This window comes from Fundulus heteroclitus, chromosome 21 (assembly GCF_011125445.2).
Source record: "Fundulus heteroclitus isolate FHET01 chromosome 21, MU-UCD_Fhet_4.1, whole genome shotgun sequence".
Classification (NCBI taxonomy): Eukaryota; Metazoa; Chordata; class Actinopteri; order Cyprinodontiformes; family Fundulidae; genus Fundulus; species Fundulus heteroclitus.
Window position 1 is genome coordinate 16304743 of NC_046381.1, and position 144179 is coordinate 16448921.

Consider the following 144179-nt stretch of genomic DNA (forward strand, 5'->3'; position numbering starts at 1 on the left):
GTAGTAACCCGTCCTCCACCCCTTTCTAATGTGCCACCCTGGGCAACTGCCCTCATGGCTCAAATCAGAAACCACCACTGATCCTTTTACAGTTAAAAACTTTATATATATTTTATATTAAGAGCATCTCCATTTCAGCTGCACCGGTGTTTCAGATCTGTGGTTTGGTTAAATGAATGCACGCTGCAGTCTGTTGTAAATATCTGGACAAACATCAGAATATGAAACTATTTGGCGCTACAAAGCCATAGCTGGTTTATTTAAAGAATAGTGGATGTTTGGTTTAATGCGTCCTTCAAAAATCACTTGAGACCAAGATTAGTGGAGAAGATTCATGTGGCAGTGCAATTCTCAGTCTCATCAGATGCAATATTCCCATCAGAAACAACGCACAGAGATAAATTCTTGCTGCCCTGTGCAGTTTTCTAATCATTAAAAGCACTTTGTCAAAGATATAGAGCGGTTCTTACCGTATCCTGAGCCATTTTCTGTGACTTCTATTACCCCTGTCAATAACCGCATCATCAATAGCCTGAGATGTATCGTTTATGTCTCAACGATTTCTTTTCTTTCTTTTTTTTTTTTGTCCAAGGAAAACAAAAGGTCCAATATTACCAAACAGTAATTATGGAGTTGCATTACTGAAATGTCTATCGCTATGAGGGAATGGATTGTGCCTTAATAAAAACTTTTTGGCCCCCCTCTAATTAATTGTTCTGGTGTTACCGGATGAATCAATGACCATCAGGAGATTGTCTGTGGCCAAGATGAATCTCATGTGTTGGAGATTGTTAGAAAAGCATAAACAGATCAATGGCGCTCCACTTTATATGCTTGGATAAAGCCTAGATATCCGTTCTGACCGATGCCAGAGTGTGTGTGGGGCCGACGGTTCGTCATGAAACCAGAGCCGTAACAAAAGCCCATTTAGCATATGGCATTTTTTTTTTTTCTTTTTTTACCACGGAGAGGTAAACACAGTGGGGAGGCCAGGAGAGTAGTAAAACACACTGTTCTGGACAGATCTCCCTGTGGACCCACACACAGGGCGGACACACACAGAGGACATGGAACAATGACACGGGGTCATTTTTGCTCAATAACAACCATTCTCTTTCTGAAACCGGTCTGGTTAAACTGGGAATGATGGTCCAGGTCATATTTTCTCCCTTCTTTCTTCAAAACACAGGATTTTGCTTCGCTCTCTGGGTCGCACTGATGCATTTAGTTCTGTCACAACACTGAAGGGTGTTGATATCCGCTGTCAAACCTTTAACCCTAATGGGGCTTTTTTTTTTCAAAGTGACAATCTTAACAGATCAATAAAGTCACCCCCCACACCCCACACCCAGAATCGGATTACAAAGACGGTCTATGGCCACATGTGAAGGGGAATGCAACGACGCAAACCTTGAAGACTGGGAATAGGTGAGTTAAAACAAGAACAATGCAAAGTAGTGCATATTCGTGGAGTAGAGAAAAAAGGATGGATGTTTTTTTCCCATTCTTTACAAGTTTTACCAAAAATAAATAACTGCATTTGAAAAGTGCAACACACATACGGATTCAAGCCCATAAGTCAGTGGAATTACAGTCTTGATGGGTATGTCTCCACCAGCTCAGACCCTCTCAGACTGGATGGAGAGCATCTGTGAACAGAAATGTTCAATAGTTGCCACAGATCCTCAATTAGACTTAGGTCTGGACTTTGACTGGGCCATTCTAACGCATAGCCATACTCTGATTTTTACTCCGTTTACACTACCCTTTTTTAACCGTGTTGAGACCGGTCCGAGCTCGGTAACTGAGATAACTATCGAGTGTAAATGGATCGCAAACTGAACTGAACCGTTCGATAGGCCCGGTTTTTCCCTGGCTCGGTTCTCAGATAACAAAGAGCGCATGAGCGGACCGCGTCATCTTCTTACAGTCAGCTGACTACTTTTGCGGTTTCAGACATTCATAAAAATAAAAGCTTCCTTACCGTACCACACGGTTTCCAGTGATGATTCTGCTTAGCAGTGTGATGAACCTCAGCGTCTGTCGTTGTTTACTGTGTCTGTAAATCCCTATTGGACATTCATTTGTCTTATCCACTTCCCAAAAGCTGACTCGGTCAAGTAAAATCACCAAAGGTTGCCTTCTTCGCCTGACTCTCCGCAATGAAATATCATAATTATAACCAAACAACTTCCTGAATGTTATGGGCGCCGCCATTTTTATTTGCTTGATTCCCTCCTTCAATCCTAGAGAGCAGTAGTACCGTAGATCGTCACTAGGAGGCGAGGAACCGTGCTAGCGTGATGTGTAAACGGTCGTAAGAACCAAGCTCGCCACGGTTAACTGATCCAAGCTCGGTCCGAGCTCGGCATGGATCGGCTTAACAAGGGTAGTGTAAATAGGGCTATGGTCTATGCCCCTCTAGCTGTGTGTTTAAGGTTGATCTTTTGCAGCCACCTACAGAATTTGTTTTTCTTGCTGAATTGCCATACACTGCGCTCTGTCTATCTCCCCATCGACCGTGATCAGCCTCCCTGTCCCTGTTGAAGAAACGCATCCCCACAGCATGATCCTGACACCACCATGTGTTGCTGAGGAAACAGTGTAAATCCTATCGCTTCCTTCTTGGTGCTCTTTCATAATGGGCAACTAATCATTGTTTTTTTTAATGCTCCCACCTGAGCTGTTGATCAAGGCAATTCCTACCAAGTAACCATGGGCCTTTTGGCTGTTTTTCTGATTATTGAGCTTTGTGCCTGACATGTGTGTTTACTGAGGGTGTAAATACTTCTGTGAGGCCCTGAATTTACTGCTGGATTTAGTGGATGCTAAATCTCTCTGCAGTAGTTCTGTGTTTTTAGCGGAGAACTTACGGGATGTAAGGACGTATAAGAGCGGTACTGGCGGGGTGTTAAGGACTTAGATGCCGGGAAGCAGCACTAAGGTGATGCTAGGCTAGGAAGAAGCCATAAAGGCCTGTTAGGGTACATTAGGTGGAGGAGAGGGTCATAAGGGTTCATGAATGTTTCAACAGGACGGGGGCATTTGTCTTCCTGTACTGCTGTCAAAAAGCCATCATGACTCAGTGCCAGGGGTGGAGCGAACAGCTGCGGTTGAACTGCCAGTGAGCAATCAAAGTGCACATACAGCACCTCACATGAACGCAAGTCCTCCTAACTGTGGCCGAGCATTCTGTGCTCATGTCTTCCTTCGGTTTTTCTCTCCATAATTCTTCGAAGGACGTTCTGTTCAGATGATCTAAGCTTTACTGATGTTGGGGGCCACACCAAGCATCAAGTGCTGTAACAGTCTTTCAGTCTCAAGGTATCACTGCAGAAACATCTGCAGTGATATTTCTTTGACCCCACGGACTCCTTTGACTCCTTTGACTCCACTGCCCTTTGGAAACTCATTGGGGTCACGGACAGTTGTCCAGTAAAGAATAGAGGTAAAGTTGGGGTGGCAATACTGACTATAGAAACTTTTTCATAAATAAATAAGGTAATAAACCATGAATCAAGAAAATGTCAAACTCTTTTCACCTTCAAATTTCCACATATTTTCCCCCTGGACACCACTTTTTGATCTCCACTACTGTTTCACACAGGCTACAGTATATGATAATAAAATAAAAAAGGATGTCTTTTGTACACACAGATTTCCACCTACTGTACAGACTGGCTGAAAAAAAACGAATGCACAAACAAAGACTTTCTACAAAAAGAAAGTATTATTTTATTTCATATTTATTGGTACACTGTGTGTATCCTGAAAAAAAAACAATGATGAATCCATTTTTAGAACGTTTTCGATTTTAAAGGAGCGTAGCACAAGTTCCAGAGTTTTTGCAGAAGTCTGTCCCCTCTGGCGAAAACTTAAAATGACACCAGGGGGACGAGGAGAAGCATCTGCTGCTGTAACTGCACAGCGCTTAATAGCAGAGGCTGAATGTGTATGAACATGCCAATTTTCAATTATTTTTTAAGTGTATTTTTGTTGATTGACTTCCAACTTAGACTATTTTGTGCAGATCCATCCTATGAAATAAAATTTCAAAACATTACAGTTTGGAATGTAACAAAATAGGTAAAAGGCCAAGGGGGGTGAATACTTTTGCAAGGCACTTTTGAGTTTTGTGAGATTAAACTAAACAAGGCATTTCCTACAAATGCTTTCAGAAGGGAATCGGTGATGGCCTGTCAAGTGTAGGAAGAGACTACTCTCAACAGGAAGAAACAAATAGAGGAAAGGAGAAGAGGAAAAGACAAGAGTGCTGGTAGATAATTCACTTCCAGAGGAACGAGCTCTAGTATTTTTATTTATTTATTTATTTTTGTTTCTTGTCACTTAATATCTGCAAACAACATGGAACAAATGCAAAAACAAGCTCCCAAACGGTAGTAGAAATCTTCTCTTTCTCTGGAAGGTGAAAACATATATTTAAATTTTCTGAGCGTTCTCAGTATCCCTCCCTAGAGCAGAGAAACCCTCCGAGTGTTCACCTAAATGGAGAGCTTAGTTCGGATTAACTGGACAAACAGCAAACATCTTTAGAGGCAGCGAGGTCACCTTGTGTGTGCATGGATGTGCATGTGGCAGGACTACAGTCAGTGTCCATATGTTGTAAATCCTTCCCTCTGGAGCAAAAGAAGATTTGCTACAGCAACAAAGTCGGCCTCCGCCTCCTTATGCTGTCTCACAACCGTTCTCAGTCTTAAGAAGTCTAGAAAAGTATGGAATGTGTTTTAGCTATTTTTCTAGATAAGTATGCAAAGAGAGAAAAGTGTGTGCGGAAAAATATTTGACTTTTAAAACTATTCGCAATTAAATTATATATATAAAAAGAAGGCCTTCTTTACATTAAGCTATATTCAAACAGCTTCCTTTATCTTTGATTGATTTTATCACATCCTACTTTTTTGTCATCAATTAAGACTAACCTTCAAAAATAGAAAATAGCTATTTCAGATTAGATTTTGGTTTATTGGATTTTAAAATGAATCTGACTTAAATGAATCCTGGTGTCCAAAAATTTGCAAAATCCATCAGAAACCGAACTTCAACGCTGCATTGTTTCATGATTCGAGGAAGATCTGAAAATAAAAATTTTTGTTCTCAAATGTCTACAATAATGTTGAAAATACAGAACATTATGAGACAGAGAAACCTTGATTTCAAGTCTTCCTGACGGCTATTTATTATTTTCCAGTGTAAACTATTGGTGAGAACCAAAGATGATATTTAATCTGGCAAAACAAAAACTTCTTTATATTTCACTTCCATTGAGCCTGAGTTTATCATTAAACCCCAAATCATTTGCTGAAATTGCTCCTTGGTAGCAAAACATAACGATATTAGGTGAGGCTCAAAACCTTATCACACTATTATAAATACCCTCTCGGCGGTACATAAAGATGCAGTTAATCATCTGGAAACATCAGAGGCTTCCGACGCCGGCATTTGACAGAGGCGAACATTCACAGGAGAGCAGAGAGCCGCTCTCTCCACTACCCTACCGCCAGGAATAACAGTTGGGTCCATACAAAAGCCTTTGCGCATAAAGACACAAACAACACACGGGGAACCATTGTAAAGCGTGAGGCACGGGGAGCAGAAGCCTATAACACTTTCTAACACCTCGAATGACAATGCCAGATGTCAGCCTACAAGCAGATTTATTCCTCTGAGCTCCGTCGCCTGTGAATAGGTCTGAAGAGAAACCCCGCAGTCCCTCAAAGGTGAAACGCCTCATGACACGGATGAAGTGTACAGGTACAGTGTCGATTTTTTGAAACGGGCTGCTGTGGGGGGGCTGTTTAGGGGTGCTGGTGGTGGTGTGAGGTTTGGGGGGGGGGGGGAATGAATGTGGCCACGTGTGTGTCTGCAAATATGTTGCCCCTTGGGAGCACCCAGCAACCTCACACCACCCCCCACTGAGAAGGATAGGGCCATCTGCCCACCTCTCCCGTCAATCCCACCTAGCAGATCCACACACTCCGGAGCAGTATGGAGAGGCTTTGTGGGCCGTGTTTGATCTGCCTTTCATTCTGCCGCTGAGCCTCTCCGCAGGCCTTCTGCCGTACTGTCCCCAACCCCAACACCGCCGGGCGGCCTGACGCGTGCTTCGCAGGACGCAATCCAATAAGCCTTGTTTTCCCTCACTCAAAGGGAGAGGGGGTTATGGGATCCATTCAAACACAAACGACTTCACTCAAACGTTTCTTTTTTTTTTTTCGAGGCAAAAAGTCACACGGATGAAGTGTCTCCTTTTGTAAGGGTCGGCAGAGTTCCAGAACAATAACAGGATTAAAAATGCTTTGAGATAAACTAAATCGAGGTTTCTGCTAAGATATTGTCAGAAAGAAAAGCGGCACAAAATCTTAAAAGCACCTTGACTGGGTTCTTTTGCTACTGTGGAGGTGATGTTATGAGCTGGCTTGATGTTGGGGGTCAGTTGGAGGAGCACTTTCACTGAAAATACCATGCTGGGGTTTTATCACATTAGTCCACCACCCTGTAGTTGTGATTAATCCAAGTATAAACCCATTCAGAGGTTTGTTAGATAACATTGTTGAGCAAACATCATCATGAAGGCTAAGGAACATAGCAGGAAGATCAGGGGAAAAGCAGGGTTAAGCTCTAAAATAATATCACCAGCTTTGAACATCTCACAGAGCTCAGTTCAGTCCTCCACCCAGAAGCAGAAAGAGTATGAAGCAGCTGCAGACCTACCAAGACATGGACATCCAAATAAACTGAGAGGCCAGGTAAGGACTGTGGTAACTCTGGTTGAGCTCCAGAAATCTTCAGCTTAGAGAAGTGGTTGGCTGGACAAATATTATTTGTCATCTAGTATACCTTGGGTTTTTTTTTTTTTTTTTTTGCAATATACCTTGAGCCATTCGCAGATAACTACAACACAAAAAGCTGCTCCTAGGTTTCTGGCCAACCTGAAAGAGGGCAATATGAGGGGGAAACCAGTACTTCACCTTATCTTCAACAAACCCTTGAGCTTCTTTTCCACTGAAAGTCCCAAGATTGAAATGCCTGGGATGTTTTTTACTCAGGTAAAAGGAATCCTGGGTAATTCGGGTGCTTTGTGTTTCCACTGCTCAAAATGGCTGCAGAAAATATTTTAAATTAGCCTATTGTCCCATTGGGAAGTTGTGAAGAAAACTGCACTACACCTCCAGTCCAGCAGGTGGCGGAAGTATGAAACCAAAGGCCAAACAAGCAAAGGTCTAACAAGAAGCCTGTATCCCACCATTTGTTGCCAAACAAGATAGAAAACGCATAACTGAAATGTATGTATGCTTAAACATGATTATTGTAAAAAAAAAAAAAAAAAAAAAAAACAACAACAACACCCAGATATCGTAAATATGGTGGGTGAGGCTGATCACATTTGAGTAATAAAATATGATAAAAGGCTGGCAGCAAAAGATGAGACTAGGTCACAGGTTCACCATCCAGTAGGACAACAACACTAAGTACAATAGTTTAGATCAAATCATGTTCTTGTGTTAGAATTTCATATCTCCATAAATCAAAGAATCTTCACAAAGAGAGTCGGGGAGTTTTGCTTTGTCTCTAACGGCACGACGTTTTTATGTTGTTTTGAATCCGACTGAGGCACACATACTGACAGAAAGTGGTGGTCATAGTAAGTCCACTCAGCTGAAAGTCTGATCGCTGTCTGGAGAACGCACACAAACACATACGCACACAAACACATACGCACACACGCACACACACGCTGACAGCTATTAGGCAATCAATAGACACTAATACATCAGAGCCGTGGACTACTCAGCCCAGACTATCTAAATGTACAAGGTGACTCCATCTGTAAGAATGTTTCAGCACCAGACCCCCCCCCCCCCTCCCCCTTTATATCAGTGGACATTATTAATTAATCACAGCGGTGCATTTAGTTGTGACCACATTTGTGGGCCGTGCCTGAGTGGTATAAAGTATCAAAGTGCTACACTTGTTTGGTAAAGAGTTATGCTTGCTCTAAGTCTCGGAGGGAATTAGCTTCTGCAAACATGTTAACCATGGAGCTCAGCTATTATTAATATTACATTAATGCAGAGATGAATCTGATAGATGGCCCCAAAGAGGCCCTGCTGGCTTGCCTGGGAGGTTAAATGTGAAATCAATCCGTATAAACGACCAAGATAAAAAAAATAAAAAAAAAACACAACAAAAAAACAATCTCCCATGCCAGAGTCCTAAATCAGCCAATCAGAGGAGGCGCTATAAAACCGCTCTTTTACCACAGAGTGCTAACAATCTCAGTATTTCAGTCATGGCAGCTCATTCTCCCCTTACTCCTTCTGTCTCTCTTTTTGTCTTTTCCTTCCTTCTCCCCCACCCCTCTGATCCTGGGAAACCACAAAGGGGAGGATACCCTATTTTTACACAGTGAAGACCCCATCATGGTGGTTTAGTGGTGTGGGTTGTAGACCCACTCATGGGAGGGGCAGGTCCAGTGGAGGTTGATCTGCACTTGTTCAAGCAGCCATATTTAGGCTATTTGAGGGGATATAAAGACTGTTGAACACTCAGGGAGGTGCTGACCTCTCAACCCTTTTCAGAGGAAACATCTATCTATCTATCTATCTATCTATCTATCTATCTATCTATCTATCTATCTATCTATCTATCTATCTATCTATCTATCTGATCTCAGGCGAACATGTGTGGGACAGTTGGACTTAGTGTGAGGACAGATGTCAGTCACAGCCATTTTCTTTGTGTGAGAGGCAATAGGCCAGTTTACAACATCACTCCATTGTCATTCATTTGCTCCAAGTAACATCTCTTCATTTTACTGAGAGCATCCAGGTTACGACACTATTGCGCAAGTGACTGTGGCTGGATTATCATTCGATTTGTGTTCAAATCTGCTTTTCATTTGAAATCCATCTGTGTCCTGATGCCATTTTCACTACAAACCTTCCAAACAATATATGTTTGCTTTTTCTTTGCTTGTTCTTTAGCTGTAATTAAATTACAAGTTTGGATATAAGAATAACCTGTGTACTTCAGGTGTTTGATCTGTAATATTCACAATTAAAATCCTTAAAGTATGTATTTCTTAAATCAACCAAGAGTCATATTTTTTTCATGCAGTCATTTATTTTTACTGATGAAGAAACCAGTGCTCTTGGTTTGCTTTGCAAAAAAAAAAAAAAAAAGAACAGAAATTGTGACTTTTTAAATTAAAAGGGAAATGCACTTTACATTGGATCCATAAGTAAACAATCATGTATGACAAAAATCCTTGATAATAAAGTAATAATAATGATATTATTAATAATAATAATAATGCATGGCTGCTGTAAAGAGATAGCTTCAAGTCACATAATAACATACAACATAGTTACATAAATAGATGTCGAACCATTTAAATAATCGTGTTTGGTTTTAAATAAAGCTATACAACGGTAATAATCCCCCTTGTTTCCCTTTTTTTGGCCTGTCTAGTTCCAGGGCCGATAATCAGAATTTAAAACCTTTAACCCGGGGTAATTTGGAAACCTTTGCTCTGGGTTCTTCTGTGCTTTTTCTTTTTCCTTCAATGGGAGCCCAGAGTCATCCTCCCGTCCAATTCCTGAAGAGGACGGAACAGTGAGCGGGTCCATTTGTCTCCCTGAAGGAGAAGACAACAATAAAAAAGACTTTAGAAAATGTTATTCTCTATCATTTTGCACTGGTTTTGTATTATTATTATTATTATTATTATTATTATTATTATTATTATTATTATTATTATTATTATTATTATTATTATGGGCTGGACAATGACATTTAAGGAAAATAAATAAATAAGTAAAAAAATATTTTTCTATTCTTGCAACATAGGCTGCACCTTTGATGGAAATTTAATTCAGCTCTTTGAATAAAAGGTATTTTATAGTTTATTTTCTATTGACCCAAATTTATTTATCAGTGTGAACGAAAAAAAAAAACAGTAAATAAATGAAGTTAACATGAATGTAAATTTGAAAAGTGGTTCTCACGTTTGTGGATTGTCTCGTGATATTTCAGCTCCTTCTCCTCCTGAAAAGCGGCCCCGCACAGCTCGCACGGGAACGGCTTGTCTCTGGCATGAGTCCGGCGGACGTGGCTGTCGTGAGCGGCGTGCGAGGCGAAGGCCTTCCCGCAGTGCTTGCACTTGAAGGGCCTCTCTCCGGAGTGCTGGCGGATGTGCGTGCGCAGGATGCTGGAGGCAGTGAAGGCCTAAAAGAGAGATTTTTTTTTAATAATATAAATAATACATTTTGCTTGAAATTATGTAAGAAAAATAAAAACGTTTTTTGAAGGCGTTTGCGTTGATTTTAATGCAGTGTGTTGTTGTTTTTTTCTAAATAGTTCAAGAGAAAAGAAAGAAAGAAGAAGCGAAAAGAAACGACGCATTTAAAACAAAGTGCGAAGCAACTTCGCTCATCCGGGAGCCGTGAATAAAAGCTTAGACCGTGGCAGGACAAACGTCTGAGTAGAACATCTGGCGATAATTAGCACGGAAGTAGCTCCGAGGAGCGTGCCTGCCGCGAGGAACAATAAACACCGCCTCGTGCCAAAAGTGCCGTGAAAGGTTTCAAACATTGGAGCGCGCGCGCGCGAGGGACTCGAATACAGCTGGAAATACTTGGGGGTTGTCCACCGTCCCTTTTGTCCTAAAAAACGAAAACTTATTGCTGAAGAAATAAAATGAAAGGCAACTTGGCCCCTTCATTTTTCAATTATTTGTTTAAAAGATGCAGCTTAAGCGTGAACAAATGTCTAATTATTTTTGTTTGAACAAAACACTACATCTAATTTCTAGACGTTATTGTTGGTTAAATATCAACCACATTATATCATTTTAGGGTCAAAATGAATTTGATGGTGTTAGCTATTTGTTGCTATGTTATTATAATAAACCCACACACGAGCTTGTATTTTTGGACGGCCTAAGATGATCTTATCTAACTACTTTAAAATTGTTTAGTGTGTCACCATTAGTCCTCATGCTAACTGTCGCAAACTCAGTCACCCAGTGTTTATCTTTAAACACAAAGATGGCAAAACAAAGTGCTTTCCATTGGTAACTATAGAAAATCTTAGAAAACAAACAATGAAAAGACTTTGAAAAATTAAATGAAATAAAATAAAATGTTGGTGAAAAAAATGAGAGAAACATGTAACAAAGAGGTGAAGGTGGTTTGTGTAACTGAGGAAATACAACCGTGATTATAATGGGGAGAAACCAGTAGATCTACTAAAAACTAAAGACAACAAATAATGAAAAAGTAGGATCCAAACTAATTAGATTTAGTCCAACCAAAAATCTTCTTCTGTTTTAAAAAAATAATGAATGTTCACTTATTACAAACAAAATAATTAAGGATAGTAATTTAGTTTGCTTACATATAGTTTCGAGGAAGTCATACACAAACATCATAACAATTATTTTCAACACACCTGTAGGCCTATTCAATTTTTTTTGTTCCTTTTTGCCTTTTGTACAATTTTACATGACTTTGCATTTACTTGTTCATTTAAGCCAATCCTTTGAAAATGCTCTTTTTGGCCTGTGGTCTTTTGTAGAAAACCCATGGTTGCTACCTGAGAGAGCGCTTAACCATAAACTCCTTGTAATTTCTGGGTCTCTACTAGTTTTTTTGTTTTTTCTTTATCATGTTGATTCGTTTTTCACCCTCGCCCTAAGCCACGAAAACTTAGGCAGCTCCCCCTACCTTGTTGCAGTAGACGCACTTGTACGGTCGCTCTCCAGAGTGGACCCGCATGTGTTTGTTAAGACTGGAGGACTGGGAGAAACTCTTCCCACACACGGAGCACTGCACATGAGACATTTAAAACATAATTATTGCAACTTGTCACAATTAACAGAATATTCTTTAAGAGAGACAGAGAGAGAGAGAGAGAGAGAGAGAGAGAGAGAGAGTGAAAGAAGCAAATTAATTTAGTGCATATTACATATCGTTTTCAGAAATAGTTTCTCTTTGCTGCTTTGTTTAATACCACCAACCATCCTAATGTCATAGTTTGGTTATTTTGTGCTAATTAAAACCAAGTGAATGCTCTTTATTTGGCAAAATGAGACTATATTTACTCACTGCCCGACTAATCCACCTTTCAATAAACCTAACAAAATCTGACGTGTGCAGCCTTATTTACTTGTGGGAGCTGTCCTTTCAGCACCAGGTGCACTTTAACGTCCACATAACAACGACGTTTTAAAAACTGTCTCTAAGCGCATGCCTGCAGTGATGTCATTATATTTACCTTGTGAGGTCTGTGTTTTTCATGCACATGCAGTATGTGGATCCTCAGCCTGTCCCTCTTCTCGAAGGATCTGTTGCATAGGTGACAGGGAAACTTCCTGTCCCCCTGGTCAACACAGCGCGTGTACTTCAGATGTTTGTCCCTGTAGTATTTGTATGCAAACACCTTCCCGCATCTGTCGCACTTGAAGCCTTCCCCTGAATCTGCGGGAAACAGAAATGACTTCAGTGGTTCGCAGCGCCAACCAAATGAACACCGTTGGGCTCGGGGAAGCAGTCGATTCAGACCTTCGGATGGGGAAACGCTGTTGTTGTCCTCTCTGGGGTCCCTCAGTGTGAGTGGGATCCCAAGAAACTGCGTGTAGCAGTCTCCGTACCACACCAGTAGCTCCTGGCCCGGTGTGATCTCCTTGCAGGCCTCGTAGAAGATCCGACCCTGGACCTGCACCGTGATCAGGTTCTGCTCCTCCGGAAACCGAGCGCACTTCACCAGAGACATCCAGTTTCCAGAAGCGCCCCTGCCGTCCACAAAATGACTCAGTCGCCCATTCTCAAACACCTGGAGGGGAGCAGATGATGTTGATGTCAGAGGTGATGCAGCGATTTGTGAAACACATCGTATCGTATTTGAAAGTATAGCATCACCTCCCACATCAGGGTGTTGTCATCGTATGTTTTTATCTCGCTGGTGTTCACAAGTTTTCCTTGGAAAGGTCCGAAGCGCGTGCCTTTAGGTATGCTGACCTTATCTGTGAAGACCCCACAGTGGTAAATGCTCCCCCACGCAGCCTGGAGGACGACTAGACCTGCAACACAGAATCATAGTTCAAAACCCCTTAAAAATGCAAATGTTTTGTCAAATCCATCGTCAGAAAAGATAAAAGACGGCATTATCTTACCCTCTGGAAGCTCGTGGGTTTCTCTGTCCAGAAGGGAATGAGAAGCTAAAAAGATAAAAAAATAAAAGGACAAACGGGTATAGACAATGGATGAATGGATGGACAGCCAAACATTAAGGGCATTTAGAAATGAGAAAATAACAATATCTTTTTCCGTTATATTTTTAAAGTATTGAGATTTTTTACCCCATTTTTATTCAAACTACCACATATGAACCACAAAGTATATAAACATATTGGCCTACTTGGCAGATTAGTTGTTGCAACGGGGCATGAATTAATGAAATGGTCACTGAAATCACTGTATATGTGTCAACACAGCGAATACTTAATGTCATAAATCATTGGTTCATATGAATAAGGATAGTTTATTTAATATATTTATTAGAGTTATTTTTTTTAAATCACATTCACAGATATGTGTATGGAAATTCCTTATTTGTTGGATTGCGGCACTTTTGGGCATCAATACAGGAAATATAGTAAAATAAATGTTACATGATTTTAACACAATTCAGTTCGACTTTTTACTATTAGCTGGTTTAAAAAAATCTTTTACTGTGTATTAAAGGAATAACAACATTCTAAAAGTAATGATTGGCTCATTCTTATTTTTGTTGTATTTCGTTATATATATATTTTTTGTTGTCACCCACATAAACATTTGGCGAATGTATTTATTGGAATTGGGCACCTTTGTGAAGTATGGGTAACAGAACTTTATTAATAATCTTTTGCGGTGCATAAAATTATAATTATAAAACTCCCAATCCACAGCGCCTCACCTGAGTTTTCCTGCAGGGTCAGTCCTGACATAGCGTGGCCCCCGCTGCTCTCCTGGCCCCCAGAGTAACCGTAGAGCACCATGGACAAGTCCTCCTCGCTGAAGTTAAAGGATGCCGCCCTTTTCTCCGGAGGCAGATCCACCGCGTTCGGCCGACACAAGCTCTCCTTTGGCGGCGTGTTGCCGGAGGAGGAGGCGGACGGAGACCTGACGCTGTGCGGGCTGCTGAAGTCCGAGGACAGCGGACCGGCGGCGTGCTCCGTCACCACCGCCGCCAGCTCCTCCGGCCTGGAGCAAAAAGCGTGCCCGGGAAACATCGGACTCGCGAAGGGCAAGCCCGACGCGCCGTGGCCGAGGAACGGAGCCGCGCCTCCGTGGGCCCCGAGGGGCAGGGAAGCCCGGGCGTCCGACACAAGTCGACCGAGCGACTCGAGCGGGTGGAGGAGGCTGTGCGTCCGAGGGAAGACGTCCATGTAGGGATAGGGGCTGGGGAAGAATCCCCGGAGGGGGCTGCTCTTCAGCATCTCGGCTTGGTAACTCTTCTCCTTCAGCATGTCGGGGGCGCAGGAGAAGGACACCGACGCGAACGCACTGAGCGTGGAGGTCCGAGCAGGGATGGGTTCTTTAGGGGGATGTGGAGAAGGAAAGGAGAGGGGGAGAGGAAGAGGGGAGAGCGATAAAGTTTATTGAATTTATTAATATGTCGAAAAAGGTGTGAGCACGTCTGCAAGCTTGCGTTGCATTTGTTGATATAAAGCAAATCTTATGTCCTCGTTTCCTTACTTTTCTTATTCTAAAACAACTGCACGGTCATGTTTTTGTAATAAATTGGTATCTAGGTGTGAAGGGGTATGGAAAAAGAAAGCCGTTCACCTTCTTCTCCATATCAGCTAATTTCAAGTCTGGCCACTGCGAAATTACTACCATAAATGTACATGCTATTTTGGTTATGATTTGGATAAAACCGGCCAGAAAAAGGGCCAAGAAAGCTGAGGATTTGGAATTTGATTTATAATCCAGATATTTAAAAAAATGAGGCATGAGAAAAAAATTTTTTTTTTGTTATCTATCCTTTTGTCTGAAAGCTGTATCAATCCATGCTCTTTTTTGTCTGTTGATTTTCCAGTTTATGTTTAAAGCTTTCCCATCGTCTTCTCACAAAATCAAGTCAAGCACTCACACCTTTTTAATGAGCAGAAATAGGACACAGAACTCTGGGAATTTTCGCGGGGTGCCTTGAAAACATGCGAAGAAAGCCATAGGAAGAGGAAGAAAGAGGTCACCCACAGTAGAAATAAAAAAAAAAGACGATTTTGCAATATTTCCAGCTGAGAGGTCACACACCTCACACGGCTGAGCTATAGTGAGGGGGCTATGAAGGAACCAGTCCCCCCGGCCTGCCAGTAAATAGAGAGACAAACCAGGGTCACGACACCAATCAGAGAACAGTCGGTAGGAGCAGAGGTCAGCATTAATGAAGCATTTAATGGACCTTTACGATTCCCGAACAATAATTTACTGAACTGTGGGAAGGCAGATCTGGAAAAGCGGCGAAGGTGGTGTGCGTCATGCTCTGTGCGTGACTCTTAATTGGGGAAAACAGCAATTATTGATTTCTTTTTGAGGGGGAATTAAGAGAAAGACAAACATGCACGAAACACACTGTAATAAAAAAAAACAGAACAAGCATTTGACCTCAAATATTGTAAAAGCTTACCGACTTCAGTCAATCCAAGAGTTTTACTTCGTCACGGCATCAGAGCTGCGCTTTGCAAACCCAAATCTGGATGCGTCGCTGGTCATCTGAGGGCACCTAACGTGCCCAGGTCTGCTGAAGATGCTTCCCAGCGCCGTCCTCCTCCCCATTGGCCGAGGGATCCACGCAACCTCATGCATCTCAATTAAATCTGCCTGGGACAGCCCACCGGGTTGACCTATCCACGGTTGCGCCTTAATTCCACTACTGGAGAGATTTCCCCCAAACATTTCCTCAAATACGCTCGTGTCAGGATGGCGTTAGAAGCATTTAGAATAGATATTCCAGTTTAACAAATAAAATAAAATGATTGCAAACCACCAGGGGATCGCTTTCTGCCCCCAATGCCACACGTTTTTATTTTTCCACACTCATGGTGTGATTAGAGGGAAGGACACCCTGCGCCCAGTTTTACCCCCAGGTCGTCAGTATTTCCCTGAGCACTCAAAGCAATAAAACAGTTTAAATTATTTAGCCGGCCTGCTGTGGGATTGCGCCTTGTGTTTCTTTGACGTTGCGCCAAACTGGGCGATGGTCTCTTCGGCCATTTCGTTTCCAGCTTGGCTCCAAATCGTATCCACCAGACAAGGGGTCGTTTCGTGCTCGCTTTGACGGCCGACGATTTAAATAATATGAAGTATTATCTGGACCCTGTCCATGGTGCTGAAAGAGAAGTACAGTTTTTAGGATTCAACTCTACCAGCAGGAAGTCTCCAAGAGTTATTTTAGTCTAGTCAGTTAAGATATATATATATATCAAACCGATAAGAGTGGGAAAGCTATCCACAATTTCGTTATTTAAAGTGATGTATTGCAACATTAGGTAAAAAGGGGGACCCATACTGCTCCTATGTGTTTATTAATTTCAACAAATTTTCTTAATAAGCTGTAGACGACCTTGCCTCCAAATATAATCAGACTGTGAAACCCCACGAACAATGGACCTCAAGTAACTTGGAATATCCACTTTTTCTGGAAATGTATGTTCATCTGAAAAGTGGACTTTGGATAATAGTCCAGAACTTTTATTTTTCTTTAGACATTGCAAGTTGCTGCCTCTGTGTCAGTAATGATGACATCTTTAGCTCATGTCCTGGATGTCTGAGGGAACAGGCGCCTGCCAGAGTCCACACACTTTGAAAATCGCCTAAAAAACTCTCCAACCGGCATTTCTTTACAATTTCTCTCAAGGATGTGATCTATTCTGCTTATGCGCTTTCATCTACCACAATTTTTTTCCTTCCACTCAACTTCCAATAATATGCTTGCCTAGAGCGATGTCGGTTTCTTTAGCAGTGACCTTTTGTGTCTTATCCTCCTTGTAGAGAAAGTCACTACCTTTTTGGCTGGAGATGATCTTCCCCATGAAGATGAAGGACATATGTATTTAAAATCATTTTTTGTTAAACTATCAAAGGATCAAATACAAATTTGAGTTGCACCTAAATATACATTAGTTTTTTTTAATATAAATTTGATTTAAAACATTAATTTATGACAGTGAAATTCCAGATGGCATTGCTAACTGACTGTTAAAACTTTCTGGAGAAAACACACTACACAATCGTTTCAGTGTTTAGGTACGAAAGAGGGCTAGGCTATTTAACCAGAATTTATATTTTAATCTGCTGAGATAGCATAAGTAAAAAAACAAAAAACAAATATGCAGATATGTTAATGGAAATGTGTGTGTTATCATTAAACTGCTTAGAGAGTATGTACTGGAAAACTGAAATATGTACGTATTTTATTGCATTCAAATCAAAACCTGTTTAATTGCAACACATCCTTTGAATTACCCTTTAAACCCTGCTATAATTCTTAAAAAATATAAAATGTGCTTCATAGAAAAAACAAACTGAAGAGTCTAATATTCCGACATGTAATAAAAGAGGTGAACAGTTAAATTATGCATTAACAGAACTCTTTATTTACAAGGCAAATAGCATCAGCGAAGCCATATTAGTTCACAATTTGCATAACTGTGGTTTTACCTTCTCTTATATATCTAATTTTGCATAAAACGCTCACTCACACTTACACACGCGCGCGTGCTCACACACATCCGAGGGGGGTAACAAAGGTCAGATGGATACAGGTATACAGTGCGACTCCTGTGGACAACGCAGAACGAAAAAACAAAACAAAACCCCGGTGATCTTTCTTCAGAAGAGTCCAGTATAATACATATTGCTTCTGTTATCTGTGTGCATCATCTTTTCCATACAACAGTGAGGAGAGGGTGGACCCATCCCAACATAGAAGAGCAATGATTGTGGTTGTGAGGGGAGGAGAGGAGAGTACACTTGGGAGTCTTCAGCAGCGGAGAAGAGGTGAATAGTGGTGCACCCATTCAATACTGTACAACCAGTCATTTATACAAATTTATACAGACAGCAGTGGAACTTACAAGAACAGGACAAAATCTAAGGCAATATGCTAGGGTGTTTAGCATTTCAAAGGTTTGCATCTTAGCTCTAAGAAACCAGCAGACGATACAAAAAGGGCATTTAAAGTTCTGCAAAAGCAAACGTTAACGAGAAGAAAATATAGTGTATAGTTAAGTGGGTCCAAAGTCTGAATACGTGCACTTCCTCTGCACCTGTCGTTAGAAATTCTTTTTTTAAAAAATGCACTGCTACCACATGGCTTTAAGTTGTTGTTTTTTTTTGTTTTGTTTTTTTCAAAATGCTGAAAATCTTTGGGAATTTGCAAAGGGCTCTGAATCCTTCTAAAGGCCAATTTGAGAAATGGCTCTAAAGGCTTTATTCTGTATGGGTGGATTTTACAATCAAAAAAACATTTATAGGGGAGGGGGGGGGGGGGGGGGGGGGGTGAAACATGGTCTCCCATAGACCCTTGGCAAAACTCCTGCAGGGCAAGCAAAGTGTGCGCGCAGCCTTCTTCCACACCTTCGAATTTCATCTCAAAACGAAAAGCAAAGCAAAAAAGAAAAGCGGGAAAAGAGCATGGCGTGACCGCAACATGTTAGGAAAGAAAGAACAGTAGGCCTTTAATGAGGATACATTCAGAGTGAATCTGTTTTTATCATGTAGACCCTGCTCATTGACATCTTCAGACTTTTTTTTTTTTTCCCCTGTGTGGGCCTGCTAACCAAGAAGTGAAAGAAATCCAATTGAAATGTGAAGAATCATTTGGCTTGATCAAAGATTTTCCTGGGTAAAATAGTTAATATAAAAGCTTTTTTTTTTTTCTTTTTGAGGTTAGAGAGGATGACTTGCTTTGGATCTCGAGTCCCTTTTGGGGAAATAGATCTGCACGTCATCAGCGAACGCTTTTATCCTTGAATTGCCTGAGGTCATAAAATATGGCTAAGTGTCTGTCAGAGCAGGTGTAGTCTTAACTCTGACCTCTGCGATAGAAGGCTGGAGGAAGAGAGGGCTAGTTTTGATCACGAGGGGGGGGGGGGGGGGGGGTGTAAGCTACCTCCCCTCTTCAGGCACCCCCACCCCTCTCAGATGGCTGCATAATTTATCAAGAACGCTGTGTGTGGATGTAGACTTTTTTTTTTTTCTTGGTACAAACTGCAATAGAAAACCGTGTTTAATACTGCATCCAAACGCAGAGCAAAAACGTGTCTCTCTTTTTTTTTTTTTCCTCTTTCAATTCAGGAAACTGTACAAAAATTACAAAACAAAGAAACAGAAAAGGATTCTCAAGTAGTTATTGCTTGTTTACATCACACCCGAACAGTTTGCACCTAGCAGCTTGTACGAAGCAGTTTTCACTCCAGACGACAAAGAAAGCACACTTTTTTAATATAGTTTTGAGTTAATGTATGGCTGTGAGGATTTCTTTTTTTTTTTTTACACTTTTTTTTGTGTTCTATGCTAAAAGGCAGAGAAGCAAGCCGTAATCTGTACACTGTATACACAGCACACCCCCTAACCACCAACCTGCACCACCTGTCCGAGTCGTACCAGAACATCAAGATTTTAGAGAACAACAACAAGGGAAAAAAAAAAAAAAAAAAAAAAAAAAGCAAATATATCTGCTCTGCTTTAAGAGAGACAGTAGTGACCAGTAGGGAATAAAATAAATAGGAAAGAAAAAGGTTCTTTACTCATCGGTATGTACAATACATTTTTTTTTAAACCATATTTGATTTTGACATCTTTTGAAACACCTGGACCAAGATTATAATCCATAATTCAGGCGATTAGAAGAATCTTCTTGACCATTACTGTTAACAACGATTAAAAGTGCCTCTTTCACACTTTTAAGAATCTTCTTGCTACGAGGATAAAGAATCATCTACAATAATTAAAATGAATCTATACAGAAAAATAAAACTTAATTTAATACACTATATAAACCTCTTGACTAAATTATTCTAATAATAGAATTCCACTCAAATCAATCTTCTGCAGTGTTTATCGAGATCAGTTTTGTTCACCGTGTCTTTCATCTACATATTAATTCTCATTAACAAGAAATAAAATCAACAATAATTAAAAATAAAAATACAGCAAACAGCAACAAGGCAATAAAAACCCAGACTGAGCTCCTCTTTGTACTTGTGACCGTGACCCGGGAGTCTCTGCTGCCGTTTGGAACCCATGAGGAAAAACGTCCCAAATGAGTGGAGAGAGAGAGAGAGAACGACTCGGTTCTTCTCTGAGATGAGATTGTAGATGGCCGCTGTCCGCTGAGAGGAATACATTCATCACACCCACTGATGCCCCCTCTGCTCCCTGAAGTCAGTGTCTCCCACCAGGAGGGCCCTACAGTAAGTCACACTACGGTGAATGCAGCTGGACGGGCAGGTAGGCTGGCCTTCTGCTCACTCCTGTGTCAGTCCGGGCCCCCGACGGGTCAATAGGTGGGGGTGGGGGGGGCTCAGGATATGGCCCGGCTGGTCCGAGGGGCAGCCAGTTAGTTACCAGTTTGTGTTTTTTGATTCTTAAAGGGCCGACGCGCTCCCTGCACCAGCTGATCGCTGAGGTTCGAGTTTAAGAAGCTTCGTGGGGGTCAACAGTACTTCTGTGGAGGAAAAGCAAAGATGAGCGAAGGCATTCAACAGAGTAACCGTTCAGAGTTCCTGCAAGTTACAGTAAGTTCAGCTTCAGACTTTTTAGGACCGCTGGGATGTTTGGGTGCTCATATTATATATATAGGTTCCTTACAAACAAAGTATTATATTTCAAGAGAGTTTATTAACGTCAGTTCTCATAGAAATCTAAATTCAGTTAGAAAAGTTGAATGTTACCCAAGACCAACACAAATGTTTTCCTTATTAATATATAAATTACGACCCAACAGTCTGTTTACTTGACACAGGGTTCCTACAGCATAAGGCAAGTTAAATTCAAGACTTTTTAAGGCTTTTTAATGCCACTTGAAATAAAAAGTTAAGACCAACTTCACGATAAACAAGATGAACCTGGTTGCGACATAAACATAAACCATTACTTTCTGGCCCAGTAGACATGTTTAAAATTTTGAAAAACATTCCATATAGGAAGAAATCTAAAAACACACAAATTACAGATATATTTTTAACAACTACTGAACTGAATTCACAAACTTTGTTTTGTTCCCTACTAAAATAAACTATAAATCAGTTTTAAAAACCACAACATAACCAGTGCCAACTCTTTTTCGCAGCTATGGTCCGGCCGCAACACTTTTTATTGGTTCCGCTATCGGGACGGAACCAATAATGGTTACATTGAGCCGTTTGGCAAATTAAAAAAAATATAATTGTGTCAATTATTTTACTGTTTGGTAAGGATTACAAAAATAAAATCCAATTTATGACCTGGTAACAATTTTAAGACCTAAGAAAGACTGATTTAAGACAATTTAATGCCAATTAATGCCTTAGTTTTATATTACAGAATTCAATGCCTTTTAATACTTTTTAAGGTTTCGCAGGAACCCTGTGACAGTTCTCCAGTAGACAGCGGGGTGAGACACCAAAGGCATTGCTATAGAGTCTGCCTGTTCACAAAGTCTCAACGTAAAATTGAGTGGAAGAAAAAAAAGGCAGAGGCAGCAGGGAAAACCGCAGCCTAGAGAGGATTGTGGAGAAAAGACTATCAGATAGTTTGTGGGAGATTTTAACACATAAAATCAGTCAGTAAGCACAACGGTAACCATATATAAAGCCGCACCATCAATTTTTGTGAAAATATAAGGATTTTAAGTATGGAAAATATGGATGCATTTAAGACTGCCACATTTAGAGGAATCCATTTAAATCATTGGAGAGCAAAACTTACTGATAAACTTGAACTTTATCAGACTATATCAGAAATTACAAACCCTGCTGGAGCATACCATCAAGCATAAAACCCACAGGGAAACAACACAAATGCATGCACTAATGGCCCAACAGTAAATAATTGAAATAATCTAAGTGCCAATATTTTCCCCCTATAAACCTGGAGGGAAGGTAGGCGCGGTGACGGACATGCTGCTGTGTTACAACAGTCTGGACAGCAGGCAATCAAACAGGAGCGCTGTAGTTAAATATTCATGGATCTTTACTGGCTTTAAAAGCATTACGGTCAACAACAGCGCATCGCAGATACCAGCCTAACGATACCAGCGAGACGCGCGGAGACAAATTAACTTGGTGGGCATTAAATGAGCGAGGCGGTGCCGACGTCGAGTGATGTTGATGTGAAACATGCGAGTCAGTGAGTATGTAGGCAAGCCTGCATAAAAGTGTAACTGAATGGTCTGGCTTTAAAGTGCTCAGTTACGTCACCGTCCGAAAAGTTGAAGACAAGCAGCAGAACTTTAGAGGAGTTACGTAAACCGCTCGGTAAATTATTCACCAGCAGAGCGATTCAAAACACAGGCCTTAGAATAACTCAAACAGAAACACACCCACTCATCTGGGGCGTGGATGTCGGATTCATTTGGGGCTTTTAATGAGTCCTCTGAACTGCTTTTTGCCCCATGATACAACAAACAACTTTAGTGGATTTAAAAAAAAAAAAAAAAAAAAAAAAAAAGAACTCGGTGCAAAACTTTGAAACTTCTGCAGATTTTCTCAAATCCACCAAGAGTCAAAATTACTGCGTCCTACCTAAACTTACCTACCTATAACCCCTTTTGAAGGTGCATAGCCACTTTATTTGACTTTTAATTTTTACATCACTAGCTCACTCTGGTTGCATGCAAAGTTTTTATGAAAGATTATCACATCCGGCTGGCGTATTACTTGTTATTTTTGCGCTTTACGCTTTGTTTTGCCTCAGTTTGCTAGTAAATAAAGCCTGTTGTGTTTATTTTTAATAACAGAGAAAGTACAACACAGCGCATGTGCAGCAGGGGATAGAACAAGGAAGTGGCTAACGGCTATTAGCATCCAAGTTCCAGTGGGAAAAAAAAAAAAAAAAAAGATTCCAAAAGGGAAAAGACTGGAATGTCGCTGGGAATACAGTATGAACGTCGGTGTTCACTGAGGCGGACGCTAAACCTGCCGAGGCTCAGATGTGACCGCAGAGTTGATTGACGTGAGTAAATGTTCTGATTGAGGCTCTTAAAGTTGCTGTAGATCGGTATATTTAATTAATAACGGTTAGTCTTTGATCACAGCGAGCTGCCGCTTTACTGTGAGGCATTTCAGAGGGTCAGTCTGGCAAAATTTAATAATGTTTTATTAATTGAGCAAACCGGCAGTATGATAGTTCTGCGATACTGCCGTTAGATGGCGCCACGTCTGCTTATATCTGGTCATGTGCCCAGTGCAGAGGCTATTAGTATCCACAAAAAGGACCATCAAAACATTATTAGGATAGAGGTTTGTGTATATAACCTAATTGTATCATGATCAAATGGTTTTTGGTCCTTTTTTATAAGCATATAATATGGCTAAATACCTTTAAAACATGCCTAAAAAGTCCCTTAGCCATTATTTTTTACCATCAAAAAGCTTGGCTCAGCGTCAGCGGTATAATTTGGGGTGGATATTTGACCAATTAGTGTCAACTATGTAGTTTCCAGTTGACATTTAGGTATAGTACTAACATTTTCAATAGGGCTGAGATCCAGCTCACTCCAGAAGCAGTTTGGATGTGCATCTGGGATGATGTCTCAGTAGGAAAGTTCAAATGGGTTTAGGTTTCCTCCATCCGACCCAAACTCAGATGAAGGGAAATTGGTGAGGATGGAAAAAATAAATTTGGACCCAGGACTGGGGCTCCACAAAATAACTACACATTTACTGCATGAGATCAATATCCCTGGGAACTGCCTGGACTGCAATAAATATTACATAATTATCAAACCACTATGTATGCAGCCGCTTGATGCAATACTCAAGCAGGCTTGTGGTATAATATAAGGTAAGGTGGTAGATGTAACTGCACAATACACCCATTAACCCTGTTACAGACTTATTGATTACAAGCCCTGCCGTTACCATAAGGTTATCGCATATTACATGCTTTCCTTGCATTGTCGCCCTGCAGCGCACTGCCTTTATATCAGTTCTTCCTTTTCTGCCAAGAAAAGTGGTCAAAGATGCCTGCTGATGGCTACAGAAGTGTGTCGTGTCCCTGCGACGTGCTAAGGAACACATTTCAAAATATGAGCAAGAACATATGTGTATTTTAGAGGCTGGATGTACATTTCTGACCCTGAATGTATGGGAGAAAGCCACAATCAATTCAAACTTATGCACCTAGTGCTTGATCTCAAAAATCATGGAAAGTGTGTTACATCTTAACTAGGGCTGCACAATTAATCGCATTTTCAATATAATCGCAATTTAAAAAAAACGCAATTCCCAAACTGCAGAGGTCTGCAATTTTTGGTTATGTAGCAATTAGTGAATCAGACGCGTCCTTTAGTGTCAGTAATGTGTTTAAAGTGGGTTTGCCTCCACATGGAAGGGTAGAGAGCTGCAGCAGTGAGATAATCTAATTTTATTACTTGTTTTAGAGTTTGTATAATCAAACTGTTTTACCAGAAACTCTCAGGAATCTCACCATAGAATTACGTTCTGGTCAATCAGTTTAATGCATAGACTGGTTTGTTGGTTGCACTTTATGTTCAACAAGGGTTGATGCCCAACTCAATTAAAAGCTGTTCTATTGGATAATATTCTGATTAATAAAAAAAATTAAGTTCTTGATTTAAATAGTCCATGTTTACAAACATCTTTATCTAGAGGCTATTTTTGTTACTTGTGGTTAATGCAGAGAAAAGTCTAAATCAAATCGCAATTTTGGTTGAAATATATACGCAATCATTTCTGCTCTGAGTTGAGACGCAGTGGCTCTTTTAGCACCTGATCTGCACAACGATAAAACAGATTGATTTGTTGTTTGTATATGTTTAAAAAGACATGATAAATTAAACTGAAAAAAAAAAAAATAATCGCATTAAATTGAAATATTACGATAGAAAAATCGCAATTATTATTTTCCAAAATCCTTCAGTCCTAATCTTAACCATCAAAAAGAAAAATGAATAGCTCAAATAAACTGTTGAGAGTAAAACTATAACAGAATTCATTCCCATGATGAGTGCATGTAAATATCTGACTGGCTTTGTAAGTTGGGAGTCCAGACAAAATGTTCTGGTGAGGATTTACCTGTTCCTGCCCCATGGAGGGCAAGCCGGGCGAGGACCCCGACGGCATGGATGTGACGCTCATCTGGCCGCTCATCTGGCCCATGCTGCTGGTCGCCATGTTGGTGGTCATGGAGACGCTGTTGAGGCCCATGCTGTTCCCGTTGTACATGTTGCTGCTGTTCTGCTGGGTGAACTGCGGCGACGCCTGCTGTTGCTGCTGCTGCTGTGAGAACATACTGGGGAGAGGAAACAACGGACGCCGTCAGACACGTCCTGCATGTCTGAATTTTCACAGGATGCTTGACAGCTACGGTCTATCGTCTCCTATAGAGGTGGAAGTTCAAACGACGTCTGTGATTGTTTGTTTTTAATTATGTAGCTGCAGTCAGTGTAAAAGAAAGTACACCCTTTGTCATGTTTAAAGCTTTAACGCGTCCTTCTTTACCAACTTTTAAATCATTTGGACAAAAACTCCCGCAATGTCATTATTTAGTAAATAAATATGATTTTTTTTTGTGAAAAATTAAGTACACCCCCAAACCTGAGATGCACAGTAAAGCTTTTTACTAATGCAGCTGATTTAAGTTTGTCGCTGCTATTGTATTGAATTTGAATACCAATAATTACTTGGATGAATAAATACTACTAATGCTACCAGCAGCATCTATTCAACTATTTTAGTAATTGTTTATTAGCGCCTCTTGATTACATAACGATGGTTTCCGCATTGTGATTAAAATAATGAGGCTAATTCCAGGTGCCCACGCATGCACAAATGTTTCAATATCGCTGCGAGAGTGAAGAAAAATATAATAAAAGACACAAAAATTGATTTGCAAGTCACATTTTTAAAACAGGTTTTACAGCAATCTGAGGAGATTCAACAATGAGGGAAAGGAACTAATTTATTCATCTAGACCTTTCATTTAGGGAGCTGCCAATACTAACTTACTATTCTTTGTTTTTGAGATCATTTACATGTAGATCAACTAAAAATACAAATGTATGTTCATCTGAAACACACAATCATGAAGTTCAGCTTCTTTTACTCCTCGGATGACTGTAAAAATCCATGACTTCACAATCTTTAAGTGCCCAGGTCCGCCAACATCAACTCGGTCTTTACGTTTCTGTTAATGCAGTTAATTCAGCCTTGTTCTGGTCTCCCTTACCTGTTGCCTCCAATGTTACCCTGTGGCCATCCATTTATGTCAGGGGAACCCTGGAAAGCGGCGTTTGGTTGGCCCTGTTGCATCATGGGGGACTGTGTGTGCGCCATGCGTGGAGAAAGCAGGGGGCTCTGTGGCGTGCTGGCGCCTGCAAAACTCCCGTCTGCCTGTTGGCTCATACCTGCGGTGGACAAATTGAAATATGTCAACCACACTGAAGCGGGAGAAACCTGCTAAATGAAAGATATTTAGAACAAATGCAAAGAGGAAAAGAGTGTTTGGTGATAAAGCAGATGTGTACATAAAAGAAAGCCTCCATGCTTTTTTTAAGGGTGGAAAAAGGGTCCACATTCAGGGTCACTTGCAAGCACTTGACCTTTTTTTTTTTTTTTTTTTAACATGCATCACAGCAACAAATTAAGGAACACGAAGAGAGACGGAGGAGGTGATAATTTGTGAAAAAGATGAAATCTAAAGTTTTCTACAAAGTTCAAAGCTCAAAAAGATGTAAACCATACTTCAAATGCCATTAGGTAAAGAACGCATGGTTGCAACTGGGCTGATTTATTGTGCTCTCGCTCCCTCTAGTGGACTACAAAGGTATAACCAGGAACTGATTTATAAGTTCAACATTACGGAGCACAAAATGCAGCTTAATTTGTATCAGTTCAAAGTGACTGAGACCATTAATGCATGAAATTAAACAATGACATCAATTGGAAGGGACAAACTAAAAGTGACGCTTTGCAACTACATTCACATCAACACACACACACACACACACACACACACACACACACACACACACAGGGGATCTCAGGTGAAGTGCGCTGTTGCTTGCCGGGGGAGGGGGAGCAGTACCTGAGTTGGGAAACTGAAAGGCACTGTGCTGCATTTGGGGGCTGAGTACGGCCCCATACTGTCCGCCCATCATGTTTGTGTTTCCCATCATCATCTGTGAGGAGGAGGAGGAGGAGGTGGAGGAAGAGGAGGTACCATGCAGGTGGAGCTGAGGGTTGGGGGGCAGAGAGGGGAGGCTGGGGGAGAGAGGGGAGGAGAAGGGGCTGGTGGGGGGAGGTGACGAGGCCAGGCCTGTACTGGTACCGTAGCTGGGCGGGTAGGGGAACTGCTGGGGGGCGGCCTGGGGGTTCCTGGGGTTGCTCATGCCTCCGGCCATGTTAGGAGGCAGGTTGAGGCCCTGGGCCCTCATGGCTATGCTCCGCTGCTGAACCTGCTGGGCCTGTTGAACATGCTGCTGCTGCTGCTGCTGCTGCTGCTGCTGCTGCCGCTGCCTCAGGTGATTAGTGAGCATCTCCCGCTGACGCTGAGCCAACATGTGAGCGTTGATGTTTCCCTGGAAGAAGCAGGAAGAGGAAGTGTTTGAAAAGGAAAAAAAAAGAGACAGAGAAAGGTCGTCAGATCTAAAACGTTAACCCACAGCGCCTTGAAAAAAAAAGGAACAATGTCACAACCATGACTTTATTTTGTGAATTTTATGTAAAGGACCAAAACAAAGGGCTTCAATTTAGATCATTATTCAAAGAAGCAGCCATGAGGCCCCATGGTGACTGTGGAAGAGCCGCTGATGCAGGTGGGAGAATCAGAGCTGTTTCGCACCACAAACATCAGGCCTGATAAAAGCTGGTCCACATGACCTGAACACACCTTTGCTATAATGTGCTGTGGTGGTGGATGCATCATGCTGTGGGGATGTTATTAATATGTTAACCCAAAACATGGCGGCAAGCTTTCACTTTCCAATTATGCACCAATTTGTATTAACAATAGAAATAAAACACGTTTATGTGAGGTGTAAAACAGTTCAAGGCGAACGAATAGTTCTGAAATGCACCGTGGTGCCTTCGAGCCTTCGGCTTCTTGCAAATGATCAGGAAAAGAAACCTGTAGTCAGAACATGTTTGAGCAGGAATGCTCCGTGGCGGCGGCGGTACCTGGTTCGAAGCATTGGATCTTAGAGGTAGGTTCACATTTGAGACGCCACTCATCTGGGTCATCATTGGCTGACTTTTCTGCTGGGAGCAAAACACAGAAACACATTTAAATACATTAACAGTACAATTTAAATACATTAAGTTAACAATTTAACTTTCTTAAGTCCTTCTTAGTTTCTCAGAGTTTAGCTTTAAAAAAAAAAAAACACTAGATTTTTGTGTCAAACAGTTTGGAGTAAAATGCAGAAAGACCTCAAAGAGCTTTGGGTCTAAAGGTGCAGTCAGGGGCTTCCAATTTGTCAGCCTCAAGGCCAATTACACAACTAGAATCTGTGTATTCAGTCGCTCCACAGAGGATTAAAAAACCCCCCTAAAGTTCAGAGTCAATCAATAAGCTGCATGTCACTGTCAGACATGTCAGGGCGCGCAGCAGCACAGCGTACCTGCTGGGACTGAAGCCGGTGCTGGAGCTGCAGCCGTAGAGCGTTGGGCTGGTTCGGGGCGACCACGCCCGGCCTGAGTCCGGCCCGCGGCGGCATCCTCATCATGGGGTAGCCCGGCCGCGGGCCCATCTGGCCGGCCATCGGGTGGAAGCCGGGCTCCTGCATGGGAGGGCCGGGGAAGCCCCTCGGCACCATGTGGGAGGCCGGGGGGGCGAACTGCTGCGCGTACATGGGTGGCTTCTGGTCCAGCATGATGGCGGGGTCCTGGGGGAACTGGTCCGGTTCTAGTGACTGACTCTGTAGCAGGAAACAATCGACATGGTCAAGATATCGAAGAAATTAAGGCAACAAATTACAGCTAGAGTATTCAGTTACCTCGACGTTTTCACAAATTACCACTACTAAGTGTATTGTATTTTTTAAGGATTTCATCTTTTTTTGGGTGGGGTGGAATAAGCAATTAACATAGTGCTGTTTTTTGTTTGTTTTTTTTGGGGGGGGGGGGTTATAATACAGCTTTATATAATCTCTTATTTATCCATCTTTCTGTCTCTCGTTCTCTGTTTCTGTCTCTAACGTGTCTCTTTATACATGGTTATATTTTGAAGGCCTCTCTTCCTTTCTACTTCTTGATTGAATGAAAATCTCTTTAAATCTAGAGCTGCCAGAGTTTAGAATTTTTTTTTCCTATTAAATTTTATTTTTATTACATTTGGTATCCGTTTCTGATCCATTCATGGGGTCCATCTAGCAACAAAAATGCATTTTCCAAGAATAAAGCAGCCATTTCATTTCATAGACGGACTCAGGAAGGTGGATTTTTGTTTCCAGCTGACAGACATTTGGTGATGAGCGACAATCAAAGAAAACTGTATTTTTGTAGGACATCTTTAAATGACCATAGAGCCATTTACTTGTTGAGAACGTGCTGAATTGAGCATTAATGCTTATAATAATCGACTTTCAACAGACGTGATCATCCTCATACTTGCGTCAGGCAAACGTTCTCAGCATACTGGAGTAATCGGGGCACCATGTGAAATACACAAATGTGTCCTTTTTCTGTTTCTGCACATTTATCCCGTTGAATCCCGCTCTCCCCATACAAATTCTGTTGGGGATAATTTAAGCATGTATTATTTTAACGAACACCTCATCAGAACAGAGTACGACGACGTCTGCGCGGCTAGTAGACGCTCCGTGCGCGCGACTCTGTGGAAGCCTTTAGCTTAGCCGTCCTCAGAAACTGGGTGCGTTTACAAACGCAGATATGTTGACCAAGGCAGGTAGAAATATTTTGCGACTCTGCGCACCTAGACACAGAAATAGCTCAGGATGTGATCTGGCACTATTTAAAAAGGCAATTTAACCAAGGAAAGCCCTGCAGACCAACACAAAGTAGAGCGCAATTGTCAACCTTTGGTTTAAAAAGTCAAATGTGCATTGCAGTCAATCCTCAGTAGAACCACCTGTCGCAGTAATTGCACCTTCAGAAAAATCGAGTGTTTTTTCTTTCTTTCAGACTTTAACCTTTTGTTTTATTTAATTCGTAAATGCTCGGTGTTTAGCTCCAAAAATCCCGCTGCCAGCATCATATTTACAGGTGTGGATGTTGTCATATCAGGTGGTATCATTACCCTTGCAAGGCGCTGTGTGTTAGAAACACTCGCCTGTTCTACCAGGGCGGGGATGCCGAGCGCTCGATCGATCTCTTCTAGACCGTCAAAGTCTTTTAGCGCCGTGTACAGCTGGGACATCAAAGCCCCCTCGTCCACGGCGCCACTATCGGCGCCAAGACTCGGGTTGCAGAGGTCGTCTTGCTGCGCCGGCCTGTGGGGCGAGAAGCAAAAATACTTCAATTTCGTCCGGATCACGGTAGCTTCAGGAAAAGTGTTTCGATTTGAGATATCAGCAGATATCGGCACACAGAAAGGTCATTTGGTGTTTATAAACTTACCGGTTCTGGTTTACAAAAGCTGTCGGATCGATTTGCATTATGCTGTCCGGCCAAGGGGCTGTCTGGTTGGGCGGAGCCTGCTGCTGGGAGAAATGGTGGCCGACCATACCGATGTCCATATCAGCTTGGGCTACAAAAGAATGGGAGAAATACAGAGGTCAATATAAATTAGTGGAAAGATACCCAGAGATTAAATTATTTCTGAAACGTTTATATTTTCTCATCCACAAGAGCAACAAAGATAAAAAAAAAAGGTTGAGTGTAAATATTTCTCAGCCTGCTATGCTGTGACCAGCCACAAGATGGCGGCCTTTACAACTTTGATAAGCTAGTAAACCCTAGATAGGAGTGAGCCGGGGTCTTCCTCACTGTGCTCCGCCGGCTTTAAATGGTGCGACGCCAAGAACCACAGATCTAAGGTCTCTGTGATGCCTGCTCTTATTTCTGCGCTTTAATGGCTGAAAATCATTTCTTATTTAAGGCTGCGCTCACCGTTGGCCATTATCGGAGACTGGAGCATCGGCCGGGGTCCTGGCTGGCTGTTGGGCCTCATGGGAGCAGTGCCGGGCACCATCCTGCCCTGTATGGCGCCCTGTTGTCCTGGTGCAGGCGCTCCAATGGGAGGAGCAGAGGCTGAAGCGGTCCAGCCCTCCTGCTGCTGCTGCTGCTGCTGCATGCCGGGCCGTGGACCTCCTGGAGCCATCAGCCCTGGACACGGACACAGAGATGGGAAAGCGGTGAGAAAACATTTCCGAGGACGTCGCCTGCAGCCGCGGCGCAGGGCTGGAAGTCGCTCGAGGAGCATCGATACGCGGGAGACAGAAACTTCGCTGGTTGTGTGGGCGACCGTTTCCTGTCACAGGAAGTGAGTCAGTGTGTCATGATGTTGACAGGTTGGGGTGAGAGACGCACACGCTGAAGGAAAGGAGTCTCCTCAGAATTCGGGCGCAGCCACAATTGTCGGTAGGCGCCCTAGTTCTCCCACGCCGTGAAGTCTGGCGCCGCTTTCACGAAGACGGCCGGCCTTAACAACGAACCGCGACAACGCCATATGATTGGAGAAGCTCTCCGTTAGACCTACCTGCGTTGCCCATGCCGGTCTGGTTGAGCATCATGCCGTGCTGCTGCTGCATTAGAGTGTACGGGCTGCTGGCCCGGATAGGGTACTGCAAAGATGGCTGCTGCGTGGGCACATTCATGTCCAGAGAGACGCTCCTCACTGGCAAACCCCTGCCTGGCTGCCCCGGTCGGACGGCGCCGAAGTCTGGAAGCCAGAATAAACGGGGTTAATCCTCTGGACGCGCGCACAGAAACCAACCTTTAAGCTGAGCTGGACTTACTAGTCTGACCCATGCCGGGTCCGAGGCCTCTTGGCTGCTGCTGTGCCGACATGGCCGGGTTGTTCTCGGAGATCTGCAGGATGTCGTTGAAGATGTTCTGCTTGTCCATGGGACTGGGCAACGACACCGGCCGCTGCTCGCAGAAGAGCTGCGGCTGAGCATTCTGCAGGTCGTTCAGGATGTCGTCCAGCTCCGACGGCTACCACACCGAGAGAGAGAGAGAGAGAGAGAGAGAGGCGAGTGTTAGAAAGTAGAAAAGAAATGACCAACCGCATCGAGGTGCTGACACACAAACGTTGTAGTGAGCGCCGCCTAAGAAAGTCCGCAGCTTTTGCGGACAAGCCGAACGGCGTCGGCTGAAACGTTTAAACGTCTGACGACACAAAGAATGGAGAAGGGTGGTGGTGGTGGCGTCATGCTGTGGGGTTGAACACAATCCCACAGTTCAAACTAATAGAAACGGCTTCGGACACAAGCAGAAGGCTTGACCGTTACTTTTTATACCTGAGCTCCCCCCCCCAAGTCTGGCTGCAGAGTTTAGTTTCCTGATAAATGTAACGTTGGCCTAGAACGGGGGTCCTGAAAGCTAGATTTAGGACTTTATAGGACTATATAATGTAGTCATCTATATAATGCAATGCACTTTATTGGAAACTTACTGCATATCTGTTTACATTTGTTTACATTTTTTTACATTTCAACTGCCTACTGTTCACTGCTGCACTTTATCCAAAAGTAAATTGAAACTTATCCTGTAACTGACTGTGATTTATTACTGCATTTTTATCCTATACTGTAATTCACTGCAAGGCATCCTGTAGAGTTACTGCAATTTTTCTGAGCTGTATGAAAACGAAATTTCGTTCTGTATACACTCTGTGCATACAAAATGACAATAAAGAAAGTCTAAGTCTAAGATTTAAGATCTAAGACCTACCTGGTTTACTTAACAGCTTCAGCTACTCTTACTTACCTAATAACTTATATTTACTTGCTTAGCAGCTCAAGTGCAACTTTGTCAACCTAAGTGTGTGTTTTTAGGATCTGACATTTGACTCTGGAGCTTTTGTACTATTGGCTAAATTCATTAAGCTTCAACCAAAGTCTTAACCAAAGGCTCAAATGGCCGTTTTCAAACCAAACTGGGTTAAACAGAGACTTTTATAAGGCAAAAGAGCCGGCAGAGGACAACTACCAACATTTTAACTACTTCTTAACTACTTCAACAACAAAGGCAAGTCTTTAGCTGAGAAGTTTTAAGACAACCGTGAAATAAACAAATTTAGGGAAAATGTAATTTTCACACTTATGCAACAATGGGGGTGTTTTTGAGACATTTTAGGCGTCAATGGTGAGACAACACCATAACAACGTCTAATTTTTCAACCGGAATAGCCAACATTAAGCTTGGGAAGACGTTTGATGAAGGAGCCAAACACCCTCCAGTGGCTGCGTTTCAATGAAACAGGCAATGTCTTCAGATGTGACAACTTGTTGTGCGTTTCATAAACTTTTATCTCCAGCAAGGACAAGGCCGAGGTGGGAGAGAGCTTCAGGGAAGGGAGTTAAAGATCAGGGAAACAGTTGCTGTTTTGCGAAAATAGAAGCCGCCTCCAACAGATACTTGGGTTTTCTGAGAGACAAGGCGTGCGCTTCCAGATAGCGACGGCCTCGCTGATAAACAAGCTCTCGTCATTCCTTGGATTTTCGGAAATTTTTAAACGACCTTCGCTATGCGAGCGTTATTTCCTGACGCCTTTTGGCACCTTTAGTCATCCCAAATTCAAACTGAATAAAGCCAGCAGGGTGTTTGCTTCACATGAAGGAGCAGCTGCTTTCTAACGGCCTCCTGCAAATGTGTAGCGGGAGCAAAACAGAGATGACAACCGTCGTCCTTTACCAACAACAAGATATGCCAAATCACGTCAAATAAATGAGATAAGGTTGGGGCGCCAACAAGGCCGCATGGATACTGTAAATGCAGACAGAGCTGCAGGAACATAATCTAGCCGGTTTCCAGACTGTGTAGGCCTCCTGACAAACCAGTTCCTGATGACCTTTCCTCTGCTGCAGTTTAATATACGGCAGAGTACTTTCACTTTGCAGTAACATTGGACGCAACAACTACATCTACTTCTGGAAAACAAAAGAAGCCATAAATATAGACGATAAATGAATCAAATTGAACTACAGCTATTGTATAAATGACCATTGAGTCATCCATAAATAACGACAGAGTTGTAGGCAGAGCTGCAAAAACAAAACAAAAACAGGAGCAAGATATTTTTATGGTTATAACAAATAGTCCTAAAAACCGTAAAATTCATTATTCAATAGTAATTTTCTGTCAGGCATTGGCACCATCATGAGCGCCTGATGACACGGGCTAAAAAGTCTTTCTGTTTTTGACCATGGAGGGATTGTTGAGCTCAGGGCTGGACAACATATCGAGATTTCAGATATTTTTAAAAGAGATAACATGAGACTATATCTTTTATATCGAGCTGGTCTATGTTGCGTTATAATTACACTGGGACATGTATTCCAGTAGATTATTTTTAAGCTGTTTCTCATATTTATCTACCGCTGCTTGTTAAAAAAGCTTTGATTCAGAGATGCCTTTTTATAACTACTTTGTGAAAAGATAAACATACTGAGATAAATACTGTATATCAGCATTCAGCCTACAAACATCAGCCCTAGTTGAGCTGCACAACAAAGGCGTCCATCTCAGTCAGGTCTGAACTCAGCAAAGCAGTTGTTCAAACATTCTTACAACATCCAGAAAGTTGATAAACCAGTGGCGGCTGGCCCATAGGGGGCGCTCGGGCGCTGCCCTCCCTAGATGTGGAGGGGAGAAGTCAAAATATATATAGATTTTAAAAGTATTATTAATGTCAGTTTTTACTTACATGTAATAAGAATTATTAAAACACTTCTACTGATTTACTCTATCATTTAACAGTGCATTTCCACCAACAGAACGTATCATTTCTCTTCTTCTACACTTTTGGGGCTGTGACTGAAGTAGCCCTACAAGTGTAGCGAAATAACCAATCGTATACTGTTGCTAGGGAAGATTTATAAATATTTGGCCAATCAGCATCGCCAAAATGAATGGCTTTGGGGCTCCTGGAGTAGTAGCCCTAGCTGCACAGTGATAGGTGCACTTCACGCGTGACATCACGAGCTACATCCGCGCTACATCCGGGTAACGTTGGTCGGCAAACACAGCACTATTTTCGCTTACCAGCGTGACAAAACGGGTGAATTAGAGCGTACTTTTAGTTTATTTTTGGAATCTAAACAATGCCTACGACTTGTTGGGCTCCCGGTTGCACACAGAAGCATTCCAAATCGTCGGATGTACGTTTGTTTCGTTTACCGAAGGACAAAGAAATAAGAAAGAAATGGATCATTTCAATGAAAAGGATGCAGGATGCCAATGGACTGTGGCAGCCATCATACCAGTGGCGGCTGGCCCATAGGGGGCGCTCGGGCGCTGCCCTCCCTAGATGTGGAGGGGAGAAGTCAAAATATATATAGATTTTAAAAGTATTATTAATGTCGGTTTTTACTTAATAGTACGTGGCTACATGTAATAAGAATTATTAAAACACTTCTACTCATTTACTCTATCATTTAACAGTGCATTTCCACCAACAGAACGTATCATTTCTCTTCTTCTACATTTTTGGGGCTGTGACTGAAGTAGCCCTACAAGTGTAGCGAAATAACCAATCGTATACTGTTGCTAGGGAAGATTTATAAATATTTGGCCAATCAGCATCGCCAAAATGAATGGCTTTGGGGCTCCTGGAGTAGTAGCCCTAGCTGCACAGTGATAGGTGCACCACACGCGTGACATCACGAGCTACGTCCGCGCTACATCCGGGTAACGTTGGTCGGCAAACACAGCACTATTTTCGCTTACCAGCGTGACAAAACGGGTGAATTAGAGCGTACTTTTAGTTTATTTTTGGAATCTAAACAATGCCTACGACTTGTTGTGCTTCCGGTTGCACACAGAAGCATTCCAAATCGTCGGATGTACGTTTGTTTCGTTTACCGAAGGACAAAGAAATAAGAAAGAAATGGATCATTTCAATGAAAAGGATGCAGGATGCCAATGGACTGTGGGAGCCATCATACTAAGACAGAATTTGCAGTCTACACTTCATCTCCGGTAAATACAACTTAATTTTGCACTAGTCATTGTTCTACTACTTAAATCATTATATAATTAAAAAATTAGGATACATATATTAAAGTCAAGACGTAAACGTTTGTTTTGTAATAATATACGTACATGTACAATGTATGCAAACCCTCTGGCATGAGTCTGTGAAAAGGATTATTAAGACAAAAACACCAAAAAAAAAATCCTTTGTGAACAATGTTTTTTTTTTTTATTTTTTTTTATTAATTAAATGCTTATTGTGGAATCGTAGTAATTTTCCGACTTTTAATTTAAATGCATGTACTGGGTTAGGCAGGGAAATCTATTGGCCAGCCCCACCAAGATTTTTTTTCACCAGCCGCCACTGCATCATACTAAGACAGAATTTGCAGTCTACACTTCATCTCCGGTAAATACAACTTAATTTTGCACTAGTCATTGTTCTACTACTTAAATCATTATATAATTAAAAAATTAGGATACATATATTAAAGTCAAGACGTAAACGTTTGTTTTGTAATAATATACGTACATGTACAATGTATGCATGTACCCTCTGGCATGAGTCTGTGAAAAGGATTAATAAGACAAAAACACCAAAATAATCCTTTGTGAACAATGTTTTTTTTTTTTTTATTAATTAAATGCTTATTGTGGAATCGTAGTAATTTTCCGACTTTTAATTTAAATGCATGTACTGGGTTAGGCAGGGAAATCTATTGGCCAGCCCCACCAAGATTTTTTTTCACCAGCCGCCACTGTGATAAACCATACTAAGTTGTAGCAACACAAACAATTGATCCACTGCATGGAAGCAGAGGATCCGTGTCTGTGAAAACCCAAATTAGGGCCCTTAATGATGCCGACTGCAGCCCAGTAACCATAAGAAAGCCTCTATCTGAGAACGGCCTAAAAAAAATACAAACTTCTTCCAATGCCATTTCTTCCCCTCACATGCAACAAACTTGCCCCTTCTGGATTTTGCAAGAGAGCACGCTACACTGAACGATGAAAAAGGGTTTTATTTTCAGTTCCCATTTGTTCTTTTCACAATTTGAATCTAAACTTTGCAATCGGCGGCACGAAATCTGAGCACTCGACTTGCTTTTCAGCCTTAAAAAGATTTTGCTCAGGATGTCTAGTAAGCAAAAAAACACAGCAAAATTCAGAGTCAATAAAAATTCAATTTAAACAAAGTGTTTAAAAAGAGAGAGAAAAAAATACCCGTCAGATAATCAATTATATTTAATGATTTCAAGGCAGCCATTGGGACTTTCAGTAAATAAGTTGCAGTGGCCGTAACTGTCCAGCAGAGGGCAGCGCGCATGGACTAATATTTACAGATCGTGACACGCTGTACAACACAGCAGTACACCACTGTATGGCTCAGTGTTGGCTCTCCACACAGTGACATTTAACTGTCAGGTATGTTACCGCTCCTGCAGATAACAGGGTTAGCCAAAAAAATAAAAAAATACAAATGTCTGATACGACATTTATCTGGAGAGCTCAAGGTCCACGGCTCTCACCACGCCGTCAGGAAGTACGTCCTCATATAAACGGGATAAAAATGATTAGCCACGCAATGCTGATAATACAGAGAAAGGACAAGCAGAGTGGATCTATAGGAGACCTGGAGAGAGTAGCCGAGCGAGGATGGAGTGGTGGGAGAGAGAGAGAGAGAGAGAGAGAGAGAGAGAGAGAGAGAGAAAAGCCCTAATGAGGTCAGGAATGATGTAATGCCTCTGTACACTCCACTTGCTCTCCTCCTCCTCCATTCTCTCTCCTCCCACCTTCAATTCTCTCCATTTCTAGTTGCTTTTACTCTTAATGGGTTCTGTTGCTATCAATCCTTTTAACTGGCTGGCCTTCAGTGCATGTCTGTGTATGTAATTCAATCCACGTTCTCCTTTTCTCAGCGTAGCAACCTATAACCGTACGGACCCGGGCAACGTGTAAGTCTTCTGAGGCAGGAAGGAGAAGAAAATATATATATATATATAAAATCCAGTCTCACAGCGTTCACATTTCGGACATTTATCACCCAATTAAGTCTCAGGATGCACTGTAAAGGCACTTAAGAAAAAGCATAAAAGATCCACCTTATTTAAGGCACTTCCATCTTTTATTTCTTGCTATAAACAATCAGGCTCTGGACATCGATTATGGACGCAAACGTTGGATTTCTTATGGGGAAAATAAAATTCAAGCGTGGATCTGGATGTAAACGTGTCTCCGTGCTGCAGAAATGAACCGTCAGCAGCTGAGGCGTCCTTCATTTCTGCACGTTTGATACCAAAGGAACTCAGAGGCACGGGCATGCCTAGCAACAGCAGGCTGCCGTTTCCCCCCACAGCGAGGCGGAGATGAGGCGCCGACCAACATCTACTCATACAAACCAAACCGGGCTCCTCCGGACTAACACCTCTGCGTGAGCAGACGCTTTACTCTTCACCGTGTTCCACGTACACCAGCGGGCCACCTCAACAGGGACACCTTGCTAGTCAGAACTGCCTGGATTCTCCATGGCAAAGATTTAATTGGCATGTTCAACAAACCAGTTGAACTGCTTAGACCGGTATCCTGGTCTCAGCAATTACCTTAAGATTGTGGTGATAAAAGGATGGAACCGTTTTGAACAATGTTCAGAGGTACTAAGAAGAAAATGGGCCCAAGAATGCCCAAATAAAATATCCTCCACACTATTACACTACCACAACCAGCCTGAACCATTGTTACAGGTCAGTGTTCATTCATGGTTTGATATTAATTTTAATGTACTAAAGTATTGGGCCCCGCCAGAAACCGTGCAGCCGATCACGATATCTACAAGTGCCGGTCTTTATTCAGAATACAACCACTGTGGCATGCGCAGAGTCCTCATGTTTTCCTAGAAACCACAGAAGAAGAAGAAGAAGTTGCGAGTGTTCTCCATCTGCGCTGGAGAAAAATCACAGGTTTGTTTATTTTTTAAACTTCATGTGCAAACAAACGTGGACAAGAGACATAGGGTTTACAAGCTCAGTCAGGGCAGTATAACTCAATCCGAATGACATGTTTGGAACAAGATGTTGTGATTAATGATCGGCGTTATCCACCCGCCTCATTCGGAATACAATTCCCCTCCGATTGAGCTTAATCGGATCATAATATTCTGATTTCAGTGTTTACACGACACATTTTCTCCTGATCTGCCATTTATACTTATGTAGAGTTTCCTCAAGGAAATTGGTCTGGGGAAGGGGGAGACAAACGTTGCTAAAGGGAAAAAAAAAACTCTATTCATCTGCTATGTACTGCAGTTGTCATTTTATCGGTCTCTATCAATCTTTCTGTCTCCCTCCATTATTTGTCATTTTTTTCTGTCTCTCTCCACCTTTCAACCTATAATCTACTGTACTGCTGTGTACCAGGGCCATGGCATGAAGGGCATTCTTTTAAAAACACGCAGATATTCTTCCCTGCTCAGTCGGTCTTGCAGACCATTTCCTGATCTCTCTCACGTATTTTCGTCCAGCTTTTGTCAGATTTGTTGCTTCAAAGGCTGTGACATATTTTTTTGCCCGCTCTCAGTCTGCTGGAGTGTGTTCACTCACGTGCTCATGCGACAAAAAACGAAAAACTAATTTCATAAGTAAGCTTTGTCCGTACATGCTAGCAATAGCCCAGCGCTTGAGCAAAGCGCTCAGCATAAAAACATCAATAGTCAGACCTGAACTCATTGACTGTGGTGTTTCAAGCTGACATCTTTAGAATCAAATAGTCATGCATGTTCCAGGTGGTAAATCATTTTTAACTAAGTTTACCTCGTGTTACAGCTGCATACTACAGTTGTTCTACAAAGTCCTTATGCCATATGCAAAATATCTATTGCCATCAAAAGAAATAAACCGGAGGGACAGAAGCATACAGATCATTAGGTAATACTGATCAAATGTAGGCGTTAAATTACTTTGTTTTAAATCTACCTAGGTTTTAAGCATGTCCTTTTTTTGGACTGTGCATCAGTAAATGCCTATTCCTAAACAGAAAGGTTTAGGTGCAAAAAGAAATCCTCATCAGGTCCTTTATGAAAACACAAACAGGAGCATTTTCAATGTTATCACCTTAAAAGGAAGCAAGCCTGAAAATAGCTATATATGGGTTACTCAGATATGGACTGCATTATTTTACACTGACCACACATTCGTTAGACACAGATTGGGATGTAAAAAAAAAAAAAAAAAGGTTTTATTTGTGGAAAGCAAAAAAAAATATGTTTGGTTTTCTAAAAATATTGTTTTGAAGCTGTCTTGTTTTTGCTAACTCAATGTTGTCACTTCTTTCCTAGAGCTGACCGGATGCTGCCGAGGACTAGAAGGCAGATGGGTGAACGCGGTTTCTTTTTGTAACTTAGCTCACGGCATCAGACAGGATAGGGGAACTTAGAAACAGATGGAGGAAAGCAGAAGTGCAACTGTCAAGTAGGGAAATAAAAGACTAAATCCCCTTACCCCTACAAGAATGTCATTGTCAAAAAATACTAGAAGTACAAAACATGGCAGATAGATACACAACAACGTTACCAATATTTAACAACCGATGGTCAACCAAAGAATTAAAAAAAGTCAACTTGGTGAACTTTATGGAGTTATCCAGCTTGGCTATTTTAGAAAAAAGGTGGAAAATTAACTTCCTCTTTAAAGCCTTTTAACATCTTTCAAAGGTAACTGAACAAAGAAAAGAAATAGTGTGCGTAGCTCAAAGAATGCTCTGGAATACAAAAAACTATATACTTTTGGCATTATTTTTGATCTAAATTAAAGTCCCATTATTAATTTTCCTTTGAAACCAACATCTACCTGTGTATTAAAATAACATACGTAAAAGCACTAAACAACCTGTGCTGCCTTTGGATATTTTATTCATGCAAGCTACTTTTGTACCTGCAAATTTAAAATCTACACCTCTCCGTCAAATGCAGCTAACCCAAACCCCAGCTGCTTTCCTCAAGCCGTATTTATTTATTTATTCATCTTGTCTGGTAATTGGCGAGTATAGAATTGCATTTCTTTCTTCAGGGCACCAACTTGGTAATGGCTGCTGCTGAAGAAAAACTATTTAAGACAGGGGACCAACTTACGCAGCGCATCTTATGTCACCTGAAACCGGCGAATGTTGAGAACCCTGCATCATGAGGCTGGCTAAGTGGCGACAGAAGCGGTGAGCCGTCTCGCTCGTTAACCTTTAAGCTTTAAATTGATGCCATATTTAGAGTTAATAGTTAAAAACATGCAAACAACAAACTGAGCAGCAATGCCAACTCCCCCATGTTTAAAGAAGCAGAGACCCTGACAACCGGCAGCCTTCAGTCACACAGACACTGAGGGTATCTGCAGCCGGGGACTGTGGCCACTGTGGCTTCAGTGCTTACAGATGCAGGATAAAGGCTTTCAGCTGGATTTCACTTTTCTGGCAGCCAGATGGCTACGGTTCCCAACTAAACGGAGCGGAGGAGTTAAAGCGTCTTGGTGACGTCTTGACGAACGATGGTAGGATGGATAGAGACCTTGTTCTGTTGTGGGAAAGAAAAAGCTGAGCTAGAAAGCGAAGCTTTGAAATCGTCAGTGTTTGCTGGCCTTTATGGAATAGATGGATGGATCTGTTAGTCACTGGAGAAGTAGTGAAGAGAAGAACTGATTGAACTATTAAAGGACTGAGTCCATGGCTGGATGGATAAACTAATGCAAAGTGATGGGCGGACAGAAGGATGGATTCTGGACAAAAGGGTGGATGGATAAACAAATGGATGGACCGATACAACATTTAGACAACGGGGTATGAAAACAAGTCTGGAAACAAGAGATATTCTTCCATCCTCCATTTCCTGTTTACACACTTCAACACCTGGAAAACCCTTAAGAAGTCAAACTCTAACCCTTCCCAGGCCGTGTTTGGATGCAACACTGTGAGTGCGTGTGATATGTTCTCATTCATTTGTACCAGTTTTGTAGTGAAAGAACAAAAAAAAGGTGGGACAACACCCCTGATTTAGTCCCCTAAACCATCCACTGACTGCTCAGTCGACAGGATAGGACGGTTGATCAAATCACAACCTTCAGCTGCCATACAGTGAACCGCAGCCATGACTGGGATTTGATTTCTCATTTAGCTCTGCCCCGCACATCAATAATTCAGCCCTCAAATGGTGATGATGATGAGGAGGAGGAGCAGCAGCAGCAGCAGCAAGGCAGGGGAAGGTGAGGAGTCAGCGAGGAAGCAGTGGGTGAGGTTAGTGGGGAGGATGACGAGGACTCTCTTTAGCTAGTTCAGTCAGCTTTCACACGCGGCCAAGCAGCGATTCACCAGAAAAGCACCGAAAACCACACACACACACACACTCTCTAAGTGACTAATGAAGTCACAGATTAGTGCGTGTCTAACAAATGTGTCTCTTTTCTCATTAATGAAATCCGTGGGACTGGAATGAGCCATCACTGATGGAGGAATGACGGCTTTAATAATAATCTAATTTCACTCTTGCAGTTAAAAACCATTGAATCCATTTCATTGTGCTGGTTTACTTTATTGCTTTGCACCGGCACAAAAAAAAAAAAAAATCACCCCCCCCCCCACCTCCCCGTTCGTGTACGTCCTAGAAACACACACCGCGATCGCTCTGCCCGCCATCTCCATGGCAGCAGAGAGAACATGCAGGAGCATATGGCTCATCATTTTCACTCTGCATGCCGAGGCTGGGCTCTCCTGGGGGTATCTACACCTTTCTCATCTCCCTCTTCTTTGTTCAGCACAACGGCCTTTCATTATCTGGCAAATCACGCTCGCTGCCGTTCTATGTACATACCCGGGCGACGGCGCCACGCAGAAACACGACCGCCGTGTAAAGACGTTCACCCTTGAACGGGAAAATAAGAGAAACGGGGTCGATGGGAGGAAGGGGTTTAGCGGGCATCGGCGGGTCGGTCTGAAATCTCGGGCCCTGTTGCGTCGGGTTGAGTTTTAGTCTCGCTATTCGCTCCTTTTTCTCCCCCCTTTTTTTTAAAGCCTGCCTCGAGCTCTGCCAAACCCGACGGACTCTGGCCAAATGCAACTGGGATCAAATGGCTGAAGAGAACCACAGGGAGCTCCCTCCAAATGTCACAGTTGTTTGAAGCTGGCAGACAGATTCCCTTGGCGCCTGCTGCCAACACAAAGGCGGTGAAAGCCCCAGATGTGTTTATATACCTTAATAAAGCCCAGGCACAGAGAATTCACAGGAAGAGACAAAACTGTAAATATGACCGCATACAGTGGCTGGTAAATATCAAGCACACACACACACACACATCCTAGAAGTAGAGCTTTCTACAAACACTGACCTGCTCGGCACGATCGTATCCTGCGTCCGGCTTCTCCACCTTGACCTGGGTGGGGTCCTTGACCTTCACCTCTCCAGGCTCCAGCTTAGAGACCTTGTCCTTCATTACAGTGTCGTCCTTATCCAGTAGATAGCGCAGCAGTGCATTGTCCTTCTTCTTGGGGCTCAGCGGCTCCTGCTTGGGAGTGATGTCTGCCCCAGACGCCGTGCCTCCGGCACCCTGTGATTGGTCCTGGCCCAGCTCTTTGCCTGTAGCCTCAGCAGTGAGCTTGGCGAGATCTACAGGGGATGTACTGTTCTGAAGCAGTTGGTGGAGGATTTTGTGTTTTTCTTTCAGGGAGGTGGCGTGGGTGCTCCCGACGGCGTGGCCGCCTCGAGCTGCAGAGCCGGCCTGGTCCTTTCCCTCCCCTCCGGCCCCCGGGGACAGAGGCGTCTCCAGGGGTTCTGGCTTGGTGGTGAGCAGCTGCAGTAACTTCGTGTTCCCCTTGTTGTCGTGCATGCGGCTGTGAGCGTCGTGGCCTTCGAGGGAACCCTCCTTCTCCTCCTTGGGCTCAGCTTGGTTGCTCTCGGCCTGGCCGTGTCCCTGATTCACCTCCGAGTGAGGTCCGAAGTCTCCTGCTCCGCCGGCGGTAATCGAGCTTCCTCCGAGCTTTGACATCATGTGAGGGTTTACCCCCGACCCGGGCGTGATCCCAGCTGGGGAGCCCATCTTCCGGTCGGGGGAGCCCAGGGTGTGTGCATGAGAGGGCCCGTGTCCGTGCCCCACGCCGTGGCACTCGCTGAGGGCCTGCAGAGCGGACAGAGAGCTGCTAGTGTAGCTGTTAGAAAGGCTGCTACCTGTGCTGCCACCCGCGCTTCCGGGGCCGCTGCCACACATGCCGACGGGGGAGGGCGACTGCAGGCCCCCGGCTACACGGGGGCTGCCCGCGCCCCCCGGACTGCCCCGGTGGCGGGGGGACAGCATAGAGTTCTGTTGAGGCGGATGGGGACCCCCGGCCGGGCTGGGGCTGGCCCGAGAGGGGCTGTTCATCCTCCAGTTGGGGCCCTGCTGCGGTGGCTGCATGCCTCCAGTGTAGTTAGGGTGTGGAGGTGGACAGCCGAAGCGGTAGCTCTGCATGTGGCAGCCCATGGCCGCCGGTTCCCTGGGTCCGGCCGGGCCCGGAGGGGAGAAAGGCGTGCTGTTGCTGCTGATCGTAGTGTCTTGGCCCTGAAGCCCTGAGCTGGGCAAACTGCCTGGGGTCGGTGGGGTCATAGAGGGGGTGGAGGGGTTCATGGGTTTGGGGGCCATCCCCGTTTCCTGACTGCCCATGTCGTGACCCATCCCACACACTGGCTGCTCCCTACATAAACACACACACAGTTACAGATCAGCGTGTGAAAAGTCTTCATTATTGAACTTCATCACATACAAAAAAAAAAAAAAAAAAAAAAAAGTAAAACACTGCAGACTTTTCTCCCCACATATCTATTACTACAGCAGCTATTGTTGATGCAAGCTAAAAAAAGACGGATCTGAGTAGGAACATTTCTCTGACTCACCAGGTAAACTCGGCTCCCACTTCTAATTTCAAAATCAACTTCATAACAGATATGAGCCTTAATGTTTCACTCTTATCATTAAACATCACGGAAGAGTAATTATATACTGCGCTGCTCTTGCATCTAGCCGTGCGTCTTTCCTGGAAGAAGCCACAGAGCTACAGGTGTAATTAACTTTTTGTGTACACTCCTGTTCCAGTGAGTCTGTGTTAATCTGTATCTCTTATTTCTCGATAGAGTAACCGATGGAGCTCGTTTTGGTTTTCTATCCCATAAAAACAACGCTGGCTTGGTGCTGTGTTTCTTTCCTGCATAGAGCCATCGATGGAGCTTTTGCAGTGATCAGCTGCTATAAGCTAAAGGTAGGCTGATTTAAAATGGAACCGTTCATATGTAAGGTAATCCGAAGTGCTTCACAGGGAATCAATTTGGTTTGGCAATTTTAGCTAGCCTAAATTGCCAAACCAGTTTCAAGCATTGCATTAAAGCACACACATGTTAAACACAAAGTATTTCTGGCTCTGTGTTCGTGTTAAGCTGTATGTCATTTTTTACTAGATTAAGTCACAGAATAAGATAGGATAAACTATGCAGTGTTTACTGCCATTCACGCTACCGCCACGCCAACATTCAAAAAAAAAAAAAAAAAAAAAAAAAAAAAAAAAAAAAAAAAAAAAAAAAAAAGGCACGTTAAGACGCGCGTGCGTGAATGGCATGGAAAAAACACATGGATACCCCCGCTCCGCGAATCTGTCCGCGGAAAACGTGTCGCCAGCCCCGCCCCGCTCGACGAGTCGGTCCGCCTCGCATAAGCTAATTCCTGCGGGAAACACTGCTATGTATACTCCCTATGTTTTTCTTCATAGAAAGTTCTCCTGGCTCAGTACGTTTGTATTTTGCTGTGTCTCTTTCCTGGAGGACATCAGCGCCAGAGCTATTGGTGTCATCAACGATGTTTTTACAGAAAATACTCGTGGCTTGGTAATTTGCTGATACTACTAGGAAGTTGCCCCAACCAGACTGTACATGGGTCTGAATGTGACCACGTGAGTAAATCGTAATGGACTGAATTAGGCCGAGTAAAATTTGGATAGGGGTGCACCAATATGAAAATTCGAGCCAATAACAATATCTGATATTAATATTGCAGTTAGGTTAGATATTTACTAATGTGTGTGTATATATACATATATTTACACACACATGTACATACATACATTTACACATGAGTGAACTAAAAATGCATGACCAACCCCCTCCCCCTCTTTAAACACAGGTACAAAGGGGAGCTAGATGGAAATAAACATTGGTTGATAATATCGGTCCAGTTTAACGTATTGAACCGACACGATAAAAATAACTAACACCGGCCGATACCGATACTAATGCAGATATATTGTGCATCCCTAAATTTTGACCCAATCAGCTTCTATACAAACTGATACGAAACGTCTGATAAAGCGTCAACTGTTGCGAATTGGAGCTATTGAACAGAATAAAACACAATCTTTCATTTGAGAAAGTGAAACCAACTGAATTACATTGAATTCAGTTCATCCAGGATGTTAACCACCAAGTTATGCAGCGCTTATGGTTGAGGTGAGACTCACAGGTTCAAGCAGCTGTGTGTCTAATAGCAATACGGAGATTGTAAGCTACTGGTGGCTAAAGTTCAAAGATAAGGACAGTCAAATATATTTTATTTATAAGACAAAGGTTGGGGGAGAGGAAAAAAAAAAAAAAATCGACCTAGTTCACTGACAAGCCTGTTCACATATAAATGAAACAGAATGGGGTGCAGGACATCCACAGGCTAAAGTACGGCATTAAGGTAAAGATGCAGATTAGAGTTTTTTCTGACAAATGTGTAGCTCTAGAGACTTACCTCTGCAGGAGGTGCAGGGACATGTAGAGCTGGGGTTCGTTGGTGGCAGGCGAGCGCAGCAGCTTGCTCTTGGTGTGGGCAGAAACTATGGTGCCATCAGACAGGGAGAACCGGTAGATGGGACTGAACGCTTGACCATGGCGGAGAACTGAGGACACAGCAGGCTTTATGTCAGCGAGTGGACCAAAAATACTCTCAAATAAAGCTGGGATTGTGAGGGAGAAAGAAAATGGCAGCGCACACATTTTTTCTAGATTTAGGCCTGGCTTTTACATGTTTTTTCTATACAAATGCATTCCAGCTTAGGTTGTATGTTTAGGGCCATTGCCTCGCTTGAAACGTTTGCTGACTAACAGCTTTTCATCCGGGATTGCTCTGTATTTAGTTCCATCCCATCTTCCAATTATTTCTGATTACCATCCCTGGCTCTGGATCCTCACAGCATGATGCGAAACACACAGTGGAGATGGTGTGTTCAGAGAGATGAGCACTGCTTTGTTGTTCTACACTGGGTCTTGCATGTAAGCCAAAAGTTTAAATTTGCTCCGTTTGTACAGACTACCTTCTTACGATATATTTGCAGTTTCCTCTACATGTACTGTGGCAAACTATAATGGCTGGCTGTCTTTTTACCACTCTACCATAAGGGCTGCATTTGTGGACAGATAATATTTGCCTTGGCGACAGGTTTCCCCACCTGAGCAGTGAATCTCTGCAGCTCCCCTAAAGTCACCATGGGCCTTTCAGCTGTTTGGCCCATCAGTCTAAATGAATGGGGGCCGTTTCCTCCCTAATCTCATCTAACAAACCATCACTAATCAGGTGACTGGTTGCACTCGAACACATTGATGTAAAGGGGGAGAATTTCAAACTGATGTGGCAATTTTCAGATTTATTCATTAATTCTAGCAAGAAACCATTGGAAAATTACATATTTTTATTCAACTTCCCAAATATGCTCTACTTTAAGTTGGTCGATCACATGAGATCCATTAATGTTTGAGGCTATAATGTGACGGACTGTAAAAAAGGCTTAAAATAATGACCTTCTTGCTGGTGTCTCTTGGCGAAAGATATCTCCCCATCGTTCTGTAGATGGAACCTCTGGATGCAGCGCCTTACCAGATCCTCCCAGCCCGGCTTCATGGACGCTCGCAGTAAACTCGTGTCCAGGGACGTAATTTTGCCTGATCAAAAAAAAGAGAGAGAACTCGAGAAAGTTACCAACATGTGGATCTATACATTCCCATTCCCTAAACCAAACAGGCTGCTTCTAGGTTTTAAGGTTTTAACATGTTAAAAGCAGGATCAATCAAAGTCACAGTTCTGCCACCTGGTTTAAAAAACAGCTACATCCTGGATAGTTGTGCTGACACAGGCAATCACTCCTAGTGGTGTATCACTTGTCCGTCGTGTAAGTGCGGTTTAAAATGGAAGCAACAGACCGTTTAAAGGGCTGACAAACTCCCTCCTGTTTGACTGACAGCGACAGGGACCAACCTGTCACACCAACATCCATAACAGGCGCCATTTCCAGCAATACATCACATTTAACAATCACTAAGGGGACAAAAAGAAACTACAGAGGCCGTATAATCACTAATTCTAAGGGCAAAAAAAAAAAAGTCAAACTATACGTCTTGAATGCCACAAATGATGGTAATTGTCACGCTCTGCGTGGCGGCGACGGACCGCTCGGTAAGCAGAGGCCTCCATTCATACGCATCTACTGAAGGCTGGCTGGGAAACTACAGGAAATTACAACATGTCGCTGACTAACCATGAGCGTGGGTTTTTTTGTGATGTGGTTGTGGGTGTCCATATCGCAAAAACGGCATTAGTGCATCATGGGCCAGGTGACGAGCAGACAGCTGTGCGCGTGTAAGCAGCAGTTTTATTTCTTTACCTCCCAGAGTGCAGACGAGGGTCGGGTGCAACTAATCTGTATAACCCTAAGGGGTCTTTTACCAACGATGGTATGGTCTTTAAATACTCGATTTATGCAGAGAATTGATGCTAGAGGCTCTGGGGACCAGGAATTTATTTCAACACAAACTAAAGTTTATTTTTTTTCCCCCAATATAGCCTAAAGTGTAAAAGAATCTATTAGATAAGGTGCAAATTAAGACCCCGTAGCTGCCCTCTGTCTGAATGCTTCTTGTACCTTGCAGGTCCTGTCGAGTAGTGAAGCTCTCGTGCGTGGGAAGCATGGGCCTCTCCTTGGTGGGCACCCTCCGAGCCACGCAGATCAGGCACGACTGGAAGTCTGAGCAGGAAGAGGAGAGAGCGAATGAGCGGCGGGAACAAAAGACGGTGGAGGATGGAACAAAGAGGACGAGGATAAGACAGGAGAGACCAAGAGGGAGGAAGAGGGGAGGGCAGGGGGACGTAAAGGATAGAGACGGAGGGAGGGAGTGATAATGAAATGCATGTTATTCCCAGGCAGCATAATTAATACAGTTATTAATGAGCATGGGGATCAGGGCTGCGCTGCTTTAGCGAGGAGCAGCTATTGCTGGCGAGGGAAATGATGTAGTGTGACCTTTTGAAGGTGCGTGCGTGCGTTTTATTAAATGTTTGCGTCCGTCTGGTTTCGACAAACGCGTAATCACGCCTCCCCCCCGGCCAGACGTGGCTCGGTAAACACGCTCGTCTTCAGCATGCAGGAAAATAACTTTGCCGATTGGACCACTTGGGTGACCCCCAAAAAAAACTCCTGCCAATAATACCCACAATCCCACATGTTCCTCGCTGAGAGGGAGATATGCGCCACAGGCCATCACATGCAGTTGTATCTAGAGAGCATCATGGGAGGTCTGGCCATCAAAAATGCTAATCGCCATTAACGTCACCCGGTTCCCTTTCCTTCCTCGCCGTTTCCGTCTGCGGTCGGACAAATTCCCGCAGCTATGACCGCCGATCGTGATCTGGGTGCTCTAACACACAAAATCCCTCACACACCTCCGACGAGAGGCGTGCTCGGTCCGTTTGTCAGAAAGCAGCCGGCAACGAACTGCTGATTGAAGGGCCTGACGGTGTATCATTAGCATTTTCACTTCAAGTTTGAGCGTTTTCACTTCAGGTTTGACAGAAGCGTTTCTGGTTGCAGGTCCTGTAAAGAACTGCAGTCTGGTGCAATAGAAACAAAGGGGACACATCTAACAACATGAAGTTTATCCACTCTGTTATCTTAGCCTGGTTTTGAAAGCTTTTAAGCTTCTCCACTCTGCTGTTGTACACCGCTTGCTCCGGGTGTGTAAAGGATGGACATAAATCTCTTGTCGCTTCAGTTTTTAAAGGAGGCTTTTTTTTTTTTTATCAGCCAGAACTAAACCGTGCTCGACGGATGTAGGCGTTGGGTTTGAAACCTCAATCCACTCGCAGCAGGATTCATCACAGTGCGATGGAGCTTATGACCGCCTTAGGGTGGCAACATTCACAAAACAACTGGGGATGAAGCCTCGACACCAACCATCAGCTGAGTTCACGAGCGTAGCCATTGATCCAATTAAAGCGGTTTCATGACAACAGACAGCAGACACTGATTCATTACCGTTATCCGTTCGTGAGTAGTGGCATTTTAATCTGATGTAACATTTATACCCTAATAAACAATCATCCTTCATCTCATCTTCATCTTTATTTTTATGTCTACGTTTTGTCGTTATCGCCTGTTTCTATGCAAATACCTTTCTCAATTACAAAACGAGTTTAAAAAAATATCAATGGCAGGAATGTCATTTAGAAATGTGCTCGTCTCCAAATTGGCACCAAATTAATCTAAATCCAACCTTTGGATTTGACCGAATTCCTTAATTGGAGGAAAAACGGTTCATTTCAAGAAATTATTGTTTTCAGCCATTAAACTAATTTTACACTCCACTATAAGGTGACCAGTTTCTATAAACTTTGCTTCTCCTTAGTCTAAATCCGACTTATTTTAGCCAGTGTTCATCAGGCAAAGAAAATGATCCATGTTTATGTTGCCCCCACATACAACGGGGAGCTGAAGCAACGAGCCACATGTTGGATCTCTATAACAACCATTAGGTGGGTCTCAGGTTGCAGCCACTGAGCGATGCTGTGCTGCAACTTCTACATGCATCCGTGCTCCACCAAAACCTGAGTCAAATGAAAAGCTGCGCAGGACATGACGACGTGCTGAGGAGGTTCATTCCGCCTGTTTACAGGTGTTCGAGCAGAGATGCATCATAGTTGCAGGACAGCAGCTCTTGAATACTGCAGTTTGGGACGTCTGCATCAAGTCAAACTCCAAGTATGTCAGATAAAACATCTCTTTATGTCCAATCGCAAACATAAACTTGTGGAGCTCACAAGGCTCAATGGAGACTAACTGGAGCAATGTGCTTTGGACAGATAAGATAAAATGGACCAAAGTTTAAGAGCATATCACCAGATTTCTACAGGGAATTTGGAGGTTAAGAACGTCACTTTGACTTGTCCACCCTCACCTGTATTCACTACAGTTCATCCAAAATTGGACTGTAATCGGACTGTAATCAACATATGGTAGCAGATGAAAAATCTAAATAGGAAGTGAACTTACCATGCAAATATAACTTCAAGAAATATCGCCTTGTAAATCTCTTGTCATTTTCAGAGGGATTTCTAGCATTTTGCAGGAAATATTCCCTCCGTTTATGTTCTAGTGTTCCCTACCTTGTAAAAAAACAAACGTGCTTTCAGAGCCTATCGAGCTGCTCTTTCTGTTTGGACCACCTCCATCGCGGAAAGGTACAAAGATATGGATGTGGATGAAACTACAGAGCACGGCACGTCCAAGCAGGACCCACGCCGTTGCTTTTCTCATAAGACGCTGGGCTGGATATGAAGACGGGAATAGCGGCTATAAACCAGCTTTTCAGCAAGAAAACACACCAGTTGGGAAAAAGACCCGATGCTCACTGATCAGTACCAGAGGAAGGTCTGTGATGCTGCGGGCCTGCTTATATTACAAAGGCGCTTAGAAATATGTCGGCGTGAAAGACATCGTTAACGTTTCAAATATTTGGACTTTAAGCTTAAATCTGGTGAGCTCTGCTAAAAATCTGAAATGGATCTTCAAAATAATCCAAAACAAATGACCATATCAAAACAGAAATGCAAGAAAATACCAAAGGTAAACAGAGATTAGACTCTGGATGATCTAAAGACATTGTGCAAAAAAGAGTCATAGGTCATTCTCTCTATTTGCTCCAACTTTATAAAAGAGGATAAGATCAAGGGCCGTTCTATTTGCAAGCAGAAATACCAACAACCATACAACCAGTAATTTTGTTAAAAAGATTCCTTAAATTAAAATATTTCTCTAACTTTTAAAGTTTCTCAAATGAAAATGTACAATTTTTAACACGTTAACTGGGTGATTTTGCTACTAGAATTAAAAAAAATATAATTAAACATCTTTGTATCAGGCTTATCAACTTGTTACCTGGGGTAAAAACATTTCCCAACAATGTAAGTTAGCTGATTCATTTGCTAACCTCTGCAGCAGGCTTGGGCGACAAACCGAAAATTTACAGACACCAAATTTTACAACAATAACCGACATCATTTTGTCCATTTCCATATTTAAAAAAAATGAAAGCAAAAGTCGTTTTTATAGGTTTAGATAGGCCATGGTCATGTCCCTTTAAGACACTGTGCTACGTATACAGTCAGTACACAGAGTTATAGAGCATTTATGAGTAGGTTGGACATCATTAAGTGAAGGTGGAGTGTCTGTGTTTTGGTTGAGGGTTAACTCAGATTGGTTTTTAATGTTTTATTCCACTTTTATTATGCTGTTTGGGATAATATACCTGTTTTACATTGTGATTTTTATGGCCGCTAACTTGTTCTTGTCTCCTGAATAAAATAGATTATAATCTCAATGGGACTTCCTGTTTAAATAAAGGTACATAAAACTAAAAGTTCAAAACAAGTAAGCATTACTATTGTCTATTTATTAATGTCAACCTGAAAATGTATATGAAATATGGATACCCAAGTTCCAATGTAACAAGGTTGTTTAATAAGGTCACTACTTTAGTGTCAACTGATCCTCCAACCCGTCTACCCCCCCCTCCGTGCTTCCATACCGTCTCCTTCCTCCTTGATGGACTTGGGTTCTGACACTGCAAAACACTGCATGGTCTCGTATTTCTGCTGCTGGGGCTCGTGCTCGTGCGAATCGTCCTGGTTCTCGCTGTGCAGGTTCACCAGCATCCGGCAGTTGAACGTGTGGCTGTTCCTCCTCGGACCCTCGCTGGACCACGGGACGCCGTTGACTGCGGGAGAGAGGGGAGCGCAGGAGATTATATACAATCAGGATGGGGGGGCCACACTTCCCCTTGCGACTGCAAGTGAACAGTAAGACGTAGCGCGGGCAAAAGAGCGAGCCAAGAGGAGGCGAGCGCGCGGCATGTGGAAGACATAATGAGAGCAGCGTAGGGAGAAAGAAGGCAGAGGAAGTGCAAAAAGAGGAGAGCTGTTGCTGGGTAGAGATCAGTTTTAATGAGCAGTTGGAACCCTGAGCCATCCACCCAAAGCCATGCATCACAGCCAGGCCTCCATATGCATGTCCTCCCAAAACATCACTGCCCGTCTTTCTTCCTCTGTCCAACACGTACACGGGCGCGACATAACTCACACGGACACACACACACATGAGAAGTAAGATAAAAAGACACGTATGGCCAACTCATTTCTTTCTCGCAAACTCCCATCACACTCCATCTGGTTTGTGATCTCATTCAGTGCATTGATAATCTCCCAGTAACTGGGACACGGCCCAGTGATCATTTCCAGGGTACTCTGCTCTGCACAGCTCTCCCACTCAGATGGCTGGGTACTCAGACCTCAATCTGGAGCACCAGCAGCGGAGAACTCAGAGCTCCTGATGGGACGCAGTGACACACACCTCACCTTATGGGAAGCAAAGCTGTAGTGGTTAATCTGAAGGGGAGGAAACAAAGCTGGGAAACTGTCTAAAACTAAGTTTAGGAGTCCAAGAACAGTTGTGATGTTTACATTTGAGGAGTAAGAAGCGTGATTTTAATGGGTGGACTGGAGAATGGGAACGCGACAACAAGAAAATAGGAACTGGATAGGGGTGTGTGGTAGAGAACGAGAGAAAGGCATGAAAAAAATTGTGAAGAGAAGGGGAAGGAAGGGCACGAAATGAGAATGTAGGAAGAACATGATGCTGCTGACAGGAGAGAGAAGCCAAAAAAAGGAAGTTAATTAGCTGAAAAGCGAGGGAGGATGAGGAGAAGAGTGAGAGGAAAAAGTCTGGGCTGAGCATCAGCAAAAGAGAAAAGGAAGAACCTTTAAGATCTTTGCACACTGCAAAGTCGTTTTTTTTTTTTTTTTTTAAACAAGGCAATTTCTGACATGGAAAAACCTCCATCAACGTTTTAATTAGAATGACATCGCTATCACAAGGTGATGCAAGGTAGAAGGAGCATACACAGAATTCGTTGGCAAGGAAAATAAGCCGAGGGCTAACCGAGGGATTTAGGCAGCAGGTTCTTGATGAACTCGGCGTGATCTCCGACGTGCAGCACGCTGTACACGCTGGTGTTCATCAGCTCCTCCTGGTTGTACCGCAGGTACTGGGTCACGTTCTCAGAGACAAACACGATGTTGCCCTCCATGTTCACCACGAAGAAGAAGCCGTCAAGGGCCTGAAAGGGGGGAAAAAAATATGGTTTAGAGTTTGTTTACAAAGCTCCTCCACATATAAACACAAATTATGAATAACGATAAACCTGTTTGAAATGCAATCGCCCTTATTTAGCTCTCTGTTAATAACCCTGTAGTGGATTGCCTAAAAGGGGAATAGCTTCGATTAATATGATTTCTTTTACTCAGTTCAGGGCAAACAGTAAATGTAATTTATAGGTGTAACAAAATTAAATGTTTTCAGATATATCAATTTAGAAGTTTACAAAAACAGCAGACACTATGTTAATACTGCCTGAAATCTGAGTAATCTGTTTATAATGGGGGCAGGAAGGTGAGTTTATTTGTATGGCAGTTTATGCACAGGAAAACAAGTAAACACGTAAAAATTTTAAAGACAAGACATATATTAAAGAAATATATCACAATGTAAAGATTGCAATACATACAGTAACAATGAATAAATGTAATCTTTGCCTTTTATGGAGAAGTTGCAGGGAAAAAAACGTGTTTTCAGTCCTAATTTAAAGAAACCAACAGTTTCTGCTCATCTCAGGTTTCCGTGGAATTAGTTTCAGAGTTGAGGAGCATAGAAACCAAGCATCGCTTCCCCTCTGAGTGAGTAGATCTCTGATCCCCTAATGGGCCTAGATAGAGACAAGCAACTCTGAAATATGGGTCCAAGACCATTCTGAATACTGTAGACAAATACAATTTTAAAAATTATTTTCTTTTTTTCTTTTTTTTACAGAGAGCCAGGGCAGTAATAAAAGGAATGGATCCAATATGGCAGCTCCTTGTATCAACAACAGTAAGCTGTGATGAAACATGTTTATTTTACAAGACACAGTTGCAAGAGTGCGTCTAAATCAATGTTGCACGTAGCGGCTGCAACTCTGATCCGAACAAATTAAAACTGGTTGTTTGCATGTGGAAAGTACAGCTTTAAAAGGACGTTTATGAGAGGTACTATGAACAAAGCAAAAGGTTTCCTGACCGTTGGCATATTGGAATCCGAACCTTTTAACGTTTTATTTGTTTTAATTTTAGAATCCCAAATTCTTTGATTGCATCAACAGGAACACTCTTTACTCTTTGCAAGCTCCTATTTCCAAGGCAAATGGAATGCATCATCATTTGCTGGTTTTGGTCGAGACCATAGACATTATATAGGTAGACGCCCCATGGACTGGCGCTGCTTGTTGGAGCTGACTTTTCAGCACTTCCGCCATCTTGGATGGGTCTCTCACGTGCCCCGAGTGCATTTATTTGTACTGAGGTAGCTGATTGCCCAACTAAAATAAATCACAACTCCCTGAATTTTTACCCAATTTTCACACGGTTTGGTTTGTTACAAATGGCAGAGATGTGGTTATGATAGAGGACGCTGTCATGCATAATAAAATATGTTTTAATGCTGAATTATGTTGTTTAAACAACATATTTCATAAACGCATGCTCTTAGACAGACATATGGCATATTGACGTATAACTACGCGATTTCATACTGAAATACTTTTTTATGCTCTTAAACAATGAGAAATGTGGTATTATAAATTAATACATGTATAAATTAATACATTTAATATCTTAATAGAGAAAGAAATTGGATTCCTCATTTAAATGTATTTCACTCTCTTACACATGTACAAGCCTGAGCCTTCTTCTTTCTTCATATTTCTGCATGGTGTCCAAGTACACGCGCATACGCACTTATTTTTCAAGGCTTGGAAAAGTGTTCATTAAAATTTCCAGGTCATTCCAGAGGCTTACACTAACCTGCTTGCAAATGGGCTGGAACTTAAGACACTTAAAAAAGAACTGTTTGCACAATGTCTTGCATGTGATGGCACTCTGTAACTTCAGGGTACTTAATTTGGCAACATCATTCAGCCTTAGTTTGTGAAATACAGAGATAACAAAATAATAAACATAAAATCATTGTCCATCTGTTAGGTTTCTGCATTGTTCAGACATTGCAAAAACTCATCCTCAGAACCAATATCAGCACCATGTCATCTACTTTCAGTGATTATCGCTGGCTATAGCAATCGCAAGCTGCAAAAAATACGGGCAAAGTTGCTCCCTCTGCATTTACTCCTGTTGGCTACTATGCCAGCCTTGAGTAGGAGAGACTCATCCAATATGGCGCCGACACAGAATGCGCTCCAGCATGTAATGAGGCGTCTACGTATATAATGTCTATGGTCAAGACTTTATGCCCAAATACGATTTTTTGACACTTAGATAAAAGATTGTAATAACAGAGAAAGTAGTTCTAGTCTGCCAAATAAGACTTGAACCAGAACAGAACCAGACGATCCTGAGCTTTTTTAGTTCAATGGGGAGAAGGAGAAGAAAACACACTGACCACCGCTGCAGTGTATGTATATTATTTTATGTAAATGTACATGCTGTATGGAAAATTTACATGCTGTATGTATAGTGATTGGTAATTACTTTTATGTGGATACACAATTCTCCATGGGAACAAACACACGCACAGCAGTGGCAGCTCGCCAGCTGGCGATCAGAAGTGGGTTTTTAGATAAAGAAACTGACAGACACCGCTGTTTCCTCCTGCTCATACTGAGAAAGCGACAGACTTTCAAAGGCCAGATACAGCTAAATTAGACAGAACTACATCAAAAGTTTAAAATGTACCCTTGTTATTGGCGCACAGTATTAAAAAATTACCAGCCACTTTCTGCCCGGGATGGAGTGGCTATGTATGCACTTCACGTGATCTCAAGGCATGGCTGCTGAATAGACTCATTTATCAGTATCAGCCAATACGCATGCACATATCGGCCGATACCGATACAGGAACACAAATATCGGCCAAAAATATCGGCCAGCCGACATTGGTCGACCTCTACCACCCATATCTCCAGTTTATCGCTCAGTGTGTCACAATCAGCTTATAAATACAGCTCTGAGATTTAGAAGTACAAACACAGAATTTTTAAATGAATCGCTGTTGAATCTATGTTAAAACGCAAGCAGTTCAAAACAAAACACGGATCAGGTTCAGCTGCACATGATGTGACAAAGTGCTGCAACAGCAAGTATTCATCTGGCTACCATCTTAAGCGCGCCATACCAAACTAATGCAAGAATTGCAGCTAATCGGAGAGAAAGGAGGAAATCAGGTGTGCAAAGACTTTGGGTTATTGGTTTTAGGGCCGTACAGGGGAATGGCAAGACAAATGGTCACATAAATCAGCTGTAGCAAGTTGTTTGCATATTTAATTTATATCTGTGATTTCAACCATCCCACCACCTGAGACCAGATACTTATTAAACAGCACCAAGTTCTTAACAAGTGGCACCTAGTGCTCAGTGTTTCACAAGGCAAGTGATTTACTTTTAAAACTGATTGTAGCTTGTAAATTTGGAGACGACTGTGGCTCAATGGGTAGAGTAGTCGTCTTGGGATTGGAGGTTTAACATGTCGATGTGACCCTGGGCAACTCCTGGTTGCCTACTGATCGCTGCATTAATGCGTGTATAGTGTAGAACGCTTTGAGTGGTCGACATGACAGGAAAGCACTCTATAAATTCAGTCCATTTACCAATTTTGTTTAGTATTGCCTCTCAATTTGCACGAAGGACCACTTATTGAAACTTGTTTCTGTCTTATACTGAATAAAATACCCATTAGTTTAGGCCTAAATATTCAGTTTGACATCATTTGGCATTTTGCATCATTTGTGACTAAAATCTTTATAAATGTGTTGCAAAATAACATCCTGCAACCAAAGAGACTTCCTTCTAATATGGGAGATTTTTTTATTTTTATTGTGTGAAATGAAAACCAGCACTTGAATTATTTTCTATTTGCTGTTCTACTGTATCCGTACCAACCTTTAACCTAAAAGCTGGAGTACATATCTAAGCCTGATCTATGTTAGACGCCTAATGTGTTAATTGGACGTCATTAAACTATGCTTACAGAGAAACCACTGGTACAATTAGTGTTTCGCTCCTAATAAAAAAGCCCAAACATCAGTGCAGCTGATAAAAGCGGAATAAACTTGTGGCTGATTAAAGCACGAGAAGGAGGATAAGCACTTAATTGAAAGAGCACAGCCCCAGGTCAGTCATTACACACAAGATGGTGTCAATTAGGCCATCAGATCAGCTACAGCCTTTAGGAAATGAACATTGGTGCTTGTAAAGCTGGGAAACCTGATACTAAAGATTTTTTTAATCAAATTTTTGGAGCTACATACAACATATTTATTTTCTGTCACTCCTGACACAGTGACAAAAATACACAAACACTTTCACAGACAAAACGCTAAGGTTCCGCAAGTCCTGCCGTTCGATCCCAGCTTACAGCATCATGGAGGTTCTCCCTCGCCTGCTCTGTCACGTCTTTATCTAAAAACAAACTCAAAACCACCTCGTCCATCAGTGCATTAACTGGGGCTGTTCCAAACTGCAACGCGGTTGTGCAAGTCCATCCTGTGTGAGGAAAGAACATGGACCGGACAGGATAAACATTGCATAGTGCCAACGCTAATGCTCCTCCAGACACTATTGCTCAACGCCGTTAGCCAATGCTTTTAATTTACAGTGCCCTCCTTAAATATACACCGGAGAGACAGCTCAGCCAAAACGAGTCAATGTGTTCCAAACAGCATCACTGGGAATAATTGTTCCTTCCTGTGCTCTATTTAGTTGTGCACCAATATATATATATATATATATATATATATATATATATATATATATATATATATATATATATATATATATATATATATATATATATTTATGGAGATATATATATATATATATATATATAATAAAATTATATATATATATAATATATATATATATATATATATATATATATATAACATTGTGTCAATACATTTTAGTGATGACTGAACAAACTTGCTCCTTTTGTGCAAACCAACATCAGGCATATAGAGCAATCTGAAGATGCACAAACCTAGCAAAAGTATTCAAACCCCTTAAAATTTTGGACATTTTGCCACGTTAGAACCAAAAACTTTGTTTTATTGGGAAATCAACACAAAGTAGTACATAGTTGTAAAGTGAAAGTGGCATTTTCTAAAAAAAAAAAAAACATGAGGGGGAAATAACTAAAACTGGTGCGCATTTGTGTTCCGGTCCACAGAGTTAACATTTTGCAGAACCACCTCCCTGACAAATAAATCTAAAAGTCATTTTGGAGACATTTCCAGCTGATTTGCAAGCCAAGGACATAAAATTGTTTCCTATTCTTGGTTGGTTGGAAAGCATCTGACCAGTAATGTTCAACCCTTTTCCTGCAGGACTACTCTCTATTCTGTCCCATCTATCAACAGATGCAAACAAAACGTCCCCACATCATGATGCATTCCCCGCCATGCTTCCCTATGGATGCTTTAATCTAGGAGATGTGCGGCGATGTTTTCCTGGCACGCATCAGACTTTCCAGGTTGAAGAAAAGCAAAAATATTGCTCTTAACATGTTTAGTACATATTAAAGATATAAAAGAAAAAAAACAACCTTCATAGTTATGCCCTAGTTGTGTTTGTGTGTCTGATCAAATCCCAATAAAATACATAGAAGTTTGCAGTCGTCACATAAAATCTGGGAAACAAGACAGGAATACTTTCTAGGACACTGTATACGTAACAGAGACGTGACGTAATGAAACTGTCCGCGGAAGGTTAAAAGAGCAGCGCGACAATGTTTCCCCACACTCCTCTCCATCTCTGCGTTTGGCGAGCAAAGACTCTCGGAGAGGGGTGGGGGTCGCGGGGGGGGCGTGTGGATGAGTTTTCCTGCCGCCGGGCCCTTCTCTTCTGAGCGGGCTGTAATGAGCCCGGGCTCGCGGAAGGGAACGTGGCTCGGAGTGGAGCTGGTGTGAATGGGCTATCGCCGTGTTTTGGGGACTGCTGACAGATGGGAAAGCTCGCAGGCTACACTGGGCTATATTTAGCCGCAAGTTAGTGTGTCGATTCAGTGACGCTGGACCAGGAGAGCTATAAATATTCCATGACAGGACGGATCTAGAGGCGAGCGAAGGGAGGATGGGCAGGGGAAGGAGATCTGAGGGAGCTGGGGAGGGCGGAAATGGGTGAGAGGAGAGACTCAATGGACTGATTCATTGGACGGGCTGTTGCTTTCTTTCTTGTTATACGTAAGCACTTCAGTGGCTCTCCGTTGTACAACGAGGCCATTGCTCTGCTCGGTGATTTACAGCCAATCAGGGGCGGATGCAAGATGCTGGCAGCTTTCACTTCAACCAGCTACACTCTGACATAACCACTACTGGCACAGTTGTGATTGTTCTTTGTGAATGGCACTCCACAAATAGACATCTATCATGATTTCAGGAGGTGAGTTTATCCTGTGGCGGAGGATTTCATTAAATGTGAACAATTATAGTATTTTTGAGTATGGCAGATTATATTATACATTAGATTATGATATCTAAAAAATCCTTCCAAAAGTATTCACACTCATTTAACTGTGCAGTGGAAGGAAAGCGATACATGGCTTTCAAAAATCAGCAAGGGGGGAATTTACACTGCAAAAAGGGAACTAAAAGTAATTGCAGTTTTCTTGAAATTTGTATATTTTTCCTTGATTTGAACAGCTAAATAAGACCATTCGCCAATGGAATGAGCATTTTTACCCCTAAAACAAGATAATTAGATACCCTGCACTTGAAATAAGATGATGAAGATGAATTGTTCTTATTTTAAGTGCAAAAATCTTATTCCATTGGCAAATAGTCTTACTTACCTGCTCAAATCAAGGAAAAATACACAAATTTCAAGAAAAATTTACTTACTTTGAGTTCCCTTTTTGCAGTGTAGCATCTATTACAACGAAGCTCCTGAATAAAAAACACTGCAACAAATTGCTTTCAGATGTCACCTACCATATTTTTCGGACTATAAGTCACTTCTTTTCCATAGTTCAGCCGATCCTGCGATTTGCAGTCAGGTGCGACTTATATATCAATTTTAAATGGTAACTCATACTGACCAACATGAACTAAGTAGTAAACATTACCATCTACATATTGGGAGACCAAAAAAAAGAGTTCAGTTTATTAATGTTAAATTATTCAAAATAATTTGCAACTTGATGACCATCTTTTAATACAACATATGAGCAAAAACCCTTTTTTAATTTTGGATCTACAATGATTTACACATTCATTTCCTACAATAAATCTGTCTAGTTTATTTATTTAAATTGATCATATTTTGTAGAGCAGGTAAAAATGTAATTTCTTCGGTAAAAAAAAAAAGTAGAATCTGAATAAAAATATTAGGACATTTATGGTTGTAATGTGAAGAAAATGTTAAAAGGGAAAGGCTATAAATACTTACTGCAAGATGCCCTGCAGATGACAAAATGCAGAATACAAACACAATCCACCCACCTCCAGCATCATTGGTCCCAAGGCATCTTTGTCAATCACACTTTGGCCTGTTGATGAGACATCAGCCTTCTGCACCTCCTCCTCGTTTGCTGCCGCAGCCTTTTCTGTTAACAGAAAAGTTGACAACGCAAACTTCAAAACCACATACGGGAGATATAATAATTCAACAAGTTTATAACTCTCGGGGGCAAAAACAGAAAACACAAAGGCAAAACATAGAGGTCATGGAGAAGGAGCACAAGCAAACGACTCTGCTTTTCCCCCTGCAGTCGACCCACATACTTTAAAGAGGTCGCTGGCTGACGGGGATTTTAACAAGTATCCATCTGGTAACAAAGCAAACACATTCGGTCCCTTTGTGAAAACATGCGGCCGTGGCTCCCAGCCCAAGCACGCAGCAACAAATAGAGTGAAAGGTTGCTGTAAACGAGCGTGTCGCAGCGCACGGCTGGCACACTGGTGACAGACAGTAGATGGATTACAGTCATGTGGAAAAAAAAAAAAAAAAAAAAAAAAGAAGTGGGGCTAATATGGAACGAGGATAATGTGTAAACAACCCAGGTACAAAATAGGAGAACAAATTGTTCCCAGGGACTCAAGTAGGAAAAGGCAGAATGCTTAAATTATCACCATAAACAGACTTAATCGCGTTTATCATCAATGATATTGTGAAATTACAGAAAGTTATCTAAAGCTCAAAAGTTAGGTAGCTTTTCAAAATAACTTGTCATTAATAAATTTAGGAAATTTACCAAATGTGAAAAAAAAATGTGTTATGTTAGGAGACAGGTTCCTCTATTATAAAGTACTGTATTTACACTACGTATAAAACTATAATTTACCAGTTACTAGAATAAAACGAAACGTGACGTTTAGAGATGCAGAGAGAAATGCGCTGGCGACCAGAATTTGCTGATTGTAAGCCTCATCAGTCCTGACTGCTGACCAGCCAGCGGAGCGTTCTGATTAATCAACACATCAAAACTAAAGCGCTACAGGTCTGCAGCACCAACAAAACTCAAAAGTGCAGAAGGTGCAAAGCTATTCACCTCATCAGTGGGGGGGTTTAAATGAAGTCAGAGGAAGAACAAAGATGCATGAATCAAGGTTTAAAAAAGAAACATTTGTGATATCAGTGAATGTGTTCTTTTCACTCGGGCTACGACAGTGAGAGAGAGCAAGACTTGCAGCAGAAAACAAGAAGGCTAGAAAGTGAACCAAAGCGGCTTCATTTCATCTTAATTTGCTTTCAACCACTGCCTGCTTTTGGAACGTGCTGGATTAGGAAAGGTTTAAGGTCCATTCATACCCTACGAATGGCCTACACGTCCGTATTTCTGTCTGTAAGTTCTATCCGTTGACTCCTTCGTACCTCCGTCCGTTGAGGTGCGCAATAACCAATATTTCCTCTAGGTGGCAGTGCTGGGCGCCAATAATTCGTCATTGATCAAACATGGCGACGGTCCAAGACGTGATTTTGTTGTATTTGCTCCGTAAGTAAACTTTTTGTTTGTCCCTGTGCCCCGGACACGACACATCATATACATGTGGGTAGTTGCGGACAAGCTCTGCCATGTTTAAAGCCCAGAATTCTAACCTTCTTTGTGATTTTGTTGCCATATTGTACTACAAACTCAATAGCGCCTGCACCTTTTCTGGTAGTATTACTCCGTATTGATCCGTTTCGTCCGTAATCGTAAGCTCCCAATTTTCGTGTCAAAATACGGACGAAATCGATGGTTAGAACGTATGAAACACTCCACACGTATCCGTCTTTTACGTGAGGTATGAATGGGCCTTTTGGGGGAGATGAGTTAATGTAAGGAAGTAAATTCTCTAATTTATTGCTTCCTCACAACGTTGTGGTCAGGTTCACTACTGTGAAAACAGATATTTGCAGAAAAACAAAAGCAATATACATTCTTTTAATTCTTTATATTTGATTTATATTCAAGGCCCCAGTTGAACGGTTCGGGAACCTTTGCTCTAGGCAATACATGTGGAGACTGCTGTTTCAGTAAAGGTTGGTTCACACGGCAGGATTTTCTAAGCCTGAGAGACACCAAATTTAACGATAAAAAAACGTAGATAAAACAGGTTAGCTCGTACAGCGTGTGGTTTCCGGTCTGATGGCGAGCACAGTACACCACACGGTAACAGATTTCACTCAGGATCATTCAGGTGTCAGACGGGAAATCTTGCAAATCCTCTCAAGATCAAAGGTGAGTTCAGAGTAAATAAACATAGAGGACCAGGAAGAACAATGGTGATAGTCTGTGGACTGATTTTACCAGAGAAAAAAACATAAAAAGAAAAGCCGTTGGTTAAACGAATGGAGACGACATAAGTGGGGGGGGGCTCCACGTTTGCTGCACTATGATATGGAGGTTAACTGGGTTTTTCTCTTGGCGTTTCCCCTCACCGTCACATTCAACAGGCTGCCCGTTCGTTTGTCCTTGAAGGACACCGCGCACGGTAGGATATCAGGCCAAGACGATCCAACACGTTATCCAGCTTTTATCCCCGATTTCAGGTTGGAGCGATCCAGACGTTCCACCGAGTGCACCCGATCACTCTTAACACACCACACACGGTAAGATTACCTCTTAAGATTATCTTAAAAACCACGCCAATAGTCGGGGCCTGTCAGAAGGGCAAGATCGGGCTAAAAATCCTGCCGTGTGAACCAGCCTTAATGCTAACCTAGCTAATCTCAAACGGAAGACGCTAAAGCTGGTTCAAAATGTGATGTAAACGGGTTCAAATTCAGACTTGCAGATTAAAAGCAAACTCAAATAATCGGCCACTCTTTTTTTTTTTTTGAAAGAGTGAGTGAGTGGTACAGCAAAGGTTCACAGGCCAGAAGTCGAATCAGAGTCGGCCTTGTCGAGGACTGAGGCCTCTGTACCAGGGTCGCGCGAACTACTCATGCGCCACAAACGCGCCCCAGACACATTAGTGGATCTCTGGTGACTTTCTAATGTAAAATGGTAATATTTACACATCTATTAAAAGAACAAAACCTTAAAAACAAACATTCAGATACATTAATCCTGCCTGCTCCATTTAGAAGTGATCAATTAGTCTCTTATTAGCTGCTGTAACTAAAATAAGGAGCTATGCAATTATCCACGCGACTGGGTTAATAAACACGCAGAGAGGCCTTATGTTCAGAGCGTAGGCTGCCCTACTTTCCCAGTCAACGATGGGAGGCGGAATATGAGTGGGCTGATTTTTTTTGAGGGGGAAGGAGGGGGGGGGGGGGCATTTAACGGGTGCACCATGCCAAGGAGAGAGCTGACCATATGGTGACAAAAGATTGTGGTGCGAACCAAACAGAATCGCGCTCTTCCTTTTTATGGCTATAGATGTGTGAAAGTTGACACGAATGCAGGTTTCCCTCTGCGCTGTGGGTTCGTGCAACAGCCCACAGACGAGTATTCATCTCTTTCAGCATTAATGATCTGTGCAGCAGCAGGACCTCTCCAGGCCCAGCGGGGTCCTGCGGACCAACACAGCTGCCCTGAGTGCAGACCCATCACTCAGTGTCATGGCCGCCTTCGCTGGCTTTCTGTCTCTCTCTGCGGAAGTGTGGCACTGCGCCACAGAAAGCAGGAGCAAGTAATCAATTAAACGGATTGTGTAACAAATTAATAACTATATAATAGGCAACTGCCGAGACAGGCTGCAATATATGCACTACTAGCTCATTAATTCAATGAATAGTAGTGTGGTTTTTATTTATTTATTTACATAATGCCAAGCTAGTATATAAAAAGTACCAGCTGCTTATTAGCAGCTATTATAAGCTTGTATTTCTTTGTAGGTTCTGCGTGGATATTACTACATAAACCTGTGTGAAAAGGTATTTGCCCTCCTACAGTTTCTTATCTTTTGGCTTTTTGGTCACACTTAAATGTTTCAGATCCAACTAATTGTAATAATGAAGGTATCCTGGTTAAACAATACAAAAAGCAGTTTTCAAACAATTCAATTTATTAAGAAAAAAAACTGTCCAGGGCCCCAAAACAAAGTTAACACCTCCCCTTGGTAAATAAGGTTTAGTTGTGATTAACCTCAACTAAAACTTATTTTAGTTGTGGTTAATCACATCAAAAAGTTGATGTTTCATAATTTGAAACGTACACTTTTAATTGAGTTTGATGGCGCCAGACAACATGAAGTAGACAAAAAGACCCCAAAACCCAATGCGTCATCCCACAGTTTGAAGAAATGTAAAAACAGATGACAAGTTGGGTGTCCATCATTCTGTAAAGGCCATTTCTAAGGCTCTGGAACTCCAGTTAACTATAGTAAGCGCCATAGTCCATCAATGGAGAAAACTGGACAAAGCAAGGAACAGGGGTAAACCTTCCCAGGACTGTTTGCCTGAACAGAATACCTAAGAGCGGTTCTACGGCTCATCCAGGAGATCACGAAACAACATCTTCAGCTCTGCAAGGCCTCACTTGCCTCGGTTAAGATCGATGTTCATGATTTAACTATAATATGGAGAGAGAATGGGCAAAATGGCATCTATGGGAGAGTTAAAATGGTGAAAGCCACTGCTGACCAAAAAAACCAAAAAAAAAAATGATGGCGAGTTTAATTGTCTCCAAAAAAATTCTTGATAACTCTTATGAATATTGGAAAAATATCCCTGCGATTGATATATGAAATGTGGCTGTTTTAAGGTGCGAGTCCCAAAACCGCTGGGGAAAACCAACAGCATTTCAGTAACAGAGCATCATACCAACAGTGGTTGTGGTGTGATGGTCTGGGGCTGCTTTGCTGCTGCAGCATCTTCTCAGCTAGCTGTCATTGATGGTACCATGAAGTTTGCCCTCCAGTAGAAAAAGCCCAACCATCAGTTGGACCTTAAGCTCGGGATGCACTTGAGTAAGGCAGGAGGACAATGATCCAAAGCACACCGGCAAGTTCATCTCTGAACGACTCAAAAATGAAAATACATGAGAAGAATTACACTAAATCAAGGTTTTGGAGTGGCCTAATTTAGAGGATTTTTGTATGACCTTTAACAAGCTGTTCTGGACTGAAACCCCTCCGGCGTTGCTGAATTTAAAAATATATAAATAAATTCTGCCAAGCGGTGTCAGCCAACGACGACGATTTTCAGCTACTGCAAATACTTGGCGGCTACCAAAGATGAAACAATCTTTTGTCAGTTTTTCTGCGTAACTATTTTTTGCCATTGGACAAGCCTTTTTTTCAATAGGGTTTTTTTCTCTTAATAGATCAAATCATCATTTGAAATTTACATTTTATTTGAGTTTGATTTTCTTTGACAAATTTGTTTGAGAATCTGAAAAGTCTGAGAAACAAAAGGAAATACAATCTGGGCTTTCATTTTAGCTTCTGTTTTATCACGTAGCACTTTGAGATTTACTTAATAACGTACAGAGCAAACTTATTATTATTATTAACTATTATTATTAAAGCAAATACTTTTCCACACCACTTTTTGTATCATGTAACAGCATAACAAGCCAGAGGAAAACCAAGAAAGGCTACCAGACATATCTTTATTCTGATTTCAATTACGAAGAAACAAGCAGGTTTTCATTTACAGCTCAAGGTAGGAGGAGAATTATTTGAGCGTATAAAACCTTAAAACCCCAGTGAGACTCATTCAATCCCAAAAATGAGACTTCACATATTCAGAATTTGTTCTGGTGCCTTTTAGCTCAAAAGCAAGACTCCTAAATTGCTTTGAGTTATAGCTGATCTGCAATCTAATTGTCTTTCTTTTAATCTAATGTCAGTAGAAAGTTTTGAGTTTCATGTGAGAATATTTATTTCTTACATAGACTCATGTAAGGAAAATAATTCCTGTGTTAAGCATAACACTGAAGAGGGAACAGTTTATCTACTAATGACTATGAGCTCTTAACATTGTGGCTGGATGTAACCCCAACTTCCTCCTTGGTTGACCTTATTTGGCTCATATCCTCAAACCTCAGAGCCAAATACTATAAATAAGCAATAGGAAATAGTTTAGATAACAATTATAAAATATATATACTTTAAAAGGTCCCTGAAGCTTATTTATTTACCTTTTCCTAAGTATCAATGCATTTTTGAAATCTTTGAAATATAAAGTTATATACTTAAAAAAACGGGGAATCATTGTTTTGTAGCAATGAACCTGCCACACAGTTGGAGAATGGCCAAAAGAGAATCCCTGTTTAAATCAGTCTGGAAGAGAAAGAGACCCACAGCATGACAGATCCCCCGCTATTTAAGACAGTGTGCATGACGTGCTTCTCCACATGTTCCTCCGTCATTTCCCATGAGACCTGCATGGAGTGTTTGTTGTCTGACAGCTCAGTTTTAGTCTCACCAAAGCAAAGCACACCGTTCTAACTAAGGTGCGTTTAGAGTTTAGAAAACGCCACATGTTTACGCTTGCGACGGTAGGACAGAAAAGCTTTTTCCTAGAACAACTCACAGCTTATAAATAAGGATTCAGTACTTGTTACAAGGACATAAAACAAGCCCTGAACAGGCCACCTTAGCTGTAGATCTCCAGTTATGAGCTTGGAAATTTATTTTACCTCCTTTATCATCTTCCACACTATGTGTGGGATAGTAAGTTAGAATTGAGCCCTTGTCCAGTCTATTCTAGTCTTACAGCCAGTTTCATAAAGTTCAAATTAACACCTTTTAATCCAACTACGACTGAATTTAACATAACTTACAGGTACATAAAAAAATTTAAATTATGAAAAAGACCAATATGTCTGTCACTCATTTCAGAAAGCGAAACTTCTATATTATATTTATTAATTAGAAACTAAGAGATATTTCAAGCCTTTGTTTCTTGTAATTTTGATGATTATTACACAGATAATAAATACCCAAAAATCACAAGATGAATAAAAAAGGTCATCCTTATCAACGGTAAAAGATAAAATACAAATGCTTCAGCTTCCTGTATAAATTTATAGGAATTGTTAGGGATGTGGTACCTGTGGCAAGAATGCTTTTGTTATAACCAGGGTTATTTTTCCCTACTGAACCACGCAGCTGAATTAAAGTGTTTTTTTTTTATTGCTTGCAGTTTTTAAAACATCAATTTGTCGACAGAAACAGATGTAGCATAAACACCAACACCACCCTTATATGTATATAATAAGAACTGAAGTGCAATTAAAAGCTCAGGCACCCCATCAGAGCACAACGTTCTGCATCTCTGAGCAGCTATAAAAAGATTTCTCTGCCTGACCACTGGCCTATGGAGGGCAGAGAAGAAAAGGATGATCGAGCCTTTAGTTCACGTTGCTTTGTATGAATGCATTGGAGGGGGGTGGGGGAAGGGGGGTGTGTCAGAGGTAGCAACAGCAGGAGTATGGGGGTAGGCTGACGGCAGCTTGATTTCTGCATCGCTTTAGTCACTTTTACATAACACTTAGCTCTATGAGTCAAACAAAACACAGTGACATCATCAACTGGTTTGATTCATGCGGCTTAAAAAGGCCTGCCTGTTTTTTTTTTTCTTTTTCGTTTTTTTTTTTTTTTTAAGGAACACCTTCAGGCAGCATATCTTGAAGGCAAGAGTCGAGCTTATCGGTCTCTAAATATGCAAATGGAGAATGTTTTAACTTTGTTATGACCTTCGAGGAAGAAAACACGTCTCCAGTGATCTTTGTTGGATTGAAATGAACATTTAAAAAAAAAACAAAAAAAACCACAAAGAGACCACGGCCAATAGAATGAGACGGGAGGCAAAATAAGGAGACCTAAGTTCACCAAGCTCTGAATGGCTGTGGAAACCATTTGCACCAAAGAAATAACATTGATAGTTCTTGATGGAGCGACTATGCAGAGAAATGTTGAGATTTGCCAAAACACAGAGAAACTTCTTCTATACAAGGTTCTTAAAACCCCCCCGAATCCCTTTGTTACACTTTAACAAGTTGCTTAATCTTCTCGCAACATAACTTTCCGATATAGGCTGTTAACGTCTTTAATAATCAACACTATCATGAGCACACTTTTGCTTTTGTTAATTGGGACCAATTTCCTCAGCATGAATGCGTCAGAAACATTCGACTGTCACTCGTACCTTGCTCCTTTATTTGCCGGATCTGTTTCACAGTTTCCTTCAGGATTGCACATTTGTCAGGTTTGACGTTGAAGTTGTCGATGTCGTTGAAGTTGGCGAAGATCAGCTCGGCGAGCTCCTCGATGTATTTGTTCTCGTGCTCGCGGTTGCGCTTCTCGTTGCTCCGCTTGGGACTGCGGAAACACAACAAGAGGGGAATGAGCCACAAGCTGTCGAGGAAAATCAGGCGGTATGGGATGTGAGAAAAGTTTGGACGGTCTTTTGTTAAGAAATGTTAACATGTTTAAATAGACATTTTAAACCACTAGAAAAAGAATAAAGATCTAGGATCGTCACGTTGCAGGGTCTGTTCTGCTCCAGTGGTCATTTTTTTTTTACAGATGGTTTCACATTTTATTCAAGCGCCCCCTGATAAACTGTTATTTATGACGGTGAGCTGGCCAGGTCCTGTTATAGCGAAGCGTCCCCAGACCATACTTCAGTTCAATTTTATTTTATTTAAATAGTGCCAATTCATGAAACATGTCATCTCAAGGCACTTTACAAAGTCAAATTCAATCAGATTATACAGATTGGTCAAAAATGTCCTATGTAAGGGAACCCAGTTGATTGCATCAAAGTCCTGACAAGTAGCATTCACTCGTGGAGAAGCTACAGGGAGAGTCGTCTACATTGTCCATCGCTTTACAGCAATCCCTCATATCGAGCAAGCATGAAGCGACAGTGGAAAGAAAAACTCCCCATTAACGGGAAGGAAAACCTCCAGCAGAACCAGTTGTCTTCAGAATAATCCAAATGCTACATCATCTTTTCTGGAGTCTAGATACATCAGTGTTGGACTTGCCTGTCCAAAGGACAATATTCCAGAACTCATGGTCTTTCACTACATTGGCTCCATTCTTCTTGGAGAATAAATATTACCTTGCATGCCCAGCAGAAAGGTTAAAATAGTGCGGCCTCTGATTGATTTTACAGGAATTTACTTTCATATCAACAGTAGCATGAGCTGCAGTCAGCCCCACGATGACGTTTTAGTCCAAAAGCTGAGATCTTGGAGGATAGAGTTCAGTCCTTAAGAGTTGACTTATGGGACCGACACAAATTGCGAAATCTCATCCCGATATTCCCGCTGTGTGGAGATCTTCTCCAAAGACGAGCAGCGTTGTTGTTCCAGTGAGGGAGATTCGGCCCCGCACCATCACACTGCCTCTACCAAAAACCTGTGCTGGCATCAGCAGGGAGGAACTGGCCCACACTCAACTCTGCCGTCCAACCCGCAAATGCCTTTTTGTTGTTACAACTCTGGCACAATTTAAAGGGGAATAAAACAGCTTTCCAACAGTTTAACATTCATTGTCAAGAAGCATTACTCTAACAAAGAGGAAATTGATTGAACACTTTTTGTGCCAACTTTCTTACACACGTTACCATGGCACCATCTCTATTATTGTTCCTTGACCGTTGGATAACCTGCCTCGGCACATTAGAGAGGCTCCTTCTCAGACTACTTTCTAAACTTGTTTTTAAAAAACTTATTTTTATTCCTTGGCTGTCAACATCAGCAAAGCTAAGTTTCACCTGGTTGGTTTTATTGTGTTTATTCCTTTATGATTGTTGTGTCATATTTCTATATTGTTTCTTTTTATGTACGTTTATACACTAGTCAAAACAATTTAAGGAACGCTTTGAAAACACATTAGATCTCAAATAGGGGAAAATAAAAAATCCTGCAGGATATCCTTGGTGATATAGAAAGGTTGATGTGTTAGGAACTAAAGGATGCCACATCTTTTGATAAAAAGAAAAATTACCAACCCACAGAAGGATTAATCCAAAGTCAACCAGGAAGTTAAGCTGAAAAGTCTAATTCGGCAGCCTGGTCCAATTTGCTGAAATATTGCAACATTTCAAAATGGTCCTCAGTAGCTGGTATAGACCCCATATGCTTCTACGCACGTCTGACGACGTTGGGGGGCCATACTCCGTACCAGATGAAGGATGGAGTCCTGGAGAATCTCCTCCCAGGTCCTGACCAGAGCATCACTGAACTTCTGGACAGTCTTTAGGCGCAACCTTAACTGCACCCCCTTTACTGATTAGATCAATGATCCAGAGGTTTAAGAGAATCGATATTAAACTCTGATTAAAAAGTGTAATTTTTTTAGCTGTGTTGTTTGTAGGCATGTGTGGCACAGTTTCTGCTGTGGTTATACTTAGTGCTTTATGAAGAAAGCTGGTACGGTATCATCAACCACCTTCCTAAAAAAACAGCTGTAGGCCATATAGTGGGAAGAACACTAGAAATGCTTACAGATGATGTTGGAACTGGTGTAAAAATCCCTGATGTCTGTTTGTGTGAAAGGAATTGATAAGAATTGATCATGTTCAGGCCTTTTGCTGGTTCTAGATTACTTGGCTGCTTAGCAAATTTCTGCCCTTAGTTTAGATGCAAACATTGCTCTGTCATTTCACACCTGGAAACAAACTGTTGCTGTTAAAATGAATGTGTAGATAAATAATCATAAAGACTCTCTAATGTCATGTACCATTGAATTGATTTGTTTAAGATTTTATCTAGTGACTTTTGGGTCTGGTACCCAAGAAGAGATTTTAACCCTCATCAAAACTGAATATTGAGAGCCTAACTGTGGAATATGAGAGTACAGAAAAGAAAATTATACTTGACGTTTTCTTCTTTTCTTGCCTTAAAGTGTGAAATGTAAAATAAACAAAACTGCGAGAATCTGAAATTGCAAAGGAGTGCACCCCTTCTTGCTGGACCATATTTTGCTTTGAAATGATTAAACTGTACCGTGGCTTAGAGGCTAAACTTTATAAGAGGAAGGAAAACCTCAAATCAGGACACAGGGGGTGTGAGAGAGAAGATATGATCGGTCTTGAAGCTTACCTGGGTCCTATGAGTTCGGCAGGGCATTCTTTGCGTTTTCGTGCTTCTGCCCTCGCAGGGTCAGACGAGTTTTCCCCGACTCCACTCATCATCAATGCATATCAGCGTCTGCAAACGAAACACACAGAGGAAAACACGGTTTCATATACGGAACAACGAATTCTCTGCCTAACTGACTGAGCAAAAACTAACACAACAAAGGTATGGGAAAGGATGACAATGCAGGGCTGAGGGAGGGCCCATATGGTTATCTGCATACAGCACACACACACACACACACACACACACACACACACACACACACACACACACACACACACAAAACCAGAAAGTCTGTGCTGGAAGCACAAGTTGATCCAGTCCAGGAGAAATGAGTGAAAATGGAGCAGAGGTAGAGATTCAATCATTTCTCTCCGATGGCACAGTTCTCCCTAGAGAGACTGAAATGAGAGCACCGCGCTTTGCCTGCAGCAACAGACTGTGCGCTCAAGCGTGTATTGAGAAAAACCCATTCGCTACGGCTCACATTAAGGACAGGGAGAGTTTACAGTGACAACTGCGTCACTGTACGAGCAAAATCCACCTGGAAAGATTTGAGGTCAATCAAAAAAACAACAACAAATAAAAACCTAATGCAGCAATCAGAACCGGTCCTGTTTTCAGGCTGCCTAATTAAAAACGCCTCGTCTCTGTTGGGCAGGTATTTTTGCTGAATGCATTTTTAAGTCTGTCCGAAGTGGACGACTTATAGATGAAGCTTTAGCGTGTATCTGTGTCTCTCTGGGATCTTGAGGGAACCAAACGGCTAAAGCACGAAGAGTGTAAACACGTCAGAGAGCCAGCGGAAAGTGGAACAGTGTTGCGAGTTGGAGGTACAGACTACTTACTTGTTTATTTTGGGAGAAAAGGGACAACAATGAGTTTGCTCAAAAATAGGGATTGGTCCGAAATAAACAGCTCGAACACCGCAACCGGCCGTCCGTCCCTAGATAATGTTTTTACCAGATTGATCAAAATTTCACCGCTAAATGTGAGATTGAATGTTTCAGACACAGTCGTGGAAAAAAAAACAGGACACCTGTGTGTTGTCTAACACTAGTTTGGTGGTCTCTCGTTAATTTTAGATCAACCGTGTTGGTGTACGGAAAATACACACAACATTCAAACCCACCGCCAACACATTTAGCCATCCAAGGAAGTTCCCTCTAAATGCAGACCACAACATGCTAAAAGAAGTCTCTAAACACCATTAAATGTAATTGTGTGACCTAAAGCAGCCCATTGCTACTGCTGATATAAATGTGGGTCCTTTGCCAATGGGAAACCATTAAAAAAGACAAAAGAAACATGATATCCAGATCAAAGTTAACCAAAGGGAACGTGGACAAAGACCATGAATACAGAACAACGTTCTTTAGGCAGATGAGTCCAACACTAAAGTATATGGACACCAGAACAGAGGACATATTTGGCCTAAACCAAACCCAGTATTTTAGAAAAAGAGCTTCATACCAACTGCGAAGTATGGGGGTGGAGGTATCATGGTCTGGAGATGCTTTGCTGCAGCAGGACCTGGCCAGCTCGCCATCATAGAATCTACCGTTACTTAGAGGACGTTTGAGGAACAGTGGAAAAAAATTTACAGTTTGAGCAGAACTGGACCCCGCATCATGACAGCGGCCCAAAACATGTCCTGTATAATTCCCCGAGGACTGGCTAAGAATTGAGAAACGGAAAGTCCCGGACCATGACAAGCTCCAGACGTTGATCGCACTGAGACATTGAGGGACAAGAAACCGGCTGGACATTCAAGAAAACCCCGCAAACAGATCGCACCTGAAAGTGAGGAGCGCGGCGATCTTCTTCCCCGGAACTGATCAATTTAGCCGTGGATGTATGAACATTCAATTAAAAATTCAATTAGAATTCATGGGGTGTCCTAATTTTATTTTATTCTTTTACATGATTGTGATTAGTAAAGTGCCTCGAGAGGACTTGTGGTGTATTGGTGCTACAGTATATAAACAAAGTGATTTTAATGTAATATTCAATGAGTTCTGACATAAATAATCGCCACACGTTGCCAATAAAAGCTGGATCCAACCCATTGAAACGAATCCCACGTATGATACCCTTTAGTTTTTGAGTTTGATGCAAAGATTTTAGGTTTTCCCTGACAACCGAACAGGTTTTACCACTTCCACGGACGCTCACATAGAAAGTCCGACCCTATTGGCTGATGCTCCCTTCTGCTGACGCGCTCAGCTGATCCTGATCAGCACAGTGTGGGAGAGACCTGAGTGCAGAGTTACATGTTGGATAACAGTCAATAACTACTTTTCTTTTTCCGGACCTGACAGATCAGGGTGGTTGCATAAAGCAAAGGCTTGTAATGACACGGACGACTGTCCCTTGGAAAACAATGCAGCAGCTTTTCCTGCCACCGCTGGAGAAAAATAGATTCTTACACATGAACTCAGATGGCTTCAAACAAAAGCTTTAAGGTTTGTATCTTGAAATGCACATAAACACGTCTCAGAAACTGCTCCTTCTCTTACTCTCGAGTCACCACAGGCAGAATTTTAGGCCACCGAATGAAAAACTATCAATTATTAATCAAAGTGCAGTAATGTCTTATTAATTACCACCGTCCTCTGAAAATCTGTCAGCAGCTAATGGACTCAGGTTTAAATATATAGGATATAGACGGTACACTGGAAAGTAAAACCTCAATGCCTTAAAATATATAAGAACTTCTCATTGGTTAAAGCAATCTTGATCATACAATGTGTGGCAAAAGCATTTAGATCCTTAGAATAATTCTGCGTGTGGCCTTGGGGCGCAGTTCAAGAACGGTACAAATTTGCCCCTCCATCAAATGGACCTGACGCAGATGAATATATTTTGCAACTTTTATATACCATATTTTTTGGACTATAAAAGGCACACCTAAAATCCTTACATTTTCTCAAAGATTGATTGTGTGTCTTATAATCCTGTGCGCCTTATATACGATTACCATACTTGTGCATACTGGCCGATTTTATGTGGTACAATGCGCTCAAGAATCTGTCAAAATGTGCAAGTACGCTCCGCTCAATGGATATTCGGAGCATTACGGTACACTGTGTCACCATTTGATTGGCCCGTAACAGGACCCCTGAGCTGTCTACAAGACTGCCTGACTGTAATGTCGAAACTAGAAGTGCATTCATGTAAGGCAGCTAGCACCCGAAGTACATGCGAGCAAAAATGGACCAAGAAAGTTAATTCAATAAAAACTCAAGTTTATTTTGGCCTCATGTTAGAAACAGGGCAGTGTAGTCCAACTACTCTGTCCTCCCGACAGAGACAGATAGCTCTCTCTCAGGAGAGAGCCGTATACGCGGAGGGGCAGAGTGATACTACACATTTTGGAAGAATATTTAATGTGCCTTATTATCAGGTGCTCGTTATGTGTGGACAAAGAGACACATACACACATTAATTCACAGTACGCCTTATAATCCGACGCGCCTTATGGTCCGAACAATATAGCAATGAGATTTTCACTGAAAAATTTATATCTTGACACGCGTTTACCTTATATCTCCCAAGGCGCACTTTGGACCCCGCTGATCTAAGGCGTTCCACAGTAACTCTGGTTGTATGTTTAGGGTCCTTTTCTTGCTGGAAGGTGACCCTACAGCCCCGGTCTCAAGTCTTTTGCAGCTTCAAACAGGTTTTCTTCCAGTATTACACCGTATTTAGCTCCATCTATTCATATTCCTTGACCCAGGTGAAGAAAAGCATCCCCACAGAATCATGCTGCCACCAACATGTTTTGCCGTGGGGAGGGTGTGTTCAGGTTAAAAGTGCGGCATTAGTTTCCTCCCACACAGCGTTTTACATATAGACCAGAAAGTTCAGATTTATCCTCATCTAAAAAGAGCACCTTTTTTTTATTTTAGTTAGTCACACTGAAAGTTGTAGTCATAATGTACAAAAAAAGTTCAAGGGGTTTGAATACTTTTACAAGTACACTCTCTGGTTTGAGCTTGTAAAAGAATCTTAACAGAGAGACCCTTAAAAGAGAAAGTGTGAGTCTTTTCCAGCGTAGGTACCACAGCTGGCGCATGCTGTGTTGTGATACAGTCTCGGCTACTCTTACCATGGAAACGGCTATGACACACTGCTTGCTGCTCTGCCATTACATAAGGAGGGAACAGAGGGGAGAACAACAGCGTTTAGTGGAGAGCAGAGTAGCATTGCCAGGCAGAAGCTGGCTAAAATAATCAGTGAGGTAGTGACCATGCAAAGCTGAGCCTAACTCCCTGCTGCCATGGAGTGAACCGCCTTACGCCAACGGTAGCGCTTGGGCTACAATTGATGGGAGTCAAAGCTACGGTGATGTAGGGTAAAGGGCAAAACGTGTTCCTTTGACAAGTGCTACGAGAGCCATTTGTGACTTGTGCAGTCACAAATGAGTGCACAAATACTAGTACAGAAACATCAGAGGCCGTGTGTTCTGGAGTTTTGCTCTTTTGACCATCACCAGCTTTGTGTAGAACGAGAGTGCTGGCTGAAAACATAAAACTCAATAGCAGAGGTTACCATTTTATTAATGGCAGCAGGCCATTAAACTCTAATAGCCATGCACTATTCTCCATTTTTATTGGCTGGACCAGGGCTTTCAAGCACAAGTTACTATGGGGATCCTGGTCCTGATTGGCTCTGCGTGCCTCACTGAGCCAGATATGATTGGTTACCTCCATCTCCTTGACATAACAGCAATGATGGGTCACTCTACATTGAGACAAATAAGAGAGACTTGAAGTACCGAGCACGTCTCAATGACACCAACACAGACAGCCAGACGGCCTGGCAAGAAGGATGACCGGCTGCCTTTGTAACTGGGAGAGGGAAGTGGGGGGTCCGGTCTCAACACAGGCAGAGGGGGGTTTCTCATCTCAAAAAAAAAAAAAAGTCTGGACTGCTGGCAAACTAAAAACCACTGAGAAAACATTAGCACACGGATATAGCGTGATAATATTTTTAAACATCCAGGACATCTCCAATAGATGCTACTAGCTTGAGGATGAAACACCAACTTTGAGTAGGTAGAACAGTAGTTCTCAAATAGTGAGGCGCACCCCCCCTAGAGGGCGTGAAGGAATGACAGGAGGGGCCCCAAGAATAGCTTTGCCCTTTTCCTTTTTGTTCCAGACCGTTTGGTCTGATCCTGCAGTCAGTATGAATATTAGGGGATTTTCATTAATCCTCAGAGCAACGCGTAGGATTATCTCCTTTCACTCCACTAGGAGGCTTTATTATTTGTTAAATTACATTATTCAGGCATATCGGGAGAAACAGAAGTGGTTCGGTAAACGCTGGAAGTGACCTTTCCGCTATTAAAAGCCACTAGAAAAGAAGTAAACTAAATCCATTGGATTACTTCTCACTTACGTTTCGATACATAACCCAACATGGTGAGTTGAACATTGTAAACCGATACGAAACGTGTTGCTTCTGCAAATCATTCTGTGGTTTCACGGTTATTCTGAACATTAGCACCTAGTTAGCGCTATGTTAGCTGTGTTTAACAGTATTAACAGTATAGTTTGAAACTGATGCGTTATATACTACCCTTCGCAAACAGTAGCATATGTGAAGTAAATTTTACTAATTATACTTAAGTATAAGCTTAAGTCTTAGTATTAATGTACTTAGTCTTAGATTTCTGTTTATACCTTTCAGTAAAAGTCAAGTATACTTCACTATAGCCTACTTTAGTTAAGTATATGAAATATAGTTTATAAACAGTAAAGTTGAAGTACACCGACTCATTTTAAGTATGAAATAAGTATACTTGTAGTATACTTAGATTACTTTTTGATAGGGGTCAAGAAACAAACCATTTGTGATTAAAATGTCTGATTTAAATCCAGTATAACTTTGGTTATGTGTTCATATGATTTACTGTGAAGGTCTAACTTTGTGGTTTGAATTTGTGTTTATTGAGGCTTATCAAATACTAAAGTTTGATGACGTGTGAAATTACTTGCCAATAAATAATCACTAAAAATGTGACATTGTCAAAAAGTTCTAGTTGTTGTAAATTGCTATAGAATGTATTTAAAAGTAAAAATTATTCTGGGTGATCTTGAGAGCGACGGTTTCAATGTATTAAGAGAGAAAACAATAAAAGTTACATTTGACACATTTTGTTGGGCTGTTCATTAGCCGATATCAACATGAGCCCTGCGTTGAAAACTGCACAAAGCTTCAATGACCCTGCGGGAGGAATTAAAAGTTAATAGAGACTATTAAGGTAAGTAAATGATAGCATGTTTCCCTGACCGGCCAGTATCATCTTAAAAAGAATTGTCATTGTTGTCCCTCAGCCTTATAGAAATACATGAAAAGTCATCTTCAACAATCAGGATCAGTTTTCACGGCCTCCCAATCTGGTTCTTTATGTTTTCTGCTGTCATAAACGTTTGACACTCCTATCACTGCTTTGAAGCCAACGCTTAAGAGCTTCCCTGCCCAACAACAACAAATAAATATCTAAGGACAGCTCCTATCATTAGCCTGTGCTGACTGGACAAACAGGTTGATTTCTCGGCTGTCGCTTTTTTTATTCATTGCATTCTTGCTTGCACCCCCTGGAAATGTCCACCTCCCACTCTATGCAACTCATTTCAGATTAGGCATTTGTCAATCCAGAGTTCCTATCTGATACTGTTACACCATAAAAAACTATATCATCTGTGATTTAAAAATGTTGAATTGCAGCAAGCTAACAAATGGCATTTGATCAGTATTACCATTTAGAAATCTTTGCCATTGCAACTGTACATTCCAATTAAATTTGTCTTCTGCATGTAACCCATCCCTTGGGGAGCAGTGGGCAGCTTACAGGGCCTGGGGGGTTATCTGGGACTATGGGTGTTGTTTAGGGACCCATAGCGGCAGGCCTGCGGGGATCGAATTGGGTTCCTGCAGCCTTCTCAGAACGCAAGCAACTCTTCTAACCCCCACCCCCAATTTAACGTTTGTCCATCCTTTGCAGCTATTACAGCTTCAACTCTTCTGGGAAATGTTGTCCACACGGTTTTGGAGTGTGTTTATGGGGATTTTTGACCAATCTTCTACAAGCACATTTATGAGGTCAGACAATGATGTTGGATGAGAAGGTGTTTTATCGCATTAAGGTCAGGAATCAGTTCAATTCTGTTCAATGACATCCACAGATTGCCAGATGGAGAGGCACAATTTGTTACTTCAGAGAACGTGTCTCCACTGCTCAAGGGTCCAGTGACAGTGAGCTTTACACCACTGCATGCAATGCTTAACATTGCACTTGGCGATGCACCGCTTGGATGTAGCTGTATTTATTCTAGCAAAATCCAGAATGGAAATCTTTTTTTTAAACTTTCTGCAAAGTCAAAAGTTTAGGTTTATTTCCTTAATATTTGGGGAAATTACCTTTTAATCTTTTTAACCTTAGTGTAATGTTCATACTATTCTTAAATAAGCTTCTTACAATGATTTGCTAGATTTTTTTTTATCCATTCCTCATGACAGAAAGGGGTTTAACTGAGTCAGATTTATAGGCTGCCTTGCTGACATTTTTCTCCACAAATTTTCCATTGTGCTGAAATCAGGGCTTTGTAATGGTTAAAAAAAAACATTGACTTTTTTTTGGTTATAAAGCTTTTTTAGAACCAATTTGACAGATGACCAGGGTCATTGTCTGTTGGGAAGACCCATTTGTGTCCCAGCCTCAACATTCAGGCCAATATCTTAATTTGTTGTATTAATATTTCCAAATTTTGTTCTTCCTCATGATTCCATCTAATCTGCGAAGTGCGTACTTGCCTCCTGCAGTAACCCCCCCCAACACAACCTAATTCTGCTATCGCCCTACGTCCTGACTAGCAAATGTCCCCCCCAAGTTTTCCCCTAAACATAATATTCATTGTTAGCACACACTTAAATTTCTGTTTCATAAGACTAAAAGGAAAAGCTTTCAAAAACTGAGGTATGTATTCCTGGGTTCTAAACTGTAATCTGGCCTTTTTGGGGGGTTGCTTTTGGGGTCAGAATGACTTCTTCCTCTCAGAGTGGCTTTTCAGCCCATGCGGTATAGGACCCATTTCTCTCTTATCAGCTTCAGCAGGCCTCTTTTGCTTTTGTGCTTTGGGTTGATATCTCCAGGTCACAGATCTCGTCTCCTTCCTGAACGATATGATGGCTGGACATTCCCATGTTGTTTGTACTTGAATACACCAGTTTAAGCAGATGAACACAGCATCTTCAGGCATCTGGATATTGTTCTCAAGGATGAACCAAACATGTGGAGGTCCACAGTTGTCCTCCTAATGTTTCGGCTGCTTTCCTTAAGATTTTTTTTCATGGTGTCCTGCAAGGAAGTGGTGTGTTTGAGTTGTTGCCTCACGGTGAGAGGAGACAGGTTTAGATGTTTGTTTATTCCGCGCATGTCTAAAGTAGTTAGCTAAATACAGCAAGTGTTTTCAAAAGAAATAGTGACCCAACTCCTGTTCTTAGATAGCAAGACCAAAAAGAATCCAGTTTTTATCAACCAAGCCGACATCATTTGCAAAACTGAGTGACCATTATGAATAAAGCAATGAGCAAAACTGTTTTTAAGCTTTGGATCTACCGTGATTTAAGCATCTCTTTTCTACAATCAGACTATCAGACTATGACCATATTTTCTAGAGCAAAAAAAAAAGCCCTGCAGTAGTTTTGACTTGACAATTTCGGCCCATATGCATAAACGTTTGGACACCTGTGGTTTATACTGTAAATGTAAATATCTGGCTTCAACTTTACCGTTATTGTGTATGTATAAACCAGCCAAGGTCCTAGTTAACAATGACAGCTTCCTAATTAAAAGTCTAATTTATTTTATACAATAAAAAGATTAATTGTAATAAATGACAGGAGAGGAAAAAGCAATTCATTGTTACTCCTGTCCCGGGCATGACTGACAGCAATAAATAGGTTATAGATGGGTAGGGTAAGTAACCTCATTATGTTCCTGAATGATTGGCATATTCTAGGAAGCATCTATTAAATCTGCAGCTCATCAAGCCGTCAGCTCATCTAATTCATTATTACACCAAGTAGGGACATATGGTCCATCAGTCATTAGCGCAAGTCATTTTTGCAGACTGGAAACCAGCTAAATAACTCTTCCTCAAAACCCAGCAGCCACGTAAAGAGAAGTGCTTGAGCAGCTATGACCCTTTTTTTATTCAGTAGTAAAGAAATTGAAAAGGCAAAACATTACAAGGAAACAAGTGATATTAACTTTTATTTAGACTAATGCACTCCAGGAAGGTTGTGTCAGTAGAAGAGAATGATTCTAATATCCTCAAAAGATTTTAAAACGCAGCATTTTAGAGAAAATACTATGTAACCAACAGCTCACCACCGTTAGCTGGATATGATTTACAAGTGTTAAAATTGAAGTGTGTTTTTACCCTTTAGGTATAATATGCTGTTATCTTCTGTGTGTTCCTGGCAGAGCAGCAGCTTTGACTGGGAAAGCACAGGCTGAAGGACTGAGTGCGAAAAGGATGCTGGGGTCACGAGGTTTATTTGAGCAGCGCCCTTCGGTACAGCCGTCACTTTGAAACTGAGCTTGGATCTCACACAAGTGTAGTAGCCGTCTCTGCTTGGACTACTCTCCCGTCTCTCTTGCATAAACACAGACGGGTGAACGTTTGCGAGCTGACAGGTCGCGTCCGACGGTGTGAACGACTCTCACGTCGTTACAAGTTTTCATCTTTATCATATCTGTGACCGACTCCCAAGGCTGCATGGTGGGGCGGGTTATTAAACAACTACAACAGCCACAACACCTCCTCAAGAAAAACGACACTGGGAATTTTCCACAAGCTAAAGCCATGCGTCAGACAGAATGACATTTCAGGCAAAATATAACAAATCCAACTTCACGGCGCAACAAAAACTGAGGAAAATTCAGCTGACATTGGGAGTGCTCTTGAGACACTGGCCATAGGTGTGTGTATGGTTGCTTATAACTTAGGTGTCACACGAGCAGACCCTCCAGGACTGAGCTGGAGCCAACCAGTCTGGCGAGGGAGGAGCGCAGGGACGACGAGCGGCTTGATGTGGGATAAAGTGCAGGAGGCAACCGTGCTTCCTCCTGTCAAAACTCAGCTGGTGCGACTTGCTTGTTTGTAACCTGCTCCAGCAGATGGCCGCCAGCCACAGAAACCAAACCCAAGACCATTCAGCAGCATCTGCAGCCAAGAAAACAACACATTGGGTCTAGAGGACAGAGCCAGAAAGTGCTACCCTAAAACAGCACTTTTGAGGACTCCTTCATCTTTGCGTAGTCCTGAAACCAGTTGTAACGACATTGATGTAAAGATTGTAAAAATAATTTAAAGAAAAACGGATTTGCCCTTTCAACTCACAACATAATGGAGGAAAGAAATGTCTCGTGTTGCCAAATGGAGACTGCATCTGCCAGTGTGCTGTTCCTATAATTTTGTGGTTTATCATGGCTTTGCTTAGAGACACACCTAGTGTTTCTGGAGCTCACTGGGCACCGGGTAAGACTATTCATCAAACTGAATCAGAAGCTATCGGGCCAGCGTTTGAAGTCTTATTCACTACTATAACGAGGGCCCTTCCAGAGAGCGCAAGAACCTGTGTCGGGCTGAACGATGTCTTGCTGGTGTGTAATTTGTCCTCGCTCGACGTCTCGGCACAACGAGCCCCAGGAGGGACACGGCGAACAAGAGGGCACAGACAAAGAGTGCTTCTAGGGGTCTGCAACATGGGGAATTTATTTTCCCGCGAACTGACGAGGAAATCATGACAGGAGGAGGACCCGGAGGATGCCCGTCTTCTCATTTTACACCCTCGGTATTTGTGCAGGGGGTGAAAAGAGGTGTCGCGAGAGCCAACGTACACAAAAACTTGTTCGACTCGTGCAAGAGGGTTCCTCGAGGCAAACATGCATTTAAACAATACAAATTTGAACAGAATTCAATACAAGTGGAGGTTGCGGTGAACTCTGGCCTCGCCGACAGCCGCTGTTACCTTGAACCAGATGTTGGGCTATCGGGTTTGGGTCAATAGAAAAGGAAAGATAGGAAGGAGAGGGAGGGGAAAAACAATCAAAGTCATAAACCTAAGGTCTAACGTGTATTGTGACTTCTTCAAGGTGATGCCAGAGGCTCAAATAGATCGATCCAATTTAGGTTGTCATGTAGTCGAACTCTGCTTACCAACGGTTCTGTGGAGCTCACTTTCCCTGCCTTTTGTGTCCACATCTAATGTAGACGACCAACATGCTGAATCTGCAGTGGTTAGATTCACTCTGATAATGGCAGGGAGAAAAACGACTGAAGAAAATGCTGCTTTGTTGCCATCTGTATCGCTTTCCCACTATTCAACAATGATCATAATTCCATGTTTTCTTAACATTGTGCCGCTCTCATCAGAATGCCTTCTAGCTGAGCACAGAAGAGGTCAAAGTCTTTGTTTTTAGCCTGAACAATGCTAGGTTGGAGATCCGCTCTCTTCTAGACTCAACCGACAAGAGCCGGCAAGAAACCTAAATCTTAACGTCCGCATAAAGACAGTCTCCGTGTTAGCCTCCTACCGTCAGACTGAATGGTTTCCAGTCCAGTCGGGACAGAGAAAAACTTTATTTTTAGTAAGATTACTGAAATGGTATCTTTATAATCAGTAAACGATCAGACAGCTGCAGCTCATTCTAAATGCTGTTGCTAGCACCCTGGCCAACACCAGCAACCTGGATCATATCACGCCACTCTTTAAATTAATGCGCTGAACATTGTTTGTAAAAGCAGATAATCTAGCAAACCAACGTCCTGTGCACAAAGTACTGGCTCCTTTAAATCAAGAGTGAAAAAGTCTTGTAATGTGTACATTGTTTAAATGCAATATTCTTTGCTGTTGTACTTTTCTGTTAATAGACATAAAAATAAATTGTTTCCCTGTCTTGCTGAGAATCTCCAAGTTAGTCGAGTTTCTCCAACAGCTGTGCTTACAGTGTTAAAAAAAAGAAGAAGAAAAAATCAAAGGCAATTTTTCAAACCTTTCCTGATGGGTAAAATAATACAAACTGTTCCAGTTGTATACGACCTAGTTCCACTCAAGATCTTCTCCTCTCTGGAATCACTGCAAGGTAATGGCCCTAAAGTGGCAGAGAGCAACAACAAGCCAGGCCCCCCCATTTACTGAAAGCTGATCATTCTCATCAATCTTTAATGGCGGCAGTAACTTCAGGATGTTGCAGGATGAGAAGCAGACGGTTCGGCATCTGCCTGTCAGAGGAATGCTGGAAAGTACATTGGTGGAATATACAAAGTAGAGCCCCAATTTGCCCACTTAGCATGACGAGATGACAAAAATGACGACTATTATGAGTAAGCATCTTCAAACAACAATGTAGACCAAATTTATTACTGATGATTACTGAGGAGATTTCGATGACACTGAGGAATTCAAACAAATATAAAGGCAGTATAATCTTCGTGCGTGATATTCACACAGAAATATTCATCCCCTATCCAAATAATTGAAATCAGATTTTCCAATCACTCCCATGGCCACAGGTGAATAAAATAAAGCACCTATGGGCAATGCAGACTGTTTCTACACTGCAAAAATGGAACTAAAAGTAAGTAAAAATTTTCATGAAATGGGTGTATTTGTCCCTGATTTGAGCAGGTATATACAATTATAGGCCAAAGGAATAAAATGTTTGCACTTGAAAAAGAAACAACTCATCTCCAGCATTTTATTTCAAGTGCAGTATATCTAAGTATCTTATTTTAGGGGTCAAAATACTCATTCCATTGGCAGATAATCTTATTTACCTGCTCAAATTAAGGACAAATGCACCAATTTTACTTAGTTTTAGTTCTGTTTATGCAGTGTGCAAACATTTGTGAAAGAATGGGACACTCACAGGAGCTTAGTGAGTTCCAACATGGTTCTGGGATAAGATGCCACCTGTGCAACTAGTCCAGTGGTGAAATGTTGCTGCTCTTACATATTATACAGTCAGTGGCATTACAACAAAGTGGAAGCGATTAGGAAGGAAACAACTCAGCGGAGACTGAGAGCCAGACCTTCTCGTCCAGCATCAGTGTTTGACCTCATAAATGTGCTTCTGGACGAATGGTCAAAAATTCCCATAAACGTACTCCAGAACCTTGAGGACAACCTTCCCAGAGGAGAAGAAGCTGTTTTAGCTGCAAACGGTGGACCAACATCACATTGAACCTCCCGGGTTAAGAATGGGAAGGGGAAATTGTTTTGGTAAAAGCTTGCAATGTTGAATATATGTTTAAGAAAATCTATTGCGCAAATACTCTGAAGAGGCAACATTTCACAGAGTATTTCCACCACATGTGTTTGATCAGGGTAAACTGCCACAACATTAGAATCAATTCAAAAATATGTTAGAACAATGTAAATCATATGATATAGCATAACTACTGTATATTTGAGCAGTTATTCTAATAATAAGAGTTTAAAATCAATTCAAATATCGTGAAATGTTACAATTTACTTTTGAAAAACCAACTCCTCCGCCTCCTGTCTGCCTTGCTGCAAAGCTGCGAGTGAATGAAGCTGCTGGTGGTTACTGGCCGCTGCTCTGCTGTCGGTAGAGAAGAAGACAGGAGACGACGGTCCATCGTTTCCTACATAGCGACTCATATTTGGGGACTTTTCAGACCCCTTTCTGTGTTTTTGCCGATTTAGCAGCTTCAATTGAAAGCAGTAATCTGTCTACTATTACTGTCTCACGACAACTGCTAGAGCTGCGTGAGGTCCTTCTATTCCCTCAGCGCTGTCTCAAAGGCACAGGCAGCTGCTGTGTGAGTTTTGTGAAAGGCAAGTTATTGCACTATTAATCACATTAGGGATGCTCATCTTTGTTCAAGTGGAACCTTTTATTTATTATGCCTTATTTTAAAGGTTTGCACTTCAAGCCCAATAGGGAAATTCATTTTGGTTTGTTAATTTTTTTTGTGTCAAATAAATACAAAGTTTATTTGAATGATTTCTTTGTTTCTAGTTTTTTTTTAAAGAAAAAAAATCTATTAAAATTATAAATCTAATTTATTGTGGAAAAAAGTCAGAGACTATATTTTTAGGCCATATTGCCCAGTCCTACTTTGACCTGTCCAATACCCCAGTTTTATCTCCATGGCTCAACAGGAAAAGTTGCTTTTTAACATGGGAAAAGGAAAAACTAATTTGGTCGGGTGACCGAGGGAAAATACACACAGTTGCACAGGTTTAACAAAAGACTGTAGCAGTAAAAAACAAAACAAAAAAAACTTTGATTTTATACATCCTAGGACACAATTGAGTTTTTTTGTTTATTTAGGAGAAAAATACATTAAAAAAAACAGTGTCACCAGGTAACACAGGTAAACCAGTCGCTTCATTTCAGTGGTGTAAAGTTAATCCTTGGCATTACATCATCTGCTGGTAACAAGCGCTGGAACACCTCCACCTAAAATCCTGCTCAGCCAGTAAAATCTGGAAGCCAGAGACACGAACCTGGGCAGCTAACTCAAGGTGAAACATCACACCGTGTCTGGGTATTCACTGTGACCTCAGCAGGACTGTGAGCTTGTCCATTTGTCCGGCAGTCTTCCGGTTGCCAAAATTCCCTGTTACGATTGAGGGGAAAGTCCTTCTGACCCATGCCGGGAAGCCATGGGTTGGAGCCGGTCTTGATTTACAGTAAGGCTTTAAAACGATACTGCTAGAGTTTTTTGTCACACCGGTTTTGTGTTTTAGAGTACTCTGATTAGTGCCGGCGTCACGTGACTGGAATTTGGCCATGCAGCGTGGCATATGTTGCTCCAACCTGCTAGTCAGCTGGCTGAAAGAAGGCTTTCCCCCTTTTTTGGCAACAATAAAACTAAACCATGGCGAAAAACACAAGGTAAGCACTTAACCCTTAAACCAACTACTATATTTAGCCTTTTTTTGTGGACTATGTCTATGCATAAAAATCAAAGCAGCATGTGACGATCAAGATGTTTTGGTATATTAGCAGCTGGAGGACTAATTGCTACTTTAAAAAAAATTATTTCAAAGATTTTTGTTTTAAATTGTGGGGAAAATACTTTCAAACTGTGGTCTTTTTATTCAAGGTTATCATATTGCAAGAGCCTAACCCGGGCATTACTGTCCAGATGGCGTGATTACTCCCGACATCATATGTTAAACGATGGACGGATTTAACAGCACAAGACAAAGGGTTTAAAACGCCATTGTTCTGCCAGATGAAGAGCGAAACAGGAAGAAGCGAAACACTGTGACAACCACATCTGAGCTCCTAAAACAACGTACTCTGCAATGCGCCTTCTGATTTGCTGTCAAAAATCAGAAACCCGACAAGCACAGAGACGCACATCAATCCAAGCTGTGAAAGCAACAGATCGGCCTGAAATCTTTCAGTAACCTCAGGATCTGTAAAGCAGATTAACGAGCAAAAATACTCAAAGAAACACTTGATCGCGAAGATCGTTTACAAAGAGCGCTCCTCTGCGTTACCCACAATATAAACTAAGGCTGCAGGACAAAAAGCCACAGAAACATCATCTCCACAGGCTCCCTTGGCTGCATAACATTTTTTTTAAAATGATGCAAACTCGTACAGCCTCATGAGTTCGTAGCTTGACTTGCTTCATGTCAACGGTTCATGCTTTTGCGTTTGACAGGACTGTATTTATCATATTGTGCAACGGCGTTTGCACCAGCAGAGTTGGCTGTTGGCTTCTTACCTTGGTCTTAGTCCAGAGAGTCCCTCAGGCCATTGCTGCAAGACGATAATGCCTGGAAACCTTTACACATCGTCCACTTCTCCCTGCTGGGAGAAACAACAGCGACACTTGGAATCAGCCCTCGGCAGAGCGAATCAACCGGTGTCACACCGAAGCATTTGCAGGAGCGCATGTTCGAGCGCCGCGGCTACAGGGCAGGACTAAATGCGGCGTTTGTTCTGCGAGCGAGGCTTCTTCTGTTTCATGATCTATCGTAATGAAATCCAGGCAACAGCCAAAGTGTTTCCGAAGCCCTCGGGAGAGGACGGCACAACATTGTTTTGGTTGCAGCCGTTATAAAAACAGTGTCGGAAAACATAAAGCTGCAAACCCTTCAAAGCATTCTTTTTTCTTTCTTTTTTTTTTTTTTTTTTTGCTCACACACACACTGCCGAGCCTCTTTCAGGGCCGAACACAACATGTGCAGCTCATTCAGCAGTTTGCAGCTGTCTGACAGTTCAACTCAGAGTTCAAATGGAGAAATGCGCTGTTCTGGAGGGAGGGTGGGGGTTTATTCTGTTATAGCAATGCAGTTCTAGCAATAGTTGTCCCGTGAAATTTGATAGAGGTGACGTAAACAAGAGCACAACAAAAAAAAAAAAAAAACATGCGGATGACAAGTGACAAACAAATAGTTAATGGCTATTATGCTAATTATGTTCTAGTTTATCCACTTAAATATTCTTAATCCTTCAGGTACTTTCAGTACGTACCCATTTGAATTAACTCAGTTCTTTGGATGGCTCTAATAGAGGAAAAGTAATATGTGCCTTATTACCGTATTTGTTTAGACCATGAGGTGCACCGGATTATAAGGCGCACCAAATATTCTTCCCAAGTGTGAAATATCACTCCGCCCCTTCACGTACACAGGTCTCTGTCGGGAGGACAGAGTAGTCGGACTACACTGCCCTGTTTCTAACATAAGGTCAAAATAAACTTTTAGATTGAATTAACTTACTAGGTTTATTGTTGCTAGTGCATACTCTGCACACTTTGAGCTCGGCGGACTCCGCTCTGACTCTCCGCAGACGTTTAACCCTTCATAGTCGAGCGTACCATTGCCTACATTTTTTGTGGTAAATTCCTACAATTCCCACACTATTGCCACTAGATCAAAGCGGTTGAACAGGTGGTAAAATGTGTGATTAGCTAGCTGAGCATCTAGAGCCGTTTCTTTTCCAGCAGACTCCCACCTGTCAGTGAGAACAGAGAGGGACTGTGATGCCGCGCGTCCTTACGACCGCATGCTTGGAGCAGCTCAGTGTATCAAGCTCAGTGTCACATATAACAGTTTGATGTAAAGACTTCTTGTGGCTGAGAAGTCGTAAAAATTGAGCTGTGCGGAGTGAACTACGGCCGATTATATGGGAGCCGTTACATGAATGCACTTCTAGTTTCGACATTACAATCAGGCAGTCTTGTAGACAGCTCAGGGGTCCGATCATGTAGTGACACAGTGTGCCGTAATGCTCCGAATATCCATTGAGCGGAGCGGCTTCATTGCTTACCTAAGTCGCATTTACACATTTTAACAGATTTCTGAGCGCTTTGCACCACATAGAAATCGGTCAGTAAGTACTACGCTAATCATATATAAAAAGGTGCACTGGATTATAAGGTGACCATCGATTTTTGAGAAAATTGAAGGATTTTAAGTGTGCTTTATAATCCGAAAAATACGGTAATCACAGCATTCAATTAATCGGGCCATTCGAAAAGTTTCAAGGACAATTATGCAAACTATCTTGCCAACGGTGCGCAAAAATTGGAATGCCTTCACAAATCTGGGCAACTTCCTCCAACAAAACGGGCCGCCGTTTCTGTTCGGCTGCATGCCTTAAACCGTACGCTCCACATATACAGATCTCGCTGCACAGAGAGAGAAATATGCTAACACAAAAGGGAAACCATGGGAAATTCATGGGAAAACCCCACAGCTGAAATATATTATTGCGGGGTTCACACGGCATTGTTTTCAGGTGAAATCGAACACTTTGGTTGCATTTCTAATATTCATTTACACACAGGCGAATGTTTTTCTGACAACAGCACAATGTGAAAAACGGTTCCAGGGTGCAATGGTTCGAAAACGTCACGTCAAACAGGAACTGAACTTTTCTTCAAGGGAATCCCTGGCTCACGCGCAGTATGACAGAAATCAGCAATTAATGCAAACAGGAACAACATTGCAGCTGCCAACCAATCTAAAAACCACAGAAGAAGAAAAATAGCATAGGGCACACCGTTTTAGCTGCTGACTCTTCTGAATATAATCACAGGTAGATTCGGATATAATTCAAAACCAGAAAAAAAAAAAAAAGCCTGCATAAATGTTTGTGGGAAAGCCCCGCTTCCCTTTTCTCCAGATAGAGCTTCTGGGGCAGCATGACAACGATACCACGCATGTTAGTGCAGCTATGTTTAAAGTGCTACTTAAACATAGCACTTCTAAATGTCACCAAATCGACTTAGTCAAAGGTCAAAGAAGAACCCAATTACAAATCTGTGCATCTTTTAGAGATTGCAGACAGTGCACAAACAAGTTAAAACAGCTTAAAGCTGATTTGTCTTTCAGAATCCTTTTGGGCAGACGTGTTGAGCCAATAAAGACAAACGAAAGACTTTGAGCAGGAATAACTGCAAGGGCTGCAAAACGACATTTGCAAACAAATAGTTTTGCCTTTTTTTTTGTTTTTTGCCTGTGTCATAAACATGCATTTATCTATATCTATTGCAGAAACCCCTGTTTCCAAAATTCAAAGTGAAAAAAAAAAAAAAAAAGCAAACGAGAAGCAGCAGGGATCAATACTTCTGCTTTATACTGCACATAACCAAATGAGCCGGCTGGGGAAACCACTTACATGATGTGATGTGCTGACATTACATGAGCGTAAACAGATTCTCCCTGTGAAGCAAACCGGGTAAAAGATAGAAACCCACAAGGGAAGAAGAAAATAACAACTATTTATATATTTTGGAGTACACCACAGAAGTTGCAAAAAAAAAAAAAAATCAGTGACAAGTTACAGAAGGTTTGAAACTGAAGTTTGACTAACATATAAATGCTTATTTAAAAATGTGACTTGTTCAACACTTCATTCGTTAATTGGTTTCCCTCCTATGAAGAAATTTCCTCCAAGACTGAACTCAGTCACATGCTCAGTCACAGTCCAAACTTGATCTTTGGACTTTGTCACAAGCTAAACTGGAAGCTCTCTATTGATCTAGTATTACAGTAAAAAAAAGGAAAAAAAATGAATAACAAAAAAAAAACAAAAAAAAACAGTGGGTCAGAGAGCATGAAACATAAAGTCATTGCATGGTGACCTTTTGATTTTTAATCAGTTATGGGCAGTTACTTGTAACGATTCAATAAAAACAAAAATAGAAACATTCTTACAAAAGAAACATTCAGAAGAGCTTCAAAGGGAGCCAAAAAAAATCTATATGAAGGCCCGTGTTCTTTTTTTCCTGGTGGAAAACTGCTGGACTTCAAAGAGAGAAATTAAGAGAAGAAATCGCAGAAATCAATTAGCATTGACATGGAGCTAATTAACTAAAAATAAAAAAATGTAATTAAATTAACTTATTTTCCTAGTCATTACACAAATGAAAACTATGATTTCCCATTATGTTTGGTCTATAAATGCCTCAACAAGAAGCTTTTACTATAAATCTTTGACGCATAAATAAGGGGCAAACTAGTAACTCCGCAACTTTCATTTGGATTTAAACCACCTTCAGCCAAGAGCATACTAGTTTGCATTTTTTTCCTCTTATGCGTTACAATTTCTGCGAAAAATAAAAATCTCAATCCATTAGGACTGAAGTCCTTAGAACAGTCCTTAAAGAAAATTTGAAATTATGATTCAGTTCCTGGCAGAAAACACCTAAACTAAAGCATTTCTACAGACGGGGGCCACAAACAGTCCGCTGTGACACTTTCAAGGCGTTTTTACACGTGTAGGTAACAGTGTCAGAAAGTTTACAAGTTGAGAAAGTTGGAAATAATTTCAAGAAATGGAATAAAAACTTGTCCAGGAGATGAAACAAAACTACGTGTGTAAAGATCTGCCAACTGAATTAGAAGAGTATCTACTTTTCCCAGTTAGCTCACTTTTCAAACAATTGCTGGTTATAAGGAAGTCAAAAGGGTCATTTAAGGGTCAAGCCCACTTTATAACTAATTTCAGCACTATTTTTATGCAGAGCCACATTTTTTATTATCTTTAGTGTCTCTGCGCAAGCTCAAAGATGCAATGAAACTAAAACTACAAAAAATAAATAAAAAGAAATAAAAAGAAACCAAGCTCATCCAGCTTTCACTGGTCACAGTAATCAGCAAACAGAGTGATCAAAACAGGAAAAAATACGCCTCCTATATCTTCTTTTTTCCCTTTTAATGACTTTTGTATAAAATGCTCTTAAACCAACCAAACCAAAGGTGGCCGCTACTGAATCAGGAAATCAGGGTCGCATCAAACTGGAGACAGAACAGAAAAGGAGGCGGTTGGCCAGGGTCACCGAGGGGCTAAACACCAATGGAGCTCTCTGCGAGGGCCTTTCAAATGGCTCACTAATGGCTGTCAATGGCATAAGAATCAAGACTGATGTCTACCCAAATGAAAAATAATTGGCATTAGGCTCTAAAAATCGAAAAAGGTTTGGTTGACATCGGTTTCCTTAGCTGTAATCAATAAAGTTCGCTCCGTCGGGGGAGGTGAGAGAATCTGCAAGATGCAGGCAAAAAAAAACAAACACCAAAACGCAGCCACTGATTTTTCAAACACGTACGCTTGACCAAAAATAGAGCTGGCATAAGCCGAAAGGTTAAGAAAACAAGCAGCGTTTGTTGACTTGCAGCAAGTAAAACCTCGGCCAACTACGGCACGAGAAAAAAAAAAAAAAAAACGTGAACCAGAGAGAGAGGCTTCCAGACGATTTCATCTGGGTTAAAAACCCAAAGCGCCGTTAACCACGTCCACACCTCTGCACTCGTGCAGAATCAGCAGATTTCTTTTTGTTGGCGCTTTAAATTCCTCCTTTCTGCTGAGAGGAGCCTGTATGTGTGCGGCGCAGACAAGTGTAAACAGACAGCGGAGAGGGGAGAGAGAGCAGGGAGGGGACGGGGATTTGCACTGATCACTACACTTTCGTGGTCCTCACACCCACCGGCGGTCATAGGCTGGCGACTACACACCCACCGGCCCGACGCCACGGCCCAACACGTCCCCAAGGACGGCGTGACGACGAGCCGCGTTTAACTTTCCCTGAAACTTCATAGTTTCTCTGCTGCTGTGTGTTCAGCTCGGTCTGCCTTTAAAAAAAAAAAAAAAAAACAAGCAGCTCCAACGTTTAAAACTTCGCCTACCTGCAGGGACGCCCGAGTCTGAAGCCATTTACTACACCCGCATACTTTAACAGAGGAATGTAGGCGAACTGGATTTCTCCAAGCTAAGGAGGGGTTAACCGTAAAGCCAGAGAAGCACACTGCACCTCTAGCAAAGTGTTTCAATGCTCAGTTTCAGTTTGCACAGGGAAAAAAAAAAGAGAAGGAGCCTAAAACACAGCGAGTAAAGAAAAGGCTCTTAGAAAGCCCAGAAGCCTTCCTCGTGTATTTATCGTTTCTCGACTCTTTGGTGTCCAATCGTGAAAAAGATTTGTCTTACTTGGCTGTTAAGAACGGGGCGTAGCAGGATCTTGCCGAGCGATACCAAAAAAAAAAAAAAAAATCAAACGATCTTTCTTGCAGGTTTCTCTGACTGGATATTCAGGCTTTTCTCAGACACGTAGATTGTGTTAAAGCTTTATTAGGAGGAGGCAAATAAAACAGGCAGACTTTAATCCAACTGCTTTCACGCAGGTTTTAATCGCAGAACTGAAATCCCCGTTTATGGAGCCAATTCTCAGTAAATATTCACCTTCGCCGAGTCAAGTGGCTGCTAGTGGAAAAAGTGGAACGCACATTTGGATTTTGGTTTGCTAAGGAAAACCACAATAGGCCCGGTTCTTCCAGATTTCCCTCAAGGCATCATGGGGGAGGAGTAATCTCGCCATAATTCCTCCGTCAGAACTACAACACACAAATGAACGCCATGGGGGCATGTTGCAAAGTACAACAAACAAAACCCACTTGTCTCTTAACGAGTGAAATCTGATAAATAGACGGATTTGGACACATTTAGGCCTTTTTAAAGAGGGCTGGAGTGGAAAGGATCAAATTTTATGACTGTTTGGGACTCCCTCGGTAATGCCGCACACCGTGACCTGCTAATGTCGCTAAACCTAGCATCCGATTCGTAGATCTCCTATCTGGGCCACAGTAAGAGACATTTTGTTTTATTTGCAAAAACAACGCTGATTACAGCTGCTTTAAACACAGTTTGAAACACTACTCTAATTTTTAACAACCTGTTGCATCGTATTCGTCTCAGAATCTGAGTAAATATATGCCATGGCTGCTAACCCAATAAATTTGGTCAAGTTCAGGAATCTTTTATCTGGAAGATCTGTTATCATGAATAAAGCTTTAGATTTAAATCAGTCAGTAATTGGGAGTTTTTCCAGTATGCTGGTCTTTAACATTACAGGAAGGAAAGCAGGAGCAGCGACTCCGAGCTTTAACCCTGTGAGCGTATTTAGCATAAAACGTTTAAGAACACAGCTGGTAAAAAAAAAGAAAAAAAAGAAAGGGGAACCTCTGCGTTCACATCAACACTTTCCTTTGAACTTAGTCTGTTTCACTTTCTCTCTGCCACATAATCTACACAAACTCCTGGCTTGAAATGTTGCACTATAAAACTCTTATCTTCGCCACAATCTTTCATTTCACGTTGATGGAAACTGAAGAAGAAGAAAAAAAAAAAAAAGGATTTTCTTTAGAGTTTACATCACATTTAAAGTTGTGTAGGAGGGGCCGAGGAACGAGAGAGCGGCCAACATGGAGCCCCTGACGAATAACATTTACTCAGCTGATGCCGGAGCTACATGTGTGGCTTAGGTAGCTCTCTTATCTCAGCCCGGCGGCAGTAAAAAAAAAACACAAATGTTTGAGAGCACAATAACGAGACTGATAAGATGAGTTGTAAAATACGTGCTTGCAGAAGCTGAGTCACAGCGAGAGGTGAGCGTGTGGGTGGCTGAGACAACCATGAAAATAGGAAGGCGAGGGAGCCGAATTAACAGAGCGGGGATATTTTAAGAACGGCTAGGCCCTTGTGTCGCTTATCTGTTGTGTTTGGGAAGGGGAGGGGGGGGGGGGGGGGGGGGCCTGTCTACTTTTCAGTTGCCGAGGGACGAGAGTCTGTGGATCAGCGCTTTACCGGCGTAACCCACCGACAGGCGTACAGACGTTTAAACGCCAAATTAAAAAAGGACCCATTAGGGACAGGAGATGGGTTTGAATTGTCCTAAATGTGAGTGAGCACAGAAAGCGCGCGGAGGTTTTCTCCTCCGCTGGGCTGGACGGCGAGCGCCGTCGATGACCGTAAAGCCTGGCATTACCTGAGTGAGAGCGCTGCTGCTCTGACCGTGCAACGTGTGATTAGACCAGACGGAGGAAGGAGACGGAGGAAGGAGACGGAGGAAGGAGACGGAGGAAGGAGACGGAGAGAAGGAGCCAAGTGAAGCGCCCGTCCTCCTTTCCTGAGACACACAGCAACAGTCGGATCAAGACCTTCCGTTGCTGAAGACTTTCTTCGTTTTTATGATCGATGAATCCAAGCGGCTGCTTTAAACACTGAATGTAAAAGCAACAAAAAGGTGAACAGAACCTGCTGTGCAACAAGACCCAGCATTGACCAGTTCCCCCTATACAAAAAAAGGTAGCCTATAGCAACCTTTGAAACCTGCGAAAACTCCTATACCGTTCCTACAGTCCTTTTAGTAGTGTCCAAGGAAGTGCCAGAGAGGAAATCCCTGGCTATGGCTGAGCAGAGAGTAGTGCTGCCCCGCCCTGTTGCTGCGCACCGCCAGTCAGCTGGCTGAACGAAGGCCGTCACACTTTTCCCAAATGCTTCTGCTCATGAGAAACGAGGATGGTCCAGGGTTGCGACTAGGAAAGCGCTGCTCAAACCTTTTACTGGGCCGCACAAAATGATTGTTGATTTTCTATTTTTAATACATAACAAGAGCGTTTCCACGTTTGAAAGTCCCTTTGTGCGTTATATAAATCACACGTCAACCATTTAAGTGAAACGGTAATATACAAGTTGAGTGGCACCGAACGAGTCGATTTATTCCCCTGGTGTGATCTCCATCAATGTGCTCCTGCCTGGTCATAAAAGGAAACCCAAAATAAAAAAGCCACACCACTGTACCATCTGGGGGGAGACATGTATTTGTCCATTAAAATCAACACAGCAGGTCCCGTCTATTCTTTGCCACCAGTCAGCCTCGCACAGCGAACTAACAAGTGATGTCGGAAAAATCTGCATAAATGGTCCAACTCGTGTGAAGTGCATTCTGCTTTTATGCTTATTTTAGTTTTTAGTTTTGTGTTTGCAAAGTGGAATAAGCATTTAGTAGCTGTGTATATAGATCTTTTTTTTTCCAGTTTTGAGGCCATCTTTCCAGGAAGTACAGTGTTACCTTGGATTGATTTTAAGGAAAATAAAATGTCTTTTAACAGTTAATTATCGAATCAGTCTGGGGATATAAAAATGGTAAATCTGTCTTTAGCATTTATCTCTGTTTTTCTTTTTTTTCTAAATAAAAGATTCATCAGTTCTCAAAGTTTTGGGACCGATAAAGTAAACTGTTTTTAGTAGGGGTGTAAATGATACACAAAAATCATGGATTGGCACGCTTTAGTCAAAAAATAAAGAGAAAAATGTGCATTCTATGACTTCCGTTAGTTTAAACAAAGACTCGTTTTCATATTCTGATTTTAATTTGATTTAATTAATTAAAAACCTGAACAAGCGGAAAGTTTCAAACTGCCAGAATTTGTCGTTTGTACATAGCACAAGCAGGTGTATGCGATGCCTTAATAGATTATAGAACACTTGAAATAATAATGTTTAGACATTTTAAATAAAACTATGCACTTATTTAAGAATAAAATTTGTTCAAATCACCTCGGAGTTGCTTTGACACTTTGACGACCAAGAATCCCAGGTGTACCTGAATGCAGCATGCACAGTTGTTGCTTGAAACTCAAGATGCATCAATCCGATACCCGGATCGGATATCGGCTCAGATATTGACTAATTCAGATGATTGATGCCGATTCAGCATTTCGACCCAGTCATTTCTTTTTTTATTGATACACAGCAATACAGTTTGGGTGATCCAGCCACTTCTATTCTATGTTTGCAACGCAGGTGACGCAGAGCACGCACAGCAGCTAGCGATGAGCAAACATGGAGCAAGTACCGGACCCAGCTGAGCCTGCAATGAGAAAAAATTTCAAACTTGATACGCCAACAAGTCCGACTGCAACATGCAGCGTCTGCAGGGCGTAAGTTGCGAGGGGGGGTGATAAGGTTGGGATATTCAACACCACAAACCTAAATAAACACCTCCAAAAGCATCATGCAGAAGAAGATGCAGAACTTTTTTTTAACAATGTTTATTTCAAGCCTGATAACTTCACTCACATGGCAAGGTAAACTCATTCAACCGTAATGTCGGATCAGAACTGCTCCCTTGAAGCTGCGCGCAATCTTGCACGGCATCTGGATTCAGCGCGCACAGCAAATCTATGCTGCGCGCCAAGTAAAATCCAAGCTGAACTGTAAACAAAATAATAGTAAATCAAGTTATTTGTACCATTTTGCAACTCTAGTAGACGGTGTTCCACGGTCCCGCTCAGTGTGGGCCAAGTGCTGATCAGAGAGCACCACTGATGGATGGGGCAGACGCCTTTATAGTTGGGCAGGTTGTGGTGTGTGTCCTTGTTACTACTGCTGCATGTCTGCCGTTTGTGTGGCTGTGTTTTTGGAAACCAATTTGGTTGGTTTTTTTAGTGCTACACCTGCCCTTTGTTCCTGGAGCGCTGCTGCTCTGCTGGCGTTACCAGCTGCAGATGGAGTCCTTTGCAGTGACGGCTTCTGCTGGTTTCTGACCAGCCTTCTTGTTCTCCCTCCCTTTATGAAAAGCAACTCTGTTTAAAAGTTAATTTTATGAATGCACGACTGAGGACTATAGCAATATATATAAATTGCTTGTACTTGTATAGCGCTTTATGCTATACAAACATGTAAAATTTACATTTAGCCTGATCTTGTTGCAGGTTCATTATTATTATTATTATTATTATTATTATTATTATTATTATTATTATTATTATTATTATTATTATTATTGGATATTTTCAGTATGAATACGTCCAAGTTACGTCCCTAGTTGTTAGTTGTAATATGAAATTGGAGATGTGCTCATTCATTAGTAAGAGCCAATTGCATTCATCTGCTGATCTGATTGGCTAAATACTAAAAAATTCTCTCACTTCCTGTTGATTAAATTGTTATTAAATGTATCAAATCCATCTACTACTTCTGGAGTACATGTTTTCCATTTTATGCGTAAAAGTCCTAAGGAGGGGGGGTAAGGTAGACCCTTCACAGAAAACAGAGGAGAGAAAACAGCTAATTGGTAAACGAGCAGGACAGGCTTGATCAATGCATGTGGAATAAAAACAAACCGCACACGCAGCAAATTCGGTGCGGATTGAAATGCACGCAACGTTTACATGTTTCTGAGGCATGTTAACGTTACCTGCAGGAGTTGAGGACGAGGCTCATTAGGATGGATCTTTGTGGTAAATAAAAGAAAGGGAGAGAGACGCGGAAGCGCACTGCTTCATGAATAATTTACTTTAAAACATAAGCCTAATAAAATATACGTTAACTAAATAGCACGGATACGCGTCCAGATTGCATAAGTAGAATCACTTCCCCTTTAAAAGACAGCGAGAATAGAAACCGTGCAGTTGACAGATGAAAACAGTGAGTCATCAGAGTGAAAGAGATGGGGGGGGGGGGAATCATAGGATCCTCGTCGCTCAGAGTGTGACCCTCACCATGCATGAGAAGTACCGGTGCGTAGCGCACGTCACCCTATCCCATAATAAGACTGTAGACGGGTGTTTTTAATTCTAGGGGCGGGTTGCTGCTGCATACTGGTGGACCACCCAGTCAAACTACAGCAGGCGGGTTCCTCAATCCAAGCCTCCGCTTCCTCCCCGAGTTACCCAGGATTCCTCTCTGGCCAGCTGGAACGGTGCCAGGCTCGCACTAACACCCGGTGGCACGGGTTCACTGTTTACAAAGTGGGGGGTGGGGGTCCACCCACGCCCCACTGACATTAAATAAACGCGTCTCCTGGTATGCATATCGCCGTTGTTTGACTGGAGTGCGCCCGGTTTTAACTTTAGCGGATGAAGACATTTGCTCCGCAGCACCGAGCTCCTAACGTGAGGGACAACGGCTGCGGAAGCGGCGCTGCACGGTCACGTGACCTCTGCTGTCTCCTCTGGTCAAAGCAAACGGGCTGAGGGGCTCCTCTGGAGCGAAGGAGGAGCAGAAAACAATATCGTCTGGCTTTAGAGATCAATATGCACTTTGCAGCGGCTCTCCCGCACAAGTGGAGGAGAGCGCTCTCGCTCGTCTCCAGATTCCTGGAGCCTTTGTGAGGGTCTGATGTACTAAGGACAGTTTTTGAAATAATTCCCCAGGTACGTACAAGCCCACGTTTACGTCAGTGGGCCAGTTTCCTAATTAATATGCCTGCTTGGATGGACGTCCTGCAGGAAAAGAAGCAAACAGGGAGAGCCTAAGGTGGATCAGTCATAACCGAAGGAGCCATCGCGATATTCAGCAGTGGTCTGGAAACTATAAATTATCCGTCCTGTTGATGCCGCGCAGCGTCAGCTCTGATGTGTAAAAACGGACCGAACTTAATTACTGCATTAATAAATGGAAAAGCTTAAAGGAATTTTTTTCCCAGCTTCCTCGTCCACGCTGGGAGGAACAAAACCGGCCCACAGAATGCCGCTGCCACCCCCATGTTTCGCAGCAAGAAGGGCGACGCGCAAGTTTGGATGTAAAATGAAATCCAAGCAAAATAAAGTGGGGGAAAAAAATTAAAAAGGAGTATGAAAACTTTTGCAAGGCACACGAATTGAAGTCACGTTTTATTGCTTTACCTCAAATTTAATAATAAAAAAAAAAAAATGCAAGTTCCTCCTTAAAACTGAATCAGCTAACTCGGCGAGATGAGTCTTCGTGTTCAAAGCAACAGATCACAGCAAAAAGGGAACAAACTTTCCTTCAGCTGTGGGAGTGAAGCCGCACATTTCAGCCAATGATTCAATAATTCGGCCGTCTACACGTCACACCGCGTCAACTTCAGGACAAAATTTTTCAATCCCTGACTGCTTTCTTAGAGTACAACAAAAAGCTGCTATACTACCACTAAACTGAGTTATATCTTCCTATCTGCGTAAAATTAAAGCTGTGTAGCTGCAGGATTCTGTATTCTGTTGTTGCAGAAACACGGTTATTTCTGTCGATAGCTTCTGTAATCAGAGGCCGCTTCTGCAGCTCATCCTCCCAAACGTCCACCTATGAGGAGACTGGTGTGAAGATATTATGCTGTTTAAGCTGGAAAAAGTTGATGTTCTCACCAATTGGGTTTGGTCTTCAGAGATTTCTGCTTTACGAGCAAGAATGCCGGTCTGCTCCAAAGGCAAAACATTGTCCCCAGGAAACATGCAAAGCATCATGGGTTGTAAACAGACAAACCCTACTTGTGTTGTGATGATTTAGGACAATTTCAACCCTGATCTGGTGAAACCTGGAAGGTGCCTCTGCTGTGGCCCACGCAGGTCCAGATGCAGCCTCCGTTCGAAATGTCTAACTGCAAGGAAACGAGCGGCGCTACAGATCACGCACCTCTGAATCACACGTACGATGTGGGGAAAGACGTTCTATATATATAATATCTCTACATTTTACAGAACAGGGCTTTTCTTCTGTATAGCCCGACACCTCCTCTGTGTCGTCCTTGTATTCTCAAACACAGCTTGCAGAGCTCTGGACAGGGATGCTACTTCTCTGTGCACCCCCACCTGAAAATACTTGGTTCTAAATTCATTGAGGGATTTTTTTTTTATATTTTTTAGATATTTTGTATTATGCCTCAATCCCCTTCCTCTACTGTCTGACTCCAAGAAACATACACACAACTTGAAGAAATTCTAAAATGACAGCGTCATTAAACGGCGCTCCCCACCGCCAGACAGAGAAGGATCATTCTGCGCTGCGTTCACTTGCACTCGGACATCTGACATTTAAACAATTCCCGAGGCCTGGGGTGTTTCCGTAACACAGTGCGGATTAAATGCGTTATTTTTCTTTACTGGAGTTAATTAATTGGGGTTAACGGTTTAAGTCCCAGCCCTCGTTAAATGAATCGTGACAGCTCATGATTCAATGAGCCGCTGACAGAAGCTCTGTTGAAATGAAACGGAGAACATTATGGACAACCCGGAGCATCCTCTTCTCTAACCCCCAGTCGGTCGAGGCAGATGACCGTTCATACTGAGCCCGGTTCTGCTGGAGGTTTTCCTTCCCGTTAATGGGGAGTTTTTCTTCCCACTGTCGCTTCATGCTTGCTCAGTATGAGGGATTGCAGCAAAGCCATCGATAATTCAGACGACTCTCCCTGTGGCTCTACGCATCTCCAGGAGTGAATGCTGCTTGTCGGGACTTTGATGCAATCAACTGGTTCCCTTATGTAGGAACATTTTGGCCAATCTGTATAATCTGATTTTGTAAAGTGCCTTGAGATGACATGTTTTATATAAGTAAATGTATATAAATAAAATTGAATTGAATCCTCTTCATCAGACTGTTGTACAACAGTGTCTTCAGTCAGACTTAGACTTAGACAACTTTATTTGTCATTTTGTATGCACAGAGTACGTACAGAACAAAATTCCGTTGCATACAGCTTGTAGATTGCAGTAAAATTAAATTACAGTATAAGGTGCAGCAGTGATTTAAAAGTAAACAATTTAAATGTAGACAATGCAAGAGAAGTCACAGTGTACAGGTGAGTATTTTTTAAAAAACATTTGTATGTGCACAATTGATTGTGCAAAGGGCATTATTGCAAGAATACACATTGTAATTTACAGTAGATTTAAAATACAGTATAAGGTGCAGCAGTGTTTTAAAAGTAAAATAGCTGAAATGTAAACAATGCAGGAGAAAGTCACAGTGTACAGGTGAGTATTTTTTAAAAAAAAACCATTTTTATGTGCAGAATTTGATTGTGCAAAGGGCATTTGTGCAAGAATGCATTTAAAAACTAAGAGTTCGGCAGCATTTGTACTGCTAGATGGAACTGCAGTGATGCAAAATGTGCAAATATGCGAATGTTGTGCAGAGTTTATGGGTTATAGTGCAGCAGCAGTTCAACAGTCTGATGGCAGAGGCTTCAGACAGAACACTACAGGAGACCCTTCCTGTCAGCATCCACAACTGGTTGAAGAAACCCCATAATGTGAGTTATAACAGCATTTAATTTCCCTTTGGGGTTAACAAACTACTTTTGAATTAAACTGAATTGGAAAAAAAACAGAAAGAGAGCTGACGTTCAGACAGTCCCGTCATTTTCTGGCACAGACAGCTAGGGGACCTGATCTGCAGTCTGCTAATAACACAGTGACAACAACCGCTGAAGCAGAGACGGAGTTAATAATCCGCACTCCTTCCCTTCCACGTCCAGGCCCGCTCCGCCATCCATCAACCATCTCTGCCTCGCTTTAAGTGGTCTCTTCCCTGCCGTCGCAGCATCTCCTCCACTCCTCTGCGCTGTGAAAACCTGGCCATTACCCCCACAGCTCATCCCTCACGCCCACCCAAGACCTGTCACACGCCTGTTTCCATGACGACACAAACGCAGAGACGGCGAGGGTGTGATGCCCTGCGAGACCGAGGCAGCAGATGACACGGGGAGAGGGCCGTCGTGTCAACAACGCGGCTGCGACCTCATAGAGCGTGTGATGGAGGGGGGAAGAAGAAAGATCGCTGCTGTTTTTATGCGAAGTCGGCGAAAACAGAGAGAAGAGTCACTAGATTTGTTTCTAGTTGCTGTTCTGAATAAAAGTCGCAAGGCGGGTCTGAAAAGTCCCCAGATAGAGCGGCAGAGTCGCTAAATTGGCAACACTGGACTGTCGGCTGTAGTTTTCAGTCACTAGAGAGCAGCGCAGTACTCTGTAGCCACCAGCAGGGAAACAAGACAGGAAGCCGCGGCGGTGGTGGCTTTTCAAAATAAATGTTTACAACTCCTGATATTTAAACTTTCATTATGATTAGAATAAGTGCGAAAATATACAATAGCATACTTTTTATTCATTCTGAAGGTATGGCGGGTTTTATTTTGGCGGGGCGGAGCGCTACGATCGCATAAATGCAGCTGAAACCCTGAAACATCAGATTTCATCCTCTTTAGAAAGAGCCTGGAAGGAAATACAATACGTCCCTGAATGGAATCGCTCACCTGCCTCGCACGTATATGAAATATCCCATCCTTAATCCAAAGGGCTCAATATGATGTTGGTCCACCCTTTGCGGCTATAAAAGCTTCACCTCTTCTGGGAAAGGCTGCCCACAAGGTTCTGGTGTGTTAATGGGGACTTTTGACCATTCTGGCAGAAGTGCATTTGTGAGGTCAGACACCGATGTTGGACGAGAGGGCCTGGCTCTCGGTCTCCGCTCTAACCCATCCCAAAGGTGTTCCACTGAGTCGAGGTCGGAGCTCGGTTCAGGCAACCACCAAACCCAGACTCAATCTGGTTACCAGACGTAGAAACAAGAGTCGTCACTCTGGAGAACACGCCTCCACTGCTCCAGAGTGCAGAGGCTTTACACCATTGCCTCTGGCGCCTTGCATCACACAACAGTGATGTTGGGTTGTTCGGTATACCGGCACTAACTTGGTACCGGGGTACTGCGGCATTTAAAACGGCACTGTACTGCATTTGGATGGTACCGGTCCTTGCAGAGCCGCTGACAGTGCCCGTAACAGCGGGGCGGCATCTCCTAATTAAAAATGTTCAACGCATGGCCCGGTCCATGCACTTTGGACCCAGTAATGATATTTTTTGTGCTCTCTTTTCATTTGAAAAAGCATCGAAGTGCATGTTGGTACCGATACCAAAATATTGGTATCATGGCTCCATTCTGAGCTAATCTGAAGGCCAAATGAAGTTTGGAGGTTTGGAAGTTTGGAGGCGATTGAGACTACAGAAAGTTGGTGAGCTCTGCGCCTCAGCGTCTGCTGCTCCGGCTCTTTAGTTGCTGTTGCTCCCAATCGCTTCCACTCTGTTCTGCAGTATTTTAATCACCCCTTCAGGCAAAACCGATATGTAGCACTAGCTTAGCGCAGGGTTCCTACAGCATAAGGCAAGTTAAATTCAACACTTAAGACTTTTTAATGCCACTTAAAATAAAAAGTTAAGACCAACTTCACGATAAACAAGATAAACCTGGTTGCGACAACTTCACCCAAATGTTTATTTTAACATAAACCATTACTTTCTGGCCCAGTAGACATGTTTAAATTTTTGAAAAACATTCCATATAGGAAGAAAGCTAAAAAAACACACAAATTACAGATATATTTTTAACAACTACTGAACTGAATTCACAAACTTTGTTTTGTTCCCCACTAAAATAAACTATAAATCAGTTTTAAAAACCACAACATAACCAGTGCCAACTCTTTTTCGCATCTATGGTCCGAACGCAACAGTTTTTATTGGTTCCGCTATCGGGACGGAACCAATAATGGTTCCATTGAGCCGTTCTGTAAATAAAAAAATATATAATTGTGTCAATTATTTTACTGTTTGGTAAGGATTGCAAAAATAAAATCCTATTTATGACTTGGTAACAATTTTAAGACCTATGAAAGACTGATTTAGGACGTTTTAATGCCAAATAAGGCCTTAGTTTTATATTACAGAATTCAATGCCTATTAAGACTTTTTAAGGATCCGCGGGAACCCTGTTAGCGTGACCTTTTAGTGTCATACAATGTGGGAAAAATTGCAGAAAGCGCTCAGAGTTTGAGTGGCATGCCGTCCGCACCATCAACAGGATGATGGTAAATGGACTAATGTATTGATATCTACATAGCTGCAGTCCAGGTAAACCCCTCATGAGATAAACATGAAGTGAATATGTGTAGAAAGGTGAGCCTTGCACAACTACTACATGGCTCCACAGAGCGAAGGTTGTCCTGGTGCAGTTAGGAGGATCGTGCTGAAGCCCATCGGAGTTTTGTAAGTCTCCATGGTCCTGTTCTCAAAACAACATGAATATCATGAAACAGATGAATAAGTCATGTTACATAGATTTATTAGGCGCAGGGTGGATTATTTCAAGGCTTTTTTTGTCTTGTAATTCTGATGTATCAGGCTTACAGACAATGAAGCCCTTAAGTTAAACTCAGTGTCTCAGAAAACTGTAACGTTACAGAAGATAAAAGAACTAGCACACATCTTTTGGTGTGAGCTGTTTTACAGACTAAACTGCGGCACAATTGTTTAAGCAAACCAATCGCTGCACTATTAGAGCGGCGTCTGAAACGGAACGAAGGTCAAACCACTGGCCAGATGTTTCACTCAGGTGGTGCAACGGAGCACTGAACAAAAGTCACTGCATGGTTCTTTCATGTCAGCCATGTACAAAAAAAAAAGAAAAGAAAAAAAACGCAGCTTAATACAAATACGAACTAAATATTTAGCAGAAAGCAAATGGGACCAATCCTTATGTAATAGAGATGGTGCTGTGAACCCATTTAAAGACTCCATAAAACCCAGAGTGGAGAAGCAAAGCGCCAAATAAGCAAGAGAGCATTTAAATCATGTGACCTGATGGGCTTGATCTTACCCCCCCCCACCCCAAACCGGTTGACAATTTGCTCAGTCAGAGAACGACTTTGAGGAAACACCCACTGCAGTGTGCCAAGTGAGTGTGAGAAAACTTCCAGCTAGTTCTTTTTTTTTTCTTGTGTAAACATCCAAATATCTCTGGAAGCTCTTACGAGGACTCCGTCATCACCCCACTGACATTCTTCAGTAGAAAAGGATATCTATTTATTTTTCTTCACATTACCATTATTCGTTAAGTAAACGATCGTGTCCCAACTTTGAAGCAGAAATGAGCTCAGCTATGCTGGACACCGGAGGAATGCGGACTTGAATGTGAACAGGACTGCATTCTTTTTTTTTCTTTTTTTGAGTTACTGCGAGATGTGGCAGATCTCATAAGCTTGCTCTAAGAGCCGTATTTAAACGAGCTTCAGGTGAGGCTTGGAGAGGAAACGCCTTCCTGAGATTAAATGTTGCCTCAGTCTGATCTGTGAAGTCAATAACTTGAGGTAATTTGAGTTAAAGATGGTTCTCACATATACCTACAGTAACCTGTACAGGTACTGACCCCGCTGGCAAAGATGTGTTTAAAAAAAAAAAAAAAGCACCAAAAACAAACCTACCTGGAAATTTGGGAAAAGTTGAACATCTAACTCGCTTACGTTGAGTACATTTATTCAGTAAAAAAGTAAATGGCCATGCTTCGTCCTTAACAAGTCCTACAAAGTAAATGTAAGGGAAATATGTTATACTATTTTGGAATTGATCGTGCATCTCCATGATTCCTGGGGGATAAATATTTAGCGACACTAGCTATGTTTACATGCATAAAATTTCCTAAATCGGATTAAAATGTATTAAGATTAAATAATCAGATTGTACCGTTATTATGGGCACACAATCAATTAATCTGGGCATAATGTGCATGTAGATGCACATGGTTTTATTCAGAATAGAACCACTCTGACATGCACAGTTATCAACCCCCCCCCCCCAAAAAAACAGAAGAAATACTTCCTTCTTTGCTAAACAACAACAACAAAAAAGTAAACAAACCAGTATTGTATGAGTTCGTTTGCCTTCTGAGCGCCCAGGCTGGACTTGCACGATGTTCTAATTACGGTTGAAACGTTAATGATTAAGCGGCAATTTTGAGCTCTTATTTTTTATTTCGGCCGTTTATTCCGATTACTTTTGTCCACGTAAACGTAGCTATTGAGGTCCGTTTCCCTTAGCCTCTCTTCAAAATGGGAAACACGGGAGAACATACCATTCAAGTTAGACTTAAAGAGGTCGTCAGATGGCTAGAAAAAAAAAAAAGGTTACCGTTCACATAAATGTGGCCATATTTACACCCAAAGCAATAACTTTTTTTCCTCTTTCTCACAACACCTGAAGTCGACAAGTCCAAAACGGACCAGGGTAGTGGAGATTAAAAAAATAAGATCTCCAAAGCTCATTCTTAAGGGCTGAGACCAAAGAGTGGCATATTGGGGTTGCCAATGCCAAGTCTCCACATCAGCCATTACCTGCCATCTGTCGGTCAGCGTGGAATACAAGGAGAGAAAAAGATTTCTTGTTCTACCATAAGAAACACCTACAGCTGCTCAGCTGTAACTTTAAACTTGTGCTTTGGGCCAATAGGATTAAGACTGAGCTCTATGCTAACAAACACAGTGGGTGAGGGTTGCGTAAAATAATGCTGCACGATATTAGGAAACGTTGTGGCGTGCGATAATATTGGGAAATGCTGAGATAACAGTAGCGCTTGCCATAAATACAGAATCATTTTAAACTTTTTGTGCTGCATTAAGCACTTTTTGCACCCCAAGCGGTTCCTTTGCCATAAATGCACATTTAGATCTGAGATGTTGCGATAACGATACATTTGCCATATATTGTGAAGCCCTGGTGAGAAACAAAGGCTGAATTTCTGCAGAACCACCTCATGCCCACTGTTAAGCACAGTGAAGCATGTATATATTTTTCTTCTAAAAGATCCTGAGAACCTTGATAGAACCCATGGCTTTATGAAAATACCACGACGCCCTAAATAAAGCTCTGGCGGTATCTGCCCAGAAGACAGAACCATCACCGGGTCTTTCAGCAGAATAATGAAGCCATAACGGTTGAGGACCCCTTCGTCTATATAATCCAACCATGTGAAATGTAGAGGACTGACGCTAATTTATGGTCCCAGCTGTCATCATCAGCAGCGTCTCGTGCAGCAGAAGAAAAAGCCGACGCTGTCGCTGGTCATGTTGATGCGGGGGCGTGTTCGAGCACAGCCGCGGCTAAAAGGGCTAGTCCTGTGGGCGAGTGGAAGTTACCGCGGTCAGGTGAGCGAAAGCGACCTCCAAATTTAAAAAGGATCGCCATGCCCTGCAGACAACATCGGTTTGTCTTATAAAAATCCTGTTTGCCCAATGCATCACCATCTTTGCTCGTTTAGGACAGATGACCTGTGGATGTCCTTGTCAAACCAGGGCAGTCGATCTACTTTATTCTCCAAATGAACCTATTTAATATTAGCTCGCGCATCGGCTTGTCAAAACACACAGAGCGTCTGGTTTATCTCGCTGCCAGGCAGTAAACCGATGTATCTGCTCTGACCGAGGCCGAGGTGCTCCTAAAGGAGAAGCAGGAACCTCGCGCCAGCTGTGCTTGCGCTTAAAACTTCTCGAAACTTGTCCTTTGTAATGGCTTGTGGCAGATGTGACTGAAATCCATCACATCCAGTTTTCGCGGCGGCTGACGCGACAACCGCCGAGACGCCGTCAGGTGGGCAGAGTGATGCGACGGAGGCTGCTCAACCGGTTCCACAGGGAGGCGTTCCAGCGGAGAAGTGCCGACACTCATTGAAATGACACCGGCTGTCTGCCTGTGCAGCTCTGTGTCAGTCAAGCAGGAGGGCCCCTTTAGGAGAGAGCGCTGCGCCTGAGACGCAACGACACAACCGATACCAGCACCCCCCCACGCTGCATTAGTGGCTTACAGTTTCACAACGCAACCTTTCCATTCACTTGCAGGTCCGAGTGAAGCCGCACGGTACAGAGCGCACCAGCGTCGGCAGAGCGGCACGCGTGTGGAAAATAGCAGGACGGCCGTATGCAGCTACAAAAAAAGCAGAACAATAGCAAGTTTCGTTTATTGGGAATAGATGGGAAGGTGGGGGAAACTGACTGGCTAAAAGGTCCAGCACTTTGGGATCTGAGCATTGGCCTACATGGTGGCTACTGACACGCTGAGGGAAGACAGTGAGAAGTTTAGAGCGGCAGAAATCCACCAGTCAGCCGTCATCTGACTGGAAGGACGATTACGGAAAAATCTGAATTTTTCTCTCTCAAACTCCAACAATTATCAGTCTACAAAATGTATCATCTAACCGTGTGTATTCTGATGCCGTTGTGTTGAATGTAGACAAAAAAAAAATAATTAACGGCGGGAAGGCACAGGCTTTGATGCAAAAACTTGCATAATCTTGTAATTCCTTCATCTTCCATTGGACTCCAAACTACGACCTCTCATAAAAGTGGCCTGCTGTGTGTGTGTGTGTGTGTATATATATATATATATATATATATATATATATATATATATATTCCAAAGCTTAGAAAATAACTTACTTGTATAACAGACTTTATATTGATAGCTTTAGCTGCATTGCCTTGCAAAAGCATTCGCACTGAAACCAGATACATATAATCCCTGCTGTGATCTTATATGTTTCTCCCCCCCCGTTATTGAATCGTGCTGTAAAGGGGATCTTTCTCCCTACCCCATACAGATATGTAATTGTAGTCTTTATTCATTAGTGATGATTTTTTATTTTATTTTTTAAATCGAATGCTGATCGCCACCTCATCCCTATGGGAGGTCTAAACCACCGGCGCGTTCTTTCGCTGTTCAATTATTGACCCGATGACGATCCAGGTTGCCCCGGAGCGCCGTCAGCATATAAATTATTCTCACTGTAAAAAAATAAAATAAAAATGTAGCATGCAGACATTTCTCCCAGCCTCTGCTGTCCTGTAACTTCCTGTTCCCACGTGCGTGAGTGATTCTCCCTTTTATTTAAATTTTTTTTATACATGTATTCGTATTAAGGCCCATTTCCTCTAATACCCCTAAATAAAGTCCAGTGCAACCAAATCCTATTCACGAATCCCCTAACTAGTGTGTGCAATGTCACCTCAGATGATCTACAAAATCAATTATTTATTTATTTTTTTAGACAAACTAATTTCTGAAACGTCTAAAGAGCATTTGTGTTCAACCCCCCCCCCCTCTTTTTTTTTACTCTGAGACACCTAAATAAACCCCCAGAAACCAGCCTCCTTCAATGGTCCCCTTGTTGGTAAATAGACCTGTGTGATGTAATCTGGCTTTAACTCCAGCTGTTCTGCTCAGGCCTCAGCCGTGGGCTCTCTTAGAACAACATCAGTGATCCACGGGAACACCGAGGAACACACACACGGTACAGGGCAGGAAAGTTGTAGACGAGTTTGAAGCACGGTTAGGTTCTTTAAGAACATCCAAAAAAAAAAAAAAAAAAAAAAAAGAGGGGGCTGCACATTTAAAAAAAAAAAAAAAGGCCCAGGAACACGCTGGAAGCTTGCTTTTAGTAGCAGAGAACCCTGCCGATGAATCGTGACGCTTACAGAAAAGGAAAACACACGCTAGTATTTAGCTAACAAAAAAAGAGAGAGGGGGGGTTCAAAGAGTCCTCCGAAGCACCGGGAACAATTTCATCAACTTTATCCGACGTGGCAAGCAGCAAAGAGGGCCACAAGCAGAGGACGGAGGAGGGGGGGGGGGTGTCCGCTACAACACATGGCGACGGGAACCCGTCCTCACTTCGCTCCCTTTCTCTCCCCCCTCTCTCCGTCCTCTGCCAAAGCAGCGAGACTAGCCCGCAGCTAACGCCGTTAGCATGCTAACCACGTCCCCCCCCCCACCACCACCACCACCACCTCTCTCCCTCTCTCTCTATCCGACAAACTGGCGAACTTCGTCCCGGTGTCGGAGGAACGGCCACCCGCTAACTCAGCACTAAAACAATGACACACCGAAGGGGTTGTGCACGTTGGACGTCGGGCTTTCGGTGGCAACACGCGTTTGGCCGTGCCAGCGTATAGGATACATAGTGAAATAATATTATTTAATAATAAAAACTCACAAGCATATGATAAAAGATGCAAGGATTTATTATTTGCAAGCACTCGCCGTCTAGTTTTAGTTTGCTGCAGAAAAGCCCCGACCGCCACACGCAGGAGGAGGAGGAGGAGGAGGGGGGGAACCTAGCCAACAAGCTAGCGCCAGCCAGGGCTAACAGGCTAGCGCCGAGAGCGAGAGAGCCTCTCTCTTGTCAAGACACAGCCGCACAGCCGAGATTGGAGAGCCGTCGCACCGAGGCGGCGGATTTCGCAACGAAAAAAAAAAAAACAACACACACACACACAACACAAACACAACAAAAAACAAACAACAACAACCCGACTGTTCGCTGACAGACGCACGGAGACGTGCGGCTACTTACGTTTTTTTTTTAAACTTTCCGCCGAGTCCTCGCCGTTAAATCCCGTTCATCCCGGCCAGCTCTGACCTTCGCGGTAGTGAAACAACATTTCTGCTGGCTAACCGTGCCGCCATGTTACTCCTGCTTCTCTGCAAAACCAATGCTGACTGTTTATCTGGCTGCCTTGGCTGGCTGGTAGCTGCTGCTGCTGGCTGCTGCTGCTTGCTTGCTGCTGCTATCCTCCCCCACACACACACGCACCAAACCACATCACGGGGCTCCGAGCACAAATCGACTCAGTTACCGCCGGGGGTGGGGGGGCTCCTGCGCAGTCCCCGAGGCGGTTTACCTGTTAGGATTTACGGTACTTGGCGTGGATTTGATTAATCAGCATCGCCGCTCTGACGACATTTAATCTGCCAAGCCGCCCGACAGGTTCTTAAAGAGTCGCCACTGGGCAATGTCAACAATGTTTATTTTTTTTTTTTTTTTTTATTAGTGGATGTTTTGGTTGAAATTATACACTTTAAATATAAAACGCTCCCTCCCAGAATAATAATAATAAAAAAGTCAATTGTTTACAGAGGATTACCACCCGATTTACCCAGGCTCGCTACATTTCAGATCGTAAACATTTATGTGACGTCGTAAAAATGGGAGCCGTGTCAAACTAAAACGACGATACTTATATTGGAGGAATTTCTTTTTATTCTAATGATGTCACTAAAATGTAACATTTCTGCGGCACATTACATTATAAACTAACAGAACTATTTATCGTGGCGTACTGGGTTTGACAGTTCAGTAAACCGACAAAGAGTCGTTTTTTTTTTTTTTTTTTTTTTTTTAAAAAGCGACGTCTTTACAAACCCTAAACGTGTAGGCTGCCCATCTCTGCTCTCTTGATTTACCGTCTTGGCCATATGTCCACCGGTCGAACAAGCGAGCGGGCGTTTAATCGGTTAAATGTGGTGCAGCAGCACCCCCTAGTGGCGATGCCTCCTGTTTAAATGGTTCCGAGCTGAGGTCATGTCCTCATTGTGTGAGGTTAGTAAAAAAAAAAAAAAAAAATGTTTTTGGTGCTTGATGCATAACTTTAGATAATTCGGTCAAACGTGGATTTGCAGCCCAGAACTATCTCTTTGGACCATTGATGAGGCTTTGAACATGTTAAATACAGGCAAAAGAATTAATAAACAGCAAATAGCAAATAACGTCAAGGATCATAGCGATGAGAATGATAATAATATAAATAAAGTAACTATTGCGCTGTGGAGAGGCTTGTTCCAGCGTTTGCCTTGCATCAAGAAGGTCCTGGTTTGGGGTGTATTTGCATGAACTGTACATGTTCTCCCTGTGGATATGGCTTCTCGCTGGGTTACTCTGGCTTCCAAACCAGAAACATGTTAGGTTATTTGGTCTCTCTAAATTGTCCTTAAGTATGAGTGTGTGCATGCACATCGTTTGTCCCGCGTGTCCCTGTGTGTCCCCCATGATGGACTAGTGACCTGTCCAGGGTGTACTCCACCTCTTGCCCAATGACTGCTGGGATTAGTGGGTATAGACAATGGATGGATAATAATAAATCTGTTCAAGAAAAAAAATATTTAAATTACTTCCTGTTCATTTCCTAGTCACGTAAAAAAAAAAAGTACTACTTTACAATTTACCACAAAATCTCTCTCTCACATTTGCGTTTCTCTACATTTCTTGGCTTTGCCTCAGAAAAAGCATTTTTAATGGTATGCCACGGGGTTTTCTATCGCATGGGGGTCTGGGCCATGGGCTGATAACTCCATAGCTTTAATTTGATTGGTCAAAATGGCCTCTTCATTCATTTTCGTGTATTTAAACTGATCCATGATCACCGGTATAGTGCAAGTAGGCCTGAGAACCATCCCTTTATAGAACGATGTCTCAGCCAGCCATGTTTCACAGTGTGCCGGGAGATAGTTTCTCATTTGTCAGAGAGCCCTAATCCCCAAGACGACGATATTGCTTTCCTTAGTACGCAACATGCTGCGCCCTTTCTGTGCGTTTTATCCGTTGTCTCATTGTCTATGGCCCTGCATTATTGATGGCTTGCTGACGCCTATCTCCAGCAGTCACTGGTTGAGAGGTTGGGTACATTCTAGACAGATCGCCAAGTCACCCATGCACACACTTGTGCTTAATTCAGACATAAGTAATACACTGCATGGGCTTGGGCCATGGGAAGAAGCTGGAGTACCCCAGAGAGAACCCCTGCACGTACAGGGAGAGCATATAAATTCCATGCAGAAGGGGCCCTGCTGGGATTCGAACCTAGGACTTTCTTGCAGCAAGTTAACAGTGGCAATAACTGTGCAACAACGCAGTCACAGTGGTCTTGGGCAAAGGGCAACATCTTCAGCTATTTGTTTTCCAACAATGGGACTTTGGAGGGGCTTCTTGCTGATATCTTGGTTTCACATCGACGACATCTACTTGCGGAAGGACAAAAGGAAACTTTTAACCTTACTTGATCTCCCTGGAGATTAGACTATGCCCGTTGGGCCATCATTCAACCCATTCAAAAGGTGGCATTTCAGGTTTTGTTTTTAAGGAAAACTGCACTTCTAAGTACACCCCCCCCCCCAGACTACTCTTCAATCAAAGCACCGTGACCTGTTGGACAATCTATTTAACTCCTGTTTTTAAAAGCACTTGAACAAACGCATATTTGCCACCTTTGTTCTTAGGTAGGGGCCACTTGCTTTATCACAGAATGAACACCACTGATTGAAATCTACACAATTTTTATTTTTTTTTTAAACCTGCCCCTTTCAACTAATGATTTAGTTGCACAGAATCAGCAGCATCCATGTTGGATCTGTTGGTTTTCTATTGCTCTACTAAACCTACTGGTGAGTTTTATTCCATACAGAAACACTCGACATGTTTACTGTTGTTTCCTACATATATTCTGAGTTACTTTCAGTGTATTACACACACAAAAAAAAAAAAGTACTACTCTTGATTGGCCTTCGATACATACAGCAAAACAGTCCAGAATGCATTCGTTTTAACGATCGTTTTATTTCTTTACAGGATAAACCGCCAGGGCGAGTGGAGAAAACCAAATACTGCTGGAGTTAATTCGCTACACTGTTTGCCTAAAAATCACTCAACAGGATTCATTCTTTTGAACACGTTCGCGTTGCTTGGGTAACAAAGTCTTGCAGCTACAGCTGGTTGGCCTCCGATGCTTTATGGTGTTTAAGTGAAAGGCATACGGTCAGCAGTAGTCAACCAGGTTCATTTGGCACAGTCAACACTCGATACGGGGTGGGAAACCACGGGATAGAACAAAATATATATATATGTATATAGAAATCTAAATATACACTTCATTCAGAGCCCATGTTGGGATAACAACCCATCCTTCCTCGCAGGCATTTTTATTTTTTTTAAAGGGAAGAGAAAATTGACGATGTATCAAACACATTAAGAACATTCCACCTTGACATCAAGAGAGGTTGGATGACTCACAAGAACGTTTCTTTTTCCTAACTTGCATCTTCGTCGACGCTACGAAAAAAAACAAAAACTAAAGCACAATGTGTCGTTACAGGTACGATCACAACCGCAACAACTTCCATGGAAACTCGTGACGAACACGCCATTCTTCAACGATCAAATGCAACATCGTACAATTTTTAGTTCTTTTATTTACTGGCAGTTCTGCACAATACTGAACCACGCGTGTACTCAAGACTCGTTTCCTTCACCCGCTTTGATATACTCCTATTCCAGCAGTAAAGCTTCTGTGATAGTTACCTTTCTATCTACAGGCGTCTGTTTGCTGTCTGATGTGGGAAAACAATAGAGAAATAAAAAAAATTAAAAGAATGACGTGTGATCTGGACATAACGGGGCTCTAAGCGACCTCCGAGCACGGAAAAGCGGGGGGGGGAGAGAGACCAAAAAGGGAATTTCTCCGAGGGGAGGGCAGCATCTGGATGAGCCGAGTGGTATATAAATACATGATAGGCAGGTGAGATACAAAAGGAATACATAGCATTTCAACAAAATACTAAAAACGACCTGAAGTGGGGAGAAAGAAACATTAAAGCGATCGCTCCTGATTTGGTAAAATTACACACTGTACAAAAAAAAAAACAAAAAAAAAACATAATCCACATCAGTAGGCACTTCTTAAATAAGGTCTCTTTCCCTCAGTTTATTTGTTGTTTTTTTTCATTAATACCACGGAAGGAAGATCTGGAGCTGAAGGTGTGCTGGGCGATTGGCAACAAGAGCAGATCCTGGGAGTTCCAGCTGGGAGGTCGGTCCTGTGTGGGAAGGTGAAAACGCACGGCGGGGGAGGAGAAGGGAGGGGAGGGGGGGTGAGGGGCCACTGAACGGTCGGGCTGGAGCCAGCCCAGAAGACCCTGGGAGAGGCGGTCCTCGGAGGTACAGGGTATCAGGAATGTTTTTTTTTTCCTCTTCCCCTCTTTACGTCTTATGAGGATTTCTCTTTCCTTGATCTCGGTGAATCCGCTCCATGTGAGCTCACGCCGTTTACTCCGTTGGCTTAAAAGTAAGAAAAAAAGAAGAAGAAGAAGAAGAAAAAGCCAAGTTAGTCAAAACCTTCATTTTTACAGTTTCCCCTAAAGATTCAACGGTGTGTGCGCGTTCTCTGCTCAAACCTTTGTCTTTCTTCGACTTGCTCTTAGCAGGAGCCGGTTTCTTTTTCAACGTCTGCGCCTCGCCGTGCTCTCTCCATCGCCGCAGCTGGAAGTTGATGAACTTCCACATCATGAAGGCCTGCGTAAAGCAGATGGCCGACAGCACGGTCACCCTAGCAGAGGAGGGCAACGGTCAGTTCTTTGAAGGGTGAAGGCAGCGCAGCAAGACGGGACAGAAAAATCCTGTTTCGTACCGACCACAAAACCTACATGGAAAACCACGCTGCGGACCTCAAAAGCACAACGTCAATGGCAAAACATCCCGTTTCAGCCAAAATATAACTATGATGAATAGGATCAAGAACGGTTTCCACCTTTGCGAACTCCGCAGAATGGAAAAGAGTGGGCGAAGGTTGCCAGGATGCTGATGGATTGTATTCAACAATCAAATAGTAACGCTAATTATTACAATTCATCATCTCAAAACGACACATGTCGCCCTGGGTTAATTATTACCACCTGAATCAGAGCTGGCAAGTTTACAATCAAGTGATTTAGCCCTAGTTCAACTTGTGCTGTTTTTTTGCTCTCCTTTCTCTACCTGCTATCCCTGGCTCTGCTCAGTGACTCAAAGAAAATTTTTATTTTTTTTTAATTCTCACTTCTAGAAGTTATAAAACAATAAAAAAAGCTTCAATCTGGCAACACAAATAAAATGTAGCTAGTTTAGATTTACAGGGCAGACTCTGTCACAAGATTTAACCGAAGTTAAGAAGAGGTGAACAGAATGTGGCCTGATTCCAAATGTTAACGCGTTTCAATCTAGGGAGAAGTGAAAGCAAAACAAATGAGTGACGTGTCTTTCGTTTTTAAGCAGCAACTTACTGGAGGTCAGGGATGTGTGCTTTACAGACAGCTCCTCTGGGGGCGCTGCTGAGTCCGTTTGCAGGTACTAGCTGTTCGCACAATGGACCACACCTTTGTACCAAAGTCTAAATGCACATTTTTCCCTTGATAAGCGGTGCATTTCCTTTTATTTTATTTTTTTTATCTATCATTTAAAAATATAGATTCCTCTAATGATTTATTGAGGGGGACAAATGTACGTTTATCCCATACTGGGGGGGCTTCAGACCCCTGTCAGTGATTTCTGCTATGCTAACTAATGCAACCACGTTGTTGAACCTCAAAACGATTAATCATCTTACTCTTCATGTGACGAAGACCTCCTGTTTTACTCCTGTGAGATTCGCTGTATGTGAAGTACAAGATAATTGCACCCAAAACACAGATATTTACATGCGCTACATAAAAAAAGACATAACCTTTAACCTTTCCTGTTACCAAAATTGTTTCCATTCCCTAAATGCCAGAGTAATGAGAATGTTGTAGTGCTTTAGATCATCATAGTTTCACCATAAGCATGTGACTGAACCGTATAGGAATTATACTTAGTCCTTTTACATCACACTAGAGGATTTGTGTGTGTGCTTTAACGCATGCAGCTGGGATTTTGGAACCAAAGGCTAGCAACTCGCAGTGTTGACCACAGTAAATGTGGGGGAATCCCTCCATGCCTGGCTAAACTCTGTGTCCCATTCCTCATACGGGATTCTGTAACGCCTACAGTGCTTCAGCTACAAGCAAAGTAGCTGAGCTCATTGTGTTAGCATCTTATCTGCATCAGATTCTGCGGACCAAGGTCTTTCTCAGGTTAGACTCAGGCTACGTTCACGCTGCAGATTTTGATGCTTAATTAAAATTTTTTTGCTGAAATCCTTTTTTTTTGTGGTCGTTCATACTACTAATAAAATGCAGCCGCCACCAGACTTCTGTCTGAGCGGTTCATGACCCCAAAGCGGCCAGAATGTGCAGATAACAGGAAGAGGAAGTAAACGTCGCACAGCGACGCGCCGTTTACAGAAGTATTAACAGATGTGATTGTTACAAGAAGCGCTCGATAAAGCTTCGCAGGAAAACAAAAACTAAACAAAAATTGTATTAGCAGATCCCGGTTCATCTGTGTAATTATGAGCCGACAATATTACAACCACATCATAGCAAGACGATGGTGATCCTTTACCAACGTGAAACGTGAAAAGAAAGACCAACCAGAGTTGATGGAGCCGTTACTCTGGTAGCAACAAGAACAAAAAAAAGCCAGAGAGGAAATGCTCTAAGGTATAGATTCCTTCATTTTTTGGGGCATGTCCTGTAGTCTGACGAAACTGAAATTCAAGTGTTTGGTCATATAGACCATGGTTAAATTTGTGAAACACCATCCCATGTTGTGAGGGTGGTTATGGCCCGCAATATCTCACAACGTCATCTAGGAAACTAAAACTTTGTCACAAATGGGTGTTGTAAACAGATAATGACCCTAAACATGCCTCTAAATTTGTTTCAAAGCAGCTCAAGGGCAACAAAGTCAATGTTGTGGAGTGCCCATCAGAAAACTCTGATCTCAGTCCAACAGAAAGAGCTGAAAAGGTCTGAGGGAGCAAGGCGGTCCACAAACCTGACTCAATCATACTAGCTCTGTCAGCAGGAATGGGCCAAACAGTCCAGCAAACCACTGCGGCATGTTTGGGAAAGAATACTCAAATGGTTTCACCCATATCATACCGTTTATAAGGTAAATCCACCAAATACTAAGGAATTTATGTAAATACGAAAATCTCCAACCAGTCTGGCATTTGGCAAAGAGAAATAACTTAGGTCTAACAGACCGAAATCAATAAATAATGCTCTGACCTAATGTCAGTGAGAATAAAAGGCTAATGTGTCTTTTTATACTGCATGTAAACAGGAAGAAGTCCAGAAAGTAAGACTTTGTTGGCTCCCTTCACCTCGTCAGATGTGCTTACCGAACAAAGAAAATGTTAAAGTTCCCTTCAGCCAGACTGAAGCCCTGGTTTTCGGCGGTGGAGAGACCGAAGCCCACGGTGAGGACCGACAGGGACAGGGTGAGCAGCCGTCCAATCACGAACAAGACGGCCCAGATGCTGAAACTATAAAAACACACAAAATTAAAAAAAATAAAATAAAAAAAAGGAAATTTTTATGCAGCCGAAACTTTTATTCATCGGCGAGAAAGCCGAGAAACTCACCCCGTTTGCCTGTTCTCGTTGCTGAAGTAGATCAGACGGGAGACGTGGAAGAGGAGCTCGACGAAATAGTGCAACACCAGCAGGACCAGACCCAGCCGGTTCAAACTGAAACAGCGAATAAAGACATCAGGTTTTAGGAGCGGGGAGATACGAGCGTGACCAACTTCAGCGGCGGCGCTTACTTCAGGATGTAGGCGCCGGCGATGTGGACCAGGTACAGGAAGATGTACACAAGCTGGCGAGGAATATCCTCCTGAACGGTAAACAGAGAGGAGAGAGGTCAAAATATTTACGCCAGCGTGGGGCCGGCACGTCCATTTCAGCACGAAGGGGATGATCCCTTCGAAACAATGCCCAGCGGCCCAGGAAGTCAAACAGGAAATACCTTCGGGGTGCAGACGGCAACACTTACTTTCTTTGCCTTCTGGAAATAGAGTTCTGGAAGAGCGTGTAACCAGTAGCCCAGCTGGCAAATGTAGAAGAACTTCATCTGGAATCTAAAAGGAAAAGCGAGATGCTTTCAAAACGACACGTCCTCCTTTTGCTTTTCATTCATAAGTCGTCGCTAAATGCGGCTACTCACGGCATCAGCGTATGAGGATATCCCTCCCACAGGGCGACGGGATTGGACAGGAAGTTTTCCTAAGAGCACAAAGCTTTTAAAAACACAAACGTTCGGCCGCGCGCCACAAGCAAACACAGCGACGACCGACCGGCACGTACGGACACAAGGATGTTGGCCCCCCAGGCGAAGGAGAACAAGTAGAAGGCGCTGAGCTGACCCGACTCATTGAACTTGCTGTGCTTGGTTTTGGAGAAGTGCTTTTTCCGGTTGAGTTTCTGCAGAGACAAAAAAAAAAACGTCGAAACGGGTCAAAAGTGTAGCTTTTTTCCCCAAAAGGTTCTTAAACAAGACACGAGGCCAATCCGGTGGCGGTTTGTCACTTACGTCAAGCACGTACTCCTGGATGATGGCGTGCATGATGATGGCCACCAGCATGTAGAAGAAAACGGTAGCCAGGTCCTTGATGCCGTGGTGGAAGTGGTTCACCGCTGTCTCCTCGGGGCCCTCTGAGACACAGACCGGCCACGCAGAGTCAGCGCCGTGACCGGCATTTACAAAACACACACAATATACAGACTGTTTTTTTTTTCTTTTTTTTGCCTCCCCATATTTTGTTACCTCACAACCAGAACCCTCAATGTACTTTACTGGGATTTTATGTGACAGACCAACACAAACACATTAAATGAATGTGGAAGTGGAAGAAAACGGACCTGCTTTTTCCCTCCTGTCAAATTCAAAATATTGATAAAGCAGGAATATAATTTAGCCAAAGACTTCCTCAAACCATCCAGGGACCCATTTTCTTTTACCCAGAACTTAAATAACTTATTTAACAAAAAAAAAAAAGGTGCAAAAAAGTGTGTTGTGCGTTAGCATTCAGCCCCCTAAATATAATCTAATGCAACATCATGCCTTTAGAAACGCCCTAATTAGGAAACAGTGTAGTTTAACCTCAGTGTAAGGTGAGATTTAGGGTTAGGCTATAAAACAACAGCTTTGAACACCTCGCAGAGCACCGTGGCAACTCTGTGGGAGCCTAAAAAAAAAAAGACGCAGTGCTCAGGAGGGAGAATCCGCCGACAGGAAAACAAGTGATTGCTGGAAGAAAGCCACAAGAAAGGGTCTAAGGCGACGTTTCAAGTCAGCCGCTTCAATCTTCCCTGACCCAGCCTGAGGTTGGCCTGTGTGCCTGGAGGAATATCAGCAGCACCCTCCCCACGGTTAGACATTGTGCTGGCAGCGTAATCCCTTTAAGAATGCTGCTCCCTAGCAGAAACTGGGAATCCAGACAGACGTGATGGGAAAACCCGTTGAAGGCTTCGAAGCGCTCGCAACTGGGTCGGAGGTTCCTCTTCCTGCAGCACATCAACCCTCGACGTGCGAGCCGGGTTATCACGGATTGGTTCACACCGGAGCATTCCTGTGTGTTAGAATGGCCTAGTCAAAGTCCAGACATAAACACTCAATTTTGGGAAATTTTGAGAACCTCCATCCGATCTTACTGACCTTAGGCCCCCTTGACAAAGAAGAATTGGCAACAGCATCGGTCTACGCTGCAAAAACAGAACTAAAAATAAGTAAAATTTTCTTGAAATTAGTGTATTTGTCTTTGATTTGAGCATGTAAAGACGATTATCTGCCAATGGAGAGGGTCATTTTTACCCTTAAAATAAGATAATTAGATATAATGCACTTGAAATAAGTTGATGGAGATGAGTTCTTCCTATTTTAAATGCATAAATCTTATTCCATTGGCAGATTATTTTATTTACCTGCTCAAATAAAGTACAAATACACTCATTTCAAGAAAAATTTAACTTATTTTAGTTCTGTTTTTGCAGTGCAAGCTGGAAGACTCATACTGTATTAGACTCGCCTCGGTTAGTGTCGACCGATGGTACCTCGGGCCAAACTAGCCCGACGTCTATTAAAACAAATTCTTGCAAATTCAGGGCAAAAGTTCATTCCCATTTCGCGACAATAATGTGCTGCTTTGTGTTGAACCGCCACAGGCAATCCCGATAAAATACACAGAGGTTGTAACGCGACCACGCATGAAAAAGTTCAAGGGTTGCAAGACACTGTAAGATTCACCCAAGTCACGATCCGTACGGCCACAGGACCGGCCCTGGCTGGGGAGTCACCGTGATTTAATCGCCCTGAATCCTGAAGGGCGGCGCTAGGATTACAGTCTCGACTGTGCAGAGTTTCACCACGCAGAATATGAACTCCCCCCCCCCCTCCAGATACGGACAGAAAGAAAACATCAACACATCTCAAGCTGACTGAATGAGTGGTTCTCCTTTTCACCAAAGCCCCTTAAAAATCAACATGTTTGCGGGTCAGCACCGATAAAACGAAACAACAATGGCCTTTCTGCATCTCTATCGGAGTAAAGATTAGCCTAATAAGACACGACTTGTAAATAAGTAACAGAGGCAGGGAGACGGCAGAGATTAAAAACCCTCCCTCGCTGGAGCTGGGCTCCGTCGAGAAGCTGGCAAAGGAAACGTTAACCTTGAAAGCATCAGGAGATTGAATGGCGAGGCCTATATTGCACCTCAGCCTCGTATTCGTCCGGCACAACCTTGCCACTGGAGATCTTTATAAATCGGGCGGACTAAATTTAGCTCTAAATGGAAGGGAGAATTAAAAACTAAAAAAAAAAAAAAAAAAGAGAGAGAAAGCTCTAAAGTGGGTTCGTCTAGGGCCACTCAAGCAATGCTCCTGAATGCAAATCTCCCAGCAAGAAAACACAGAGAAAATCCAGCCTTACAGGCACATCGTCATGCAACGTGTGCCGGCGTACGCGTCACTCACCGTTTGTCGATATGGTCACGTTGTACTGGACAGTAATGAAAAATACTGCAAACTTTGAGGTGACCTGTGGATTTAGAAAGAGATAAACATTGATATATATTATAAAAGCAGACAAAATGTGGGGTTTTATTGTTAAAAAAATCAAATGACAGGGAAATAAACTGTGGGAAGAAAATAGCTTCAATAATTGTATGAAAACTGATGATGGAGAAGAGCTCAGTAGCTGCGGTCCTGAAGAGTAAACGCCAATTAACGTGACCAGACCGATCGTGCCGTTAAACCCTAATGAGTGTCGTTGTGATCGCAACAACTGACAAGGATGTTTATTTATTAAGTCCTAGACCAGGCGGTAAAGGGAAATACTCAGGTTATACATGACTAATGTGATGATGTTCAGAAGTAGTGCTGTTATACATCAGGGGTTCCAAAAGTGAGGGTCTCGAGATGATTTGATCCAAAAAAAAAAAAAAAGGGCCCTTTTCATGCCTCGCCGAGGGGCTTCACCTTCGTTTATGTGTAGCTGGAGAGAAAATCAGAATGTTGAAACACTTATTTAAGTAAACCAGTTCAAAAAAAGCTGTAAGCTGTGCTCTAAAGAATTTCCCCGTGGATGGGTGCGCTGACTTTGACCCGGACAGAGGATAGCGGGCCTACACCAGCAGACGACAGGACTCATAGTTGACTGGAAACTTTGACCTCAAGCAACCTAGGATTCTGTGCCTCTCCCCTTTTCTTCCAGACTCTGAGATTACAGAGCAACAGACCAGCCACGTACGACGCTTCTGATGCAGTTTGTGGTGGAGGCACAGCTAAACACATGAAACGGGTGCAGCTCATGTCCAGGATACGTCTCTGTGTGCCTGTGTTGAGCTTTGAAGCCACCAGCTTTGCTGCACAGTCCCCTAAAGGCTGCAATAAGCTTTACCCTCCACTTAACTGTCTTTTCTGATTTTCAGAGAAACGGAATTTGGGGTTTTCATAAGGTGTAAGCCAAAAATACTAAAAGTTAACAAAAATAAAAGTTTGTAAAACAGCTGTTGGGAAATGACACCATATATTTTTTTGTTTTGCTTCTTTCCAAGATTTCCTAATTTACTGAAATGCACCCGTAACTGCATTATATTAATGATCAATAGAGTTTGCATGAGTCTTCTATCATTAAACTCCCTGTTTTTTGTTTTGTTTGTTTTCTGAGAGTCGGACATAAACGTGAACGCCAATCATTTTTAAAAGAGGAAATCCTTCAGAATAAAAGTGGAAATTAAGCGAATAAATAATTAGCGGCAATGTGAATACGCATAGCTATAATTGTTGAATTAAAAGTGAAGTTGGGATACAATTCAAACAATTTTCGTAGGAGTTTAGCTGAATTAAAACACGGCTCACGGGCAGTTGACGGCAAGAACCTTTATTTTGAAGAGCAACATTCCGGAAGTCGCTTTAAACGCCGGACAGAAAGCGGCGTCGCTCTCCTTCCAAAAGGTGAAATCGCGACAGATTTGAACAAACTTGAGGTTTTAAAGTGCAGAAAAAACAGCAACAAACCAAAATGTTTCCGCGGTTCGACCCCAGTCCAAGTCTCGGCTCGGAAAAGCAACTTTTCTGTGTGGGTGAGACTCGGAGGGGAGGAGGAGGGGAGGGGGGTGACAGCCCTCTCGACCGCTGCGCGAATGCCACGTAACACTTCTACGCAAAAAAAAAAAAAAAAAAAAAAAAAACTAAGCAAACGGAGCTGTTGCAAAATGTCCAAACCGCACAGCTCGACACTGCGTTTCGAAACTCACAGCACATAATTTATTAATAAGCAAGCAGCTCCCGCACGAATTACATTAGAGTTCAGTTTCTGTTCCTGTGAATCTGCGATCAAACGGCGGGGCCGGAGGCAAGTGTTTTGAAATATCGATTTCAAGACGGGAAGCGTCCAGATGGGCAAAGTGGGCTCCACTCCCCCCCTTTTAACGCGTAGATGTCTATTAAGAACGAGCGTAGATGGACGGAGAGACCCCGGCGAGTGCGGGGTTAGCAGCGAAGCGGGGGGAGGCATTGTGCCTGCAAAACTTTCGATCTTTTTTTGGGAGGAAGTAGTTGAGAATTGATCAGACAGCCATGTCGGTTCCTGCGGAGAACAAATCCGCGCTGCCGTCCTCCAACTACCGCGCAACGCACAACCAGAAAGCAGCCCCGCTCCACATGTGGACTCACCTCAAACATCAGCCCGAGCAGGAACACCATAGCAACGCAGGAAACAATATCTGCGTGGTTCTGGATCACAAACTCGTGGCTCAGCACCGGCGGGTTCTTGTTGCTCTTCTTTCGGATCCCCATGGCGACGCGATTCTGGAGAAGTTGTGCGCTTCAAGCAGATGCGGATTTTTTGTTGTTGTTGTTGTCTTTTCCCTGTTTCTCTCCCTACCAGATGGTGCGATCTCTCTGAGCTCTCAGCGCGCCCTGCGTGCACAGGGCCAGGCTGCAGTTGAATGGCGTGTCACTCTTTCTGCTGGTGGGAGGGTCCACGGAGGGAGAGGGACCAAAGAGACGCTTTACGCGCAGGAGAGGAAACAGCTGGCGCTCTCTGCCGCCCCCTAGAGGTTCGGAGTAGAAGGGGGACTTAAAGCGAGCGAGCAGAGACAGACAACTATAAAATCACGTGTTGCATATTTCATTCAGGTCTATCCAGTGCCTAAATCCAAAAGGGAGGAGCCCACTGTTTTTATTAAGTTTATTAAGTATTTTCCTTAAGGGTTTCTACACAGTTTTTGGCTATTGTTGTTCCTGGATATTATTTCTGACCTCCCATCAAGGACACTGTTCCAGGAAGTTATTTAGCCAGCACGTAGCTTCCTGTTTACAAACCCTCATATTCCCTGGCATTGTGCTGCAGATTTAGTATGAGATGTAAAAACGATAACCATCACAAACTATTCCTTAAACCAAAACTTTAGAAACTAGCAAAAGAGATACTGCACAGACTCTTATCATGAAGGTCTTGTGTTGATATAAACATGTACGATTGTTATGCATTATAACTATTTAATATTGTTGCACAAGAATGCTACGTGTCGGTAGCTGAGTGTTAAAGCTAGTTGAAGCATCTACTGTATATGTAGGTTTTTCTTTTAGATAAATCCCTCAATTTTATCCGAATGATTTATATATTAATATAAGTGCGTCTTTTATGTCTTTACATCCATTGCAATCAGAAGAAGGTCAGGGAGAAGAAACACTATGCTGTGGAGGTGTTAGGAATACGTCTTTCACATCTGTGATGTGTTCCTGACAATATGCTGCTCCAGTTTTAGTCATTTTTGATAATAAAATGTTAGAAACCATTGGTGGGATCTTTAACGGTCAGGTACAGCTGTGATCTATGAAGGAAAATTGCGTACTTCTTTGCGTGCGCATGGTTTTATAAATCAAAATATTTTTTGTCGTACACCAATGTCACAATCCACTCTATCAAGACAAAATGAAGATCAAGCAGATCTCTCTGCATCGGGTGGTGTTGACACTCCTGATGATGTTCAGGCCCATGTGGACTTGAACAAGGAGCTAGCTTTGAGCTCTCCAAATGCACTTTGTTCCCTTTTTTGTCACTTTACAAACACAAACTTAATAGTAGGAATTTAACAGTAAGGTAAGTAAGGTAAGGTATGTTTATTTATAAAGCACTTTTCAGTAACAAGACATTAAAAGTGATGTACATGAACAAAAAACATTACAGACATACAAAGGAATAAGCTAAATAAATGCTTGAGTAGAATTATTTCATACATTAACAAACATACAAAAAGAATGAGAATCATCACTAAGAATTCCAAGAAAGCTGAGGTCTGATCTGACCTTTCTGAGTAGAGTCTGACATGCTTGCCAATTCTTAGCTAAACAGCTAAAGGTGTCCACCGTGTTTTAAACCCTGTTGGGATGGTACATTCAGGGAGATTTTCAGTGTTGGTTTTCTGCCACACTGAGCATTTTTTTATGTGAGCCAAAACGTTTATTTTGGTTTCCTCTGACTAGAGTGCCGTTTGATATTTGTGTCCTCTGAATGGCTTGAGGCAACAGGTTTTATGGCTTTGTCAAGATAGTTTCAAGATATTTGGCGTGTATGACTAATCAGCAGACTCGCCCTCCTGAGTTATCCTGCAGATCTTTGCAGCTCCTCTACAGTTTCTCCTTGGTCTTAATGATCATGTGACCTCTAAAGGCTGCTGGTTGAATTGGATTTGAATTTTATTTAGGCTTATCACGGTAAAGGGAGCTGAATACAACTGTATGACATGCTTCAGACTTTTATTTGTAAAAAAAACAAACAAACAAAAAAAAACGGACTTCACAACTATATTTTAGATTTTGTCGGTCTATTACTTGAAATCTGAATCAAGTACACAGATATTCGTTGCTATAACCTGACAAAGTGTAAAAAAAAAATAAGAGGCTTGAAAAAGTTTCTAAAAAGCATTTGCAAAAAAACAAATAACATACAGTGATTAGAAAGTTAAATAGTCATAACTAAGACAGAAACCCGAGATGTCTGGATCTAGTTCTTCCGTTAGAGTAGTTCTTTATTTGGAGGCAAATGAGTTCTTATCTGTAGGTAGCCAGGCTTCCTCAGAAATATGAGCAATTCCTTTAATAACTCTACGTAAAACAAATTGCAACATCCCTCCGTTCCCCTCGTCTGTCCACTAAAACCCCAACGTACACGTTAAGTCTCTGTTCACGAGTTGTTCTTGCTCTGGAGAAACCTCAATGTAGAAGCCAAACGTGTTGTCTGAAGGATATAAAAGTGTGACGGGGAAGTATGAGGATCACACAAGCGCAAGCACCACCACTCCTTCACAGGCATGAGATCTGTTATGCAATAGCACATGTTTGTTGACCCGTTGCTGAGGTGGAGCTTATCACAGGTTTTAAAGGAAGGAGAAAGAAAACGACAGGGAGTGGAATCTCCAGCTGAGACTGCACAGAGCTCTCTGCCACGGACTGTAAGTTTGTTACTGCTTTAAATTCATTGTATTTCTTTCATGGTGAATATAATGACTGCATGTAGTAGTGCTTTTCTGGTCATGTGTGAATAACTTTGTAACTGATGATAGTCAAAATATGAATCTCTTGCTAGAAATTAACTTAATTAAAGAAGTACAGCAGATTTAATTAGCTCTGAACTTGCTGCAATCTTCAATAAAACTACGCTATTTATTAACATATGTGCTCGATATTTGATTAATTTGATATCCTAATTGATTTATATATATATATATATATATATATATATATATATATATATATATATATATATATATATATTATATAATGCTGTATACTACTATGCTTTTGTGATAAAAAAAATATTTAACTTCGATTTTTTCAGAATCTATCAAATCCACCTTTAACCTATTTAAATCAACCTGATGAATGACTTATCTTTCATCTGAGTGATCGCTGTTACAGTAAGAGAACACGAAGTAGATTACTGTGAATGAATCAATCCCAGACTATTACACTCCACCAAATGAGTATAAAAATATCAATGAGAGCTGGTTACTAATATCATCAAGAATTGAATTTTAATATTATCAATTAAACTACTGTCTTGTCAATGTCAATGTCAATGTCAAATTTATTTATATAGCACTTTAAACAGGCATAGAACTGCACCAAAGTGCTGTACAAGAGTGACAACAACACAAATGAATAAAAAGTATCAAACACTAGTTTAATTAAATGCCAAAGAATAAAAATGAGTTTTAAGAAGCAATTTAAAATGATCCAGGCTGTGGGCAGATCTAATTTGGAAAGGTAGATTGGTCCATAGAGAAGGAGCAACAGCAGAAAAAGCCCGATCTCCTTTCCTCTTAAGTCTGGTCCGAGGAACTGTTAGTAAAAGCTGATTATTAGAACGTAGGGTTCTGGACACGGACTGAAATTTTAAAAGTTCCAGAAGATAAGGGGGAGCTAATCCATTTAAAGCTTTATAAGTTAATAAGAGAATCTTAAAATCTATTCGATAAAAAACAGGCAGCCAATGTAAAGAGGCCAGTATGGGCCTTATATGGTCACGCTTCCTGGGTCCTGTAAGAAGCCGAGCCGCTGCGTTCTGGATCATTTGAAGTCGCTGCATCTGTGATTTATCCAGGCCTCCATATAATGAATTGCAATAGTCCAAACGAGATGTGATTAAGGCATGGATAAGTCCTTCAAAGTCTTTTAAACAAAAATAAGATTTAACTTTAGCTAAAATACGCAGGTGATAAAAACTTGATCTAACGACAGAGCTAACTTGTTTATCTAGCTTTTAACAACTATCAAAAGTAAAACCAAGATTCCTAGCAGAGGTCTGACAAAACCGAGCTAAAGAACCAAGAATCAGATCTGTATCTGTTGTGTGAGGACTCTGACCAAATAGTATAACTTGCGTTTTACTTTGATTGAGGTGAAGAAAGTTTTGTTCCATCCAAGATTTGACTTCTGTTAAACAATTGTTCAATAGTTGAAGAGATTCACTTTTGCCATTTTGTAGTTTGAGGGGCATATAAATTTGGACATCATCTGCAAAGCAATGAAATGAAACGTTAAACCTATGGAAAATCTGACCAAGAGGTGATAGATACAAAATAAACAAAATGGGACCTAATATTGAGCCTTGGGGGACACCGTACTTTAAAGGTTTAGCCCCAGAACAACATTGGTCTAAATGAACTGAGAAAGTTCTGTTTTCTAAATAAGACTTAAACCATTCAAGTACCGGGCCTCTCAGGCAAACACAATATTTTAATCTATGTAAGAGAATCTGATGGTCTACAGTGTCAAATGCTGTGCTCAGATCTAAAAGTAATAAAACTGTGACATTGCCTGAATTAACTGTTAAAAGAAGATCATTATACACTCGAAGCAGAGCTGTTTCAGTGCTATGAGCAGCTTTAAACCCAGACGGAATTGTCTCAGTTATATTATTGTCTTTTAAAAACGTATTTAATGATTCAACGGGCAAAATATCACAACACACAAAAACGAAATTGCATTTGAAGATGAACATGCTGATTCTACTGAATAAAAGGGGAGGTTGTATGACAAGGGAACTGATGTTTAATATGTTATTTTACTTGTGAAGAGTTTGGCTGTCTGTCAGAAGATTAAAGAAAGAGGATCTACTGCAGAGTTGTACACTGATATCACACTCTAATCTAAGAACAGAGAAAAGGGAAGTTGTAAAACATTAAGGGTCAGAAGAGGATGTTTATCTCTTTAGGAACCAGCTGGTATTTCTGTCGCTAACCGGCTGGAGCGTGAACAAGTGTGACAATTAATGACACAACATATTTGCACCATGCTTTAAACTTTTCTTAAACAAAATAACAGAAAGTAAAGACAGCGGATGAATGCTGTATAAACAAATAGAAGCCCATTTCCAGATGCCTAGATGTCCCACAATGCAGTGGGGTTGTTAAGTCACCCTCTCAATCCCCCTATTCAGCCTTTGTGGTCCAACTGTGGTTCTGGTAGGGGAACCAAAGGAGACTTCGCCTCTCCTATAACACACATGCCCAAACACAAACAACAACAATAGCGGAATTCGGAGTTGCTGTTGTGTTTTAAATATTATTCGATTTATTGTGGATTTCACACTAACACATTTTGCTCCTCTACTATGTTTGTGAAAACCGCCTTGTTGTCGGTCCACACAAATACATTTTTTCTCTCTCCTGCGTTTGTTGTTTTCGCCCTACTTTTCTTCCTTCTCTCTCCTTCTTTAATTCTGCAGCCACATTATAGTGCCACTTACTGGTGTGGCATAGGGATTACAACAATTATTAAAGCTCCTCTGGCTCGGTGCAGTCTCATCTTTATGCTCAATGTTTTCGGTGCGGCTACAAGAGATTACTCGGCTCCGCGTGGCTGGAGTCTGACCTTGGGCAAAGGTGCATTCCCACTAAACGAGACGAAGAAGACGTTTACAGCGAGTATTCATGTTATCCCTATGTAAATGTAACCTGACTCCGCCAGATGTATTTCGTTCCGCCTAGCTTCACTCACATACATCTGGGACATCGCCCATAGAGAGTGATTTCTCCAACCAATTTTATGGTCTGGCCAATCAGGACGCAGGGCAGGAGTTTCATAGATGTGACGTAGTGGAGACGCGACCATGACGTGAGACTGTTTTGATAGCAATGGCGGCTCGCATCGAGGAAGCAAGCGTTAACATTGATGCTGCTATTTCTTCCGTGTTGTCCAATCTACCTAATATTGTTTCATTAAAAGAACGTCAGAGAACGACTCTGAAGGCTTTTGTTGGTGGAAACCATGTTTTCGCCCTTCTCCCGACCGGATTTGGCAAGTTTTGTTTTCCGGGGCGCGTCCACGGCAGACGCGGACGCGCCCCGGAGCGGTTAGCGGTTAGCGCTAACCATGTTAGGAGGCCTTTAGTCCTCGACGCGGTCGGCCCGGGATCGACTCCAACCCGCGTCGCTTTGCCGACTGTCTTCCCCCCTCTTCCTGTCAGCTCACTGTCAATAAAACGCGTACCACTAGAGCCGCAAACACATAAAAAAAAGTTGTTTTTTTCCTGCGTTGCTCTCATCAGCGTCACGGGTTAGCTTCGTTGTGAGTGCTTGAAATAGCACGTTGATAAAGATGACAGACAAGTGGCTTATCCAATCATATGCAAGGATTTTTGATAAGGCCCTGCCTTCAATAAAGGCAATTCCTATGGCGGTGTCCCAGATGTATGTGAGTGAAGCTAGGCGGAACGAAATACATCTGGCGGAGTCAGGATAATGTAAAGGCACTTTCAGGAGTGAATTACCAGTCCGCAATGCGAAGGACATGTTCCGAGCAATGCGAATGGCACGAATTAGGCACATAGAGCAAAGCAAAACTTGTCAAAAATTTTAACTTTTCTGTCAATTAGTGTCACATTAATGGTCCTCCTCACCCATTTATTTAAGTAGCTATTTTTTATATACACATTACAGATTTACACAGTGCAATAAGGCTATATTTCTATTGAGCAATGATGGCTTTATTGACCAAAGACGCCTGTAGTTGGTGACCCGGAGGGATTCGCCCATCAAAGTGGGACAACAGGTCCCATGCCGGGCCCTGGAGAGACTGAAGTACCGCTGGAAGCGAACGACACACAGCTACAGGTGGCGGTACTCTCCATACCGGCTGCGTCTCTCTAGGATCTGGTGGATCAAGGGGCACTGACACCATTGTTTGGCTTACCACATTACATATAGTACCGTGACTCACGCGAAAAAAAAAAAAAAAAAAAATCCATCTCTGTCATTGTGAGTTGAACAGAAAAGAGGAACAGGCAAGCAGATAGACGCACCTCCTATTTGATGGATTGTTTGCGAAAGAGAGGCAAAATGTCAAGCAACCGACAGCAGACGAAACAGCCGATAGATTCGCCTGCATCGCGTTTGGTGCGAATGTACCTTTTTAGTTTTGTGAGAGCCGCCGCTTTTTGAGGGAAGAGCCATTACGAGGCATTCCTAACCATCCAGACACACATTTACAGTAACACGTGACATGTCGCTGCATTAGAGTGCCAGTAACAAAGTGGATTCTACTATTTGTTTTCTTAAACACCTTTTAAAGACTCAGAGTTGCCTCTTTTTAAAAAATGTCAGTGATGTATCATTGCAACCATGATAACTTCCTCATGACTGACTTCAGTAAAATCTTTCTAAAACATGTAATCGTTCCATGAAACAGTGGCTCACATTCGAAGGCTGGCATACGACTGTTCAATATTTAGAGTTAGGATTATTTATGTGTTTACCCACAAGAATTCAGATAAAAACTGAGCATAACAACTGACAAAGTCATATACTTATCATACTTTTAGACCTCGGAATGAAACCTGTATTAAACAATAGGGTATTTTGACTTGATCTATGATCGTACAAGGACCTTTAAAAGTGACCTAGAGAAAAGCAGTTCTTGAAGGTGAAAGTTTAAACTTGAGGAAGGCAGGGATCACAACAATGCAATAAATGTCTGTTGATAATGCAGTTTATTGTCCCCTATGGCATTTATCAGGGTCTGATATATATATATATATATATATATACACTGCAAAAACGGATCTAAAAACAAGTAAAATGTTCTTAAAGTTAGTCTATTTGTCCTCGATTTGAGCCAGTAAATAAGACTATTTGCCAATGGAATGAGTATTTGTACCCCTAAAATAAGATAATTAGACATCCTGCACTTGAAATAAGATGATGGAGATGAATTGTTCTTATTTTAAGTGGAAAAATCTTATTCCATTGGCAAATAGTCTTATTTACCTGCTCAAATCAAGGACAAATACAGTAATTTCAAGAAAATTTTACTTATTTTTAGTTCTGTTTTTGCAGTGTATATATATATATGATTAAAGGATGAGAGAATATACTGTAGAAACTGACCATGGTTGCAATGCATTTTCCGTCAGTGTAGTTCACTGTAAACACTTTTAATCACGCCGACTTTTACTTGTGTATCTTTCGCAGAGAGGGTCAAAAGCCAGCAGTGATAATGGCTGTCACGTACAGAAACTACAAACCTTATCAGAAGAGGAACTGAGACTGTGTCTGCCTTGGAACCAGACAGAAACATGACTGTCATGTTTTTAAGGTCATGACCACCACGGAGCAGTCAAACATGGGGTACTCCAAGAGGCGGTGGTTTTTAACCCTTGGCGGACTTTTCCTGTACGTAGGGGACATATGCACAGACACTGCCCTGGCTTTAAGATATTTTCATGAAATGAACTATGTTTGGAGTGGAATGACTGCACTGTTTATAATCACTGGGCTGATCGTAAACCAGATCTTCAGTTATTTCTGGTTCCTAGACGACATGTCAGATGAAAGAGAACGAGTTACGGTCAACAACTCAAAGGGACGGTTCTTAGTCCTGCATATATTTGGGATGGGAATCTTCCTCAGGTATGTACACGCCTGCATGTCATGTACACAGAAATTGCAGGGTGCAAACTGGAATAACCACATTTCATTTGTGCTGCAGAATAAAACGCCCTCTAGAACATGTGTCACTATCTAGGTAGCTGCAAATAACAGGAATTAGTAACTTGATGACAGTTTTTTTTATTATATACTTTACCAGGTATTACCATCTGCTTAAACAAGGATACAGGGCAATCTGGAAAGCACCAGATTCAAACAATTCAGAACCTCAGGAAAGGCACCATAAACTGTTTTGCATGGCTGCTGATCTGAGCATGTTGAAACTGTTCGAGTCTTTCCTGGAGAGTGCTCCCCAGCTTCTTTTACAGCTTTACATACGCCAAGGCCACGATGAGTCCTCCGTCTTCCAGTGTGAGTAGACTAAGCAATCTTTCCTTTACTTCAGAAGTTTTCAGAATCAGAATTTCTTTTTTTTTCTTCTTGCAGATCTGTCTCTGGTCTTCTCTGTCTTCAATCTGGCCTGGTCCTTGGTGGACTATCGTTCCTTGCTGCGCAGATCTCTTCCCCACATCCGACAATTGCCCTCAGGCCTCCCCACAGTGGTCTACCTCCTTTACAAACTCTTCACCATCACCAGTCTCCTTCTCAGCTATAGTCTCCTCCTCATCCTGAGTGTCTACAGCACAATAGGCTTCACCATAATCTGGATGGCGGGAACAATATGGGCTCACCTGCTTCAAACCAACTTCTGCACATCTGGTCTGCTTGAACTGCTCTACCGGGCGGTTATAGGAGTCATCCTAGTTTTTAGCTTTTTCAATATAAAAGGACAAAACACCAAAAGAGAAATGATCATCTATTACTCTTTTAGCACTGCTATAAATTTCTCTACTCCATTAATGTTTTTCATTTTGAAGCCAGAGTTGGTGGCAATCAAATTGTTCTGGACGGTTTCTGGTTTGATCTATGGTGGTTCGTTGTTGGGGCTGGTGTTTCTGGTGTCATATTATCGTTTTCTGCACCCTAAACGGCTTGAGGAAGATGAGGTGGACGGACTGGAACCGGAAACACCATCATCAAGGAGGATAAAGGCATTTATAAATCCTTGACTTAGGTGTTTCAAGCCATTTCTTGAAGCAGCATAATGGTGGTGGCAGCATTATTTCCATCTCAGCATTATTTCCACCTCAAAAACAAAGTAGCGAAAGAAAAGTCTCCAGCTTCAAACTAAGTTCATAAAGTGAGGATTTTTACAGTGATTTATCTAGAAGGTCAGAAGAAATTTTGTCTAAGTTCAATCGCTCTTTTTGTAACACCACAGTGAAAAAATGACTACTTGTGACAACAGCTGAAACGGATGATACAAAATTCTGGCAGAATTCTGTTGTAATTTTTTCTCTGCTCCTGACTATCATTATTAAACTTATGTACATGGTTGAGTCAGCACATTCCTTAAAAAAAACTATGTCAACAGAATAGTCTACCTCACCTTCGCCAACAATGCAGCAATTATGCAAGTCTCACTTTTCTCCACATATTAAGTGTGTGTTTACTTGAGTGTGTTTAACAACATTGCAGTAATGTGGCAAAACATTAATCTGAGGACACCATCTGTCATGGCACTAGAGTTCAATAAGTCAGATAGTTTCCACAACATGTTTGGTCATTCAAAGTGACTTCAAGTCAATGTTACAAAAGGGGTGAATATAAAGTCAGTTTAATACTGACATTCTATCAGGCTGCAGCCCCAGTTGCTGTAAAAGATGACCTAAACAACAGCTGAGGTCGCCTTGATGCTTTACCTCTTAATTCTGCTATGGAGCTATCTGTAGTAGCTCACCCACATTTCCAACATAAAAGACTTTTATAACGAGAGCTCTTATTCCTTCCTAATTATATTTTGCCAATACCCCAACACACACCAATTCACCATATTTCTTTTAAAAATCTTTTTGAACAAGGTGAACACTGAGAATTCAGATGACTCATCATCATTCAATATAATATTCTTTTCCTGATTTTTAGAAAGCCAAAAGGCTTTGGGTGGCAAAACGTGCTTTTAAAATTGCTTATCTGCTTTGAAAAACAATGGAAAGGCAGAATGTGCTATATTTATGTTTGACGTGTTAAATATTTATAGGTTTTTATGGTGCTAAAATATGATCATATGTGCCATTTATTTTATCGTCAATAATGCATTGTTAATTACTGTCATCCAAAGTCAGATGTGTCTCATGGTTTCTATTTCTGATGGGTAAGACATTTCAGGATGTATGGGTAAAATAAATGCTTTATAATTTGCTTTATAAAACTTGTTTTATACATTATTATTATTATTATTATTATTATTATTATTATTATTATTATTATTATTATTATTATTATTTGTCCTGTGTGGTGTGTGACATATTTGTTTATCAAATATTGTTTTGAAATGTTGAAATGATTATTAAATGGTTAGTATTTATTGATTTGCTGCATTTTCTCTAATGTAGTTTAAGGCCACATTAGAGATACCAGAAATGCTCTAAAAGTACCAAACAGCACTCAGTACTGCCAAATAACACAGATGATAATAACGGCCTTAACAAAGTATTAATTCTCCTTGAACCGTTTCACATTATCCACTTTAACACCACTACGCCAATGTATTTTATTGGGATTCTATGTGGAAGACCATCACAAACCAGGATGTATTTATGTTAACCTGTGTCTTGCCAGATGGATGTAGTTCTGCTGAGCTCCACACATGTGTGGAGCTCAGCAGAACGAAATCCATCTGGCGAGAGTCAGGTTATAATTATATGGTTGAAAAATGAAACATATGGTCAAAATGAATTTAGATTTGATTTGTTTTGTAATCTAAAAAAATGTGGCCTCAATATTTGTATTGAAACCCTGTTACTCTTATATATCTTAAGAAATGTAATTAGTCTCAATTGTTTACATGAATCGCTGCTGCATCTTTATCCTGAAAAATAGTGCAATCTACTGTGTTTTTTAGAGTGATTTCTAGAGTGATTCTTTTCAAGCTGTATGCAAACGAAATTTCGTTCTGTACGCACTTTGTGCATACAAAATGACAATAAAGATATCTATCTATCTATCTATCTATCTATCTATCTATCTATCTATCTATCTATCTATCTATCTATCTATCTATCTATCTATCTATCTATCTATCTATCTATCTATCTATCTATCTATCTATCTATCTATCTATCTATCTATCTATCTATCTATCTATCTATCTATCTATCTATCTATCTATCTATCTATCTAACAGAGTCTGACTCTGTCTAACTTACTGTCAGTGTAAATAGAGCTCTCCTGTGAAGGCCTCAGACAGGTGGGCAAAGAGGAGAGTGAAGAAGCCTGAAGGTCCATATAAATTCTGGAGGTGCTGCAAAGATCCACAGCTCAGGTTGTGCATTAATTCTGTACTTCACAAATCTGTCCTTTACCATACCATACCATACCATACCATACAATCGTTATTTATAAACGCTTAAAAACAGCAAACAGCTGAAACAAAGTGCTGTACATTGCTACAAGCTAAAACACATCCATTAAAAAACACTTAAAAGAAACAATAAAACCAATTTAAATTGAAAACTAAGTCTTGCTAGTGGAAAAAGCCAAAGAATAATAGTGGGTTTTAAGGCGAGATTTAAAGGTGGGCAGTGAAGGAGCCTCTCTTATGTACAGGGGCAGGTTATTCCATAATTGAGGACCAACAATAGAATAGGCCCGGCCCCCTCTGAGCTTCCTCGGTACCTCCAGTAGATGCAGGGGTCGAGAGGGCGAGTAAGAATGAAGAAGAAGAGAGATACGGCAGGCCAAGGTCATTCAAACACTTAAAAACAAAAATAAGAACTTTAAAATTAACTCTAAAATGTACTGGTAGCCAATGGAGTGAAGCAAGAATAGGGGTAATAGGCTCTGTTTTTGGAGTACCTGTTAAAAAAAGGTGCAGCAGCGTTTTGAACCAGCTACTTTATTAGAGGAATGTCAAGAAGCAGTGTAAGCTGGTCTAGTTGCAAATGCTGAGGGCACCATGGCCTCCAGGGGGATCCACAAAATTGGAAAAAAAATTAACCTTCATTATACGTAGATGTAATGTTTCCTTTCTTCTGTTTAACATTAATAATTAGGCTCCAGTCGGACAGTCATTACCATGCTTCTTTGTTATCCATCACCCGCACGCGTACACTCACGTACCCGACGTCGTCATCACGCATATGTCCCTGTACCCAGGCACTACAGCAGATTGAAACTATTTATTACAATTAACTGTTGAAATTGAAAAGCTAGTGAATATTCAATGTAAGGCAATGCACAAATGATAATACAACATAGGTAATTTACCGCCTATTTGCATCTGCTAATCAATATTTTACTGGAATGACAAGAAGGTTATATGTAATCTAATATGCATTTCAGAAAACCATACATGGTATATTATTCATGCCTAGTAGATAACTTGTATCAAATAGGGGTTTTTCTTTTTTCCCCTCATGAATCATCATTTTTATTTAAAAGAAGAAGAGGAGAAAGAGGAAGAAAGACATGAGGAAGTTATCATGGTTGCAAAGCAAAATCAATAGTCTACAACTGAGAGAAGGGCATTTTGGGACTATAACAGGAAAAGCCATAGCGTTGGCTGACATGATGTAGAGGATTAAGGTGACCATACTTTGTGCTCAGGAGACCAAATGGAAAGGTAGTAAGGCTAGAAGCTTAGGAGGAGGGTTCAACGTATATGTTTTGTTCAGTGTGCCACATTGGGTAGAAGAAGGCAATTGTTGAAAGGAATCCATAAGAGGCTGAGTATGCAGTTTGCCTCAAGACACACAGATGAAGAAGAAGGTGCCCTGGCCAGGTAAAACCAAAAATCATATTTTTTTGGCCTACATAGAAAAGTTGAGTGTGGGCAGAAAACAAATCCACCTGAACACACTATCCGCACCCTGACACATATGGGTGGCAGCATCCTGGTGCGGCCATGCCTTTTAGCAGGGACACAAAAACTGGTCTGAGTTGATGGGAAGATGGATGGGGGAAAATGCAGCGCAATTCTGGAAGTGAGCCTCACCTTCGAGCAAGACAACTACCCCAAACATGAAGCCAGAGCTACGCTGAAATGGTTTAGATCAAAACATCTATACGTTAAAACAGCCCTGTCAAATGCTTAAAGCCAAAAATGGTAAATACTTGAAAACTGAGCTTCACAAACTATGTTCTATGTCAAATGGGACTGAGATTGAGCTATTTTGATAAAAAGAATGAGCAAGAATTTCACTCTCTAGACATACGAGGCTGATAGAGACACATTTGTAGCTACAATGTATTGACTTCAGGGGGCAAAACATAAATGCCAAACGTCAAAACATTTCAAATTGTTAATTTTGAAACATTTTTTTTTTTTAAATCATGTGTCGTTCTCCTTTCACTTCACAATCATGCACTACTTCGGTTTTGCTCTTTCTCATAAAACTCCAACTGAGCGTTAACCTTTGTGGTCGCAATGTGACCAAATGTAGAAAACTTTAAGGAGCATGAATATGTTTTCAAGTCCTTTTTGTCCTTTTTTTCTTCTCCACACATTTACAGCACAGGATTATCAAAAGTTTGTTCTATCCAGGAGGAGCTCGGTGAAACTACCTGGAAGTGCCCCCTTTTCTTTTCTGACCTGTTATAGGCACCATCAACACAAGATGGCGCCATCATCATAACTTACTTTTCCAACATGCAACATTATTACACATTTTTGTTCCACTTATAATCCCTCATATATGCTTTTACTCTTTAAATCCGTTTTAGAGTGCAGCGTTGCTCGCTGCTTTAGATTTGTAGTGTTATTTCCTGTTTCTTCACACTTGTCATATATTGTCATAACAAAGTTGCAAACTACCACCCTCGTCTCATCTGCCTTGAATTAAACTTTAAATATCTGCTACTCTGTTTGTAATCCTTGTTAAACGAGAGGCGGTAACTGTTCCCTCCACCTTTCCCAAGATGATGGAGGCAGTGCTCATGGATTAGCAAAAGTAGAAATAATGAAGCAGTGCTAATTTTGTATCGACTACCAACAAAATACTGTAAATCCAACCAGAGAGCCAAGGCAGAAGAAGGTGATGGTCAGTGGTGAGGAGGGGGTGGGGGATGGTTGGTTGTGGGCTCTCAAGTAAGCACAGCCATCCTCCCTTTTTTTTTTTTTTTTTTATTCAGTCAACTCAGACCTTTCGGAGCTGTTTACACCAAGGGACCCCTTGAACTTTTCTTTTGTTGGTCGCGTTCTGTCTGAAACACTCCATAAAACTCAAACCCCAACAAATTTACGCGAGGAAGTTTTGTTTAAGAGGAAATGAATCTCTGCCATGCGGTTGTTTCATTGTGAAGCAACAGCGCTGCCTTGCTTGAGCTGCTTTCCACACACAGAATGTGACGCCGAAGGCTCCAAAACACCTTCGAACCTCACTGTGACCTTTAATCTGTGCAACTCTGCTGAAAAACGTATTAATAAATATTAATTTAATAATAATTAATAATAAAAAACAAAAAACAATATAGAATTTTTTTTAAGGCTTTGATTGTAAAAGTGTGCTCCCTCTTATCTTCAGAAGCCCTCGTCTGATAAACCCCACAGATTTCTTTTTCAGGTCTGGTTGGAGACTGCGTGCCATCCAATGCTTGACTCTTCTTCTCGTGAAGCTATCCTTTAGGAAATTTGGATCGTCCTCTTCACCTTCAGCTTTCTAGCAGATACCCGAAGGATTTGTTCCAGCTGAAGAAAAATAACCTCAATGATGCTGCCACCACCATGCTTCACAACGAGTGTGGGTTGTTCTTGTGATGACAATATTTTTTCCCCAAATGCTTTTCGGTAATTAATTGACAAAACTTAGCGAAAGCGTGGAGGTTTTTCTTCCATCGTGGCCCTCCACCCCCTGAGCATTAACATATGAAGAATATAGGAGATTGTTGTTGCATGGACAAAGGCAAACACAATCCCACATCTCCTTTAATGCTGCTGCAGGCCTCTTGGCGGCCAATCCGACCGGCTTTCATTCTGTCATTTAGTCCGTTTTTAAAGGACATCCAATCCTCCGCAATCACACCGTTACTTCCTTTTTTTCCCCACCTCTTGATGATAACCGTTCTCCTGACCGATACTTTTTGACAATAAGTCAAACTTTTGCTGTGGGATGGAAGGATCATAAATGTGAGCAGAAGCGTGTATGATTCAGAGGCTCTTTAAATGTCGACTGGTGTCTGTCCATCCTGTTTAATATGAGCTTGAATGTGTTGGTTTGCTCCAAACAGAGCCAGTAATAAGAGGGCATGCATACTTATACAACCACATTATTTTTGTTTTTTTATAGTGTGTTTTTCCATCCGAAAGATTTTTCTCTTGAGCGGTACAGGGCAAAGCTCACATTAAAGGTGGAAACAATTTAACATCACAGAATCCCGGGCGTTTTAACAGGGTGCGTAGACTTTTTTTTACATCCCCATGTACGCACAAATGCACGGAGCAGTTAAAATGTTGATTCATAGCGGCTTACCTTCTGGATTAATGGAGTTATTTATACGAACAGGGAGGGCTCTTTATTCACAAGAAATCAAAATCACATCCTCCTTTGCATTTAAGATGATGGATGCGGCCCTCTTTGTTGAGCCTGAGTGGACTAATGCAGTATAAACCTGCCAAAAGGACTTTTACTGGGAGAAGATGGATGTGTTCCTGAGCTGAGGTCCTGAACAGTCTTCTCCTCTCTGTCATCCTTTTGCTTCAGTCCAACCGCGCATACTTTTGGCCGTGACTCACCACGGACAGCGTTGCCAGGGAGCAGTCACAAGCCATCGGGATGAAATGTGTTGAGTAAAGCATTACCTCCCTCTCTCTGGGAGAAAACAAGCAGAAAGGACTCTGGCGTTCAGATTGTCGCTGTAATTTCCACTTCTGGCGCTGAGAGCGTAATACCCGGTAATCTCTTACTCCCATCTCACCGAAAAAAAAAAAAAAAAAGCACCTTTGAAAATCCCCGGAGGTCTCTGTGAGAATCCGAGGAACTCAAAGTAAATCACAGATGATGATCTGTGAAAGTTGCAGAAGAATCCCTCAGCAGCACTGCTCTACATATTTTTTTGATTCGAGGAGAGTCTCTGCAGTATTACTGAACACGCATGGCAGAAAAAAAAAAAAAAAAAAGAAACGCCTTGTAAATGGTAAATGTAAAAGTATTCCCACCCCTTAAACCTTTTCACATTTTGTCACTTCATAACCATAAACCTCCATGTGGTCTAATGGGAATTTATGTGTAAAAAAACCAACATAGAAGTAGTGCATCATTTTGAAGTGGAAGAAAATTGGTACCTGGTTTTCTGCAGCGTGGCTTGAGTATGCGTTTGACTCTCTTTGCTCCAATACTCCTAAATAATATCGTATATAAAAGCAATCAGAGTCAGCTTGTGTGCACTATACTCTCAGTATAAATCCAGCTGTTCTGAGACGAAGCGGGGGGCGATATGGACTTTTAATGTTATCACGATATATTGTGGCTCTATTGTGATAGTAATAAAGGGACGATAAAAGACTACTTCTTGCAATCTTTTTTAGGTGTGGCTGTGACTGCAAGCTAGTTATAGCCCATTAACACTGTCTGTAAAAACATATTTAATAAGGCGACACATTAAAACAAAATTTGCAATTTGTTTCACCAGGACATAAGTTACATAAGGAAGTGTGATTTTTATCACAATAACTGCATTTAATGATATTTGTGAATTCATTGTTATGTATTGATGTTCTCAAGAAACCAACAATAGAGAAAATTGCAAAAAATAACAATCCTGAAAATACTGGCAGTTCTAGGGGATTTTAAGATGCCACTAATTGGATATAATCATTATCTGGGTAAACTCGAATTCTTATAATGATAAGAATCTTTTCCGCGAGGACGATAAAACGATACGGTAAAGACCCACCCTGTCTGTGAAGGCGTTCATTGTAGAACATTAGTGAACAAGCAGCATTGTTTAAAACTATGAAACACAGCAGACATGGATAGAGTTATGGAGCGGCTTAAAGCAGAGTAAAAGAGCATCCCAAGTTTTTGAGCATCACAATTGGACAATTGTTCAACCCCCATCCCCACGCCCCCACCCGAAAATGTAAAGAGTTTGGCATAACCGTGAACTTCAGAGATCCAAAAGTTTCTGGCACAACAAAGTGGTTTCAAGGTGCAGGAAGACGAGGGACCAAGATCTGGTGAGGTAAAGACATTCACCTTCCAGAGATACAGCTAGTTCCCCCGAGGTAATTTACTGCCTTGTGTTAGATTTTCTTCTAAATGATCTCATCTACCATATAGCCCTGAATTGACTTCACCGTTGTAGCTCTTTGTCACACAATACCCACAGCTATCTGCAGCCAAAAAAACCCAAACTGTAACAACGGCAGGGCCATTGTAGCCGGGCGTAATACGCTGCACAACATCGTCCTTCACTGCATGAGGGCTTTATTTACGGAACCCCTTTAGGTAATGCAATGCCACGCTCTGATCACACACCAGCCCGCTGCTTGTAATTATCCTCAGCCCGCTCTCCAATCTGTC

At 42.0% G+C, this 144179-nt stretch overlaps 4 protein-coding genes across 10 annotated transcripts; 1 reads left to right on the top strand and 3 right to left on the bottom strand.

Moving 5' to 3' along the window:
• Window positions 1–9474: 9474 nt before the first annotated feature.
• prdm14 (PR domain containing 14) lies at window positions 9475–14614 on the bottom strand (the record flags this gene model as incomplete). Its single annotated transcript, XM_036125750.1, has 8 exons — window positions 9475–9658; window positions 10029–10248; window positions 11748–11849; window positions 12298–12500; window positions 12585–12855; window positions 12942–13102; window positions 13196–13240; window positions 13981–14614. Coding segments are annotated over 8 exons (1806 nt in total), but the record flags the coding sequence as incomplete, so codon positions are not given.
• A 3028-nt stretch (window positions 14615–17642) lies between these two features.
• On the bottom strand, window positions 17643–112923 carry ncoa2 (nuclear receptor coactivator 2). 7 transcript variants are annotated; one of them, XM_036125690.1, is made up of 22 exons: window positions 112512–112923; window positions 89044–89129; window positions 73214–73321; window positions 70306–70478; window positions 62220–62323; window positions 54623–54800; window positions 53214–53402; window positions 49277–49378; window positions 48159–48299; window positions 47113–47260; window positions 43690–45028; window positions 32152–32350; window positions 31893–32075; window positions 31304–31519; window positions 30812–30941; window positions 30492–30684; window positions 28855–29151; window positions 28412–28492; window positions 27321–27813; window positions 26463–26640; window positions 25310–25526; window positions 17643–20739 (listed from the first exon to the last, which is right to left on the bottom strand). In XM_036125690.1, exons 3-22 carry the CDS (start codon window positions 73303–73305, stop codon window positions 20728–20730), a joined length of 4665 nt encoding a protein of 1554 aa, XP_035981583.1. In that variant the 5' UTR covers window positions 73306–73321; window positions 89044–89129; window positions 112512–112923; the 3' UTR covers window positions 17643–20727. The 7 variants fall into 7 exon arrangements, with proteins under 7 accessions (XP_035981583.1, XP_021169153.2, XP_035981582.1 ...); XM_021313478.2 differs by having other exon boundaries at window positions 27564–27813; window positions 28412–28489; window positions 30525–30684; window positions 112512–112919; XM_036125689.1 differs by having other exon boundaries at window positions 20657–20739; window positions 89044–89126.
• Window positions 112924–115527: 2604 nt separating this feature from the next.
• tram1 (translocation associated membrane protein 1) lies at window positions 115528–126154 on the bottom strand. The gene is made up of 11 exons (XM_036125231.1): window positions 125840–126154; window positions 123638–123701; window positions 121199–121320; window positions 120973–121089; window positions 120833–120891; window positions 120662–120746; window positions 120432–120502; window positions 120250–120354; window positions 120007–120150; window positions 117161–117312; window positions 115528–117044 (listed from the first exon to the last, which is right to left on the bottom strand). The coding sequence occupies exons 1-11, from the start codon at window positions 125960–125962 to the stop codon at window positions 116974–116976; spliced, it is 1113 nt and encodes a 370-aa protein (XP_035981124.1). The 5' UTR covers window positions 125963–126154; the 3' UTR covers window positions 115528–116973.
• Window positions 126155–128265: 2111 nt separating this feature from the next.
• xkr9 (XK, Kell blood group complex subunit-related family, member 9) lies at window positions 128266–136870 on the top strand. The gene is made up of 4 exons (XM_012857396.3): window positions 128266–128622; window positions 134143–134580; window positions 134759–134970; window positions 135046–136870. Exons 2-4 carry the CDS (start codon window positions 134270–134272, stop codon window positions 135666–135668), a joined length of 1146 nt encoding a protein of 381 aa, XP_012712850.2. The 5' UTR covers window positions 128266–128622; window positions 134143–134269; the 3' UTR covers window positions 135669–136870.
• Window positions 136871–144179: the final 7309 nt, after the last annotated feature.

Coding starts and splice junctions, on each gene's coding strand:
- ncoa2 (XM_036125690.1), bottom strand. CDS start 73,305: ATGATGAGTGGAGTCGGGGAAAACTCGTCTGACCCTGCGAGGGCAGAA. Junction 30,685..30,811: donor GCTTTTGTAAACCAGAACCG/GTAAGTTTATAA, acceptor CTCGCCCCACAG/GCCGGCGCAGCAAGACGACC. Junction 26,641..27,320: donor CTTTCAGTTTCCCAACTCAG/GTACTGCTCCCC, acceptor TGTCCACCGCAG/GTATGAGCCAACAGGCAGAC.
- tram1 (XM_036125231.1), bottom strand. CDS start 125,962: ATGGGGATCCGAAAGAAGAGCAACAAGAACCCGCCGGTGCTGAGCCAC. Junction 121,321..123,637: donor CGTGACCATATCGACAAACG/GTGAGTGACGCG, acceptor TCTGTGTCTCAG/AGGGCCCCGAGGAGACAGCG. Junction 120,355..120,431: donor GCCGGCGCCTACATCCTGAA/GTAAGCGCCGCC, acceptor TCGCTGTTTCAG/TTTGAACCGGCTGGGTCTGG.
- xkr9 (XM_012857396.3), top strand. CDS start 134,270: ATGACCACCACGGAGCAGTCAAACATGGGGTACTCCAAGAGGCGGTGG. Junction 134,581..134,758: donor GGGATGGGAATCTTCCTCAG/GTATGTACACGC, acceptor ATACTTTACCAG/GTATTACCATCTGCTTAAAC. Junction 134,971..135,045: donor TGAGTCCTCCGTCTTCCAGT/GTGAGTAGACTA, acceptor TTCTTCTTGCAG/ATCTGTCTCTGGTCTTCTCT.